The 112,746-nt window shown below is 42.1% G+C and overlaps 3 protein-coding genes across 6 annotated transcripts; all 3 read left to right on the forward strand.

The window, feature by feature from the left end:
- Nucleotides 1–5,292: 5,292 nt before the first annotated feature.
- SECISBP2L (SECIS binding protein 2 like) lies at nt 5,293–36,555 on the forward strand. The gene is made up of 18 exons (XM_054214109.1): nt 5,293–5,515; nt 16,119–16,297; nt 17,714–18,038; nt 18,567–18,702; nt 18,982–19,211; nt 19,303–19,327; nt 20,122–20,237; nt 22,111–22,242; nt 22,725–22,808; nt 23,778–23,945; nt 24,102–24,243; nt 25,904–26,073; nt 27,326–27,458; nt 28,426–28,588; nt 29,250–29,470; nt 30,109–30,263; nt 30,760–30,979; nt 31,980–36,555. Exons 1-18 carry the CDS (start codon nt 5,498–5,500, stop codon nt 32,651–32,653), a joined length of 3,291 nt encoding a protein of 1,096 aa, XP_054070084.1. The 5' UTR covers nt 5,293–5,497; the 3' UTR covers nt 32,654–36,555.
- A 2,210-nt stretch (nt 36,556–38,765) lies between these two features.
- SHC4 (SHC adaptor protein 4) lies at nt 38,766–79,639 on the forward strand. 4 transcript variants are annotated; one of them, XM_054215345.1, is made up of 12 exons: nt 38,766–38,814; nt 55,052–55,122; nt 62,116–62,179; nt 63,062–63,181; nt 64,803–64,856; nt 68,038–68,089; nt 69,387–69,513; nt 71,526–71,703; nt 73,072–73,132; nt 74,512–74,691; nt 76,188–76,441; nt 78,414–79,639. In XM_054215345.1, the coding sequence occupies exons 2-12, from the start codon at nt 55,055–55,057 to the stop codon at nt 78,567–78,569; spliced, it is 1,314 nt and encodes a 437-aa protein (XP_054071320.1). In that variant the 5' UTR covers nt 38,766–38,814; nt 55,052–55,054; the 3' UTR covers nt 78,570–79,639. The 4 variants fall into 4 exon arrangements, with proteins under 4 accessions (XP_054071320.1, XP_054071316.1, XP_054071318.1 ...); XM_054215341.1 differs by lacking the exon at nt 38,766–38,814 and adding an exon at nt 44,815–46,132; XM_054215344.1 differs by lacking the exon at nt 38,766–38,814 and adding an exon at nt 47,827–47,955.
- A 2,828-nt stretch (nt 79,640–82,467) lies between these two features.
- CEP152 (centrosomal protein 152) lies at nt 82,468–112,215 on the forward strand. The gene is made up of 28 exons (XM_054215312.1): nt 82,468–82,550; nt 83,527–83,646; nt 84,310–84,432; nt 87,089–87,189; nt 87,424–87,490; nt 87,748–88,095; nt 88,592–88,760; nt 89,373–89,513; nt 90,498–90,637; nt 90,933–91,133; nt 92,586–92,733; nt 94,082–94,173; nt 95,254–95,417; nt 96,012–96,219; nt 97,483–97,596; nt 97,706–97,836; nt 98,017–98,145; nt 98,279–98,414; nt 99,202–99,381; nt 99,918–100,190; nt 101,060–101,710; nt 103,348–103,522; nt 104,953–105,132; nt 108,584–108,665; nt 108,731–108,858; nt 109,624–109,780; nt 110,057–110,160; nt 110,407–112,215. The coding sequence occupies exons 3-28, from the start codon at nt 84,346–84,348 to the stop codon at nt 111,417–111,419; spliced, it is 5,319 nt and encodes a 1,772-aa protein (XP_054071287.1). The 5' UTR covers nt 82,468–82,550; nt 83,527–83,646; nt 84,310–84,345; the 3' UTR covers nt 111,420–112,215.
- The last annotated feature ends 531 nt before the right edge of the window (nt 112,216–112,746 follow it).

Genomic DNA, 112,746 nt, shown 5'->3' on the forward strand with positions numbered 1-112,746 from the left:
CCAGCTAGTCCCCTTGTTTTATCTTTTTCTTGTGAAGCACTAATTGTAGTAGGACTAGTCCAACTAGTGAAGGACTATTCATTTGAATAGTGAGGGCTAGCAATGTGTTTTTAGATAAAGTGTCAGTCTACCTCTAATAAATTGTGTGTTTTGGCATACTTTCGTTCTTACTCATGCATACGGTGCCTTAGCATCTGTGCTCTAGGCACATAATGAAGATTTATATAATCCCTAAGGGATTCTACCCCTTTTCTGAGTTCTCGTAATTCTTAACCTGGAAGATGAGAATTGTCTGGGGGGAAATACGGAGGAGCTGTGTTGTAATACAACTGCAGCAGAAATTGCTAATAGTTGCTATAGCCCACTTTAGTCCCCGGTAGATCTGTCTCCAGTGTCATTTCTACCTCCTCAGGAAAAGTGAAGAAGCAGTTGCAGGAAGAGGGTGAATGGATTTCTTTTTTTTTTTTTTCAAATAACATTATTGCACTGCAGGTTATCCAAGAAGCGCTAAGTAGCCTCACTGCATTCTCCAGTCTCAGTTCCAATCATTACATTTCTGCAATTGTCATTAATTGTCAGAGTCATGCTTTTCACAACTTCTTGGATGGTTTTATACACCTTTTTCTGGCAGTTGCTACAAGACAAACTGGCAGCTTAGCTAGTACCAATAACAGTGTTTGCAAATGAACATTTTAATGGCTGTTGCAATCTTATGTAAGACTACAATAGTGATCAAGCTGTGTATATATAAAACCCTTTTTTAAGTTGCTGGCATCTTATGCATTAAGACTGAACATCACGCAAATGAAATCCGGGAGGATGTGGGTGTTATATCTGCATGCATTTTAGAATTTTTTTTATTATTATTATTTATCAAACATACTTTGGAGGAATGCATTCTTCCACATCTCAAAGTCCTTCTCTAATGTGTTGGATCTGAAACCATGATATAGTGAGGATTTCATTTTCCTTTCATTTTAAATAGGCTTAGAAATATATTAAAAAAAAAAAAAGGGAAACAGGAAAAAAGGCAAGGCAGCTGAAATGCACCTGGCAGAATAATACAATGAAGGTATTTGAATTGTAGTCTGTAAACAAACACTGTGATTTTTGTAATTACTCAGAAGTTGTCAGCTGTAAAACATTATGTCTGTATTTGAAGACTGTATTTTCACATTTACTTTTTTTTTTTTTGAGAGGTGGTGAATTCATTTACTCGAGCAGGAACCGTGTATGTATGGATCAAGAGTAAAATGACATCACTCTGGAGAGTACCCCTTGCCTTCTCGAAAATACAGCAGTTATTTGAACTAAATTTCCATATATAGATATTAATACTGACTTTAAAAGTTTAGCTGTTACTTTATTATTTTCAAAATGCTAAAAAATGTTTCAGAACGAGATTAGAGAACAAGATAAAATACTACATGACAGCTAGTCATAGTTAAGTATAAAGAAATTGACAGAAGGGATTACGGCCTCCTCAGAGGCTTCTATATCTGTGGAAAGGTAGATTGCAAACTGCAGCTACCTTGTAATAATTGCATATTTAGTGCTAAATTTTAGATGTAGCAACTGTGAGCATTACAGCAAGAGTAAAGGCTAATCCTTCTATTACAAAGAGTTGCAAGGCAGGACCTGTGCCGGCTGGCTCTGCAGCTGCTCTCGGTGGGAGCGCTGGGCTCACTGGCTGCTGCCAGGTAGTAATCACAGGTTGCCATCAGAATTGTGACTCTCAGATTCCTGGACTAGTTCCCGGCTCACCTTCCCACTTGGGTTGCAGTATGTTCCCTGTTGCGTCTGCCTTTAGCTGCCTGTGCAGGATGCTACACGTCCTATCTCCCCACGTCAGATACAAATGTTTATTTGCCAAGACATACTTTGCTTTCTGTACTTGTCTTTTCCTAGAATTATGCTGAAGATTTTAGTCCCAGTCCAGTAAAACTGTCATTTTGGACTCAGCTTCATTCCTGCTGTTGTGGCGCTGCTGCGCCTGCTCAGACCTCGGGGGTGGCGAGTGTTACTGAGGAACCCTTATTTCATACTTCCATGCCAGTGCGATTGAGCTTATACATATGTTCAGCCTTCAGTATAAGAAGCTGCTTTGATTTCAGTGAGTCGTCCTTTATCACATCCTTACATGTTTTGTAGGACTCTCTACCCACTAGATGTAAATAGAGCCTATGTAAGGAGAGAGTGTGCATAGCCACATACATGCTTTTAGCTTTGCTTGTAATCCTGTGGTTTTAATTCTGAACATAGTCGTTACCAAGTGCCTTTCCATACTGCTGAGAGATTTTTATATTTGTATCGACCTAGATTTTCTTCTTCTTTTGGTCGGTGTCCTCCATTGTATTCAGGAAGGATATCGCCACTATCCAGCAGATGTAGCAATAAACCAAACAGCTTATTAGCAAAATTACAGTCAGCACCCGCTAGGTTCAAGGATCATTTCTGCTTCCAAACTGTTCACTTATTTACTGCATGTTACAATAAAAAAAGTAGCAATAATTGTTTACAAACTGCCAGAACTGAGAACTGGACCCTTAGGACTGAATATTCAAAACCAGCTACTGCAATTACCAGTGTGTTTAAATTGAAGAGGGTTTTTAAAAAAATTTTGGCTTCCTTAAGGACTGTAACACTGTTGAGTTCTCTTACACAACACTGGATCAAGATGAGGACGATGTAGCCAGATACCCTGGCACAGTTGTGGTGGCTCTGGATAGAGGATCTAACATAACTGGTTCCCAGTGCTTCGGTATGTTTTTCTTTTCAGTGATAACACAGAGTTACATTTTATGGGAGACTTGAGTTCTTTTCACCCGAGTGGCCACTCAGGTCACCCAGCGTGACTTTCTGTATTATGTATATTGTATAGATTGATGTAGATCTGATGTCTATTTAATCACTGCCCGATTTAGATTTTAGAACTTCTTGTTATTGTTGTTTAAATATGCATAACAGCCCTTTTGAGTGTGACCTTTCTGTTGGTATGTGTCTTGGGAACAAAAGAAGGATTTCATAATGAACAGCCTTGCCATAATGAGTCATTATTTTTAAAAAATACAGCAACTATCTTAAGCAAATGTCATAATATATATTCCGTGGTCAGCACCAATTTGGACAAATTAAGCTGCATTCCACACTAAAATGCTGGTGTGCTAATACAAGAAGACAATTGTTTTAGTTGTTTCAGTGGGATTTTTTCACTGTTTTCTGCCCAGTCAGGCAAGTTCTCCCACATTACTTGGGAGATGAAAAGTGACAAGGTTTTAAATAAGTCAACTAATTTTGCTCAAATAAGCTTAACACATTCAACTATGGGGAATAAAATACATTTCACTCAGTAGAGATTTGTTGTTTGATTTATGGAGATTAGGTTTAGGTGGTTTATTTTATGTTTCATAATTATTTCTCTGTAGATTCACATCTTGTATTTAAATTCATCAATGACTGATGAAATGCTGTTCCATTGCATCAGCTGAAAGTTCTTGATATAACCAGCTTAATCCCCAGTTTTACTTTCATGACTTTGTGTGTTGAAATAACAAATGTCATTGTGTAAAAGCCCCTGGGAGCGTAACATCATAACCAGTGTTAATCTGTGTTACCGCCTTGAAACGGCTTCCTAGGGTGTTAGTTCTGCTGACCATGTAATCTCATCAAGAAAAGTGCTGGGATACAGAAGTGCATATAAAGTGTATAACTGCTGCAGTTAAGACGAGGTTTCTATATCAATTAGGGTGCTGCAGCAGCCCTCCTGTTCTCTTTATTTGTAGTAAAACACTGTCCTTACTGAGTTAACAGAAATCCTGTAGTTAAATTTAATGGGGATTACAACTTCACCCTCTCCCATATGATCCATGGGACCTATGATTTTGTTGGCTGCAAGCCCATGAAAACGTAAGTCACAGAACGTAAGTAACGTTGCAGACATCTAGGCAAAAGTTACGCTTCAATGGTGATCCTGGTGATGTGCATGGAATAGCGCAGAAGGCAGTGACAGTCTGCGCAAGTTCTCTGTTTGTGTCATCTGCTTGCAAGATGAGATCTTACTGTGCAATGTAATAGACATCTTCATAATACCATATGTTGCTATGAAGTTTTAATGGCAAAGAGCAACTCTTAAGAAAATACAAAGGGATTACGTTGATTAATCCAAGAAATAACATTTTTATAAAGTAGAACAAATTGTTACATAGCACAATGAACATAAATCTGGAAAGATTAAATAATTTATAAAATAAAGATTAAATCTAGGACGCTCTAGCAAGATAGCTCTGTAGACGTTTTTGGTAGCGTTATCTCTCAAATTCAGATGTAGGCTCACTTTCTCCCTTAATTTAGCCATTCCTCACACAAGAACCTCTATCTAGCAGAAACCTGCTTCTTGTATTAATACATTTTACGAACTTAATTTACCTAGAAGTGCTCAAGAGTCTGCTCCAGAATATCCTTCACATTTTTCTTTTACAAAAGTACTTAGTCTAGTTCTACTCCCCCACCCCCCTTTCCCCGAGTTAGGAACGTTGATAAAACATTACCAACTGAGTTGTAAATAAATCATGCTTGGTTTCCATTAAACCTAAGGCAACAGACATACTAGCTTAATGAAAAGTAGAGGCATTATGTACTGAACACGCGTACAGGAGTTGTTGGGCAGCGCCGCCTCGTCTGCAGGTTTCCTATCCTTCCCAGTTTCACGGATTTTGCTGGCATTACTCATGAAAATTAAACACGGATTAAAACCGGGGCAGCAAAATAAATAAAGGAAACATCACACGAGCCGTGCCAAAACCCATATTTTAAACTCTTGCTGCTGTACGGGTTGGGACCTGGTCACTGTCCACACATGCCAATGGCCTTGGGCAGCCGGGGCTGGGCCAGGCACATGACAGGCCCATGCCCGCCTCACAGCCCGGCCTCTCAGACATTTCTGCCTCAAAATAAATCACGGATTTTTTTTTTTTTTTTTTTTAATTCTTCTATGTTCTAGATAATTTCAAGGACACGGCGGGCCTGAGCTTCCCCCGACACTGCCTCGGCGGAGACCGGGCCCCGCAGCGCACCTGCCGCCCTCGCATGGAAGCGACGGCCCCGGGCAGGGGCAATAACGCGGCCCCGCGCCCCATTCCTTTTTGACCATTTCTTTAACGTTTAAGTCACAACCTCCGTGGTTTTCGTGTGCACAGAACACGGCCGGCGGTGTGTGTAGGGGGGGAGTTGCGAAGGCGTTCGCCGCGGCTTGGGCCCGCCCGGCTGCCGTCCCAGATGATCCCGCCCCGCCGCCCTCGCCCCGTCGTCCGCCCTCCCTCCGCTCCCCGCCCCCGGCCGTGGCGTAGCCGGGCTCGCTTTCCGTGATAGCTGCGAGCGGGGCCAGCGCCGCTCCGGGTGTGTGCGGGAGCCCGAGGAGGGGGGAACCGAGCGCCATGGGGAAGGCGGCTCGGACTCTCCGCCGTCCTTATTAGAGCCGCCGCCCAGCCCAGCTGGAGCCATGGACAAAGCCGACAAGGTGCGGGGGGGCGGGCTCGGCGCGGAGGAGATCGTAAACAGCTGCGGCGGGAGGGTGATAGCGACGCCCCGGCGCCGTGGTGAGGGAGGGGGGCGAGCGGCCGGGCCGGGCGGGAAGAGGGGAGCAGGGGAGGGGGAAAGCGCCGGGGCGGCGGCCGGGCTCTGTCAGGCCCGTCCCGTCAGGCAGCGGCCGAGCGGAGGGGCAGGGTGCGGCCCGCGGCCTGCGGAGGCCGGTGGTGGCTGTGAGGGAGGGACGGGGACCGGTGGTGGGGGAAGGGGGACTGCCGTACCTCCCCGCTGGAGAAGGGACCCTAGTGGGATTCAGACGGGGCGTTTTCAAGGCTGGAAGCGGGAGCACGGCGTGTGTGTGCCGGGTCGGTGCCGCCCGGGGCGGGGGGCCGGGCGCTGGCCTCCTCCGGGAGGCGTCGGGCCCGGCCCGGCCCCGGCATAGCCCGGGCTCCGTCTGTTGGGGTGAAGCCCTGAGCGTCTCCCCTCGGTGTTGGCAAAGGGACGGGAAGCTCCGGTTTGGCCTTCTCCCTCCTGTTCCTTCAGGCTTTGTTTCCAGCTTAGGGAATAATTGCAGTCAGTGACATTTAATTTAAACCTGCCTGGTTGCTAGATGAGGCTTTTACGGGCTTCTTGATAACTTTGCAGTGTGAGAGGCATGTCACTCTTATTGAAATACTGTAAATACCAGGTTCAGGTTGAAGTCTTCAGTGTTAGGACATAGCCGATGGTCTCAGCTGGTTAGCTGAGTGGGAAAGAGCTGGGTAGAGCTCACTAATTCTACAAGTTGCTTTCCCCCCCCCCCCCCCCCCCCCCCCCAATATTTAACTTGGCTTTGTCAGGGTAATCAGTTTGCATTACTCTTAAGAGCCTTCAAACTGTGGGTATGGAGAAGCTTAAACTGGGATTTAAGAGTTCATATGATTTGTTACATATAGGCAATGAAATGTTTCATCGTCAGGAGGTAGATCTAAACCATATATCTGACATGAATGTTACTATCCATAACAACCTGACCTTACTTTTAAGCTTCTATTGCAGCAGAATATGTTGCAAATTTGTAAATTATTCCTTTTTTTTTTTTGTAGCTTTCAGCTTTGGCGTCTCCAGGGGTTTTAACAGTAGGATTAATCAATAAAATAGCACTAGCTCCTGTAGCAAAGTAGATACTGAGTAATAATGTACTCTGTAAAGATATGTTACTTTTCATTTTGTACATGTGTCTAAGGAAGTTAGTGAACATTGTGTTATTACAGTATGGCTCCCACTGTTTCTTTCTTACTAGGCTTTCTGGTGTGATAATGATTTTAAATTCACTTTTTTTATGTTTTCTTATTTGCCTTCATGTAGAAAAACTGATCTTACTCTGTAAAATTTGCGTTAGTCTAATCTGTTGTACTCTTTGCTTTAAAATCTTGGGGTTTGTTGTGTTGGTGCGTCCCCCCCCCACTTTGGTTCATCTGTAATTAGTACTGCAGTACGCTTGTGAAATATTTATTCCTTGTTGCTTGAGCCCTTCATTACCTGAGGTTCACACACACGTGCCCCTATCAAAACATTCTCTTTTTATTTGTTGGAAATAGCTTGTGAAAGCTGAAAATACACTGTGCACTGTGAACAACACAACAAAAGTGTTGACTCCAACTCTGTGATTATCTTAATTCAGTGCAGTATTTCACCTTGGAGGTGCAGATAAGCTCTTTGAAGCAGAAACCATCTCCTTGTTTATACTGTTTGCAGTATATCTAGTCCTGTTGGTTTGTTATCCACTAGTAAGGCTTCTGGGCAGACAAATAATTAATACCTGATGAGTTTCTAAAATGATTCAACTATCTGGTTGCTTTTGTCTTCTCAGTATACAGTAGCATCTTGATTAGGGGATCCCTTAATGCTTTGGGTTTGAACCTTTTGTGCTGTAAGAATTTAATGTAATCTTTTACTAGTGTAAGTGTTCGGTAAGGTTGCATCAGTTTTGGGTGCTGTTCGCTCATTTCTTTGATTTGGGCTTCTTTCTGCACCTGTATTGCATGGCATCTGATAAATGAATATTAAAGAATGTAGATGTGTTTTAACACTGCTTAACCTCTTCTCCCTTTCCCCTCAGAATGCTCTCTCAGCCACAGTAATGGTAACTGTACATGCTGACAGGAATAACTACTGTGGAATTAGAATATGAAGGAGCAGAACTATTATGCTATGTTAAAGTATAGTATTTCAAGAGCAAAGGGAGATTGCAAATGCTTTTGATGGGGAATGTATTTGAACAGAGTTTTGTGGTGTTGGGTCAGTAAATCGGGATTGAGATGTCATGCACCAAGAACATTTGGACACCTAAATGACAAAAAGATGTCACTTTTAGATTGCCCTTCAGGTTTCTGTGACCTAAACTCTGGTATGACTTTGCTTGTTGTAATATGCTCAGTGATGTTTTGGCAGCTGACATAGAAGAAATCGTAATGAAGCTGCTTAAAAACAATTGTTTTATGATAGGATGTGTTATGATTTTTGTAGTGAGTGTGGAAGCTTCAATCTATGCCAAAACCAAAACTGCTCGTGTTAAAAAGTGTATGGGTTTCAGCAGTGAAGTGTAGGTTATTTTCCTATGAGAGATAAAACTTAGCATGTGACCTCTGCCACTCTTTCTATTGAAGCTGATTGTGGTAGAAAACTAAAGAGAAACAACTTCCCCTCTTAAAGGTACTGCTGTGCTTTGATTTTTCTCAGTGTCATACCCTTGTCTTGCCCTGTGATTAAGACATTTGGTTCCATTAGCACAGTTGAGAAATCAGGTGAAGTTGCAAAATCAGTGACCTGTGTTTTGTATTAGTATTGCTTAAAGGCAGCCTGTTCTGCTTGCCCTTACTATTCTTGAGTGTTCAACAGTTGGTTTGATAACATGCTTGCAATAGAAGTAGATCTAGACCAATGTTTTGTACTCTTTATCCTATCTGATTTCCTTCAATGTTCCTTACCGATGGCAGAATTTTAAACTGAGGCAAACTGGGAAAGATCACTGTGCATGTTACTTCATCTTCAACCTTGAAAGTGCAGAAGAATATGGGTTTTGTGAGAGATTTTTTTTTTTGTTATAGAGAATATGTTCTCCGGTGAGTTTAGATGTTATTAATATGATACACGAACATCTTGACTTTTTGATCACAAATTTATTTATCATTGACTTGTTTGTGGAGATGAGGAAGCTGATTTGCATGAATGGTTTGTATTAATACTTTCAGTACATAGGCCACAAAGCACTCAAATATTTCTACTTCGCATTGATAGTGTGAGTTTAAAAGTTTGTATGTACTGTTAAATGCTGTAAACTAGATAAGTGAAGAGGATCCTGTTGGTAGGGTTTTGTTTTTTTCATCTTTGGACAAGCTTTGTAGCTGTTAAATTTTATTTTTCCCCCTTTTTTCTAGAATATTCTGGGTTTGAGTTTAAACATGCCAACTTGTCGCATTGTCCCACTTGCTTATTTTTTACATGTGTGAAAAAAAAAAAACCTTAATACTGAGCTTTGTTTTATTCTGAGCATGGTACTTTCTTCTGTGAAAGGGAAGGGGATTATGCATGGTTCCCTTATTATGAGCTGAGGGAAAAGGGAAAGACTGACTTCATAGTGTATTTGCTTTAAGTGTTGCATTGAAATTACTATGTTTAATCTAAATAGGGAGGATTAAATTTTGTGCTTTGTTAAATCGCCTGCTGCTGGTGTTTCCAGTTGGACTGCATATTTACCATTCCTGAAGTATCTGCCACTTAGAAGGAACTAATTATAGAAACAATGACTTCCATATTTGTAAAGTTTCTCTTAAAATAGATGAAATGTGACCTGTCTTACTACTGAAATGACTTTTAAATTATGAAATCCAAAATTCAAAAGCAGGATTGTTTTTTCTTACTTTTTTTTTTTAATTTGAGCTATGTTTTTATCTTACACTTGTGATGAGACTTCTTGTTTCCAGACTCGGAGACAGCAAACCAGCTGATTTTATTATAGCCCTCTGAAATGTGCCATGTGTCTGTTTTCTCACCCTGTGAATGGTAAGATTGATATCCAAGTGTTCTCTTCTAAGAGAGCAAGCTGACAGAGATCCTATTTAATGGAAAATGCTGAATGACATTAAGCTACAATGAACAACAACTTTTCTAAGATTAAACATACAGTGCTATAACTATAGGACAAAGTTTACCAGTCTGTTCCTGCTTGTGTCATCTTCGGTCTTTGCAGCTGTTGATGACTACAGTAGCTTTTATATAGGAAACAAAGGGTCTCTTCAGTATATATGCTGTCTAGAAAGAGTTGTAATTGTTGCACTGAAATATGTAATGACCTACTGCAAAACATTTTGTAAATTGAGAGTAGGGATATCTACAAAAGAGACTTCTGTATAAATCTTGGTTTCTTTTGAAGGAGTGTGCTTACACTAATAGGCAACTGATGGAAAATCTGATGTTTCAGCTGGACTTAAACTTATATTTAGAATCGAGTTTTGTTATCAGAGGTCAATTTCAATAAAGCTTTGTTCAGCTTTTTGATGTGGAAGGTTGAATAAACATGAAAAAGATGCACTCAAAATAAAATTAAGTTTGGTCTTGCAGTATTTGCAATGTTTGCCTTTAGATTGCCTGATCAAAAACATATATTACTTTATATTAACTGTTTAGGGGTTGACTCTGCATTTACTGCTGTAAGTGGCAAAGTGCTAATTTTTTAGTGGTTGCAGACTAGAATAAACCTCAATACTGTGAGAGCAATTACAGCATAAATTAATATCAGAAGTTGTCTGTTGTAAGGATTAGCAAAAGTGTAGGAACCTTCCCCAAATTCTTTAGCATTTGACACATCTTTCTTGTCTAATTCTTTTTGTTTGCTTGTGGTTACAAACCAGTGGCATGATCAGTCCTGTTAGTTCTGTTCATCTGCACTTGTCATTCCACTTGTACTGGGTGGATGAAGACTTTGAGGAATCACATTTGTACATATTTGCACGTGCTTTGATTTATGCACTTAGTATTTGTGTCTGAAACAAAATGCGATTTAAAAAAGGATCTCCTTTCTTATTCTGGAGTTTTATTTCAGTGGTCATTGGTTGCTATTTCCACTGAGTCTCAAGCATGTCAACTCGGTATTTAATAAAAGTAACAAACTGTTTTATTTGGCATTATTTCTATATCTGGCCAAAGAAGCACAGAGAGAACCTGTTAAAAGAAATAAGAAGCCTCAGTTGGAGGCATTTTGAGATATTGAGATATTTGAGATAATGAGAAATTAGCAGCACTTTTGCTATTACTAAATTGGTTGTTCTTTTCTCTTGCTTGTTTTACTTTCTCTTCCTACACTATTAAGAGAATAATATTTTTGTTGTTCTGATGATGTATTAGGACCCAGGAGACTTAAAATGCCATTTATTAAAAAGAGGAGTTACCTCGTTGTCTGTCTCTACCATCCCTTCCTCCTAGCTGAGAAAACCGGGGTCCTAAAATATCTGCTTAGATAACTTTGGGCAAATTCCTGAGGCTTGCTATTTTGTTTCCCTCGTGTGTCAGATAGAAACCACTAGCCATCTGTGAAATGTACTGAAATGTCTGGATAATCACATTGGAGAGTTATTTCTGTTTATATTCTGGTTTGGTTAGCAGTCTGACCCGACTTGGGCCACTTGCTTCCCCTTTTTGCTTTAAGTTTAATAAAGTTTTGTGTTCTTATCTGAAGACACATCCTATGTAAAAAGGAACTTTTAAGTATTTTAGAGGGACTGCTAAAATACTATAAGGAAGCAATATGTTGAAGTTAATTTTGTTTAGTTGTCAATACACTTGAGCTGTCTTTCTGTTTTCTAGCTTGAAGGGGAAATGGGTCCTTGTCTAATGAAATGTATCAGTTGTGCTAGAGGTTGCTTGTATTATGCTTGCAGAATGATTTTGAAATACCCATATTAAGGTTTTCAAGTTTTCAGTTCCTATTCTGATATATATATATATATATAAAGAGAGAGATAGATAGATACATATAGTGGCTACAGAACAAAATGCAAAATTTAAAAACAGGTTTACCCTATAAATTTTTCTTTTTGGTGAAATAAGCTTCTTAGAAGCATTAAAAAAAACCTCCACAAACCAAACAAACCTGTAGGTACAGATTAAATTGCATAAGAGAAAAGTGTTTAAGGTGTAATGCATGTAAAAGATTTCTGAAATGCCATTTTGATTCCTTTAAATAAAAGACACTCTCAAAGTTCTGTAGGCAAAAAAGAAATTAACTTTGAAATACACCCATATGTGTTTATGATTACAGGATATTCTGTATCTTTATTTTACCATTATAGACAAGCTAAATATGTTATGAGCTGTACAGAAAACGGTAATTAAATGTATCAGCCAATTACTCTGTCATAGCAATAGTTAATCATTACCTGTGTAAGAGACTGGGCAACAGGAAAAGAAACATTAAAGTTGTCCTTCTAGTTTGGGCATCTCTGAGTTGCTGAACCCAGCAAAATCAAGCAGAATAATTCAAATGAAATTTTCCAAAACTTGTGAAATTACATGATACCAGTGTGTTGTGCGTTATTTTTTTAAAATAAATTAAAAAAAAAAACAACAAAAAACCCAAAAACAAACTACAAAGCAAAAATACTACCAAAAAAAAAAACCCACACCAAAATCTTAAAGATGTATAGTCCTATTTTTATTGGAAAGATTTAAATAAATTGAATACTATACAAAATACTTGGATGGAAAAGTAAGGTAGGGATTATCTTTGCAAATGACAAGAAATACTTTGCTATGGGAGCCACTTGGCTCCTGTTTTGATCAGTTATATCTCTTTTTTTTTTTTTTTTTTTTAGTACTTGATGTGAAAGAGTGTTATCTTATAATACTAATAATGAATGATACAAATCACAAAAATCATTGTAATGGGACCGTTCTGCAACTGTCTTGCCATTAAGGAATGACTTTCATATTTCCACATTAATATCCCAAAATAATGTAGGGAAAGAGCAAACAACCAGACAGGAAAGACCTTGGGCCTTTATATAGGGAATCTTGTCCCAACCTGTATCATAAATAAAACGTTTTGACTATTTTCCGAGCCAGTACTGGAGTGGTTTATAATTAGTATCTTGGCTAAAGTTCTCTTGACGTATTGCTGGGAGATAGTGACCAGCAGATTAGGAATAGTTGTCTGAAAGCTTTCGGTGCTTCATTAAGAATACCATATCTGTAAAGCACTCACCCTTAGTTTTACTGTTGAATTTTCTAAGGATGAGGCAGTCTTGGTGTGTTCCTTTAATGTTTATGCCATCTAGTTTTGTAGGCCAGCCCACAACTGAATCTATTCTTACGCAAATATTTTTGCCTGGCAATCTTGAAATAGCATGGAAAAAAAAAACCTCTTAGTTTTCAGGGAGGGGTTTGAGTGTCAGTATTTCTGTCACTTATTACATGATCACAGTACACAAGCACTTGACTTTTTTTTTTTTTTTGTTAAGGAAAGGTGTTTCTGCCCATGGTGCTGTGTGTTGAGGAGGATGCCCTGGGGTTTTGCAGGGGATGGGCAAGTGACCTGGTGGCTGCGGGCTGAGCCTGGCCTCAGGGAGGGTGCTCTGGGGCCAGCAGGGCTTCCATGGCTGTGGCACCAGCTCCCTGCTCCTGCTGCACTGCTGTTTTTCCTCTGCATGTAACTGAAGGAGTTGAAAAAGAGTTAACGTAGAAGGAAGAAATGTTCACTTACTACCTAACAATCAAAAAATGCATTTAATTAATATTATTAATACCACTGTAATGCAGACCTCGTTGCACAGCAGGTAGTGATGCTTCTGTATTGGCGCTTATAGTCGTAAGCATTTTCAGAACAGTCATTTATAACCACTTTTTTTGACAAGGATGGTGTATCTTGTCACTTGGTAAGACATACTTTTTTCCTCCTGCCACTCTTAATTCCGCTTTTATCCTTTTATTTATTTTTTTCAGATATTTTGTTTTCCTTTTTGGGTTGCTGCTAAAACTTCAGGTCTCTTATGCTACAATTTTATCTGTAAATGACTCATGTTCTTACTCAATAAGATATCAAAGCAGAGGCTCATTTTGTTGGAAGGGACATTTTCTGCTTTCCCAGCACGCTTTGACAAGTCCAAAGACGGAGAAGCTTCTCGAGAAATGGTTAAAAATAATCATGGACTCTATACTTCACAATTTTTGCTTTCCCCACCCATTTTGTACCTTTTTTTTTTTTGAATCCTCAGTTCATTTATAAACAAGCTTTGGCCTTGGTCACTGTGGCTTGTGGAATGTCTTACCATCAAAGTTGTTAAGGATGTAACTTTGATCTCAAGTTAATACTTGCAGACATCCTGCAGACAATGATCTTTTACCCTAAGTAATGTTTCACTTAGAAAGCTTCCTCCTGTATTTATAAAGTTCACTTTTGGTGAGGTGTAGAGTATTTTGGAAAAAGTGAGTGATGTTTAAATAGAAATTATTTGGTGAACTGATATTTACAGGAAATGGCTGATGGCAAAATTTGAGCTAATACTGCGTAAAATCTCATGAAAGAAGTATGAATTAGCAAATTTGATGATGGACGGGTAAAAATAAAAAGAGAGGAAGACACTTCATATATAACAACACTTTTTGTAAGAAAAGTTGGATTCCACTTGTACAAGTCATCCGTATAGCTGTTTTAGAATGACTGCCTTCACAATTACCTAGTTTGAATGTCATATTTGGAGTTGAAAAGAATGCATTGAGCAAAAATTTTGGTTTAATTTTTGAAATTGGCAGGGAATTCTAATATTACAATAAGTAATATGTATTGAAAAGACTTCTATATTGTAAAAATATAATGCATCAGCCACTGGTAGTTATGATGATATAATAGTGAATGTAATACTTATGTGAAAGTTAGGGAGTTTTTAAAGTCTCAACTATGTTTTCTTTTCCTCTCCTCTTTCTTGGAGTGCATGACAGCAAAGTACTTAAATACCAGTTGGTTTTCACCTCATTTAGTGAATTACAGCGTAACTCCTCGTCTTAGTAATTTACTTGATGATGATTCTACCTTTTGATCAGTAATTATATTTTCTTGTATGTAAATGTGTCAGACTAACTAAATAACGATCCAGTACTCTGTGTGAGTGGGTCTTGACCTTACTTTTTCTATTTCAGTCTGATACATTGAAGTATCTACTTATCAAGTAAAAGTAGCCTTTCTCACTGACTGGGACAGTTGTATTTTCAAAACATTTTTGGACTTGCCCCTCCCACCTCCTCCACCTCATGCTGCTAAACAAATATGGCATCTTATTTAAAAAAAAATAAATTTGGGGGGTGTTTTGTAATAAGTTTGTACGTTCAGGTATTGGACAGTAAAGCAGCCTCTAGTTGGATTGTGGGTTTGACACAGAGCAAGGGCATGGACTGAGAAGTGTGTGGTAGACATGGGACTGCCTGCCATGATGTTTTCAGAGTTTCCATTATTTAACTGTTTCTGTTCCTGTGGATGTTGTACAGGTAGTGGCAAGGATATAAGACTGCCCACAGCACATCAAACCTTCAGGCTCTCCTTTTTGTAAAATAAGTGCATGTCCTCATACAGGTTATGTGTTGCCTTTGGAATTCTTTCTTAGACTAATGCAAGGAAGATTTTCTGGAGTCCCTGCCTGCTTTAGAGAGAATCTTCTTAGAAACTGGTATTCTATGAGATACTAATGTGACACAAGTGTCATTAAGCTGATATCTTTGTACAAAAAAAAATGCTTTTTGTCCAAATGTAACTTACAATGAAATGTAGAATTTAAGGGTACTTTTGGATCTGCAATTGTCTTATTGAATAGAACATTTTTCATTGTTTAAGTATAAGATCCAGCTGTTCCATACAAGACCAAAAGTGTGGGTAAAAACACCTTACAAACTGCTGAGGGTACCTTAAGGATTGGAGGAGATACTTTTCTATGAAAGCATAGTTTAAAACTTATTTCTAAGCAGTCTCTAATGCCGCCTTCATGGCAGAACTTAATCATATTCTTAATGCTTTAAAATGTTAAAATTGTGCAGATGGAATGTGGGGGGGGGGTTCTTCTGTGATACACCATCTATTTTAGCAGTAAACCTATGGTTTACTGCTGAGAAATCTCTCTTATAATTGCCTAGGAACGTGGTCAATTTTGTGTAGTAGGCCAGGCATTACTACATCTTCCATATGTTGGTTTCACTTCTGAAAGCCTACACAACTGTGCTCCACCTACAGTGCTAATTTGATTTCTTTCTGTGCTCAGACTAGTATATCCTCTGCAGGATCTGAACTTCAGTCCCTTTTAAATTCGTTAGTGTTTCTATTGCACTTTGAAAATGTAAAGGTTAATACAAATGTTAAACGTTGGTGATCTGTATTACACCCCATGCTGTTTGGAAGGATATAACAAGCACTTGCTGACTGTTTTCCACCTCTTTCAGATTACTGCAGAAATACTGTAGTCTTATCATCCATTTTCCTGCTATTTGTGGTAATTACCATACAGCTTTATGAATCTGTATTTTCCCAAACAATTAATGATTGTATTAATGAAGACGTTATTTCTTTTCTCTTTAAGAATGTCAAGCTGTCAGCTGAAGTAGAACCATTTATTCCTCAGAAGAAGGGTCCAGAAACACTAATGATCCCAATGGCACTTCCTAACGACAGTGGAGGAATTAATGGCATGGAACCAACTCCCATCCCTAGCTACCTGATCACTTGCTATCCATTTGTACAGGAAAACCAATCCAATAGGTAATAAGTGGTTGTGATCTTCATGGAAGATAATATATTTTTGAATTAGTTTAAACTTTTGGCAGACTTGAGAGGAGTCGATGACTGTTGACTGTGTATTCATTTTGTTTACCGTATTTAATCTTCTGACCCTTCATGGGTGAGGATGAAGTTTCTCTGTTGCCAATCTTTTTTTCTTTTACTTCCTTCTCTCTACTTTTCTCTATTCATATTCTGTGCTGCTTTTCTTTCCTTGGATACAGAGGTCTGGTACAAATCCCTCACAAAGTCACCTGCTATGCTTTTGCATCTTCCAGGGCAGTAAAGAGGTCTGTGTCTGAATCTCTGATGCTGAAGCAAGGCTCCAGGTGTCCAACTTGGATCCTGCCATGGCAAAACAGTATGCAGTTGACACTTGTGTTGAGTGTAGCTGTATCCTGTTCTCTTTGCATCACTAGTTATAATACATTGAGTTTAGGAACTCGTTATTCTAGCCCAGATGTGGTATTCACTGTGAATGCACATCTTCAATGTTGATTATTTTGTATTGAAGGCATAAATAATTGTTGCTGTTTGATTTTTTTTTTTTTAAATGTACCCAGTGTTTATTTGGACAGCACTTTAGTGCTGCTGCACTCGAATAGGTAAGAACAAAAATAATCCTTTAGCAACTGCCTGCTGCAGATCTGTAAGATTATCCTGAATCTTTACTTTTCCTGTTCTCTTTCTCTAATATTCGAGCCTCTACGTTTTCCATGTACACGGTCTCCTGGTCTCTTGGGGGTTTGAAGAGAAAGAGAATTGGGTTCATAGTTTCCAAGGGAGTCTTTTTGTAGTATGCTGTATCACAAATAAACACAGGAAGAAGTCTCCACGCTTGGTTTCAGTAGTAAGTTTGTAAATGCCTGTTTTCATGTGTGCTTCTTCAGGGCTGCATTTACATAGGTATTTTGAACAAGGGTGAGTTGGCAACTTAACATTCTGAAGCACTTGGTCCCCAATTAGCTAATGAATGCTAGTGTTTGACATGTCTGCTAGCTTACCTTGTATAAGCTTAGGTATCTTCTTAGGTTATATGTGTTTTCTGAAACAATGAAATTGTAATGGATCTGAAGTACTTGTCAAAGGAAATGCCTACATTTTATTTCTAAGTTTAATATTAGAAATTTTATAAGTTTATACAAATGGCAAGATCAACAGAGATAATTATTTTGTGTGTGAATGTAATTTGAGCTTATGAATCATTTAATTGGCATCTCTAAGAAGTACTAATAAATTTAAGTTCAGTTATTAAAAGCTAGGAGCTCATGAAACAAATGAGTTGTGGTTATTTGGTTGGTTGGTGGGTGGTTTTTTTTTAAGGGGGTGGTAGAGATCTGAATTTCTCTGAGAGGAAAAATCTTACTGAGCAGTTGTGTTTCCTTTTGATTTTTACAGACAGTTTCCATTATACAACAATGACATCAGATGGCAGCAACCCAGCCCAAATCCTGCAGGACCATACCTTGCTTATCCTATAATATCTGCGCAACCACCTGTTTCTACAGAATATACGTATTACCAGCTGATGCCAGCACCATGTGCTCAGGTCATGGGTTTCTATCATCCTTTCCCTACTCCCTATTCTGCGCCGTTTCAAACAGCAAATGCTGTAAATACAGTTACTACAGAATGCACTGAGCGTCCCAACCCGTCAGGCCAGGTCTTTCCATTATCCAGTCAGCGGAGCAGAAGCAGTAACAGGGGACCAGTCATACAAAAAGTAAGTCTGGTTTTTAATAGGATAAGTGGAACTGTATAAAGAAAATATCTTTGCACAGGAAGCATGCATCTCATTTGAGCAAGAACAGGTAGTATCAATAGAAGGAAAGGTGGGCAGAAAAGGTGTTAAATCAGAGATTAAGAAAACTCTGTTTACACAGACATTCTGTGGTAAAGTACTTGGTGAGTTTGTAAAGTCTGGAAGTAGAACATGGGGAACTCCCTTCTACTGCCTCTCTGCTGGTTTGGTCTGAGCTTAGAATTACTTCATTGGGGAACAAAGGAAGTATATCCCATACATTCTTTACCTTTTTTTGATACTTCCACATCATAATGAACAGTTCATGCAGAAAATACTGCAAAGAGGTTAATAAATCAAACATTTTCATGAATGTTTCCCTTAATCTCTTTGTCTTTAAACACGTGGCTTCTGTAGAGAGCATTAGAACTTTTAATTGCTTTACTTGATCACAGCTATGAAGTCAAATCATATGATTTATGTTTATGTGTGGCTAATCTTTTAAAACAGCAACAGCAGTTACAGACGCACATAAAAAGTAAGCGTCCTCCAGTGAAAAATGTCGCCACTCAAAAGGAGACTAGTTCATCAGGTCCTGAGAACAGGTCAAAGATTGTTTTGTTGGTCGATGCATCACAGCAAACAGGTAATTTCTTTCTTGTCTTCTAGGTGTACAAAACATGTTAGTTACCATCTTTCCTAAAAGAGTCCTTCAGACTCTTCTTGAAGGAGTTGATTATTATTAATAGTTGGACCTAGACATATTTTTTTAAAGAAATTCAATGCTGGTTTTAATTTTATTAAAAGGAAATTGTTGTCACGTGCAAAGGCTTTGGCTTTTTCCATTTGTTTTTATGACGTGTAGGTTTTTCATGCCTCTTAACAATTCCTCCACAAGTCATTATATTTTTATTGTGTCTTGCAGACTTTCCTTCAGATATAGCTAATAAGTCACTTTCTGAGAGTGCCTCTACAATGCTTTGGAAATCAAAAGGGAGGCGCAGAAGAGCTTCTCACCCTGCTGCAGAGTCCTCTAGTGAACAGGGTGCAAGTGAAGCAGACATTGACAGTGACAGTGGCTATTGTAGTCCTAAGCACGGCAATAACCAGGCTGCAGCCATGACTTCAAGAAATACGGATTCTTGTGCAATGAATGTATGTAAACATAACTGAATAACTTACCTATACTTGTATCCTACAGGCTAATAATAAAAACTACTAAAAAAAAATTTTTTTTCCTTTTCAGGTTGTAGAACCATCAATGAATACAAGTAAGCATTGTCTTCAGCTGGTGAGCTGTTTAAAATTTGGCTGGGTCACGTTTGTACTTTTGCTTTACATTTTGCTAGGAACCATCTCTCGTCATTCTTTCAGCGTGCTACTCTAACTGATCAGATACTTCTGAAGATATGTCTTTGCTGTGATTTCCACCACCTCCCCCAAGACTGCCCCATCACTTGTTGAATGAACATGTGTATAAGTAGCTATCACTAATGGTTTATTAATAGCTGCCTTTCTTTAAAGGATTAAAAAAGCCAGAGACTCCAGTGACAGCATTCAGGCAAAGCTGTGCTTCTGTTGTGTTTTATCCTCAAGCTTCCTTACCCTGTTGGACTCCAGTTCGTACCTGGGGAGTAATAAAGCCAAAGTCGTCTCACTCTCAATTTTGAGAATTACTCATACTTTTTTCAGAAGCTTTAATGAAGTACTGTAAACACAAACAAATGTTTTGGTTAGTCTGATAGTAGTGGGTAATGCTAGTGGCTATTACTTATGACTGGACCAAAATTGTTATGGATGTGAGCCTGAGATATCCTTTGTCTGACTGCTTCTTGATGATCAGGTGTTGGCAATTTGAATGTCTGTCATCTGACTCTTCCATAAAGGCAATTCTGTGAACTTACAAAAATAGGTACAGAAGTTAATGTTGTCAGAGGAGCTTTAGAATTTCTCAGAGAACTTTATTTGTATCAAAATTGTGTTCCTGGCTCTGGTGGCATGTGTATCACTATGATGTATTCTGTCATACCAGTTCATTTTTTCATAGATGGCGCTTCTCTTTCAGCTGGTATGAGTTGGACTAATGTAAATTCCCAGGCAACTCAAAAAAAACCTTGGATTGAAAAAACTCAGACGTTTTCTAGAGGTGGAAGACAAGCTGAGCAAAGAAATAGTTCACAGGTATACTGTTAACTGTTCTAAATTTAAGTATTCTGTTTCTTGTAATATATGAAAATAAGGAATTTGAAATAGATTATAAATTTTAACATACGAAGAATAGTTAATGAAAACAGTGAATGAAAAGTGTAGAAATTTGCAACTGGACTTTTAAGTTGAGTTTCTACCTTGTATGTTTCTTGAGCTAGCACTATATCATTCATATATATATCTCAATATATCATTCATATATATTTTTTTATATATATATATAAAAAAAACAAATTTCACGTACTTGGAAATCTTCTGCCTATAGCCTGTTCTCTATATGTATCTACTTAAGAAGAAAGTTACATTTATAAAGTAACTTGTGAAATTAAGACAGTGTGGGCGTAGAAAAGTTTAGTTCAGTTGTTGATGTATTCACAGCTTAGGAAAAAAAGTCTGAAACTTTCTAAAGGAGGATTATGATGTGATAGTGAACTAGAACCATGTGTTCTCACTCCTGTTGTCTTTGAAACTTTCTTTTTTTAAATTACATACCATATTATTTAGCATTTTTATTAATAAATGAATTAAAATTGTTTTATGCTAAAATCTGAAGAATATGTTTCTGTGAAACTTCCTTGAAGTGGGACAGGATTTCTGTAATTAATATGTGAGCAGAAAGTGTTCTTCCTAATTTTGGTAGTCTAATTTTATTGAGGGGGGTGGTTCAGAGGGGGACAGAGAGAGGGCTGAAACATCTGCCTTTGCTTAAATATAAGTTTTGCTTGAAGTGGGAGCTTTGTCATAGATGTAACTGTATGTGCAGATATATGTGAGCTAGCTTGTGCTGTTTAGAGTTGGGGTTTTTTTTAGATGGAATTGTTAATTTGTCTAGAATTTTCCCATTTGGTATCTGTGGGTTTATTATATAAATAAGTTCCTTGATGCTTGTATCTGGAAGCATAGCAGTTCTGAATCTTTTTATAATCTGTAGTCAAATCGGAGGCTTTTAGAAGCCACTACTTGTGGTTTATGGCATTGGGAGAGTAGGAAGGACCAGATTTCTTTTCATGCAGTCAGTATAGACTCTAAATCTGGCAGTTATTTTACGTATTTAAAAACAAAGCTGGCACAAAGAGTTCTAAATGAGGTTTCCCCAGCCAAATTTACTGTACCTCAAGGCAGAATTGTCCTAGAAATTATTTTCCTTTGAAGCTAAATTTGTACCAGGTCTGTAGGAAACTTTCTTGAGAAACACACTGGTATGAGATCCAGTATTTCAGATGGAAATTATGCTCTGCTTTCAGCCAGCCATTCTTGTGCATGGGTTTCCACCAATGTAATAAACAGACGAATGTTTATACCACTACACTTGAGGGCTCCAGTCCTTAGAGAACTCTGTGCCTATGCATTGTTATAAAACACATGTTGAAAAGGCAATAACTGCACACAGAATAATTAGTGGGAGAAAGTTCTTTTGATCATGGTTGCAGATAGTTTGCAGGATTGATGTCCGAGTTCTGCAGAGTCACCAGCAACTCTTCAGGTTTTCTTTGTCTTTGGCAAAGGACTCTATTTTTTAAATCAGAAATGCGGAGGTGAATATATAGAGATACTGTATTTGTCTTAAGGGAGGAGGAATAATCTGATACTGTCCGTAGAATATGTTTGTGCAGGTGTAAAAAACAAAAACACAACCCCTCCACCCTGGGGGAAAAAAAAACCCAACAACAAAAAACCCAAAACACACACCCAAAAAAAACCACCAAAGCACAGTTTATTAAATCTAATTGTGTAAAAACTGTATCTTCTTAGCTGCTAATTAGCAGATGAGAATGCCTTACGTGCACGCACACATATCTTGAAAAATCCAAATTGCAAAATGTCAATCACGTTCATCATTTTTCAGTCCGGTTTCAGATGCAGAGACCACAGCACGTCTTCAGAAAGAAGGCAGAATTTGCAGAAACGACATGAAAAACCTGTAACTACAAGCCAGTCAAGTAGAACAGAACAGAGTCCTGAAGCTCTGTATTTTGAGGTAGTGTTGTATGAAAACTGTTTCTGCATTATAGTGATGCAAGTTGTGTGTGGAATAAGTGATGCTCTCAACAGGGAGAAGTTGCAAAACATTTGACTCCAAGAGGTGCACAATATAGGGCACTAATTTAATTATTTACATGATGCTTTCATTGTGTATGTACAAAGACTTGTATTTGGGTGTTGTGGAAAGATTTAGAATGTGCCTGAGTGACAAATTACTGTGTTCTCTGGTTTTTATCCCCCTTAATTGTAACTGGATTTCTTTAGTGTAAAACACTAATAGATTCTTTTTTTGAAAAGGTTACTCAGATACAGAAATGCTGTGTTTATTTTTTCATCGCTTTCTATTTATGTCACTTTAAGCCCTTCCAGTTCATGTGGGGCTTCATGATTCAGTTCATCTAGCTTCAGCCGCTTCAGTTGATGCTTTTCATGTGACTTGGTTCCATTCTCTTCATTCTTAATTTGTGTATTGTTTAGGATGAAGATGAATTTCCAGAGCTAAATAGTGACAATGGCAGCAGCAAAAGTAGTAACATTCAGCAAAAGATTTCACCCAAAGTAGTAAGTAATTATTTTGTTTTGCAAAGCATTTTTAAGTTTTAATTGTTTTGAGAGTATTTAATTTGTGTAATTTTTAATGAATCTTTGCTACAATACTTATAATGCAGTAATTGTGATGTTCTTAGGGATGCGCGTTACCAGTTTTGGATGCTAAAGAAATGCCAATTAAAATAAGTGGTGCAGAGAATGCATATTTAAAAGACTGCTGGATTTTTGTCTGCTAATGAGACTGTTAATGAGTGAAACCGTAAGATACGTGAGCTATGCTATGATTCTGAGCATCTGTCCTGAGTTGGAAGAGACCCATAAGGATCATCGAGTCCAACTCCCAACTTCTCCATCTCACTGGTGGTTTCTTATGAGTTTCGTGCTTTTTGAAGTCACATGCTAAATTTTGGGTGAACAGTAGGTGCAAAAGGGGTTTTGAGGATTGTCGAGCTTTCTCTGTGTTAATACCTAAATTACATCCTTGTTATTCTTTCTGACTCAAAGGGCTTGCATTCAGACAGATGTTTTGATGAAGCTTTTCTTAAAATTGTTAAATCTACAGATGTAGTAATAGTGTTGATTTTTTTCAAAATAACTACAGTTAGTTTATTTTAATTTCAGAATAAACTACAACTTTATCTGCTTTAAGGCTGTGGAAACAGATGTTGGAAAATTGCTCTTTTAATGCTTAAATATATTGTTGCAGAACCATAGGGACTGGAAATGCTTCAGAAAGCAATTGGTTTAGAAAACCTTCTGAAGGCATAATTGGAGAAAATATAATAGTTTTTCCATACAACAATGAAATATACATAAGTTTCTAGTTCTATTAACTTACTACGTCATCTAGCTGTACTTAATAGTTGGGATGTCATACTGCTGACCCAAGCAATGGCTCATTTGGTTTTTTGGAGTGCTGCATTTCCTGTGGTCTTGATAAGTCTTTAATTGTGTTTTTTTGCATTTTGTTTAAAATGACAGTTGGATGACTTACCAGAGAATTCTCCAATCAATATAGTCCAAACTCCAATTCCCATTACAACTTCTGTACCAAAGCGTGCAAAAAGTCAGAAGAAGAAGGCCTTGGCAGCAGCACTTGCAACAGCTCAAGAGTATTCAGAGATAAGCATGGAACAGAAAAAACTCCAGGTGTGTAGCCTCCTGCCCCCCATAGTAGGTGGTAAAGAGGAGTTATCAGTTAGCTGTTGCTCCTCTTTATTCTATAATAGCAAGAATCTCTTTGTAAAGAATGTTTTGCAGTCACTGTTTCTTTGTGCTTATCAGCATATGTTGTTCATGTTGTAGGAGGCTTTATCAAAAGCAGCTGGAAAGAAGAGTAAGACCCCTGTTCAGTTAGATTTGGGTGACATGTTAGCAGCTCTTGAAAAGCAGCAGCAAGCGATGAAAGCTCGTCAGATCACCAATACCAGGCCCCTCTCATACACAGGTATTTCTAATCTGCTTGACTGTTGCTAAATGCTTTTTGTGACAATATACATGTGATTGCTCTGTGCATCTTAAATATGTCTTTTATTTCTGTCAAGTTTTGTTTTTTCAATATAAACAAAATAAAAACGTGGAAAGAGTGTCTTAGTGCGTTTCTCAAAAAATTCACCTGTGCTATCTTCCTCTGAGCTGCAGTATGCAATAGTGAAAGTCCATGTTGAACTGAGGACAAACTTCTCTTAAAATACCTACTATTCAAAACTTAAGGTTCATGTCTTGAGTAATTCAGTGCTGAAATGAATACGTGAAAAGAAATGTATTAGGTCAAACCAAACATCTGCTACAGATATAACAGAATTCCCTTTGAGAGCAGCTTAGAGAGGATACCTGTGACTGTGATATATAGGGGGTTATACCTCTCCAGGTTATTCTTCCTGCCTCTACTGATTATACTTCAGGGTCTCCTGACCTGAGGCTTTCTCAAGCCAAATTTGTTTCTTAAAGTGTCCATCACTTCTATCATATGCTTTTACTGTCCATAAGGTCCAATGGCAGTGAATTCTAACCTTACTACGTGCTATGTGGAGAAGCTCTTCCTTCTGCAGTGTTTTTCTGGGGTGGGAGTCAGGGGGTTTTGTGCCCCACTCATAACTTCATTAGCTTTCCTAGGCTTTGTATTGCAAGAACACCAAGCAGTCATTCCCAGCTCTCTTCCTCTATGATTCTTAGAGGTCTGTCATCTCTTTTTTGAAGAGTCCTAATCTATTTAGTTATTCCGTTGTGGAAGCATGTCTTTTGCGATAATCCATATTGCTTTCTCTGTATATTCTTGTAGTTCTACTGTGTCTTTTTGAAATTAAGGAAAATCAGACATGTACAGAATATTAAGTTATAGCTCCATCATGAATGTATGCAATGGCTTAATTACACTGTTGATAAAGAAAGAGAGATCAAAAAAATTAACATTAAATTAGCTTTTTTAATGCTTTCTGCTGAATGCAGAATTGACATTTTCGTAGTTATCTGTTATAACCCATGAATCTCATTCCTGAGCAGTAGTATGTAGCCTAGGGTCCATCGTTATGCACATAGTTACCATTTTCCTTTTTGTGTGTTGCTTTGTTTACCTGCTTTGAGTTTCAGCTGTGTTCAAACATTAATTCAAGTTGGCAAGGTTATATCAAATAAAGCTCAGCAAAGAACAGTTGGCATTTCCATTGGAGACTGCGTTTGTTTTATTCTTTCTTGCAGAGGATACACTTAACTACTTGTGGCACTTTCTCATTTGTTTTGTCCTGTCAACTAATCAAGTCTTTAACAAGTAAAAATCAATGTTTGGATAAATAACTTGGAACTTACCTTACTATTATCATCTTACTAATAAAGCTACATGTAGTCACTTGAGAGAGATCCCTTACCAGTATTAAAGTAATTCCTTGCCTGGAATCCATAGCTTCCTAAAATACGAGGCTAAGTTGAAGAAAGCTTCAAACCATCTGGAAGCAACAATATCTGATGACGTAATTTTCCTGTCATTATGAACTGCTTTTTTCCAAGGAAGGAAAACGTACTTTGAGAATTCATCAGTGGAAATTCTGAAAGCAGTGTTGAAATAAAGCTGACATGTCTTTTGGTGAAACTAATATCTTTCTTGTATTTAGTTGGCAGCGCTGCTCCCTTTCATACCAAAGAATCTGCCAGCAGAAAGTCCTTAACAAAGGGACAGCCATCTATGGGTTGCCTTAATCCTTTGGATTCAACTGCCCCAAAAGTGAAAAGAGGAAAAGAAAGAGAGATTGCAAAACTGAAACGTCCTACAGCGCTTAAAAAGGTAAACATGTCAACCCTGGAGGGTCTGGATCCACACTCATATTTCAAAAATAAAAATTTATGTTTTCTTATTCAAGAGCTAGTGACCATGACCATAGGTAAGGGACTTGGGAGCTTCCGCCTCTAGTTCCTAGTATACTGACGCCCTGTCCTATGGATCTAGGCATGTAACATTAACTTTTCTACTCCGATAATGAGTTCAGGGTGATACAAAGCTATGTCAATACAGATTGCAAGGATTTTTTTTTTTAACTGTAACTACTAGGACATTATGGTAAGACTTGCATAGTTTTTTCCATGTTGTTGAATCCTAGTTTGTAGTCCAATGTAGTATGCTGACCTTAAATTTTCCTACTTTTTTCAGAGATGGATATAGAACTTGCAATAAAAACACAGATTTTAATTGAGTAAATTTAGAAATATTAGGTTGTATATATCTATATGCATACACACATAAAGTAGGTATGTACACAAAGTACAGTATGTATGGAAATCAGAAGGTAAATACAAAATACCCAGCCCTAAAAAAGAAAGTGCGAAAGCCTTTAAAAAAAGTCATGTGAAAGTCACCTATACTCATGCACCACAGTTCTTGTCAAGATCACTTTGATATAAGCAGTTAAATCTGATAAAGCTGTGTTTGTACAAAAGTTGTCTCTGGCTAAGTTGCCCTTGGTTTTTTTTCTTCCTCCCTGGCAACCTTTTTTTATTTTCCTATCCCCAGACTGATCCCTAATCTACTTGAGTTAGAGAAATTCACAGTTATGTGTTCAGAATAGTTTTCTAAATTCTGTCAAGGCTTTTATGTTATTATCATTTATCATAAAAATACCAACATATCCATGGCTATTTATCCATGGTAGGGGATGAGGAATTGTTAATGAATGTTATGTATCAGAAAGAAGCTGTGAAAGTACTTCATACTTAAAACAAACTGTTGAAAGCACTATTTATGTAGAAGTATGAGGGTCTTGAGTATGCCATCTGTAAAAAAAAAAAAAAAAAAAAAAAAAAAAAAAAAAAAAAAAAAAAAAACACCAACAAAAAAACCACCAACAACCTGGAATGAAATACTGTTTAAGATCAAAGAGGAAACTGAAATGACTTCAGGGTTTTGTTATCTGGCACGAGTAGGAAGGTTCAAAACAACTTGGTTAACTTTTATTTTGTGTTGTGTTCAGTCAAATGGACATTTTTCTTTACAGGTATCCCTATAATTTTCAGATGCTGATAGCTGTTGGTTTTGTTCCTAGATTATTTTGAAAGAGAGAGAAGAGAAGAAAGGCCGTTTATCAGCTGACCTTAGCCTTTTGGGATCTGAAGAACAGAAAGATGTTCATATGACCTTGACTGCTGATCAGTCTCAGGAGCTGGCCTCTCAAGAAGGTTGGTCTCTCTCTAGTCATCCCTTGCCCCCCCACCCTTGTGCTAATCTGCTTATTTTAATATCTCATCTTTCTCTTTTTATGCAACACAACTTATTGACATTGTCTTTTAACTTTTTTTTAACATTATGAAATGCTAGGAATTAGAACCCTCTCTTTGTAAAATGTCTTGTCTGTCCCTCAGTTGTGGAAGGCTCAGTGCAGTATGGGTTCTAAGTACGTAATCTCCATACAGTGTTTTAATTCATTTCTCTTGAGGGGTTGTTACCAATGTATGTCAGAGTTGGTAACATTTTTGGTAAGCAAACAAAATGTGACCTGTTGTCGGCCATGCTGTGCTGTTTCCAATGCTTTTGAGAACATACCACAAGCATACCACAAGTTTTCCAGATACAGAAGTTGCAAACAATTTTCCAGTTTGTCGAACACTCTTGTCAATAAACTGCACTGTTAATTTGCAGCGACAGCTCTGAGCAACTGGGAAACTCCAAAGAATTTTTAATGTCTGTGATGTGTTTTGGGGGGGGACGGGAGCGGGGGAGGTGCCTCAAGATTCCAGATGTACTGCTTCAGAATTTTTCTTCTGGATAACCTGCCTAACTCCACCAGGCTGAAGATAAGTGTGAAAATCTTAAATATCTTAAGTTAGTTATGTATTATATATAAAAATAGTAAAGAATTACAGGAAGAAGTTGTAGCGTTTAGGCAGGCTTCCTCTTCTGTTCTGTCTACTTCCCAAACTAGGCTTTGAATGTTTTTTAATGAATATTCAAATATTGTTTATTTACCCAACCCATGCTGAGTGCTGTGTATGTGCTTATTTTGTTCCTACCCCTGCAGGGAAGAATACTGTTTAGTCTGTTCAGATGAAACTTGGAAAAAGCAAGGGAGAGATACATAAGTGTGATGCTGTTTCTTTTATGTGAAAACGTCTTTGCATTTTATGATGTTTAAAAATTGTCTTTCAGAAACTGGACTAAGCATGCCTAGTGATACTTCACTTTCGCCAGCAAGTCAGAATTCTCCGTACTGCATGACCCCAGTGTCACAAGGCTCACCTGCTAGTTCTGGAATAGGCAGTCCGATGGCATCTTCTGCAATAACCAAAATTCACAGCAAGAGATTCAGAGAGTAAGAGTTTTGCATTACTAATATAAATTAAAGGCTTGCACTTCAGTCAGCCTCATCTTTTAAGTGTGGATAGGTTTAGTAGACTTAGGAGGAGCTTAACGAACATAAGCTACCCTTTTATCAACAGAATTTTCTGCAAGTATTTTTTTTGCCATAGATGGATTGCTCTGTGTGTGTATACAGTGTGTATATATTGTGCATGTACACCTGTGCACTTCGGATTTTCTTTGGTTGCTGCAACAAATAAGCTAAGTGGGAGTAGTCTCCAAATTATTTTTTTTTAGGAATGCTACATACACTTTGGGAAAGGAGGAACACTTACGAATGCTGAAAATACTGTAATAGTCACTCTTAATACATTAATACTTTTTAAATGTATCTTTATAGAGTACCAAGTTAAGGAAGACAATAGTTGCTTGTGGCACCTATTGGAGTATTTCTTTGTATTTTTAAATATTCTTTTTGAGGTAAGGGATGTCACTGGAAATATAAATGTCTTCAGGATGTGTTTTTAACTTATACAGTTCTAATTTCTATATCCTTTTAATAACTTTAACTGTTCTGAGGACATAAAATTATTTTTATTTGGTAAAAGAAAAGACTCAGTGAAATAGTATTGATTATGTGCTATGTTAATACTTGATGTTTTTTGAATTGACAGGTACTGTAACCAAGTTCTAAGCAAAGAAATAGATGAGTGTGTGACACTCTTACTGCAAGAGCTTGTCAGCTTCCAGGAACGGATTTATCAAAAGGATCCCATGAGAGCTAAAGCAAGGAGAAGACTTGTTATGGGGTTGCGTGAGGTTACTAAGCATATGAAACTAAACAAGATCAAGTGTGTAATCATATCTCCCAACTGCGAAAAAATCCAGTCAAAAGGTATAAATGATCAAACAAGTGATGTACTTAACTGTTTATCCTTTTCTTGTGCTGATTTGCAAGGGTAGAAGCATTTTTTAGTTATTATGCATGATATAACACTTCCAGAATCAATTGTGCAATTGCCACTTCACATTCATTCTCTTCTGCTCCATTCTGGAAGAAACTTGTTCATGAGGGGTGAATAGCTTAAAAAAAAAAATAGATATTATAATACATAAAATGGACGTCATTTCATTTGGTCTGTGATAGGCCTAGAGTCCTGAGCTCTGGATGTTCTTAAAGAGGATTCCTTAAGAGGAGTATGAATGGCTTACTTAACCAACCGACACATTTTGCCACAACCAGAAATGTAAACAAAGGCTTCGTGAGATATGAGAAGAACAAAGCTCTGCTCAAGAAGAGAGTCATGAAAAATTTGGTTTAATGTTTGTGCAGAGAATAGAGAATACAAAATATTGCCTTCATCAGTATTCACTTACTATACTTGAAATGTGCAGCTGGTTATCCTGTAGAACACAGTAGCTCATGATTGTGTGTGTTGAAGTTTGGCTACAGTTAAAATGAGGTAGAGTTGTATCTGGCCATGCTATGACTTTAACTGACTAGATAATCTATTTAAAATCACTTTCTTCAAGGTGGACTGGATGAGGCTCTGTATAATGTAATAGCCATGGCACGGGAACAAGAAATTCCTTTTGTCTTTGCTCTTGGACGGAAAGCTCTTGGACGTTGTGTGAACAAGCTGGTTCCTGTTAGTGTAGTGGGTATCTTCAACTACTCGGGTGCTGAGGTGAGTAATTCCAGTCACATAAATGGCTGGAGTAAACAGCCTTGTAGTTAAGAATTGATTGTAGTTAATCCTTGCAGTTAAGAATTGATTTGGCATGGAGAGCACACTGATGTGCATTTGATAGTGGCCCTAACTTGATCTATATTGGGCCATGTTTTTCCCTGAAACTCAGTATTTACAGAACTGAGAGACTGTTGAAACACTTTGGTTGCAACATCTCTGTAGTTTTCAAATAGACTTAAATGCCATCTGAAATTCTCTGGAAGGCTTAAGATTGTAAGGAAAATGGTATCTTAAAGTAAGTACATCTCAAAGTTGTGTAAACGTGGAGCAGTGTTTTTATTTAATAGAGCAACTAATTTTTGGTTGAAGTAAAGGTATTTGGTGTTAATAAGCTTAAGGCTTGCTATGTGCTGTATGTTTGACTGAAAGGAGTAATTTAAAGTGAAAGCTACTAGTCGGAACTACTGATTATAAAAACTGCCTTCGTACTTAGGACCTATTTAATAAGCTGGTATCGCTGACTGAAGAGGCCAGAAAAGCCTACAGAGATATGGTTGCTGCAATGGAACAGGAACAGGCAGAAGAAGCCTTGAAGAATGTCAAGAAGGCACCGCATCATATGGGTCATTCCCGTAACCCCTCTGCGGCAAGTGCTATCTCGTTCTGTAGTGTTATTTCTGAACCCATATCTGAAGTGAATGAGAAAGAATATGGTAAGTGTGTTAAAACTTACTGTTGTAACTAAAGCTGGGATTTCCCAAATGCTGCTTATTGCAAAATGTAGCTAAAAATACAATATCTCTTCATCATTTATATGGTATTCTACAATTTTTAGAAGTAAGAGAAAAATGGCTGGTCTTCAGGTAGTTTTATAAGTCACTTTTTCCTCTGAACTATATAGAAAATAATACATTTAATTCCTAATCCTCAGAAGCATTACAGTTACCATGTCAGTGGAGATAGCTTCTACAGTTTTACTGAACTGGTATAAAACTGGTACCAAACACAGAATTGATTACATGATTGAGGAAGAACTAATGATAGATAGTAGGAACTAAATTATTGAGGTCTCTGAAGATTGGACATGTAGCCTAAACTTTGAAACTTGAGATGGTAATGAATGATTATAGTGTCACCAAAAGGCAAATTTATTTATCCCGTTGCTTAAGCCCAGATGGCAGGGAGGATAAAAGGGAGAGTGTGGGAGAGTGCTTGTTTGAAGTCAACAGACTTCTCTTTTTGAGTCTTACAGTGAATAAAAAAGAATACCATCTTGTTTTTAGTTAATTCTCTTGTGGTATCTCAAATTTACTTGTTAAATGTGTTTGGTTTTGTTTTGAAAAATCCTTAAACAGATGACTTAATACTGTGCCAGTTTTCTGCTTTTAACCTCTTTGTAACCTCTTTGACTACACTCATTGTTAAATTTGGTGCTCTCACAGTTTACATGGGAAACTAAGTGCATAAACTTTCAACTTCGTAATGGCTGGTTTAGGATACTGTAAAAACACAAAGTCATTCACAGCTCTTTCCGTTGTCTCTCCCTTTCCCTTCTTCCTCCTTTTTCTAATTGAAATTTTTCTAGCAAGCATAGAATAATAGTCAAATTATTAGCTCCTATTGCTATTTAAGTAATTGTGGGATGTTAAGGAGACATATTTTTATATGGAAAGGATTAATGTTTCCTATTTAAACTTCTTTTAAAACTTGTAGAAACAAACTGGAGAAATATGGTGGAAACATCTGATGGGCTAGAAACCTCTGAAAATGAGAGAGAATCCTCATGTAAGACTGCAGTACCAGAAAAAGCTGGTAATGGTCAAATTGAAAAAGCCACTCTTAATAAACAACCCCTTCTGGCTACAACTGGCGCTACCTCAGCAACAAATCATGGAAAATCCACACCAGGTGACAAAGATGAGGTGAAACCAGATGACAATCTGGAATGGGCCTCACAGCAGAGTACAGAAACAGGATCACTGGATGGCAGCTGCCGAGATCTTTTGAATTCTTCCATGACCAGTACCACCAGTACTCTTGTACCAGGAATGCTAGAAGAGGAGGAGGAGGAAGAGGAAGATGATGATGAGGATTATGCCCATGAACCAATTTCTGTAGAGGTTCAACTTAATAGCAGAATTGAATCGTGGGTTTCAGAAACCCAGAGAACTATGGAGACTCTTCAGCTTGGGAAGACCCTTAGTGGAGCTGAAGAAGACAATGCGGAACAAAGCGAAGAGGAGGAAATAGAGACTTCTGAGCAGGCAGATCCAGTCACTGATGGCGAGGAATGGACAAATGATAAGCACGCAAGTAACACTCAACATAAACCCACCATCTGCAGTTCTTTGAATAAAGAACACACAGATTCCATCTATATGCCGTAAAAATAAGCAGGAACTCAGGAACTTTTTAGAAATTACATTAAAACTAACTGTTGTAAAGGTTGCAGCCATTATTTCGTATGCTTCATCTCAACGTTTTGCACTGTTAAACATTTAATATGTGTATTTAATTCACAACAATATTTTTGTAGCTGTCTGTTACTTTCTTTGATTTAAAAACTAGCTTAGCTTTTACTCAGTATCTGTTTCCCAGAATAGAAGCTGTGTGGAGAATTTGTCAGTAAGTATTCATTAGACCTTTTGTAACAGGAAACATCTTGTAACTGACCAGTTTTAAGCAAAAATCTTTTAAGATGTGACTACTTAGGTCATTTTCAAACAGATAACCTACTTTAAGACTGACAAATTACCAACACTTTACATTGGTGTTATGCCAGGCATGTCACTATATTTGGCCGTGATTTTCTAGTTCTGTCTAGAAATAAAAGTAAAATTTTGGTTCTCTTTAAAGAAAAGCTAGAAAAACCCCATTTGCTGTCCCAATGGAAAGCAAATAGTAGAGAAATCTGTGCTAAGATAGATGCAGCTTTTTAGTTGGTCTCGGTGAATGCATCGTTAAAAAGCTGCTGATAGTGGAGATGGTTACAATAAGCTGTAACAACTTTGATTCCAGAAAAACTTTAAACCAGAGGGATATAATTAATGTTTTGGGGTTTTTTTACAAGGTGAAAATATTGCATTAAAAAAAAAGGAAAGAAAACAAAAATTCCCCATGCTCTTGACAGTTGCTGTCTGCCAAACCACACTAAGTGAATCATTAACCATAATCCCTATCCAGGGCTTTTAGTAAACTGATGACTTCCTCTTTCTCCTGTCACTTACCTCAGGAATGCTGGTTTGTGTATTGTAATCTACAAAACATGGCAAAAAAAGCCAGAATAATCCTTTAACAGCAAGTGTGAATGATATGGTGGCTTAACATATCTCCACATTCATTTGCATGCTTTGATCCTAGCCACCTTCCTGTTGAGTTTAGGATGTATCTTAACAATTCTTACTCAAAATGTGACCTCTTTTTGTCTGTTCTCACAGTTGTAGCAGCTTTAGGAGTTGACCTCTAGAGCAGAAAAGGAAGTAGTTATTCCAGGAAAGGGGGAAGTGCCCTGTAGTGTGGGGAGGTACTTCAGTGGTTCAGAGGTAAAAGAAACAAAAATATGCCCTCCCTGAAACACGCATGTTGCTAGAGAACTGTTCCATTCTGAATATTGAAACAAAATCTATTAACTGATGATGAATTCATTTGAGATTGAGGATAGAGTATGTGTCTAAACCTTGCATCTAAGGAGTCTGTTTTCCATCTTTGTCTTGTATTGGCAAGGGATGTACTGAAACTGCCAGCAGCGGGAGCTTCACTACAGGAGTAGCTAAAGAGTAACTCACATAAACAACGCTTTTATAGCAAATGTATGTTTCTTTTAATTCCACTTCATTTTTCTTGATCACTTGTATCAAAATGCATTAAAAAAAGTCCTCTGGTTAGGCTGAAAACCACAAGAAATGGATAGCTTAGTTCGGTATTTAGTCCACACTTACTAATATGGGACCAACGCTTATAGTACTAGTGATGCTGGCGTTTTAAGTTGCACTGGGAAAATAAGACTCCGGGTTTAGAAATCATCTACCCCTGGGTTTTTTGGATGCTAATGAGAATAATAGGAACTGTGTATAATGTAAATAATGTAGGTATAGGCATAGCAAATGCTATGTAGATAAGCAGTATAGAGAGCTGCTGGGACAACTGGCTGTTCTGTCACATTCTTAGTTCCTTAATGTTATCTTCCTAGATGTTAGAACAGGCATTTTATAGGAAAACAAAGACTAAGGAATGATGCCTCCTGAATGTTAAACCTTTTACTGTACGTATGGCAGATTTCTACTGCCTGTATGTTTTGAAAGAGTTTTTGCTTTAGGAAATGATAGGTGTTTGAACTGCTGACAAGCAAAACTTGCCCTTGGATGTGTAAGCACATGTCTCAGTGCCAGCTGAGACAGTGTATACACTGAGGGCAAAACTTCGCCAGAGCAACAACAAAAGAAAAAAAGGTGTTTGTAACTTTTCCTTTTGCTTTTTCAGTGCCAGTGATTCAAATAACTTTTGATCTTGAAGTATTAACATCAAAGGCGCATCTTTTTATATGTCTTTTCTGAACTTGGACTGTCATTTTAAAACTTTGACATTTATATCAAAGAAGTCTTGTAATATTCAGCCCACTATTTAACTGCAGTTTTGCTACAGGTTTAATAGAGCTCTTGAAGGTGATATAGCACTTCTAATATCTCTCAGTTTGCCAGCATATAAGGAACTAGTCTCTTTTTGAAATGTGGCAGATCACCCTTAGAGGAGCAAACTGAAACTGAGTAAAGGAAACTGGTTTTAGTGCTTCCTTTTTGATCAGCTGGGAATGAGCAATAACTGTGAGAATGAAACTGCAATTCCTTTGGGAGTGATCCGTTTGCCTCTACGATTAGGAAAGTTCCTTGCCACTTGGAGCACTTGAGGATAGTATCTCACTGTGGTAACTTTGGTTCTATTATCACCAGAATTTAAAAGGAAAGCATCCACGTGTTTTACAATACCATGATTTTTTTAAAAAGTAGCTGAATTTCTATTTCGGTATAAAAGTTTGCAGTTTGTTATACAGGTTGTTATTGTCCCCAGGAAAAGATGTTTCTGTAGTTATAGGTGTATAGATATTTTTGTTGTGAAAATAATTATTCGGAAAACAACTCTACTTTTCTTAAGACGTTCTTTATAGAAATGATTTCACCACTTAATTTATCTGGTAAAATCAAAAATAATGTATCTGTGGTAGGGGTAGGAATCTTTAAAACTGATAGAGGTGGCTATGTATACAACCTATTTATATAAATACTTTAAGTATCTCTGTCAAAATAATAATAAACATGGATTACAAATATGTAAAAGGTAAAAATGTTGAAGAACTTTTGTCCTTAGTTGGACCAAGTGAAAATGTCTGAGTAAGGTAAAGGACCTGATCCTGCTAACACACGCTTAAGAGCGTTAGTTCCACTGGCTTAAACCGGTGGCCTGTTTATCAGCTTAAGCTGTGTGCAGGTAGTTGTAGGATTGGAGCTAAACAGTGACAGAGGGTATTGACCTGTGTTTTTAAAACTCATTCTAGAAAATGTTCAGTAATGCACTTGTTGATGTTCTTCTGGTAAAGATAAGAGGTGTCTTTATGCTCATTTGGGTGGGTGGGAGCTTACACAACGTGGTTCTGTCCAGTTCTTTAACACAAGCTTCAATTTTAATAATGTTACTTTAAATACATATGTAAAAAAAAAAAAGTATTATTGTTTGAAAAGCTGCTGTTTGCTGGAACTGTCATTAAGTATTTCCTGTGAAGTTGTGCCAACTAATGAAGCTATTGAGTTGATTTCAATGTTAGCCATTTAAAAATTCCACACGGCGATTTGTTAACGAAACAAAAACCAGCAGAAGCAAGCCATAGAAACAAGTACCGTGGGGGTTGTACCCACCCTGCCACGCGCGAGGAAACGTGGGAATGTCTGACCCGAAACTTCCACACCAATGAATGGTCACACTGAAAGTAGAAACCCAGTTGGCACAGCCCACCTTCTAAATGTTCATAAATAGTTCATATATTTTACTTTTAAATAGATTCTAATAAGGAAAGCTGTTTAATCTTTAATGTCTTAAAAACTCTTGTAATATTTAGGTTAAAGCAGTAGAAAAATCATTATGAAATACGACATGAAGGGTTTTGTTCCATTTGTTTTTTGCTGTATGAAGGATAATTGTTCTGTCTACCGTACTTTTTGGAGTAATAACAGCTTTTTTGCACTATGTAAATACTAGTGGGGGTTCTTCCATAACTAATAAAAATGATTGTAGAAACTTATGGCTCTATTACAGTGATACATTTGTTCACAAGTACTTTATCCTGAGTTTGTTTGCAAATGCCGCCCTGGCACTACAGGAGATGGAAAAGGTCTGTGCCACAGCGCACTTGGCCACGGCGGGGAGAAGCCATGGGGTGGCTCCTGGTTCTGGCTGGTGGTACCCTGGCCTCAGCTCCAGGGTGATGGGCAGGGGGCTGAGCCCCTCCAGTCACCTGGGCTGAGTGGTCACTGGCAGAGAGGCTGAAGAGGAAAACCAGAATTAGCCGAGGATTTTTCACGTTACGGAGTCCAGGTCCCTGTTGTCATGCATCATCTCAGTGATGACCAGAAAAATATTATATAGAAGAAGCTGCCATTCTTCAGAGACCATGGGACTGAACTAGGTCCAGAATACTGAGTTGGAAATAGCATTTACTTAAGAGCAAGCGAGTCAGAATAACCACACCTACCTCCAAAAACTAGGATTTCTTACATGCTTCCAGTGTATGAGAATTCCAGTTCACCTGCCTTTATTGTTATACTCGCATGAAGTCAGCTTTGGAAAATAACACGAAGTTCTCAGCATGTTGTCCCCTGTTCTCCAGTGACTCACTGGTAACTGCTCACGCTTCCGTGGCTCTAGTAACAGTGTCATTAGCCGGTTTTGCAACTCCCACGTATGAGAATATTTGTAGCAATTCAAAAAGGATACAGCTTCATCCTGTAATTTTGAATTTTCTATTTATGTGCCTTAACTTCATGTTTCAGTTCCGCTATTGCAGTTGTCTTCTGTTGAAAGCGCTTCTGTTATAAACCTTACTTTGTAGGTGCTATGACTTGCTGTCAAAATTACTCCTCGCATCTGGGTTTGCCTGTGTCTTCTCAGCCTGATACGAATTTTGGAAAGTACAAAACAAGTAGGTGGCACGGCGTGACTTGTGCTATGGAAGTGACAAGAAAATTAATTATCCCAAACCCTTAAAAACTGAATTTTCTTCTCCATTTTTTCACCATTTAACAGATGCTAACCGTTTTGTAGTTCCCTTGAGGAAAGTCTCTTGCCTCTATTGAGGATTTTTTTTAAATAACACCATAGGTAGCACTTGGTGGTTTGCATTGCTGCCCACACAAAAGAACCACCACAAGAAAAAAAACAAAAAAAATTGCTGCTGCCGTTGCTGCAGTGAAGTTCCCCCGAGCAGCGCGGGTACCTCCTGCGCCTCCAGAGCAACCGCAGCTCTTGGGTACCGGGTTTGTACGGACGGGGCTGGGAGTTCATGAATCTGCGTGTCCCTAATGCGTGGAAAGATCCCAGTCAGTCAAACGGCACTATTTAGGTGACAAAAAAAAAAAAAAAAAAAAAACACTTTGGATTTGCTTTCAGACTTTTAGGGTCACTGTGTATAAAAGTCAAGGCTTTTATTTAAGTAGATTAAAACAAAAAAATTTTGTTCAATGTTGCGTAAAAAAACAACCAAACAAAAAAAAAAAAAACCCAACACACCCTAAAGGAGATGATGCGGCCAAAACCTGTTTACCTCTTGGGGTCTTTTATGTTAGCAAACGGCACGAAATGCAGGGAAACCGAGGCTGGAACGTACTTTTTGGCAGCAGCCCCAGGCCCCTGGTCCGCTCGCTCCTAGCTGTTAAATTGCAGTTTTCCACTGCCGCTTGGCGAGCGCGCTGGGGCCGGGCGGATGTGTGTGGGTGTCCATCTGGACGCTATCTAAACCGCCCAGCTCTCTCTCACAGCGTTGTTTTCCAAGGATAGTACTTTAATGAGTAAAGAGGAATTCAGTAATCATGTAACACTGATAACAGACTTGCGCCTTATATATAAGGGGAAATGGGAGAGGGGGCACGGAGTAAACCGCGTTTCCTGCAGTTATCTGTGTGGCAGCTCTGGTTGTGCTCGGCTTCCCCTGGAGGCTGCTCTTCGGTCTCCATAGGAAAAGCTAATGTGCGTCCACATTAAACTTTAAAACTTTGTACTTCTGTAAGGCTTTGTCCCTATATAGTAGGTTCCTCATTTCTTGCAGAGCTATAAAAGCAACAGTAAATATCATCACTCTAAAAACTTGGGGGGGGAGGGGGTGTTGTATGCTTTCCAAAAAAATTGCAGCACAAGTCTTCCTGTTGGGTGGCATCTTTCAGGAAAAAAAATCTAAACATCAGTTACTTAGAGCATTAAACTCTTCATAATGCATTTCCAGCAAGGGAAGGCCAGATTTGCAGGTGGATTTCAAACTCTTGGTGATTTTCCAGCTGGAGTTGAGAAGGTGAGTGCCCCTTCTGCCATCGACTGCCTTCAGGAGTAGGTGAGCACTGCAGAGGTGAGGACGGGTGGCAACAAAAGCTGTGGGCAGCAAGAACTGCTGGAAGAAGCTCTTGCAAAACCTTCCTTAGGGAGGAATGTTGATTGTAGAGGAAGAGAGCAAATTAAGACATCTCTGATGGCTTTATTTTTGTTAATGTCACAGTTTTTCTGATTTGCTACAGCCAAGTTAAAGGCAACAATCCAAGGATGGAAGCGGGAGCTGCTGAGTGAGGGTACGTTCCCTCGGTGTTTCCTCTGACCTCCTCTGCACCGCTGAGGAGCCACTGGGAGAAGTTCAACCGTATTGCAGGGTTTATTCTTTTCAAATATGTGCTAGTGGTTTGTCCTACAAAAATACAGCTTTAAGCTAAATTGCAGGAGAGGATGTCCCCTGCCTGCTACCGCGTGGAGACCAAGCCCTGTGCTGCCACCCAAGTGTGACTCCTTCCACCTTCCTCTCAAACTGACTGTAGTTTTGCGGTGCCGTTGCTGAAACTTGTTTCATGCGGTGGGTAATTCTGCAGAGACGAAGCTTTAGGCTACTTCAGGCTGAAATTTGTCTTTGAACCCCTCCTGCTGTGGGGCTGTGCTGGCAGCCAGACCCAGGCACTAGATGCTTAATCCACTCCTGCTTTCAGGGCTTTGTGGGACAACAGACATCAGAGGGTGCTGGTTTTTGCTCACGGCCACTCCTCCTTGCAAGCGGTGCTGAGGCAGGCCAGCAAGTGCTACTGAATGTATCTTTGGGCTCTTGGGACGCGGAGCTTTCAGAAAGCAGTGGTTAGCACAGTATGTTGGTTTCTGATGGCTTGTAGTGGCTCTGCCTGTAGCTCTGATGTGTTTGGTGTGTCCTTGTCAAGCCTGCAGAGGCTGGCATCATCCCCCCGGCAGAAGGGACAGCTGTGGCACAGGTCCCCTGCGCTCTGCTCTCCTCCAGTGTTCGGCCTTCACCTCACAAGCCCTGTCAATAGCCTGGGGCTCGAGGGGTTTATCTTTGACTGCTTTCACTCTGAGCTGCAAGGACTGGCTTTGTGCAGGCTGCTGAGCAACCTTCAGGCTCTGAATTTTGGCTCCTTGCACAGGAGTCTCCAGCTCCTTGCTCTTCCCCCGTGCTATGAGGCTGCCCTGGCAGAAAAGGCAAAGCCCAGCAGCATTTGAAGGGGGAGGTGGTGGTGTGTTGCCAGGCAAAGAGGAGGTGAAAAGGAAGGGAATAAAGCACATCCAGCCAAGCCCTGTTGTGCGCTGTGCTGGGTCCTTCCACTCACATGCTCAGCTGCAAGGATGCGCCCTTCGCCCGGGCGGAGCAGCCCTGCCTTCTGCTGCCTCATCCCAGCGTGGTTCTGCCATCTTCTAGCTGCGGTTTTGGACAAAGCAACGTTGCTGTGAATGGTTAAACTGGGCTGAGCAAAACACAGCGTGGTGCTCGAGAAGTGAAATTGCAACTTGTCTGTAAATCACCCTAGGATGCATTTTCTGGGATTAGTGCTGTTGGATCCTTCAGAGCTAGAAGAGGAGAAAGGCAGTGACAGGCTCAGCTCTGACTTTTGTATCCAGGGACGTGGTAGCAGCTGTGCCTCTGTCCTCCTTAAACCCATCAGCTCTCAGCTCCACGTCTTCAGCCCCTGCAAACCCCCCCTGACTCTCCTGATAAGCAGGAGGTGGGCTGCAGTGGCCAAACATGTCTGGTTTTAACTCATTCAGAACATGGGAAAGGTAGCCATAGGAGATAAAACAGTGAGAGGGATTCGATATGTGGGAAAACAATTTTTTTCTCGATTGAAATGATACAGCGGCTGTGCGGGACTTTTGCTAGTGCAAATAAGCATGCTCCAGGGCTTCCCAGAAGTACCTGCCGCCACGTTGCTGGTTATGGGGTTTTCCTGCCGTTCTGTAACACTTTGCTGATTTCTGCCAGCATCAGCCAGGCGTGTCAACGAGGAAGGAAAGCGGATCAGCTCGGTGCACCTTAGCATGAATTAACTCTGCTGTTGCTATTTATACAGGGGGAAAAAAATCCCCCGTTTACACCGTGTTCTAACAGAAACGCTGAGCTCTGTCGAGGCGGTTGCAAGAAGCGCCTAACAGCTTCCTCTGGCCTCCGGCAAGAGTGCAACTGCATTTTGGGTGCGCTCTGCAGGTGGGCAACAGCTTCGCTCCCTGCGCTGCCCACACGCACTCTTGGCGCGAGACTGCTGAGCTGGCTGCTCTCGTCTAAATCGGTCCCCAATTTGCCTCGAGCTCTCCTCTCGCCAGCAAGCACCACGTACGCTTGTCCCAGCATCTGCCTTCCCTGGCCCCGCGCTGCAAGGGGAGAGTGGCGCGGTGGCATTAGCTGTCTGCTAGACCTGTGGTCCCACAGCCCCCAATCTGAAATGGTATCGCTCCCAAGGGGGGATATAAGAGCCCCCCCCACTGGGGGCTCCTGAGGCTCCGGGCTGGCACTGCTCCTTCCTGCCGCAAAGGCTCCCTGTGGTGATGCTGGAGCCGTGGCTGCTGTGAGCTCACCTCCTTCTCTGCAGCTCTTTTAGCGGAGTGTTTGAGGTGGCCGTAGCGGGTTAGCTGCTTGCTTCTGCTCCTGTGTAATGGTGCTGCCCCGTCAGTGCCGTTACACCTGACAGCTCCCGTCTCCTGTGACAATATGTGACTGGGGGCTGCTCACGTCAGTTTTTCATGCAGCATAGTTGAGGCTGAGACATCATTTGGGGTTGTAAACAGGGTATGATGGAGTGTCTCAGTGTGATGGGGCTGGTAACATAGCGACCGAGAGAAGTTTCAGCTCATAACCATGCGCCAGAAGGGCATTCCCACATAGCCTGAGAACCCACGGATGGCACGGCCCTTTGGTAGCACGCGCTGTCCCATGTCAGCAGCCACATGAGGGGCAAAATGCCCTTTTCCTGTGTCTTTCCTGGGCCGTGTGGGGCAGTGGTGGGCGGGTGAGCAGCGAGCTGGGGCAGCTCCCCAGGCCCTGGGCACTGGGCAACTGGGAACCTGAGCCATAATCGAGAAACACAGGCTCCTTTTAGGCTGCATACAAGGCTGTAGGCTCAGTTTTGCCAGTGCTTAAAGGAGCTTTGTTCTCTGGGCTGGTTAGAGGCCGATTTCCCAGTATCTTAAACAGAAATCTTGTTTTTAGCCTTGAGAAAAAAGCTTTTTAATTTACAAAGGCACAGCATTTTTCTTTTTCCCTCCTCCCCCGCCCTGCAATGGCTACTATTCCTCGGACAATGCTGCTCTTTGCTGGGTTCCGCTCTTGAGCTTGTATTTCTTGATTGCTGCTGAAAACAGAGCTTGTCACAATTGCATTTTTCTCTGGAACTTGCTGTAAAACACCAGCTATTCTTCACCTCCCACACCATAATCGCACTTGCTGGTGCCTGTGAGCCGAGAAGTGCCGGTTAATGTACTGGCCTCCCGCGCCTCGCGGGGGAAGCTCCCTGGCACCCAGGGAGGGCAACAACTCTTCGGTCACGGGGCAGCAGGTGCTGGTGGCACGCAGGGCTCCAGACACAGCTCTTAAGTGATCAGTCAAGGACAGGCTGTTGCATTATTGTTTCTTTTTTTCTTGAAAACGTCCCCTTTCACCACACAGGTTTAAAGGCAGTGTCATTAACCCTTTTCACCTGCCAGCTCTGTTAGCTGCAGTAGGACATGGCAGGGACTGCATCTCCTGCAGGGCCAGCAGGGACCCTGCCCACCCCTTTTCTCACTCATACAGGTAAGGAAGGCTCAAGTTGCCTCCTGAGTAAGCAGCAGCTGGCAGAAGGGCTCAGATGAGGACCAGCATGGGCCGGAGGCAGCCCGTGGCCTTGTACCTCTGTACTCAGCACTGGTGAGGCTGCACCTTGAGTGCTGTGTCCAGTTTTGGGCCCCTCACTGCAAGAAAGACATTGAGGTGCTGGAGCGGGTCCCAAGAAGGGCAATGAAGCTGGTGAGGGGTCTGGAGCACAAGTCTTATGAGGAGCAGCTGAGGGAGCTGGCGGTGTTCACCCTGAAGAAAAGGAGGCTGAGGGGAGACCTTCTCGCTCTCTACAACGATCTGAAAGGAGGTGGTAGCGAGGAGGGGTGAGTCTCTTCTCCCAGGTAACAGGTGATAGCACAAGAAACAGACTCAAATTGTGCCAGGGGAGGTTTAGATTGGATATTAGGAAAAAATTCTTCACTGAAAGGGTGGTCAAGCATTGGAACAGGCTTCCCAGGGAAGTGGTTGAGTCGCCACCCCTGGAGGTATTTAAAAGACATGCAGATGTAGCACTGAGGGACATGGTTTAGAGGTAACTTGGCAGTGCTAGGTTAGCAGTTGGACTTGATGATATTAAAGGTCTCTTCCAACCAAAATGATTCTGATTCTATTCTATGATTCTATGAACTAGTCTCTACCTGAGCCAAGGCACGGGGGAACATGCTGGTCACCAAACTACCCTTTCCTGGTGCCGTTGTCTATGCCGAGGGACTGCTGTAAGGCAGGAAGACCCTTGCTATATGCCCACAGAAAAGGTGGGAAGGATGGTAAGGCTGATCTCGCAAGAACAGGGAATTTGGTTTGTCTGGTTGCATGTTTTTTATGGCAGTAAAAAGAGAAATCTGGGAGGTTCCCCAAGACAGGAGCCTGGGGCATCCGCATCTCCCTGAAAACTGGTCCTTCTTGTCCCCTCTATGGTAACTACAGCTCGCACCCCCCCTCCGGTCCCTCCTCCTCACCAGTGAGGGCACTGCAGCCTCTCCATCCAGGCAGTTTTTTCGTGTTGATGTTGTGTTGTAGTGTGGCAATGAAATGAAAGAGTTAAGGAAAAAAAATGTTCATGCTAAGAGAGTTTCTGTGCTTTATGTACAATCAATAGTGCTGCTAATCACTTCTGAACATTTTCTATCCTTTTGTGCTCAAAGCCATCATTAAAGCTTCATGAGAAATTAGTCACTCTTTGTAACTTGCGGCTGGTCCAGGTTTTGCCGTTGGGTTTGATTTTGTGAGCAGTCTGAGCCATCCTCCCCAGAAAGGGTTGATTCAAAAGCAGCCACTTCCTCTTTGAGCCATATTTCACTAGCGGAGTCTGGACTGGGAGTTTTCCCTACTTTATTGTAGCAACTATTGTATCTTTTAGGATTAATACCGGCTTTCATACAAGAGGGGAAAAAAATGCAATGGCTGTGTCGAGCGCTCTCTGTCTCTCCAGCTCTGCCCATGATTTTCTCCTCCTGGCACAGGCAGGGCAGTGGGCAGCATGGCCTCTCCTCATCCACCGCCAATGATTTCCAGCACTCAACAGGAGGAGAGAACGAGCCCGGGATCACCGTGAGCATGAGGAAGGTGAACTCAACATTGAAAACCTAGTGAGAGAAAAGACCTCAGCCAAAGGGGAGGACTGAGGCCGCTGTGCTGCTTTTCCCCTCCTGGCCTGCCCCCCACGATGCTGCATTTCTCTGCCCACCCCGCTCTCCGAGGCGTCAAAAAGCCATATGGAGCCGAGGAAACTCGTGCTGAGGGCCCAGGTATTTTCAGTGACTAAAATAAAGCCCGTTGGGCTTCTCTCACAGCCTGGGGTACACGCAATGGAGAGAACGGCTCTCCCCACCGGGCCCGAGCTGCGGGGAGGCCGCTGGCACAAGGCCTGTCCTTCCCCGCGTGCCGGGGGGCAGCGCGGGGGCACCGCGGCCCCGGTCCCGGCTGAACCCTGGCCCTCACCTCTGCCCGCGCCCCCGGCGGCGGAGGAGGAGGAGGAGGAGGAAGGGCCGGGCCCTGCCGCAGAAAGGGGCTTTTGAGGGATTTTCGGCACCACCCGGAGGGTCCCGCCGCCCCCGCGCCCCCTCTTCCCCCGCCTCCCCGCGCGCTGAGGGCGCGTGAGCCGCCGGCGGGCGGCGATTGGCTGCCAGGCGCACCCCGGGGGCCGCCGGGCCGCGGCCGCCCGCCGAGCGCCATTCACGGCGCTGCCCGCCTGCACGCGCCCAGCCTCATTCACAAAAACTTCATTCATAAAAGCCGGCGGCGGCGGCAGCAGCGGCCGGGGCTGCGGCGGGGGCGGCTCGGGCGCTGCGGAGCTTCTGCCCCGCGGCTCTGCGGGAAACAGCGCCGGAGGCGCAGGAACACTCAGTGGTTTCTGGATTATGGTGCTGAAGGACTTTCCAGCAAGAATTAGCGAGCCTGACGCCGGCGCTGTGCTGTATTTTCCTTAAAATCCTGGGTTTGTGCCTGACCGCGGGGCGGGAGCGTCGCCGCGCAGGGATGCTCTTTGCCTTTGGGGCAGCCGACGATGGAAATGCAGAGAGCTGGGCACCTTGCGGGGCTCCTGCCGGTCTGAAAATGTGTTTGAGCTTGTAGCTCTCATGCTCTGCTTTGTGTGGAATAAGTCCTTTTGCTGCAGCCAGGACTCCGCTGTTAAAGATGCTACAACTGTGAGTCTTCAGAGCTAGGTGGGATTTCGTGCCTGGCTTGAGGCAGGTTTGGATAGCGGCTCTTCAGCTTAAGCTGCTGTACCACTGATGTGCTTTCCCGTATGCTGCTTTTATTACTGCTTACAAAATACCAGATGTCCATGCAGTTTTAAGCCTCGTCCATTGAGGAAAATAAACCACTCGAGAGGGAGTCAGCAAAAATATCCAATAGGTTTCTGTTTTTGAAATTGTTTGACTTGCTTGATTTCTGAATCATTTATCTACAAGAGCCAATTTATGCAAGAGTATCCAGTTACAGAACTGCCAAGGCTATGAGAGAACGCAGCCAGCAGAGCCTCGGTGGACAAGTCCTGTATGTAGGGTTATTCAGACATCCAGGAATGCTGCACAGGGCTAAGTACAGCCGATTCAGGAATGATTCGATAACATCCCTAGATGAAGGTACACCAAATACGTCTTTAACCATCAAAGGTTCTTCCTCCTCTTCCCATTCTTCAACGCCTAATTTACTGACGGAAGATGTCTCCTTGGGGCCACAGGACACCTGCACAACCCTGTGCACACTGATCCCCCGGATGGCTAACATTAAACTTGCCAACCCGTCAAATCTGCCAGGGCTGAAAAGCTTCTGTCTGGGAACGAAAGAGGTGCCAAGAATTAAACTCACGGAGTGCGTTACCATCCCGAGCAGCCCGACCTCACCTGAGATCAGCTGCCTCTCGGCATCTTATCCCCAGCCTGACCTGGACAAGCTGCCCCTAAATCCAAAGCCAGTGGGTGACTGTGCCGTGTGGGGAGCCGAGGAGGCCGCTCCTGTGGGCCGGCAGGACAGGAGCCTTGTGCAGAGCAGTGAAAGCGCAGGGGAGCCGGGAAAGACCTACGGCGTGCGGGTGAGTACTTCTCATGGCGTTGCCATTCTCTGACAAAGCGAACCGCGCAGGTGGCTGCAGGGTGACCTCTGTGTTCCCACTCCTGGAGCCAGTGCCCCAAACCACTGACTTCCCGTGTATCTCCTGTCTCCTGACGTACATAGGGCTGTGGTGTCGAACTGAGGGAGTTAAAAGGACCACAGCCGCTCCCAGAGGTAAGACAACATCCACTTCCAAAAGACTATCTTTAGACTCTCTGAGGAGCGCAGCTCAGCTGCAATTCAAGCAGGGGTTGCTCTGACCTGAAATGCATGTTGGAGGGAGAAGGAGGCCCATAAATATGGGTTCCCATCCCTCACAGAGCAGCTCCCAGGCACTAGGTGAATGCTGGCCCATGCCACTGACGTATTTGTCACAGAGAGTGTGGGAGAGCTGCTGGGACCGCTACTGCTGCCCGGAGCACCTCTCCTCCATGCCTCCTGCCCTGGGAGGTGAGCAGGCAGGATGCAAAAGCCACCCTCCTCATTTGGGCTGTGTCTGATTTCTTGGTAATGGTGATATACAGAAAACCCTGCCTATTTCTTCAGAAGACACCCTGAAATAGCCTTTCTGGGTATTTTTCATGTTGTAGACTGGGGTGGTTGTGTATCTTCTAATTAGTAGTCAGTGGCTGAGAGGAGACCGTGCCTCCTGGGCTCGGTGCTTTCACCCCTTCCACCTCTGCCACATTTGGGAGCTTTCTAATTTTCTTTTCCTCTCCGGATTTTACATTTCTGTGGCCAGACCTTGCTGTTTGCTAGTCATTGGTTCCTTGTCTACACTCTGAACCTCTGACCCTGCACATTTTAGTGCTTACGCTTCATCTGCCAAAAGCACTCCCAGGCAAAAACTGCCCATTGCTTGCACGGAGGGAGCCAGTGCAGCCCACGGGGAAATGGCAGAGAAAGCGCTCTAAACCTGCTTCAGAAATGCTCATGTAATGGCCAGGCTGGCCAAGGGCACCTGTAGCAGCCCTCGTGCCTGTCTCTGACATGCAAGGGGGGCCACAGGAGCAAGCTGTACCAGCGGTTATTAACAAGAATCTATTCCTCCAAGTGAGCTGCAGTCAGGGTGCTGAGAGAGAGTGAGTGTGTGTGTGTAAGCTCTCAGTTTGGTGTACAGGAGGTATCAAAATGTGCCAGAAGGAGTAAAAAAACCAGAAGCCATGCAAAATTTTTGTCTCCCATGTGATGGTTCACAAGCAGGAAAGTCTAAAGAAAGGTGCATGGCCAAGAAAAATACATCAATCCCTTTCCAAATACAGCAGAAGAGCAGGCAGATCAGAGGGAAGAGCGACATGGACGAATAGCTGTATTCACCTTTCCCCAAGCAGGAATGAGATGCCTGCCTGGCATCCAGCAGCAGCGGCACAGCTGGTTTGATGGGACATCGGCTGAAAGGTGACAGTGTCTCAGCACAGCACCAGCCACTGTGAGCGGAGCCACAGGAGGCCCTGGGACATTCACCCCGGGTGCAGCAGGTGCAGGGAGGGGACACATTATTTCATCACACTGGAATGTGTCCTTTTATGTTTACTTTTCTTTAAATTCTAGTACTAACGTGAGCAGTTGATGTTTTGATATCATCAAGCTGCTAAAATAGATGAATGAGCATGTAGGGTGTGACTTACAGTGGCAGTGCAAGGGCCACTGCAGCTGCAGGTGCGACGCTTTCGGCCAGCCCACAGAAAGGCCCGCGCTGATGGATGGCGTCGTGATGCCCAGTGCCCGCCGTGCACGACCTGCCTTGTGTGCTGCCGTTTGAGCTGCGCCCAATGCAGTTGAGCTTGTGATGAAGGCTTTGAGGTACCTGTACGGATTCAAATACTGAAACGCTAATGCCAGAGGCACACTTAAATAATTCAGATTCTTGAACGGGGAGGAGCCGGTAAAGCGCAGGGGGAATTTCCTGGGTTTCTGTTGTGGCCGAGGGCTGAGAGCAGAGGCACTGAGGTGTCACCCACTGTGGCACACATGAGCGAGAAAGGCAGAAGAAAGAGCAAAAAAAGAGAAGGACTTGACGGGAAGGTCGTGTGAAGCGGGGAAGGGCTTGTCCCTACCTGCTGCCCCCCAGGTTGTATTTCCAGTATGGTTTTCTGCTGGTCTTTCTGGAAGTCACCCTATTTCATGGGGAACCTCTCTGAAGGGGGGGTCGCTGGCAGGAACCTCCGGATGCAATGGGGAAACATTGTTTCCCTGCATCTCTCCTGCATCTCCTCACTCCTATTGCTCCTGTGGCCATGGACCTCGGGAGCCAGTCCCAGGAGAGCTGCAAGAGTGTTGCTGATGTGAGCCAAAATGTGTTCTGGCCAAACTCTTGGTGGTTTTTTTTTCAAACAGACCCTTTAATCAAGTAGGTCAGTAAATAAGCAGCCTGGGGGTTTCAGGGCCTCAGCATCAGAGCATGGCCAAGGAGGTCGTTTCTCCAGGGACCACAAAGATACTCCGGGAGCTGGTGATGAAGCCTCAGCCGGGCTGGGAAGCAGCTGGGGGCTCAGGGCTGCAGTGTGGAGGGAGTGTGGCATGGTGGGATGGTCTCGCCCACAGGCAAAGCGGGGCTGAGGGGCCAGGCGTCTGTGGGAGCTGCTCTCAGTCCTTTGCCCGGTCCTTTCCCCCTCGTCCTGGTCCTGGCTTTTCTTCCTGTGGCTTTCAAAGACACCTGCTGTCCCCATGCAGCTTCTCATGCCCTGTTAGGGACCACTGGGATCTTCCCAGAGACCATTTGAGGAGGAAAGTCAGGTCTATGTTACCGGGATTGCTGCTGCTGGAGATCTTTAGCCTTAAACGCTTAACTGGAGTCTGAAGAGGATTTGGCACTTCCATGGAGAGGATCCGCAGTTATTTTCGAAAGGCAATAATATGGCGAAGTAATGAAATGCCTTAGGGCAGAAGCTGTTCCCTGTGGACTGGAGCGAGGCAGACATTTTTCTTTCTGGGGCTGGTTTGAGAAGAGGCGATGCTGGGCTCATCGCACCTCCCTGGCAGGCAGCTGCGGCTGCATGTGGCTGGGGGTGACAGGGCACCTGTGTCACTGCCGGCTGTCACCTGGGCTGTGCTGAGGAAGCCGAGACCCATGACAGCCCCTGTTCCACTGAGATGCTCATGCAAATAACAAAGAGCCCAAATATTAATATTTTAATAGGTGCCTGGACAGGTTGGGACATATATATATATATATTTAATCAGCTGCTAGTCCCTAGAGTAAAAGGAGCTTGACTGCTGCTAATGGAGGGGTTCAGAACGATGTGAAGCACATCCTGAGAGAGGCACATGGGCACCTGGCCCCTGCACCTGGGACCTGTCCTGCTTTTGTCCATGGAGGCTGCCACAGCTCAGCCCGGGGAACCTGCTCCCTGGCTCTGTGTGGGAGTGGGGTTCAGGGCAGCCCTCACCCCGTCCCCAGAAGCCGCCAGCACCTCTCCTGTCCTCAGGGCAGGGAAATAATTGTGGTATTTCAGCTGCAGCCACTTGCCTGGCGCGCAGCACCCCGACACCGCACCCGGAGAGCTGCTCCGGCCTTGGCACCCTGCGTCGCCCATCGTAAATAAATAACTACACGTGTAGGCGCAGCCGGGGCTCTCGCAGGAAGGAGATGGGCTCTGGTGAGTCACGGCTTCAGAGCCGCAGCTGTGAATCGTGAGCCGGGGGCTCCGGTGCTGGGGAAGTGCTTGCTCCACTGGGCACGTTTTTGGGCCATTTGCTTTGTCACAGCCGGGAACACAGGGACAGGGTGGTTTGAACCAATTCTGTTGGAGCCGTGGCCTGAGTACAGTGCTGTGGAAAGTGGCTTTTCAGCACAAAACTAAAAAGAAAAGCAAAATGCATGTGTGTATATATACACACACGTGTGTGTGTATATATATATAAAAATTTGTGGACTTTTCCCTGTGTTTTTCTCAAAATTTATTCAAAAATTGAAAACTCATGAATGAAAGGGTCAGACTTTGCCAGGAAAGTTTCCATTTGGGAAAAGCCACGTCTCGCTGCCCCTCAGGGAAGAGACTGTGCCATGTGGGCAGGAGGAGCAGGACAGACCAAGAGCCTTTCTGTCTGTCCACACCGCTGCGGCTACTGGGAGGAAGATGAGAGCAGGGAGGAAGATGAGAGCAGGGGAAGTGTGTGAGGCGAGGTCCTCTGGCACTTGCCATCCCCAGAAAATAGTAGTGCAGGGGCTTAGGCTAGCACTGAAGAACCACTAGTGGGTTTTTTTTTGTGTGCTTAATAGTCTTTGGGCTTTTTTCTTCCATGAAGCTGTCCAGTCTGTTTTCCAGCCTGTTCTGCCTGGGTTTTGTGCTCTCTCAGTGGTTCCCCAGCAGTACCCACGCCTGCGGTGGTGCGTGGCTGACGCTGTGGGCTGCCTTCACCTCTCCGCCTCCCTCAGGAGGGATGGAGAGCAGGCTCTGCCGGCTTCACTTTCGGCTCTGAAGTGGTTGGTGTTTGCTGGAGGAAGCTGGCGTGGTTTAGGTTGAGGAATGAGCTGGTCAAATGTCCTGCAGGGTGCAAAGCTCTTCATTAGCAGCCTGACCCGTGGCTGCTAATGGCGTTACGTAGCGCTGACCCAGCCTGGTAAAATGCGACTGTGTGTTGCAAGGAGAGCAGCCGAGCTAGTGGCCGGTTGTCAGCGTGGTACAACCTGGGAGCTGACAGAAAGGTGGTGGCACGGCCAGGGTAGCTGCGGCAGTCTCTGGTTTCCAGTGGACGAGTGGCTTTTCAGCCCCAAAGCCACCACAGGCAGCGTCTAAGGAAGGACTGAGGAAACTTCCCCACCGAAGCTACAGTGACCTGTGTGTTGCTCCTTCCCCACATCCCTGGCTGGCTCCCGGTGTTGTCCGTGGAGGGAGGCCAGTGCTTCACCTTCCTGCCAGGGCGAAAGCTGGGGAATCTCAAATCAGGTGTTACAACACGTGAGAGCGTGTCCCCGAGCCCAGCAGCCAGCCACAGGGAAGGCAGTGCTGTGGCTGTTCCAGGAAAAAGTCATTTTTCCTTGGTGTAAAAGGCAAAGGCCTATCTCCTTATAACTCCAGGGCCATTGTCCTGTCATGTGCCACTGGCTGCTGCTTGCTTCTGCCTGGTCTCCCTTCCCGCCAGATCCATCGCAAGCTAGAGGGGAATTATTCAAGCAAATCAAAGTGAAACTCTCCCACTGCTCTGCAGCTGCCTGCCCTGTGCGGCAGAGAGCCATGTCATCCCCTGGGCAGACCTTGCCCACAAGGAAGGAGGGTGGTGGGAAGCTCAGAAACGGTTTTGCCCTCACTTCAAAAAGCACCTTGTTAAAGCCGTGCTGGGAAAAGGAATGCTTGCATGGGAGTCAGCTCCCCACCGCGCTCGTGTGCGCCCGGCACTGCTGCTCGTGGCGGGTTCCTGCCCAGGCAGCTGTGTTATGTCTTTAGGGAATTTGAACCTAGTCTCACATATGTTTGGACAGAGGCTGTTTTGTGGCAGCATGTTACCTGACTGCCTCTGCGAGCAAATTCTGTCCCGTGGATTCATTGTTAGTCGGCCGTGGGGTCTGTGGGAGCTGCTCTTGGCATTACGCATGAATTAATGCCTGTTAACTAATAGGTAAAATTGCAAGGCTGCAGCTGTGTTGTTTAATTAGGAGCTCCGTGTGCTGCTCCCCATATCATTCCTGTGGGTGAATCACTGGCTGTCATTCACGCTGGAGCTGGAGCCACTAACTGCGTTATGGCAGGGAATGAAATGAGACGTGGGTCTGGATTAGAGGGTGCCTGAAAAGCTTATTCACACAGGCCCTGCCTAGCGCCTTCACATCTCCTCCCACACAGTCCCTCATCCTGTTTGCAGTCATTCTCCATCATCTCTTGTAAACAGATGAGAAAAGACGTGTGCATCTTCAGTAATTGCCCTCCTCTCCCCCCACCTCCCTGCCATCCCGGCAGCATGGGGAAACGGCAGCCAGCCCCAGAGCACCCTCCGGATTCTAACACCCGAGAGATGAAGCTCCCCCAGTGCCGATGCTCCCCCCAGCCCTTTGCAGGGAGACAGGGAACAGTTTCGTGCACATCACCGTTAGAGGAGCCATTCCCTTTCCAGCAGGGGCCAGTGAGCCCTCTCGTCTCCCTCTCCCTCTCCTTTTCCCTCTCCCAACAGATCAGTGGGTTCAGCATCTGCTTTTGTTGTTGATGTCAAGGCTTTAGTGCTTGCCTTGTTTCAGTATTGGTAATTTATTTTTCTATAGGTAGCTGAATTCTGCAGTTATACCTGTCCTTGTTGCCCTGGGCTGGTTACAGTACCCTCGTGCCTGTATCCAGCTTCCCCCTGGCTTCCCCTTAGCAGCTCAGTGAAGCCGAACCATGCTCCCCTTCACGGGGCTTCAGAAGATGAACCCCCTTCCTTGGATACCACCTTTGAACCCTCGGCATCACTATGGCCATGTTCCGAATCCAGCTGGCAGATAGCTTGAACTCCTTGTGGGGCAGGTGGGTCTTGGCAACGGTGGCCATGCCGGGACAAGGGCTGCAGGCTGCTGCGGCTGCCTCTCCCAGGTGCTGCAGGAGGGCACCCGTGGCTGCTGCTCTGCCGATGCTTCAGCTTCATCCTTCCTCCAGCAGGAAGGCGGGAGCTGGCCTCGACCCTGCATCCCCAGATGAGCCCACTAGCTTTTTGTGGGAGCTGTGTTTGGGGTATACAGCCTGGGGAGCAGGGGCACCGCCTGAACTGGAATCGGGGTGCAGAGAAGTCTCTGAGACTGGCATTGCTCTTGTCTCCTGCCATCCCCTTTCTCTCGTACACCGGTCGTGCTGCTCGTTGGACTCAGCTATGGAGGGGTTAATGTTTTCCCTGTTTATTTGTTAATTATTTTTTCTTCCTCAGAGAGTGTCTTTTGTTTTCTTGAATAGGCTTCTGGTATCCCATTGTCCTTTTATGTGCTCTGTGGGCTTCTCCCCAGCTCTGTGACCCCGACTTCCTCAGTCCCAGTCCCGCAGCGTCCCCCAGCCCAGGTCTCTGCTGGTTCTCTGTACCCTCCTACTGAGATGTGAAGGTTCAGCCATTACTAACTGTGCTGGTTTAGATAACCAACGGCAGCTAAAATAAATGAGGGATGCAGTGAGGTGCCATGTTAATGCACTTCCCTACTCAGGCTTTTAAAGGGGCGAAAAAAAAAAAAGGTCTTTTGTGAATCATTGATAAGTTCAGCTTCATTCAGGGTCACTTATGCAAAAACCTAATATTGATTTTTCATCTTTGCTTAGAGTAGCTTCCCACGCATCTGTTCAGGATGCAATGGGGACTCACTTATCAGCATATGACTCACCTACTCCTCTAAATCTTTCTTTTCTCGAGGATGGAGGAACAGCCAACCGGCTCACAGGATGCCTGACCTTATACTTTAGGATCAGAGGTCTCCACTGTGCTACAAGCTGAGGCTGTAGACATATTTTCCACGTTTGCTTTGTTCCCATTAAGCAGGAATATCTTTAACAAGTAAGATAGCTCTCAGAGTCCTTTACAAAGTCATTAAATGTTCATTAGGGAAGCAGTTCTGCTAACCCTTCAGATTCTTATTGATGTCCTTCCAGGGCTCTGACCTAATTCTGGAGTTCTCCCAAGGGTTACATTGCTATCTGGAACGAAACCAAAATAGGGATAATACAATTGTTGTGGAATCCCTGCTTGACTGCACACATACGTTCTCCTTTTAACACACGCACTCATCTCTAAAAGATCTGAATCAGATACCTAAATCCAGCCCCTTCTGAATGGCCCACCAGAAAAATCGATTCACAGGCAAAGTGAAGAAGAGGAGGTGAATACAGTACCACAGTACCTTTCTCTGGACCGAGAGTGTTTCCTCCATCCATTCAGAACGAGAGGACAGAGCACACATGTCCCTGCCTGGGATTGCCAGCCTGTCTGCTGTATCCCAGAGGCTTTGCCTTTCTGCAGGAGAGGTCTGCGCAGGCAGGCTGTCACTGCCTGAGCACTGCAGGATGCTCCCAAAAGCCCTTTTCCCTCCAGGAGAATTCATTGTGGAAGAGGGGATGCAAACCGAGAGACCCAGACCTACACCAGCCTTGTGAAATGGAGATGTCGGAGCACTTCAACAGCACAGAGATGGATATCAACAGAAACACTGAAAGGATTAGTAAGATATGTTTTGGGAGAGGTCAGCTTAGTGGATAGAGTTAGCCTAGCGCACTTCATTGAGATTAAAATGTTCCATAGGTTTGTACATAACATCAAAGGACTGACATGCCATCACAGTCTTGATGTTTCTGAAAATTAGTCCTATGCAAATCCCAAACGAGTATAGAAAAAGCCCCCAGCTCTGCCCCACACAACAGAAGTGTGGGAGTCAGCCTCTAATTTAAAGCAGGTCAGTTTGTAGTGCAGGCTCTTAAGAGCTGTTGCTATGAGCTGGAATTGCAGCTCTACCTCCTTCATCTTCTGCAGAGGTTATTTGTCATCAGACGCGCAGCAGCACGGAGCCAGTGGTTTTCCTCATGCCTAGTAATGCCTCCTGCTCTGAAGGGATGTTCAGCTCCTCTGCACGGAGGCTCTGTGTGCATCGGTCCTGTAGGGCTCCAACGTTCATCTATTCCTCCTGGCTCAGTGCCGCAGGCTAATCAGAGAGAGTAAGCAGAATTGGAAAAAAAGGAATGATTGGATTTTGTGTCCCCAGAATGCTTTACCTTTTTCTTGTGTGCTACGTTGTTGAAGGCACTGGTATCTTTATTGCTGTTCTCTACACTTTTCAGTAAAACAAGATCTATTTAGGAAGCAGCTTTAGGATGGCTGATTTTATTTTCCATTTAGGCTGTGGCTCTGCATATACTTAGTGGGCTGAAATCACATTTGTTTCCTTCTGTGATCCTCCTCTTACCTGCGTGCGAGGTATTAACATAGTCCTCCTTTCCCTCTGTCTCTCTCTTTCCCCCAGTACATGGGCTGTATTGAAGTGCTGCAGTCAATGAGGTCGCTGGACTTTGGCACGCGAACGCAGGTCACCAGGTAGGTGGTATCAAACGGAAATTCAGCGCAAGAATGAAAAGCCGGAGTGCTAATTTCTGCATAAAGCTAGGGGTGCGTGCCAAGCTCTGGGACAATTTTGAATAGGAGTCTGCATGTTTTGTTTTGTTTTTTTTTTCCCCCAAGTGATGATTTGAATTATTTGATCGTTACAATAGGCTATTTGCATTGGAAAATGAATTGTTTCAGCCACAGACCTAATTTCTCTCCCAGTTTTTGTTCCGGACGCGGGGAGCCTCCCCGTGCAGTCGCAGCACGGCGCAGACATTCCCGGCTAGCCGGGTCACCCAGGGCATCGGCTCAATCCGCTGGTGCTGCCGCGGCTGCGGGTGGCCAAGGTGGCGAGCCTGCCTGCTCGCTGGCCTCTCTACCCCGCCACTTCCCACCAGCACAGAAAGTGCCATCGGTCCCTCCATTTAGCAAAGTCCTCTAATGAATTTTTATCAGCCGTATGACACTGGTTGGCCCCATCTGCACCAAGGCCAGGCTCAGCTGGAAGTGGCGTCACGAGGAAAACATGTTGAAATACAGCCATTTCCCACTGCACTGCAGGCCTAAGTCTCCAGGCTGCAAATCAGAAAAAGATAAATATTTTGCTCTCAGATACAACTGAATGTGGTTTAAATGTGAAATATTTTGTGGTCTTTTGAGAAGTTTGCAACTTCTGTTGCAGACTGCTGCCAGTCGCTGGGTGTGGATTATTCATATACACACCTGTGGGGTTGTTGAAATGTCCCATCAGGAACAGAAAAGCCCAGTTTTATTTTTACGTTTATTCTTGTCAATGCGGGAGTGTTTGAGTTCTCAAAATAAGCACCGTCGTTCCAGCTCACAGCGCTGCGTGCTGCTGGGATGTGCTCATGGTCCAGCAGCCAGGACTAATGCTCCGCTGGGCAGCCCAGCAGCCGCCCGGCATCCCGGCACCTCCACAAGCTTTTTGGAAGGGTGGGTGGGTGCAGAGTATTTTGGCCCGGCCTTAGACCTGTTCCCTCCTCCCCTCAGCTATTTTCCTGGCATGGTTCATGCTGAGGATGCCAGGAGTGTGGCTGAGGCTTTCTGCGCCTGCCCAGCTCTTCCTTCCTGCTGGCGGGTGATTTACAGATGCTCTTTTGCTTCCTCAAGTGTTCCTATCAAAGAAATCCTGGAGAAAGGAAAGGAACATGAAGAGATAAGTGTTAACATTTTTACCTATTGGCTCCCAGGCTTATCAACTAAAAGGAAGAAACTGAAAAACTTGAGTCCTTAAATGCCTATATACTGCACTCAAAAGCTGCCCGATTTGTTTTATATTCATAATCGGCGGTTGTTGACATTTACAATCAGCATAAGCGCGCACTCCCCCAGTTCCTGCACGTGGATATGAAGAAGTGCCTGAGATACAAATACACTTCCCTCAGCCCAGCCGTTTACCCACCAGAAGGAGCCACGTAGCGCACTTGGCGCCAGGCTGATTGCTCGGGACTGTCAGACCGAGTCACTGGATTCTTCAACAGCCTCGGCCAGAGAGCGAGGTTATCTCCCATTTGCAAGACACAGAGAACGTACGCTGCTACGCTTACAAAATAGAGCTTTGGATGGTTTGTCTGGAAAATAAGGAACATGAATTACTGTGGGACAAGAGCTTGCCAACTTAAATTTGGCCCAAATAGTAAGGTTTTGTTAACTGGAGCTGTGTGAAAACTTAACAATGGAAAGATTTCCATCACCTAAAAAATATGCCACTGCTGACCTTAACGAGCTCTTTTGTGCATGAGAAATTCAAAACTTAAACTGTTTGCAAACTGAATGCTGAAGTGCTGAGCTCATGCATGCAAACTTTAAAGTTTGATCGATTACAAGCTGACTGGAGCAAAGATAACATTGATTATTCCCTTATTGTTCTCCTGAGGGAGTAAGTTTATAGACGGCATGCACAATGCACCAACCAAGGAGTTATTGGAAATGATCCCATTTTAATCATCTCTGTTATTTGTACTGGGGGTAAAAAATATTTTTACTCCGATGGCATTTCACTAAACAAAGAGGCATCTTCTGTTTTAAAGTGATGTAGAAAGGGTCTCTAATTATGTCTCCTTCCTGCCTTGCTATATGTGTATTTGCATTCTTAGTCTCCCGATCTCTAAAATTAAAGATAGCATTTACCCACCTCACATGAATGTTGGAAAGATCAACAAACTCGTGTTTGCCAAAGTGCCGTGAGGAGTCAAAAGAGATGAGCGTCGAGGATTTATTTTCTAGTTTCTTGCTGGACTTGCATTTTCAGAGCCACTCCCCAGGCACAGGCTGGCGGAAGGCAGACTGTGGCTCCTCCAGCGCTATGAATGCCCGTGGGGTGCAGAGATGCCGTACGGCCGAATGGCTGCAGCGTTGCAAGGGAAGGGCTGGGCACCGAGGTGCTCTGCACCCTCGGCAGCTGTGTGGTGAGGAGGTTGGCAGAGGAGATTTGGCTGCAGCAGTTTTCTCTTCCAGCTCTCCACTGTGCCTGCCTGTGACCCAACTCACGCGCTCTTAGGACATCCCTCCCATTTTGCAGAAATTTGTGATCCCAAATTCCATGTAGATGACAAGAGTAACACCGAGAAATAGCAACGAGGGCAACAGGTTCCTCTGCTTGAGGGGCTTTGTGTTTTTTTGAATGGTCACCCATACATGTGCTGTGCCTGCTGTTCTCAGTACCTGACGTGTTCGGGTTGTCGCCGCGGTGCTGTGGTAGGTCCTGCCTTTGCTGGACCCTGACGTGCGCTTCCCTTGTCCAGCCCTTCAGCTCTTTTCCTCTTGCACGTCTCCCACCTCCGTTAAGTCAAGCTGATTATTAGTCATTATATTTGGGCATTTATGGGAAAAGGGATTCTGTATCCCAGGTTGGGGCATTAACTTGAAATTGGTCAGGCAGCGAAGGACGAAGGGCGTCTGAAACGTGCTGCTGGGTTGGGCTGGGGGAAGAAGGCTGACTTTGTTTGGAAGATTAATTTCAACTTTGTTGAGACGCACAATCCCTTTCTGTTAGATAGTGTAGGCAGAGCCCTAGATGCTTAAAAGCAAATCTTCAACAGCATGCTTACTCGCTTACATCAGCCCATCTCTCGTCTTTTACTCTCATTTGGGAGAACAATAAACAAAGCGGCTCACTGTTACTGCCAGCGTGCTGTTCTCCTTCATGCTCTTGGAGAAGTGTCTGCAGTGGGTTTCACTCCAGAGGTGCAGACCCAGAGAAAACCTGTCGACTGTACAGCTGAGCTGACCTAAGGGCTTATGGATGCCAAAAATGGGCCTGTCCTTGTCACCTGCTCCCACCCCAGTGCTTGCTGAGCGCTTGCCAAATGGCTGCAGCCCATCTGGGTGTCTGCTAACCCAGCGGGCAGAGGGAGCAGTGCCCTGCAGGGATGGGGGGCTGCACCAGGCTTTCTGGTGAGCGAGCAAACATTCCCGGTGCTGCTGGCTCCCAAAGTCACTGTCCCAGTTCGGTGCGTCTCAGCCCAGGTGGTGAGGAGCTGCCCACAGCTGTGTGCTCAGGAGCCTGCGTGTCCCAATCGAAGAGGAATGGTCCTGCTTCCCCTTCCCCGTGCTATCTCCGGGATCCCACCGAGGTGTCCCCAGGGAACTGTGCCAGCCTTGATCCTCACTGAGTTGGTGCCCAGCAGAATAACCCCTGGGAAACTCCCCCTGCAATGGATGGGCATCTGCTGGGGCCAGGGGCGGGACCTCTGCGGTAGGTCTGCAGCTGGTGACAGCCCAGGGGACCAAAGGGCTTCAGAGTAATATTTTTAAGGATGGCGAAAAGAGCTGACCCAAATCCCTTCCATTCACTACGGAAAGTGAAAACTGTGTCAATGAAACAATGACCTGTTTATGTAATTGTGTGGGCACTGCAGGACCCAGACAGTGATTCCACTTCAAATGGCAGAAGATGCCTGAGGAATCGAGGAGCAAGATTTTCTTTGCCTTAAACTACAGCAACAATTTAAATTCCTCACAGCTTTCCCAGTTTCATTCCGTGGCTCCCAGAGTTGAGAAGAGCTGCTGCAGGGTACACAAGGGGAGTTATCTCATTCAGGGTGATTTAAAACAAAGAAAAACCAAACCCCAAAGTGTTTTGCTTTTGGATCAATGACAAGAAGGAGAGAAAGAAAACGCAACAACATGACTGGAATAACAGGGCCACATTTTCTGCTACTGCCTGAGATTTGGAAGATATCAAACGGACAAGCAAATGCCAGAACCCATAAGGCTGCACATTCATCCAGGGACAAGCTGATTAACTCCACGACCTATGCACAGGTATATGCCATCCGGCAGATCTAAAAGCAAAGACTTCCCTGAACAATTGGTTGAAAATGAGTGGCTGTAAGAATGAATTAATGGCAGATTTCCAGGAAGAAAGCACAGATACAGTAAATCCTATTTCAGTTTATCACGGGCATAACCAGTTTATTTTCTGCCTGCCCCGTGGAAATGACTGAAGGTTAGAAGTGTTCCAGTTGTAGCAGCAAAGTGCTACCAAACTGCTGCTTTTTACGTCTTTGAAATAACACTAGAGGAGGCTTGTTAGATCATCTGGAAAACCACCCAGAGACACGCAGTAAGAAATGTCTGCGAGAAGATGATTTCCCCTACCAAAATGGGGTAATAGAAACTATCAAGTAGAAATGATTTGCTTACTTTTTGTTCCCGTTTGCAGAACAAGTGCTTCAGAGTGTGGTGAAGTGGGCAGTGATCACACCAGCTCGTGCAAGAACAGGGTCCACTGCTGGCAGCTTTGCCTACAAGTCCTTATTCCATGTAGGCTGCCTGTACTCATTTGTCACCAAAATAGACGACTTCCCTGTTTTTCCAATTTGTTCTGTATCTGGTTTTCTTTCTAGGTAGAGCTAGACTTGAAGGCTCCCGGTAGCCTTAATGTCTTGGCTCTGATTTTAATTTCCTTTAATATTGAATGAGAAGATGAGCTCTCATTTTCCAAGTTGATTATTGGAATCTGCAAGATCATCCTGCAGGATGCCTTTCCCATTTATTTTTTTCTTAGTTTTGGCCTTTCTGCTGGTAACACCCAAATAAAGCAGGAGCTAAACAAGAAGGATATCAGGAAATTGCTTCAAAAGCATGTTTTCAGCTGTGCAGGAGGAAGTGCTTTGCTTTAAAAGGCTAAAAAAAGGCAATGTTTAAAAGGCTGGGTTTCTGACCCATGTTATGTGGCCCATGGTGATGCTCCTCTTCTTCCCTGCTGTTCTCACTCAACATATTAATCACATTTTATTATTTTGCCATGGGTGAGGTCTCCATTCATTTGAGAGTCTCCAGGTCGAATTTCTCAGGATGTTCTCCTGCAGGAATACTTGATGTAGCATCATTGATCTTCAGTGCTTTAAGAACGTAGCCCGTCAGCGTAGCAACGTCTATGGGGCACTGAGCAGGGGGCAGCAGCGATGCTGTGGTTCACCAGCACCATGCTGGCTTTACATGTGGTCTGATCTGCTCCCCGGGCATGGCGCGGGGTCCTGGGGGGACCACATTCCTCACCGGGGCACCTCTGCTTCGTGGGACGTAGCTGGCTGGAGCCTCTCACCGTTGTGTGGTCTCCTGGTATTTTTTAGCCTTTCTGAACCAAAACTTTCTCGGGAAATGAAGCCCAGTGGTGTGTTCCTCCCACATATACACCAGGATCTGAAACAGACAAACTTTCCTAACTGGCTTGTTTCCTAATTAGCTCTTTGGATAATAATTCAATAACATAAACAAGTAATTAAACAACCTAATTCCCTTCCCCTTAAGAAAAAAAACAAAAGCCCAACCCTCAAAAGCCCAAGTCTGAATTCAGCCAGGAGAGAAAGCCTCAAAATAAAACCACCCAATATGGGAACTGAAGCCTGTGAGGGTGATGGGGACCAGCATCCCAGCTCACTCCAGCATCCCAGATCACCCCGGCAGCTCCACTCGCCCCAGCAGCCCCACGGCAGAGAGCCAGGGCAGCCGGGGATGCTGGGGGCTGCGTCTCAGAGCAGAATGGCCAGGCAAGGTTAAGGAAATTTGCTGAGCACATCCCAGCCCAGCACATCCCAGCCCAGTAAGTCACCATTTTCCCTTTGACTTCAGTAAGTATCAGTCCGGGAAAGCCTGTCACTGCCAGCAAAAGGGTTTTTCCCAGCGGCTGTGCTAACCCCAATCAGGGAAATCAAGTGCTCCACCATATGTCCAAACCAGTCACCTGCTGGAGCATATATCAGAATTTTCTTTGTTCAAGTGTGGAAAATAGGTGCAGTGCGCCACTATGTTATATTAAAGGTGTAATTTAGTTGTCTGTGATATAGACCAATAAACACTGTGAGTGCTTTATACCTTCCCCTTCTGCTCCCCTACCTGAGAGGCGCCTGTAGAGAACAGTGGGTGGCTGGAAAGGATGTCTAGTTTGGGAAATACCTGCCAGAGATGGAAAGAACTGAGACCTCAGATTTGAAAAAGAATGGGAGAAGCAGATGATACCTCCTCCCCCACCCCCGCCCCGACTTTTTTTTTAAGAGCGAGAAACCCCAAACACCAGAAGGGCAATCAAGGCACCCAGCTGCTCGAAATAAGAAGGATTAAGGCAGGGAGGATCCCCTCCCTGTCAAGCAAGGGACCTATCAACTGTACTGAGAAAAAGGATTTGGATGCATTAGATTGTTTGAGGTTCTTGTGCTTAGTCGATTTTTTTTTAAAAAAAAACCCCAAAGTTTCATTAGGTGAAACTGATGTGTTTTATGAAGAAAAAGAATCAACCCAAACCAGGCTGCTGAATCATTGTATTTTGTGAAATAGGTTTTGGGGTTTTTTTTCAACAGTGGGAGGAAAGAAGAAAGAAAAACAACTGTGAAAGACCTTGCAGAAGATTTAAGCGTTTATAAGTGGGATGATAACAATAAATCGCAGGGTTGCTGGCCCTGTTACAGATGATGCATGTGAAATGATCCAAGAGTTTGTGCTGTATTTTTCTATTTGCAGGGAAGCAATAAGCCGTCTGTGTGAAGCTGTATCGGGTACAAATGGAGCTATAAAGAAGCGGAAGGTAAATACTGTTTTAGCTGAACGATTAATTTTCTGTATCTGCTTTTGGTAAGCTGGATACGTGGTTCCCTTCAGTCCATGCTGGAGTTAGTGCACATTAATCCACCTGGACTCGGTATAACACGACGGAGCGCTTGTAGCAGGGTGTTTAGCCTGCTGGGCTCGGGGCCGAGGCTGTGCTGTACCTTATTTTCTTCCGGATTAATGCTTTGCCCAGAGTTCCTGCTCCTACCAGCCTTCGCAGTGCTCAGTACTTTACAAGTTTTAGCTTGTGGCTGGTAAAATGTAGGAGGCCTACATTGATAGCAAAAGGGAGCTCATTGACTGTGAGGGTTACCCTGATTGTTATTTATATAAAAAAACAATTAAACACAACTAAAATGGTGGTGTTTAATGCGTCGATCATTTATTTAATAACTGGGATGCAGTGAGGGGCAACGTCAATGGCTGCTGTTGGGTCGTGTCCAGCGGAAGGTACTGATTTCCTTCTGTAACTGTGGGGCTCGGGAGGAATGAACAAGCTCCTGAAAAATGAATACATGAGAGAATTTCTTGATTTACTCAGAAACGCTTCATCCCTAGGAAATGAAGCAGAGTTCAGCAGAAAATTACACGTTCTGAATTACTGAGCCAGCTATAACATTTAGCTCACTGGGATTTTGCTTTAAAACTTTTTTTCCCATTATTGACACAAAACCCATGCCTACAAGTATTATATACAAAGCTGATATTTGTTAGAAGTTCTATTTGCATTTGATCAAGCCATTATCCTTGCTGCATTGAAATTCTCAATAAGATATCGTAAAATCTACTTGACTTTGATACATTTCTGCCCCTGACAGACTCGGCTGACAGCCTCTTGCTTTTGTTTCTTTATTCAAAGCCTCCAGTGAAGTTTCTGTCTTCTGTACTTGGCAAAAGTAACCTTCAGTTTTCTGGCGTGAATATAAAGCTGACCATTTCAACGAGCAGCCTGACTTTGATTAATGTTGACACGCAGCAGGTAGGATACATATAAATCAGTGTCCTTTTCTCCACGCTACTGTATTCTCCTCATTTCGTGGCTTCTGAAGGAAGGGCTGGGCGCTTCAAAGGGAAAGCAGCACCTTTTAGTCTTCTTGTGCATGCCTTGGTGAAGCTGAATTATATGACGCCTCCGAATTTAAAAATGAGAGCACTTTGGAGGAACTGGGACATGCAGCACATGCCCTTTTTGTTTATGATGCTGTCCTCCATGGGGAGGGATTCTTAAGCACTTGGCAAACTGTTTCTCTGTGTCTCTGCCTGTACAGTGCCTGATAAACAAGACACTAGTCCTGACTGGAGTTTCTGACAAGTCCTAGGGAAAAAAAATAATTGATACAAATAATGAGTCAGAGCTTGGCTCTGGTGTCATTCAAAGCTATTTTACAGCTGGGTAATGTATGTGCATAATCAGTTATACTATGCAAAGTCTCTGGGCTCCGTCGAGGTGTGTTCCCGAGCTTCTGGATCTGCCCTGGCAGTGGGGTGCGCTCCCTTCTTGGCAGATGTGATGAGGAGCTTCGTGCTGCCCACCTAATTCCTCCATCAGCTGTTGGCTTCAGCTCCTGGCACGATCTCGCTGGGGGCTGGCAGTGGGTTTTGCTCCGAGCTGGAGCAGGAGAACACCAGGGAGGTAGTTTTGGCTGACTGGCTCTGAGGAGCTGACGCCGTGCTGAGTGTCAGGCAGCTCTTGGGGCTTCCAGGGCACAGAGGTCTCCTGTCCCTTGGGCCCCCATGCTAGGAAGGATCTACGGCACCAGTTTTCCCTTCCTTTCAGGAACAGCAGCAAAGGGCTTCCCTACACCAGGTGAAGCTCTCGGGGCTGGCTTTTAACCTGTTCCTGTTTGTAACAGGACTAAAAGCCAGCTGGGCAGATCTCTGTCTGAATGCACTGATGTGCCCTGTCACCGCACACGCGAGCGTGCAGGGGGCTGTCTTGAAATTATTCCTGGGTCTTTCATTACTAGACCTTTGCTAATGGGAAATGCCATTCATTCTGTTCTTGCTCTGCCACCACGTTTCATCGTGTTCCCACCTGCATTATGTATTGCACTTGATTTTATAATAAAGAACAGTTTGTCTCCAGAGATGAGGTAGCGTTTGAAACCGTGAAAAGTTGATGGTTGACTTGGCTGGTGGAATCTCTACCAGGTAACAGTTTGGTGCTGGTGCTGAGAGAGAGTATGGTCAGAGTATCAGTGGGGCCTGTTCATAAAAATGCTACCAATGTATACGCCATGCATTTAAATAAATTAAGACGAATTAATTTCTCAAGACTTCGTAAATTCCTCCAGTGTATCCCGTTATTCCCCTTTCAAAGTCTCGTTTAGCTTCATACTGACCAGGTTAGAAGTTGGTGGTTGAATTCATTCTGGAAACTCTTTAAGGAAGATTACTCAGGGATCTAGACGTTACTAAACAGGAATGGGTAGTCTCAAAAATATCCTATTTTTATCTGCTTCCTTCACAAATGATTTGTGCATGTATTAATGGATTGGGTTGTCATGAGCTTAATTGCTTGCTCTATGAAGATATATGCTCTGCTGTTTTCTAAATGTGTGGCACGTGAGCATGTTTAACTAGTTTGTCATGCTTTTCAGATTATTGCCAACCATCACATGCAGTCCATCTCATTTGCTTCTGGAGGTGACCCAGTAAGTATTGATTTACAAGATATATTTCCGCAGGTATAATGAAATTATTATGAGAATAGAAGTACCTGCAAATATTTTGCTTCATCCCTTCCTATCCACAAGCACTAACAGAGTACGCTGCGCTTCTGGATCATGACCAGCAATACAAGAAAACCGAGGGACTGAGACTGGAAAGGAGATGTGGAATAGAGACTCAGTGGATCTTTGATAGATATGTATAGTTAACTTCCCTGTTGCCTGTCAGTGAGCCTCAGTTCATACAAAAGCCCTCAGGCTTGGGGATCTAAAAATAAGATACAAACACGAAGATAGGAATTGCATCAGTGCTGAGGTCCCTGTAATCCAATATCTGTCACAAAAGTGTTCAGCACTGGCACATCTAAATTTTGAGTCAAACGAACAGCTCCTATGAGACAGGTGTGGGATGACCACCTTCTTCCTGCAGATATGGGTTTTTCTCCTAGTATTGTAGTCATGAAGTCGTTGATATTTTCAAGCAAGAGGTTTTCTATCCTCTTCCAAACTCTTTATTGCAATGATTGTAAGCAGGGAATTTGTCATCCATAAACATGCCCAATTCCCTCTCTAAATCTAAGCAAGCCCAGCCCTGCTGGTATTCCGAATTTCACATTCCACATGGTATGAAAACAGTATTTTTTTTTTTATCAGTTTTGAATTTTTTGCCCTTCAATTTTGTTAAATGTCTCCCTGTTCTTGTGCCCAGAGAAAGGCCCTGGGTCATGCTCTTGATAACACTGGGGTGGAAGCCAGATCCAGCTTGGACAGGAAAATGACAGATCTGCCTCTTTGGATTTAGGAGCAGGCAAGGAAAAATAGCTGGGAACCAGCCCTGCGTGGCTGACGGATCTTCTCTGGCGGGCCACGTGGGGGATGTCGGGAGCCCAGCTGCTCTGCTCTGCTCCAGGGATGCTGCCCAAGCTGCCTGAGAGCCGGAGCTTTCTGGAGCTGGGCTGGGAAGTGGGGAGGGAGCCCGTGTGCAGGCTCTGTGCTGTCAGTCCTTCTGCCGAAGTACTACATCCTTAAAGATCCCATTTAATGACGAAGGCATTTTGAGAGTCCAAGAAGTTCAAATTCCACCTCGAGATGCCTGTGTTATCCTAATACACCGCACTGTACAATACTGTCCTTGGGCTTTGCAGACTCTTCCTGATGAGGATTTCCAGGTCTCTCCAAGTGCTGGTGCACTGAGCATCACAATGCTTCGTATCCAAATTCCAGTTTTCTTGATAGTTAAATAATTTATATATGTCCTTAAGCTGACCTGCTTCTGAAGTATGTACCATGTGCTAGATGCTGGCTGTCTAGTTTGTCTTTATGTAGCATTTCCAGTTTGGAAAATTCAGCGATATGTTTTCAGCGGGTCAGATGAGCAGCTCTCCAGGGCTTGTTTACCTTTTCTAGGCTTTTTAATATTATTCTCCTGCATTGGCCTGGTCTTGTACAGTGATCCCATCAGATCTCACAGGCTACGCAGGGCTGGGTTTGGTCAGTGCTTAATGGCAGGACCCCCGAGAGACGCGCTTGCACACAGATGTGCTGCAGGAAATGGGCTTGGTGGCGCAGCTGGTGACACTCTTCTTACTGGGAGAATACGTATAATGGAGGTCTTGCCCACTGGTGGCAATTATAAATCTAGTGGCACTTCACATAAGGGGCAATTTTGGCAGCTTATTCAGGTAATTTTTCCAAAATCCTCATTACATTTAAAACGGACAATAATTTCCGCAGGGCATGTCTCTCCACCTGCCTCCCATGTTCAGGGTCTAAGCACAGTTCAGTGTTAAGTAGCAGCAATATTCTGCTCGAGAATAAAGCCTATTCTGGCTTTATTTTAAAGCAAAGTCATCCATGCATGTACATAAACATTACAAAGGTATAAAAATAGCAGGTACTGCTCCACTTTCTGTAGTTTGTAGTTGCTCTCTACATCTAGATTATTTTAAAAGTGTATCCTAAAATATTTATGAACTTTAAGAAAAAACTGAAAGGAAAAGGAAGGAAATTGACTTCACTAAATGCATAAGAAATATTTAGCTTTCTTTCTTTTATGGTATTAACTTTGGAGATTTTTAAAAAATTATCTAGGACAAGTTCTGCTGGCCCTAAGACCTGCCTCTTGTGTCGGTCATTGTGAATTATTAAATGATGGTTCTTGTGCATATTGCAAATGGGGGCTTTGTTTCCTGCCAGCTGATTGCATCTTCCATGCAATGGAAGAGAGCCATGCCTTTAAGCTGCGAATTGCATTTTCCCCATCCCGCCTTAAAGATCCAAAATAACAAAATGCATCTTTAATAATTAAAAGAATGTTATTCATTACCTCACCATTTTTACTATAACACTGAATTACCAAGTGACTCTTTGCATTTGCAGTATGATTAGAAATGCTAATTTTTCTATTCCAGTTCCCTTTTCAGTTTGACTAGAAAAAGTGAGGATTATTTCAATGTTGGCTGGAATGAGAACCTGAAACAGACAACTGATTATACTGAGGTTGTCTGATCTTAGCAGCAGCCTTGAGATCCCGAGTAATTTAACCTGATCGTAGCCAGGCTGAAATCAGGCAGCAGCAATTGAGATCGGATACAGATTGTATTGTGCAATATTTTAAAGATCAACTTTTCTCTAAGATGCCCTCAAAACCCAATCTTTGTGCTACAAATGGAGAATATTTTAACTTGCCCCTTGCCTTATATTAGCACTACTTTATCTTCCACTGCTATTGATAAGGATGCCCCAGCTGACAGCGGTGAGTGGCAGCCACCACGCAGCCCTAAAGCGTTACTCAGGGAAGGCTTCGAGCTCCGTGGGAGCAGCGGAAGGGAGCGGCATTGCCTGCTGATGAGGCACCAGTTGTGTATCTACTCCTGCTGCAGGGTTTGGAATTGAAAACACTGTTTATTGAAGATCCAAAGAACGCTAAATGATCTAGTGTATTTATTGCAAGAAGAAGACTTCGGGACAAATACTGTGTCGCTAGCCACCAGTGTGTCACTGATCTTTCCCTTAGCCCACTTTCCCTAGCACCTGCAGCTGTTTCTCTGAAAGGAGCACGCTTGTTAAAGCTAAAAATAGGTCTCTATACTCATTTGCTTTGCTGTGGTGGTAGGGTTGTTCATACTGATAATTTTAAAGACATTTGTTCTCTTCTCTCCTATAGGATACAACAGACTACGTTGCATATGTAGCAAAAGATCCTGTTAATCAGAGAGGTATGGAAACAATTTTCAGATTGTTACACATGTTTATATGATTGCTTTATCTGTACCAAGGAATTGTTTGAGTTTTAAAATAAGAAAGCTACCGAACAGCTCAATATTCTGTATGATTTTTGACTTCCCTGTACGGACATGGGTGATGGTACGCAGGCTGTGGCTTTCAATAGCATGTTCTTTGTGCAGCGAAGTGAGAACCTGCAGGTCAGACTAAATCTGTACGTGGAGCTGCAGGGGCAGGAGCTTTCCCAAACCGGCTTGCCTGGGGAGGAAGGGCAGAGCCTGGCAAGGTGGGCACCTGCCCTGCTCCAGGACAACTTCCAGATGATGGAAGGTCAGCGAACACGCCTCCTCATCTAACCCAGCCTTCTGGGTACGTTGCTGGAAGGCAGGGTGGCCTATATACTCAAGTGCAGGAGACCTTCTCCCCTCTGGAGGCTAACCCAGGGGGTAAACGCCCTTTCCATCACGCTCATTATTTGCCTGCAGTACAAGACAGACTGGCCTTTGGCTGCTTCTTTCCTGCCAGACAATTCTCAGAGCAACACTGCCGATGGCTATGAAGTTGGTAGCTCACAGGAGAGCTCACTCGAATGGATGGCTCAGAAGATCAGGATGTTTCCTGGAGAAGCTGGGCTGGAGCCTTACAGTCTGGCCTGCCACCTCTCTGTAGCTCCATCACTGCTATTTTGACTAATTTAGGGCACCCTGTGAGTTCACCAGTAAGTCCCGGTATTGATGTTGGGATGTGCAACACTGCTGTGCGCTGGCAGCCCGCTGGCAGCTGGCCCAGCACCGTCCCCGAGTGCTGTCTCCTGATGGCTCTGCAGAGGGGAGAGCTGGTCCTGGGCACAGGGCACTTGCCACCGGCATGAGTTTCCTGAGGTTGTGTGTGACAACAAGGACTGGTGGCAGGAGCATGGTCTTGCCCCAGGGGAGCCCTGTCGCAGGCTGCCAGAGCCACACGGACTTGTGTTTTCATGCTGTTTCACATGAAAATGGCACGCTGGCAGGGCTGGTTCTGGCAGGGAAAGAAAAGGAGATACAGGAGCACCCTATGCAGGAAGCATAAATACAGACTTTCTTTTATTGAGGAATAAGTTGATACTATGATTAAAAAATACCTAGAGCAATTTCCTTAACATGTCAAAAATCTCAGGCTGTGTAATGTCCTAAAGCTATCTAGATGCGTAATTTCATCCCCAGTTTTTCTGCTGTAAGCAACATAGCTTGTGTCTCTTATTTTCTGGTATAAAGTGCATTTACTTAATTAAAGTAAGGTGTCTCTTTGCAGCATGCCACATACTGGAATGTCCCAATGGGATGGCGCAGGAGGTGATAAACACCATAGGGCAAGCTTTCGAGCTCCGGTTCAAACAGTACTTGAAGAACCCATCTAGCCTGGTTACAGCTAATGAAAGGTCAGCACGTTCTCAGTCCCTTAACTGGCGGTTTCCCTCTCTTTAGTACTTTTCAGGAAAACAGCATACTCCAAAGAGTGAGCCATAAATAAGATGCTTTGGGTATGCTCTTTGGACGTATGCTAATTATAATATATGCTGTACGTACAGAGTATAATAGACTGAAATTAGCTTATTCCAGTAAACTCTCTTGATTTCTGTGACATTTGTAAAAGTGCATAACGCCAAATTTAGCTGTATTGTTCCTTAGCTAAAACAGCCTTATCTTAAGTCATGCAAGTAAGTTGAACAAATATTCAAATTATTCTGCCCAGGTAAGTTCAGGTCTATAAATACTGTGTGCACACACACACGCTCTGAGCTCAGCCCTGACCCACACCAAGTTTAAGCTTGCCGCAGCTGTGGAAAGAGTGTGGTGGGGAAAAAAGCCGTTGTACTTCACCTTTCTGCTGTTCTGCTCATGTCCTGGCAGCGGCCTCAGATTCCACCTGGTGCAATTTACATCAGCCTCATGTACTGAAATAAACACAGCCACCCCTTGGCATTTTAAAGTATGAAGCCCCGTCCTCTGCACATCGCCCAAAATACAGGGCCTAGATTCATTTCTGGACCGCAATTCCCCATTTCAGTTACCCTTTTTCCATTGCACTGGGGACACAATTCTTGCTCTAATTTATGGCTCTCCTCACAGGTTAGCCATGCCTATTTTTCTCAGTCTTTTCCTTATTGTAACGCCAAATTTGATTGCTTGCTACCTCCCATGAGCAGGTAAAGCCGTAATGCTGCTTAACTGCGTCCTGAGCCGTGGGAGTCGCTGTGCAGGCGGTGTCACTGGTACGGTGCTTCATGCAATGCCACAGAACTGGTTTTATGACACAGCAGCAGCCCCAGCTCCAGTTTATATTTATTTCATTGTATATAGTGGTTCTTGCCACTCCACTGCTAATACTGGTCTGTTTTCCCTGGGGACAATAACCAGAGGAAGAGCCTTTCCTATGAAACTCTGCTAGGTTATGCCACAAGTAAATCAAAGCAGGGAGAAATGGAAGGGGCTAATTAGATTCCCTCCCTCAGCCTAACCCGCAACCAGCCTCGGAGGATGGTCCTCGGGCAGAGAAGTCGGATATTGCTGTGTGAATGAGTCACTCGCTTCCAAACTATTATGAATCGCATAATCAAATACTTGCACTGCATATCACATAATCAACTACTTGAACTTTATCTTTTTCCTGCTCGAGGCCTTTTATCCAATTATATTCTTGTTAAACAGAGAAGTAAGATTTGAGATGAGCTTTTTATTTCGGGACCGGAGACAGTACAGGAAGCACCTAGTTGTTTTGCAGTGTATCGGCTGTACATTTAAACTATCATCATTCTGGATTAGCTCAAGAAAAACATTGGGCACTCTCCTTCATGTTAGTCAGTGTTTTCTTCAAGCTGAAACAGTACAGTTATATTGATTGTGGTTATTAAAATCAGGGTACATTCCACTCAGGAAAACTACTTTTTTTTTTTTGGTAGCGATATTTGATTTTTCTGAAACAGTTGCAGGCTTGTCTAACTAAATGCCAGGAGGTTTTAATTTTCTCTTGTAAGTGGCACCCCCTCTTCCTCCCCATCAATCTCTAGATTTATACAGTTGAGACAACAAGCCAGGGGAATTAGTTTTATGGTCTACATTTTGGCCACCTTAATGAACGATGCATTGGCACTCTTCTCTTCAAGTTTCACTAGGTGGCTCTTGTATTTTCAAGTCAAAGAAAAGGGATCTGGGCTTCCCGGAAAATGACTGTACCTCCCTGCACCCCAAACTGCGATGACTCTGTTCTTAATTCAGGAAGAAGTAACTGGAAAAATAAACAGCTCTGAAAGTTCAGGTCCAAAGCCCGTTACAGCCTCCATATGGCTAATCTGTGTATTGTACGATGCGCAAACACTGGGGACGTTTGCCTACACTAGAAAGCAGCTGATGACATCAGTCACTTTTTTTTTTCCTCCCCATATTTTTTCAGCGAGGCAGCAAATGCTAATGGATCAGCTGGGAATTCACAGGAGAGGGAGGATCATGAATATTACAATGAAATTCCAGGGAAAGAGCCTCCCACCGGCGGAGTGTTAGACATGCGAATGAAAGTGCAAACAGACCAAAGGGCTAACTGTCTTATGCACTGCAAAAAGCAGCACTGCGTGGTAAGTACATCATCTTCTGGGATAACTATTCGCTGCCTATTATGGGAATGAATAATAAAGTGTTACTGTGGTGTAAAGCATGGCATTAACATTAGAACCAGGTCCTGATTATCCTGGGAAAGGATTTTTTAGGCTAGATTTAATGATGCTTAGTACATAATTGAATCCCAAAGCACTTTCTGAATATTAACTCGTTTGTCCTTAAAGTACTTTTAGGAGACCAAGTAATATTCCCTTGTTCACTCGTTAGCTGTGAGGAGAAACACAGATTTAAATGGCTTGTTTGAGGGAACATCTGCAAAATCTGGGACCCCCTGGCTCCTGATTCTGCACTTTGATAAATATTTCATCCTGTCCGTTTTGCTCCACAACCTATACGTACAACGATAACTGATTGCGATGTACATACAACATTAATTACCCTTGGAGTGTTTCAAGAGGCTCCGTTAAATCGGCCACAGCAGCAAAAGCTGCATTCATCTGTGGCTCTTGTCTGGGACAGTGGGGAATAAAACCCCATCAGTCAGGGAGTAAAACCAGCTGAGTTCAGACTCAGCACAGACTTCAAAGCCAGCTGTGCGAATTCTTGGAAACACCGGCACTTCCCCACTCAGGGAAGCCGGCACCACGGCTTTGCTCAGAGGGAGTGCAGGCAGACGCGCCCGCTGGAATCCAGTTGGTGCTGTCTAAAATGTTGCTGCTCCCAAGTGTTATTTGTGTCTGGTGGCAACTGGTCCCGGGTTCCTGTGTGCTCCTGTGCTACTGCTCCATCCATTTTTCCCTTTGTTAACCTCAACAATACTCCGCATCTCGGCTGTGGGCCTGGTGGTCTCCACCTCCCCAACGGTTCTCTAAAAAGGTGTTTGACTAGATCCTGAGCGTGCACTCGAAGCTCTCCAGAGTTGCTGCAGGGAAGTTCCTCTGCAACATGTAAACGCAAATGCCTTTTTTCCATGGGGCATTACTTTTTGTTTTTCTCTTCAGTTCTGATGACCTTCTAGTGCTGCTTAGACAACTTGGTGACCATTTCACTTTCAAACCATGATGGCTGTAGTTCTTTCTCCTTGTTTTTTATTGCAAGGAACATTTATAAGAAAATCTGAACTTTATTACCTAGGAGTTATACTGTATATACTAAACCTTAGATAGATAACTGGGCAGTTAACAGTCTCTGTGAGGTTGGAGACATGACGACCTGTAGAAAGAAGAGTATCAGCATGTAATATTTTTTGAGGAGACAGGAATTTTTTGATGAAGAAGATACGTTTAGTTACCTGTATCCCAATAAACCGGCGCATGTATGTTTTAAAGTTGTCTGAGGCTTCTAAGGGACTACTTTATATGACTGTTTTTACAATTTTTCTACAGACAGGCAGCCCGACATTCATCAATATATATGAAAATTGCCCAGAAGAAAACAAAACTATGGGTATGTACTCTGTTTTCCTTCTCACGCACATGCAGAATTAACCAAGGCAGACTGTCTGGAAGAGCTGCCCCTTGGCTTTCGATACAGTGGTGAAAAGTGTTCTACTTAGTGGGTCATTGCTAGTTCCCTAGACAAAGGGCGGACAAAAAAGCCTTACAGCTTTTCTAAAGGCCACTAATCTATCCTCGCGTCTCCTGGCAGACTTACTCGCTTTACTTGTCATGATACTGTACAGTAGCTCTTTGGTTTTTTTATTCTCTTTCATACTCTTTGTTGTTTTATTCCCTTTCATACCCTTTGAAAAAGGAAGATATTTTGTTCCTTATCAGTCTCTGAAAATATCCCTTCTCCCTACAAATGCTCAATGAGACCCAAACCATCAGCATTGGATGGTTGTTCCAACAGAGCCTGGTTCCAGCATCACTGGCTGCTCAGTGTGACTGTGCCCTTCCCCTGCCTTGGTTGTCTTTGTGCCCAAGATCAATTTGCCTTTAGCAAAACCTGCTCTCTGGGATCCCAGGAGATCACCAGCCTCCATCCCTTTCTGGACTTCCCTTGCCACAGCTGATGCCCTGAGCACATTTCCTCAGCTTATCCCTTTCACTGCCCAGTGAGGTCCTTTTGGAATTCCCACCTGCACCGCTCTAAAGCGATCCATCACCCTGTCTGCAGGGGGATAATTCAGTTTCTTGTGTCATTTCTGATTTAAGGAAAGGAGAATCAAATGGTTTCTACAAAGAGAGGGTGAACAAATAAAAGAATGAATGAATAGATCTATGAATAAAACGTTTGCTAAAGAGCAAAAATATGTGTGCTATTTGGCTAGCTGAAGTGCTATTATTTTCATACCCTGCAGGGGATCTTCTGTTAGCCTGTTCTAGGCTTGGATCCTAACCTGACAGATGTGGCTTTGGCTCTCCAGGCAGAGCCATAAAGTGCCAACCTCCTCCATCTTCCCTGCTCCACCAGAATAACGAGCGAGAGAGAATTGTTCAGCTTCCCACAAGTTTTTTTTGTGGTGCAGAGGGGAAGGAAAGGGTTTTGCAACAAACAACGTGTATATGGCTTGTGTCTCTGTAGAGTCAAATGTATTAATTTCTTTTCAATCAGTGGGGGGTTTACTGCTGACATTGATTGAAGCAGAACTGAAACAGTGCAGAACATTCTTGAAAACTTCATTCTAACTCATTTTGCCCCTTCTAGCCATAAGGAAAAAAGAGTTCATCTGCCAATTTTTCTTTTTCTTCTGAATGACTTTAGTGGGATATGTAAGAACAACAATGTTCCTATTTCAGCTTTTACAGTTATTTTAACATGAGTTTAAAAACAAAAAAAAAAAAGAAAGAAGGAAATCTGTGCATACTATATGCTAATTTCAGGTAACTGTGGTGAAAGATCACAGAAGACAAAAAAAGAGGCCACATTATTGAAGCCTGCCTACAAAACAGATCTTTTTGATGATCCGTGTTACATCAACACACAGGCCCTGCAGTCCGCAGTCTGTACAGCCCGCGGTACAGCACCAACACAGACCCATGGGAGCCCACTGCGTCAGGCCAGTAGGTTCCCATTGCAATACCGTGTCTTTCTAAGCTTCGAAAAGAGGGGGTCTTGGCAGCTGTGTGCATGGAGAGAGATTTTGTTTCCCCGTAAGAAATATGGGGAAAAAATATAGAAATATAGAAAAGATGGGGGGGAAGAAATCCTTCCTGGTTGGTTTTTTTGCTTGTTAAATTCAAGATAAAGGCAATTAAAGATTAAAAGTAGTGATGGTAAGCAAGCAAAATAACCTTTCATCTTCTGTAGTTGATTGGTGACAATAAATAGTGTCACCTTTTCCATGGCTAATAATAAGTTTTTAACTTGGGACTGCACCATACCTCAAGAAGAGGGTTCTCCTGTATGTTCAAGATCGTAGCTGCTCTGAGGTGGAAGCAGCCTCAGATGCCTTTGCTTCACAGGCAGTAGCATGCAAGGTCAAAATGGGATTGTTATGACCATCTTTTCTCGATTCTTGCATAAGTGACCATTGAATCTCATCCAATAATTTCTAAATCAAACTGTTTGATCAGTAGTATCTATTAAATATGTGTCAAATTAAGTCTTGATTTACAGACCTGAAGTGGTGGATATCCATTAAGTGGCTATATACTTGCTACTGATTGTCCTCCTTATTGAAAATACTTTATTTATTAGCTTTGCCTTTTATGGTTTCCCACTGAGTGTTTTCTCTATCAGAGCGGACTTTGCACAAGAAAGTGGGTAAAGGACTGGACAGAACTACAGTAAAGGAAATCTGTGACCATTGAGACATTTCCAACCCAGGGCTGTATTATGCTCTAAAAGGAACCGGCCATATCCTGAGGAGCCTTAGGTTGCACAATTCCATTGAAGAAGTGGTATCCTCTTATTTTCCTTAGAAAAATCCTGCCTGTGAATCATTTGCAGTTTGACTGGCTATATCCCAAACCACCCAGTTTTGTTAGTACATTCAGTAATTGTTCGTTTTTTTCACAGCAGATGCATCATGCTGTAATCCTTCCCTTCTGGCTACATTGGCCATGTTGTCTTACATTCCTGCACATAGCTGGGGCCACTCAACACGACTCTCCCAATGATTCGTGACAATCTCTTCAGAGGTTGTTAAGGAAGAAGGAAAAACTAGATCTTAAAAAAAAAAAGAAAAAGTGGCTAAAACCCAACAAAAATCTTGCTTTTACAGGGAAGATTTGACTTTTTAATATGACCAAAGAAATACAAACCTAACACACTAGAACATCAGAAGAATTCCTGTTTCCAATCCCTGTTGCCTAGCGACCCAAGACTTTCCCATCTAAGGTATGGGAGGAGACGGTGTGACAATTTTACCTAATGCACTGGAGGGCTGCAAGCATTCATGTGTGCATATTATTACAGTCTGTAAGGTTGGCTCGATCACAGCTTCAGGACCAAACCATTTGAATGTTTTAAAAGCTATAAACAATATTGTCTTGCATCCTTTTAAGATGAAGTTCTAGGTGAAGTGTCCAATACATTCCCTTTCATTTAATTTTAGAGTTACCGGAAGCTGTTCAGCAGAGTGCCACAAGCAACACAGCTGGTCTCGGTGTTCTGCCACAAATAAAGCAACAGCTAAAGAATGAAGACTGTTACCATGGCAAATTAAACAGGAAAGCAGCAGAGAGACTCTTAGTCAATGATGGGGATTTTCTGGTGCGAGAGAGCACAACGTCACCTGGTCAGTATGTCCTCAGTGGACTTCAGGGAGGGCAAGCAAAACATCTGCTCTTGGTGGATCCTGAAGGCAAGGTATGAACAGTTCATCTACTGAAATTTCAGGGCTGCTCAGATATTTCAGTCAAAATGCATGGGTGCATTCCAGGAAGTGGAACTGATCTCATTCCCTCCAGGATAATTTAAATTTAGCCAGTGACTTCACTAGGTTTGAAAGTTCAATTTAAGAACTTATAAGAACTGAAGTACCATGAAAATACAAGTGAGGTACTTAAATGTTGTTGTTAGTATTGTAATTAGTGTATACACTTAATGCATCCTTTGAGTTGCCATTATATCGCTAGAAAAATAACCCTAACATTAAATAATGGATTTGATTAGTAACACACTTCTGAATCATAAAATTGTAGAATAGTTTGGGTTGGAAGGGACCTGTAAAAGCCATCTAGTGCAACCTCCCTGCAATGAGCAGGGACATCTTCTAGGTTGCTCAGAGCCCCGTCCAACCTGACCTTGAATGTTTCCAGGGATGGGGCATCTACCACCTCCCTGGGCAACCTATGCCAGTGTTTCACCACCCTCATTGTAAAATTTCTTCCTTATGTCTGGCATAAATCTACCCTCTCTTAGCTTAAAACCATTACCCCTTGTCCCATCGCAACAGGCCCTGCTAAAAAGTTTGTCCCCATCTTTCTTATAAGCTCCCTTTAAGTACTGAAAGGCCACCATCGTGTCTCCCTGGAGCCTTCTCTTCTCCAGGCTGAACAACCCCAACTCTCTCAGCCTGTCCTCATAGGAGAGGTGCTCCAGCCCTCTAATCGTTTTTGTGGCCCTCCCCTGGTCCTGCTCCAACAGGTCTGTGTTTTTCCCGTGTTGAGGGCTCCAGAGCCGGATGCAGTACTCCAGGTGGGGTCTCACCAAAGTGGAGTACAACTACCTCCCTCAATCTGCTGGCCATGCTTCTTTTGATGCAGCCCAGTATACGGTTGGCCTCTGGCTGCAAGCACACATTGCCAGGTCATGTTGAGCTTTTAATCTGTAAGTAGCCCCAAGTCCTTCTCAGCAGGGCTGCTCTCAATTCCTTCATCCCTCAGCCTGTATTGATACTGGGGGTGGCCCCAACCCAGCTGCAGGACCCTGCACTTGGCTGTGTTGAACCTCATGAGGTTCACATGAGCCCACTTCTTGAGCCTGTGCAGGTCCCTCTGGATGGCATCCTGTCCCTCAGGTGTGTCAACTGCACCACTCAGCTTGGTCTTGTTGGCAAATTTGCTGAGGGTGCACTCGATCCCACTGTCTATGTCACTGATGAAGACATTAAACAGCACTGGTCCCAATACAGACCCCTGAGGGACACCACTTGTCACCAATCTCCATCCAGACATTGAGACATTGACCACTGCCCTCTGGATGTGACCATCCAACCAATTCCTCATCCACTGAACAGTCCACCCATCAAATCCATATGTCTCCAATTTAGATAGAAGGATGTTGTGGGGGACCATGTCAGAGGCCTTACAAAGTCCAGATAGATGACATCCGTAGCATTTCCCTTGTCCACTGATGTAGTTACTCCATCATAGAAGGCCACTAGGTTGGTGAGGCAGGACTTGCCCTTGGTGAAGGGACAGAGGAAATCTTCTTCTGGATACAGAAAAGGTAGAGCTGGTTTGTTGTCACTTCAATTCTACTTGTTTCTGCTCAGGGCTAGAAGAGCACTCTTGAGTGACAATTCTCAGAGGAAAAAGTAAATCTGAAAAGTAATCCTCAGTGGGATTTAGGGAAAAATGTATCTTCTATGGAGAAAAAAAATGGTTACTTCATTCCCCTTAGCAGAATCAACCAGTTCAGGTATAGTCTCTTTAACTTGGTCCTCTGCTTTTCATGTCAGCTAATGATAGGTCTCAATTACTGTCTACAGCCTAGTAATCCTGCTCCAGTGACTTCAGTAGCTTAAATGCCTTTTGACTTCTGTGCGCCAGGCTCATCTCCAACCAGTTATAAGCACTATCTAACCATAAATATATTCTTTTGCTTCTTTCATTAGGTGAGAACCAAAGACCATATATTTGATAGTGTGGGTCATCTTATTCAGTATCACATGGAAAATAATTTGCCAATCATCTCTTCTGGAAGTGAAGTGAGCTTGAAGCAGCCTGTAAGGAAAGAGAGTAACGTGGGACACATGCAATATCACAAATAATCCCTTGGATCTCACAAATCCCAAGACAATTCATATATGAAAACTGTACGGAGAACTTTCTACTATGAAGACAATTCAAAAAAGTATAGACTGCACTTTCTGCTGCTGTTCCAGAAGATACCGTTTTGTGTGTGTATGTATGAATATATGTATATGTGTATATCTATGTAGATCTATAGAGATCAACAGCATAGTTATATAGATATATGTAATCTTAATGAAATTACACCTTCAGAGTGTGAGATTCATTTGTGAGAAGGTATTTTAGACATGCACAAATGTCACTTTCAAGGTCATACTGAATCAGTAACTATTTAAAAGCACAATTAAACCTCTACATGCAAAAGCTCACTTGAACGAACTGCTGGAACATTAGTATGTGCCTTTTACCATAGAATTATTGGAAACCAATATTATTTATACTGAATTAGTTTTGGGTGGTTAAACAAACATGTCTAAGCTTTTAACTATTTGCCAAAACAAATACAATTTGAATATTACTAAAATGCCATCTGCTTTCGATAGACACTAACAATTTCATTTTGCTTGTAACAGCACTTTACTAGCAAATAACGTTTGAGATGAATCGCATTCACAATTCAGAAAGGTTGTCCGGTTTCTTAATCATTTTTTATCTCTGTCTGACTACTCAAAGATTTGAGATTATGCAACATTTACAAAGTTGAAATTAATATATGTAATATAATTTTGGAATAGAACTTGTTAAAGGACAAGCATGCTAGATCCTAATATTTTTGTCTTGTATATGATTTTACTATTATTACCGATTAATACTGGAGACAGCTCTTTTTAAAGGTAGGCTAAATATATTTTCATTGATTACATAGTTGTTTACAAACTAGAGAAGCTGCACAAAGCTAATGATACATTTTGACAGAAAACTATTTAAAGGACTGTTTGAAGTTTGCATGTGCCCTTATTCAGTGTTCTTTCCAAAACAAGATATGGTTTTCCCATTCTTCACGTAGAGTCCATTCGTTCCTAAACATGGAAAAAGAATCTTTTAAAGGAAACCTATGAATTGTTTTGCCACAATAAATACTCTAAATACGAACAATCCTATATTCAGAGTGAAGAGTAATTTCTTGAGCTTCCTGTTGAAGAAACAGTGATTTAATAAGTAAATGAGGAAAGGCAGGGGGGATTTGGGGAATGAACTGGTAGTCTGGGTGATGGCCTGAGAAAGTTGTCCCTTTAAGATAAGCAATGTCTTCTGGCACGAGCAGGGACATTCCCTCTGTCTCCCAGCCCACCAGCTCAGTTCCATAAGGCAGACAATTGTTGTGGAGTTCAGCAATTGCTGGAAGACTTGACTAGGAAAAAAACCAAACATTCTGTTCTTTTGCCTGTGTTCATGTTAAATGGGACACTATAGTGAGAGCTCTTTTCTCTAGAAAACAAGAGGGGTCATATACAAATAAAATTATTGAAGACATAAGCTTTCTTGGAGGGGAAAATATGATGTAAAGAGCCACACTTGGAGCTGACTACAAAACACCTTTATTCTTATCCACAGCTAATTGGCATAAAATATGTTTCATTGCTTGATAATAACATGATTAAAATACTCAATTACATATACTGAAGCAGTGAGAAACTTTGAAGCTTTTAGTAGTTGATTTCCTTGCTAATAGTCTGGCGCTATTGACACCTCAAGCCTACAGACTAGAAGCTCAAACTTATGCCTGTTCTGTGCAAGGTTTTCATGTGTGAAGAAGGTCCCCAGCAAGAGTTCATTCTCAAGTTTGTGCCACTGTTACAGTTGGCAAGAAACTGTAACTGGAATATTAAATCCCTGCATAGTATCCTTTCTATTTTCACATCTTACCAAATATGCTTGTCATGACTTTATTGAGCAAACAATGAAGCAAAAATAGCTACTTCTGTGGCATGTCAAAGGGAGAGACAGACCTGCACATTTTGACTTTTGCCTCAAAGCTGAGATTTATGACAGGTCACAGAAGGTAAATGTGCAGAACTCCCTCTCTATTTTTAGTGCAAATCAAAGCTACTCGGGACCAGAATAATAGTGTTTGGAGTTGTGATAGCATGAGATCAAAGTCGTATGACTCTGTCAGACAAGATGCTGACTTAGGGACTTTTTTCACTTCACCAGTTTTCTCTTTACCAATGCATAAAAACATCCAGAGCGTGTGTGATGTTTGGATTACAGTGTAACATAGTCTAAGCCTCCCTCTTTGAATATCACTAACTTAAGCAGAAGTAAGGCCACAATCTTTGTTTTGCTGCTCCTGCATCTTTTGTATGTGCTTAAAGCAAAACTGTGAAGGAAAAAGGGAAGGGAGATAATTGGGTGCTAGTGCAACACACAAGTATCTCAAAATCTCTTATGTGAGAGAAAGCAAAGAAGCCAACTAATAACAGATACAATTTAAACACCATGCATTAGAATCCATGCATTAGAGACAACAGACATTTTCCTAGAATAAATTACATTCATTCTTCTGGAGCTGGACTAGGAACTCAGTTTTTGGTTTCTAGCATTTACATGCCTTCGCTTAGTTAATAACGCTGTTTTTAGTGTCTGTGGAACAGCCATCTCATGTAAGATACGCTATCGGGTCCTGTGTGGTTTGTCTTAGAAGAAGTAACTATGCCAAAAAGAAAAAAGTTACCTGAATTTTGGAAAGTTTTTCAAAATACTGTTCTTGAGAAAGTTAATATGAATTGTCAGGTGCGTTTAGACCTTTTTTTTAAAATTGTTTCACGTCTGTGAAAATGCTAAGGAGAATTGGTTAATCTCTGTTCTAATGGCTAGTAGAAACCCCTGTGAAAAATTGCTCATTTTACCTATGATGTCACCACATGTACGGGCATAGCACGTTCGTTCTTTTTCAAAGCTCCTTTAAATTTCACCGATCCACATTAACTCACACATCTGTTTGCTCCCACCAATAAAAACGTTATAACAAATGACCCAAACACCTCTCTCCTTCTACAGCTTCCATTTTCTGCTGCTAGGGCAGGCCGGCAGCATTGTTACTGCTGAGGGCGAGTGTCACCAGATGGAGCTATTACATATCTTCCTCATCCCTGAACAAACACTCATTGTTCAAAAAACCTGATTTTATTTATTTTTTTTTTGAATGCTTGCTGCCGGCAATTCTGTGGATGAAGTTTAGTTTGCTCGGAGGCACTTCTAATTCTTTAAGCAGATGAAAGTCCGACGTAGAGTGGCTCCCTGAGCACCGGGCCCCCTGAGGAAGGCTGCTGGGGGGAGGCGCCCGTGCGTGGCCTGGCTGCTCCCATGGGGCCTCCCCGGGCAAAGGCCGAGTCACAGAATCACGCCACAGACTGGTTTAGGTTGGAAGGGACCTAAAAGGTCACCTCGCGCCGAGCCCCCTGCGCGCGCCACGTCACACCAGGCCGCAGTCACGCAGCGGCTCTACAACGAGCGACGCCGGCGCCACCCCGTCACCTTCCATCATGGCGCCCCGGTGAGGACCCGCCCCCGTCTCATGACGTCACCCCGCCGGGCGGTGACCTCACGCGGGCGCCTCTCGCGACGGCGCCGTCGCGCGTTGCCAGGCAACCGCCACGTCCCGCCGCGAGATGGCCGCCCCCGCCACCCGCGCCCAACGCCCTGCTCCCGCTCCCGCGACGTCACGGCGAGGCCCCGCCTCCCTGCAAAGCGGGCACAGCCATTGGTCGGCCGCTTAGCCAATCCACTAGCCAGGCCTGTTCCCGCGGCCATGCGCGCCGGCTTTCAAACAGTCAGCCGGGGCGGGTTTGCAGCGCAACCGAGCGCGACTGGGGCGGGGCGCTCTCGCCCCGTCCCCCGCCCTCCCTTCCCGCTCAGCCCAGCGGGTGCTGCGGCTGCCGGTTGGTGCCCGCGGCTGTCAGTCAGGGCGGCGGGCGCAGGGGTTCGGTTGTCATGCGGAAGAGCGGCCGGCGCGCCTTTGTTGTGGCAGGGGGAGGCGGGCGGCCGCGGCGCCTCAGGTGAGTCCCGGTGTTTGGGGCCGCGTTCTGCCGCCGCCTCCGGCCTGGCCGAGGCCCGGGGGAGGCTGGGCAAAGAGGTCGTGGGTGGGGGGTGCTTCCCCGGCCGTCGTGAGGGGGCTGAGGCGGCGGCTGAGGGGGTCCCCGCTTCCCGCCGCTCCGTGGCCGATGGCGGCTCTTAGAGGCCCTGAGCCGGTGCTGTATGCTTTCGTCCGGTTGCCTCAGGTGGTGGGGCTGGGGAGGGCTTTAAGGAAGGAGAAGGGGCGGCGTCGGGCGGGCGGGTGGCCGTGTACAGCTGACGGGGGCCAGGGGGAAGATGTCTGAGCTGTGAGAGGTGGTGTTGCAGCCGGTCGCGCTGAGGAATGGCGTATTTGAGGGGGTGCAGAGAGACAGGTACTTGTGTGGTCAGGACTCCTACTGACTGCATCGGAGAGTTTCCTTGAATATCGGGTCCTTTAAACACAATGAAGTAAATGATGCATTATGTCTTTTAATTTGGGAATGACGCTCTTGTAAAGCTTACTTTATACTGAGTGAAGACCTCAGGATGTGCTACACATGGCCCAAAGAATGTGCCATTCTGTAAGATCTTCGTCAATCATATCATTGTAGAATCATAGAACGTGTTGGGTTGGAAGGGACCTTTAAAGCTCATCTACTCCAACCCCCCTGCAGTGGGCAGGGACACCTTCAACTAGATCAGGTCACTCAGAGCCTCATCCAGCCTGGCCTTGAATGTCTCCAGGGATGGGGCCTCCACCACCACTCTGGGCAACCTGTGCCAGTGTCTCACCACCCTCATTGTAAAGAACTTCTTCCTAATGTCTAATCTAAGCCTACCCTGCCCTAGTTTAAAACCATTGTCCCTCATTCTGTCGCTACATGCCCTTGCAAACAGCCCCTCCCCAGCTTTCCTGTAGGCCCCCCTCAGGTACTGGAAGGCTGCTATAAGGTCTCCCTGGAGCCTTCTCTTCTACAGGCTGAACAACCCCAGCTCTCTCAACAGAGGTGATAATCTTTTGTGGCCCTCCTCTGGACCTGCTCCAACAGTCCATGTCCTTCTTGTGCTGAGGCTCCAAAGCTGGGCGCAGTACCCCAGGTGGGGTCTCACGAGAGCATTTCTAATTCATAACTGCCTGTCAGGAGTATTTTCATCAGGGAGTAATTTGCAACCACTTGTGGACCAGCACTCACACACTGTAGCTTGCTGTGAACTCACTGCTCAGTGTAGACAAGTCCTTGGGAGTCTGGGTCTCTTCGTTAAGCAGTCAGATCTAGAACTGGCACGATAACTTTTCCTATTTCTGTGATACTCTTCCTATTTTTCCTATCAAGACTATTAACCAAATGCACAAGCAGCAGCATACGTTTGGTATTTAGTACAAAATACAGTTATTATCCAGAAATAAATGAAGCAAGACTTAAAAGATGACATAACTATCAACATGTATTACAGCATATGTATAACATACAGTGCTGAAGAAAATAACGTCTGATTGTAAATGAACTGTGATAATTTCATAGTGTTAGCACATGAAAAGCCCAAATAATCTGCTTTAAATGCTAAATTCTTAGAAATGAATAGCATTGGATATATTGAGAAACAAAAGCTCAAGTGAATGATATAGATAATATGCAATGTTTGTTTCAAAACTGTATTTTGGTGTATGTTTGGCTATTTAATTCAGAAAGTTAGGGTGGTACTTTTTTGTTCTCCCCACACGCTTTTACTCATGTGTGATGTTTTCCTGTCTTGTGATAGGTTTTGCTGGATACGCAGAAACGTTATTAGAAAACCATGTCGCTTGATTTTGATAGTGGAGCTCTACAAACTCAACATGAAGATGAAGAGTATGACCAAGAGGATTATGCAAGAGAACAAGAGGTGAAAAAGAACAAATTAGTTAATCTGAAGGCTTGTGTATCTAACTTCTTCCCATTTTTCTCTTTTAAGTGTTTTAAAAAATAAGAGTTTTATGCTGTCTCTGGTAAGAGCAAAGCAGTACAGGCCATGCTTTGCAAGAGTGGCGTAAAAAGTAAAGAGATACTGAGATGCTGCATCTTAAGAGCCTTGCAATGTCATATGTAGTGTCTGGAAGACTGTTACTCCTTGGCTATGCAGTAGATCAGATGCAAAACGCTGGTGGCACCTACATTTTGTATTTCTTGACAGTTTTTTCACTTACTACAAACACTTGAAAATTTGTTTAGCTTAGAATAGAATGAGGAATAATTATAATCAGAACTTTAAAATTCTGATTATAATTGACATACTTTAATCTGTAGAAAAATATATTCAAATGTTTTTGGTTTTGGGGTTTTTTGGAGTTGAAATGGATGTTGGAGTTGAAACTTTGGATGTTTCTGGTCTTTTTGTTTCATAAAGAAAATTGGCAAAATGTGTGTTTAATGTGAATGTGCACAATGGTTTCTTACAGCGCGGTAAGTTGTGTTCATGTCAGCTAACCTCCCTAATATATACTTCAGGGATCGCTGTCTAGAGTGTAGGTAATGTAAAGACAAATGTTTAAAAAAAATGTGTAGTAGAACAATAGCTGTTCAACTTGGAAATATGCTATTGCAACCTCTGTAGGGAATCTGATGTCTGTTCTGAAACTTTCTACCCTGATGAAGAATGTTGTGCTTGTGCAGGAGAACAAGTAGTGAAATAATTGCAGGGTTATTACAGTGAGAGAGTGAGAGAGTGCATAAATAGCATTATAAGTTCAGAGTGTTAAAGGAAACATCTTTTCTATAAGGAGAGTCTGGGAGAGCTGGGGCTGTTTAGCCAAGAGAAGAGAAGGTTCAGGGGGGATCTCATCAATGCGTATAAACATCGGAAGGAAGGATGTAAAGACAACGGAGCCAGGCTCTTTTTAGTGGTGTCCAGTGACAGGACAAGAAGGAATGGGCACAAACAAAGCAACCTCTTTGGAATAAGTTAATGATAATCCTTGTAGGTCATGCAAGTTTGAACTGGAGCAAGGTGGGGTTCACAAAACTACATGTTATAGATATTTCAGTGGGATGTGACTTTTAGCCTGCCGTGTTCCCTGGCCAAGACGTAATCCAAGACTTTCTGCATTAGTTTTTCTGCCGTGGCAAACCAGGTGGTTTTTTTTGTTCTTGAAAACTGGGTAGATCTACATGGTAGGAGAGTACTTTGATGCTAACTTAAGAATTAGGTAACAGTTAGCTGGATCTGGAGGCCTGTGCTAGCTAACCTGGTAGGCCGAGCTCATGATGATGTTTTGTGAACTGTATATGCACTGCTCTCTTTTGACTTTAAGTTTCCAAAGCAGTGCAAGACCAGCGAAACCTATGGTGCTTCAGTAGGGCAAGTTAATTGCAAGTAGGGCAAAGGAAAGGGGATCTTAAGTGAATGATGATGCCTTTCCTTTCCTGCTTCCTAGACCTGAGATCTAATAAATCTAGAGAGTGCCCTAATGATAGGGGAACAACTTCATGCCACTAGTGAATTTCTAGGAGCAAGCTTTTGGTGCTCTGTTGTTCTGTAGACATTTAGAAGTGTTGTCCTTAACTTCTCGCCTATCCTTCAATTTTAGAGAGCATCTAAAATAGGATATGAGGAAACACGATATCTTTAAGATAAACTTCTTGTAGATGATAGTCTTTGTTTTGTGGGTGGTTTTGTTTTTTTAATAAAGAAAAGCTATTAAGTTATTTAGCAGGGGGCAGCTGATGTTTCTGCTCTTACGAACATATGCTTTGAGATTTTGGAGAAAACCACAGTTAGGGTTCAGAAACTGCACGTAATAACTCTGAATATATTGTGTAGTTCTCAAGTCACCTAATTAAAAGGGAGTGCATAGCTTAGATCTACAGGAAGCCCAATATGTGGCCCCATTTCAAAGCCTCTCTGAAAATTGGAAGAAGAGGTATATTCTATATGGAGTGTGTTGGTTGTGGATTGGTTTGTGGTTGGTTTTGGTTTTTTGTTCTTGGTTTTTTGTTTTGTTTTTTTTTTTGGTGGCACAACTGTATTTCCTGAATTAGAAGTGGTGGTATGTTTCTGTTTCTGTCCAATTGCTTGGTGACTTCATCTGAACATGTGAGCAGAACACTAATCATTGCAGTGATGACTTCTTGCATCTAGTAACACTAGCTGGCAAGTTCCTATCTGGATTTCGATCCAGACTCTTCAGAATGAGCATGTTTTGAATGCTGCCTTGCCTAGGGTTTAGGGAAGAGAAACCTTGGCATGAGTAGTTTGCAAATCATTCTTCAAAAGTAATCTGTCCTGGGACACATCTATCTAGTGGCATTTCCCTTACCTCTTTTTGGTGCAGCTCTTTTCTGAACAAGAGTTTACCAGAAAAATCATTAGGTTGGTACTCTAGTCTATTAAGCATTCTGTGTTATAAGTCTTTGTGAATTCCAGTGTAGTGAACTTTTCAATAGAGGAAGAAAAAGCAGGATTTTGTGCAAGTGGCCTATTTTGCCTGTCTCTGTCTCTTCAGACTGAACTTGCATGCATTCTTCTGAAAAACGTGTAATGAATGTTGTTTGTTCTGTTCTAGTTGCAACAACTATTGACAGACCTTCCCCATGATATGCTGGAGGACAGTGGAGACCAGCTCTCTAGCTATTCGGACTGTAGCATTCAGGAGACTGAGGAGCAGTAAGGCATTTTGCTTTTTATTATTTGTGTTGTGCTTTTGAGAATAGGGCAAAATCTCAGCTGATGACATGCATAAAAGCAATCCAAGTAAAAGGGGAGCTGTAGTGCAGTTTGCAGTGTGGTTTGTGTTCCATGAGAAACAAACTAGATGCCACTTAATTTAGTGAAGAGATGGTTCGTCTTGTTTTTTCCTGAAGTTATAAGTACGTAGTTAAGCTGCTTGTCTTTCTTTAGACCTCATGAACCTGGGAAGCATGATGGAATGTGGAACAATCATCCGTTGATAAGTGATCCTCAAAATGTAAGCTTGAATGATAAGTGATGCTCAAAATGTAAGCTTGTATGAGCAGTGATGTAATTATTAGGAACTGCTTGTTCATAATAACATGCTAAATATTATTTAAATTCATTAGAGAAATACTTTTCACGTAAGTGATGTGTTTTGCTGTTCATTTGAAGTATTTCTAACTTGAGGGCTGGTAACCGCAGAAAAAGGGGGGTGAATGGGGGACATCTGAGTTTTGAGAGTGCAATTCTAAACCTCTTATCCATTCATAGGGTTATGAACAAGGACAAAATCTGTACCCTGAACAATTCTTGTGTGACCAGCAAAATGATCACGTTGAAAAACTTGGAAAGAATTGGAATGGCCTACATAACGATGAAGACAATAAACATTTATATGATATTAAAGAGGATTACTGTGGCCAGAACGGTCAAGAGGATCCTGATGATGATGTGTATCTTGGTAGAGATGAGTTTAATGCTCCAAGTTGCTACCAACAGAACAATATGTATCATCTTTCTGAAAACTTCAGGCCGTATACAAATGGCCATAAACCAGAATTTAACAGTCAGCAAAGTAAAATAATAAATTTTCCGGATGCTCCAAAGGAACATCTTAAGGTATGTCAGAAGCTGATGCATTTTTCTGTCTCTTGGACAATTTTCACAGGTCTTTAACTATTGGTAGTAATATTTCTAAATGCTTTCAGACTCTTATTGTCAGTTTAAACAGTGATGGGAGGCTTCTGTAGTTTATTTAAAACAAGGAAATGTTAAATAATTGGATTTTCATATGTGCATGTTATGATTATTTTATTTTTTTTGGTATTTTTTCTTGCTCTTGTTGGCTAGGAAGAATTCCATGGGGGAGAATGAATGTGATTTAGTTAAGTGTGTGCTTACTGTAATGAAGTTGACACTTCACCACTCTCCTAAAGTGGAAGGTTTCATAAAAATTTCTGTCACACTTAAATGGTGTGCTGGATTGGAGCCTGAAAATGAAGAGCTACTAGAGCTCTTCTTAATGTCAACCTGTAAAATGAAAAATATTTTCATCAAGCAAGACTACAGTTGTAGTTTTAATCTATTTCCTCTTATGTATATATTGTCACAACAGCAATTTGTTGCATCTGATGTTGTCAGTGGCCAATCACCAGAATCTTACAAGGTGACTTATAAACCATACCAAAATGGCATTCATCAACAGATTCCAGTAATCCAAGAAGGAACTAGAAGAAATGAAGTGTTTGAAGATTTGCAACATGAATTCTTGGGCAATAATGAAAGTAAGTGTTTGCTGTTTAGGCTTGAAATAAACTTCTGTGAAAAGTCCACTGGAAATCAGCAACAGAAAACATGTTGATTTCAGTAGATTTTTAGTAAGGGGACAACTACATATGTATGGTCTTTTATTTTGCTCTAAACTTACATTACGATATCCCTATTTTATTTTTTTTTTCCCCACTCTATCTAGAAATCAGCTCTCTGATCAGGGTATTTGAGTTTCAGGCTATTAAAAATGTAGCTTTGCTTGATGCCACACTGTACTTTTCTGTTAGGTACACTTAAACAACAGAAGTACTTTGCTTGTTAGACATCTTGAAAACTTACAGTTGTCACAACACTGTGTGTGAATTCACAGCATATAAACCTTTATCTGGGCTTGCTGTTAGGTTTGAATTTTGTTGGTAGTTCCTACCATTCTTCAGCCATTGCTGCCAGTGCAACTCAGGTGATATGAATCAAACATAGATTAAAAACTGATGCAATTTTGTGAACCAACAGTGAATTTGGCACTGTATGAAAGAAGTATCTTGGGTCAGGAATTACTTACGATGATGACTTTCGTGGTTAGTTGACTGTGCTGACTTGTTGGTATGCTCTTTGAAACTTGGCAGATTCTTCAGAAAATATGCAGATTCTGCAACTTCAAGTTCTAAATAAAGCAAGAGAAAGACAACTGGAAGAACTTAATGAAAAGCTAGAAAAGAGCGCACAGCAGATTAGGTATTTGAGTCATCAGCTTTCAATGGTCAAAGGTAAAACATTTTGTACTAGCTCTTAGGTTTTATTCATATCTAGCAACTTTTTGATTCTCAAACTTTGGATTATGTAGTGTCTCTGCAGGCATTGATCATATTTATAAACGTGATTTGGGATTATGTGGACCTAACGCTCTACCCCCAACATTGTTCTAAAGAAAATTCTCAGGATTGGTGCCTGACTGGATAATTCTCTTAACTTTTACTGCATTCTCAGGACCACTGTTGTCATTTGCTTCAGTGGTCAATCCAGCCCAAACCATGACAATTCCAGAGTCTCCATGTGCCAGGCATCAATAATGTACAGAAAAGTGAGAAGTTTGCCAAAGAGGTATGTTAAAAGTACAAAAAATAAAAAAAGATTGCCAAACCGCAATAGGAGAAGTGTACGTCTATGAAAAAGGCCTTTTTTTTTTTTTTTGTGCTGTCTGGTTTAACAAGCCATTTCCTGCACTGTATGTAGAGAGAAGCTCTTTCAAAATGATCAAAGCTGTTGTGGAGACTGGTGGCGTGTCTTGATGTCCCTTTTCTTACAGGAACAGACAAAAAAAGAGTTGTGAGCGCAGAGAATTAAGAACATAATTTTTAGAATGCAAAAGGAGCAGAGGATAGGGAAAACTTCAGCTGTCAACCATTTGGCTGTGACTTGGCCGTTCCTCCAGGGGAATTATTTTCTTTCTCCCTTTAAATGGTGTAAGGGATGATGCTGGTCTCTAGTACTGACAGAATAGGGCTTGTTTCCACTGGGGCTCTGAAGGCACAATATGTCAGAGTGCTTCCAGCTAGCAGAGAGAGAAAGTGGTTACTGGATGGAGACTGACTGACTGTTTTTGTTCTGTCTTCTGCTTGTTGCCCACAATATGAGATGGAGGGCTCATTGCGAATGGTTCTGTAAAGCAGGGATACTGAATAGTCACGTTCCATGAAGTTGTTGGGTGGCTGGCCATGTTTCTCACACAATTATGTTGTCTGTCTTTTAAGATGAAAAGGATGGTTTGGCTGTTAGTCTTCATGAGTCTCAAAAACTCTATCAGAATGGAAAGGAACGGGAAGTGCATCTTGAAGGTCAAATAAAGGCCCTTGAAACTCAAATTCAGGCTCTTACTACCAATGAGGAGCAGGTACTATAAATATTTTTAGACTGGTTATTGTGGAAGATCTCTACAGTTATATTTGTGGTGGATTTGTCTTAAACATAAGTGCTACTCTCTTGAAACACTGTTTATCATTGTTGCAGAAGCTGAATATGTGATGAATGAATAGGATGCATTGGTGGAAAATAGTTTGTATTAAAATCCAGGCATTATTTGAGGTCTTTTAGCAACTCTTTCACAAAAGTACTGAACTGACGTACAGAATATTGGAGCAAAAGTAAAATGTATGTAATTGGGAGCTACTCTAATACTGTGCCTACAGATATTGAAGCAGTCCAAAGTGGCAGAGGTAGCCATGGAGAGCATGCAGAAGCAGCTGTTAGAACTTCAGCGATCAGATGCCCTTCAGCGAGCCAGAGAACAACACGAGGCCATTATTTCGGCACTCAAGCAGAAGTATGAAAAGGAAATATTGTCATTAGAGCAGAAACTTGATACTACAAAATCTGCACTCCGAGAGCAGGTGAGAAATTATTTTAGGATGCTGAATACTGTACTGGAGAGGCTATAGAGCTCCCCATGTTTCCTAAACTGCACTTCTTGACCTATAATTCTAATAACTCTTTCTGGAAGCCACTAAGCAAATAGAAAGGAAATTCTATGTAAGTCTTGATATTATGAATCCAACGTCGTATGGTTTTATAAACCTCTCCAGGCAGTTGCCAGCTCAAATTGTGAGTTTGTACATAGATGCAGAGGAGACAAGAATTCATTGTCTTAGTTTCTTTCCTGAGCTTTCATTCTGTGCACAATCTCTTTTTGAAAGAGTACTGTCAAGTAAATCTGGAAAAGAAAAGAACTAATTGAGAAACGATGTGATATTTTTGCTGCAAGAAAAACTGTTTATTAAACAGTTTATTCCCAAGCTTTAATCTCAAAATGATCAAGGATGACTAACCACTGAACAGACACTTTATTTTAGAAGTACGGATTTAAGAGGGGGTGGGGGGAAGGGATGGCTTTAAGATGGAGTTTGATATAGATTGTGTCACATGGTTATAGAGCTCATTAAAATTATTCTACCTTACATTTCATAAGAGTCCAATACACTATTAGAAATATTCGAGCAATGTAGTCTAGGCAGGCTTTAATAGGGCTTTTCTTTCATGTAAAGGAAATAGAATTAAATTTCTGTAATATTGTCTCAACATAAAAATAAAATGGGTTGTTATGTTTGAAAAAGTAACTAGCACTTGCTTGTAAACAAGAATGCACTGCTAAATTTCTGTCTTAGTACCACGACAGCTTACACAGCTTTGTCTCTGCTGCAAAAAGAGTTTGGGTGTTGATTTTTTTTTTTTTTTTTTATGGTAGTATGTTTGAGGTGTTTGAAGAGAGGTCTCCTGGTTTTGAGAGAAAATAGAGAAGTCAAAAGGCATAAGGATGAGGTACTGTGCCTCCCAGGTCTGTGTAGATGACTTTAAGTAGTGCTATATGAAGGTCTGTTTTGTATATCATGAGAAAAAACTGCAGTTCCTCTTTGACAGAACATTGGAACTTGGAGCTTGGTTTAAGCTCAGTTAAACTAAATTGAGTTAATCTCAGGCTTAATATAAATAATGTGAAGGCTTGATTTTTCTGCAGTAGACTAACTATGTAATTAATTACAAGGGATAATCTGACATGCTGAAAACTAACTGCTCTAGGAAATATAAAATGGTTCACATCCGTGTATGTTTATATATGAGTATGCTTACTGTCTCCCAATAAAAACTTAACTTTGATGTTCGAAGACATGACTTGTCAACCAAGAATAGCATTTCTTCTGTGGTTGATTTAGCTGGCCTCTGCCCCTGCAGGTATCCGGCTGATTCTTTGTCTCCTGTGTCTTGTATGTATTGACTCTTTCTATATCCAGAACTGGACTAGATGGCTAGGTGTTTGTAACATGAGTGAAAATAATCTGTCTTCCTAGAAAGAGCTTTGCAACAATCTAGGAGAGCATGTTAAGCAGCTTGAAAAAATGCTGGAGGAAACCAAATGTGAAAAAACTGAAATAATAAATCGACTGACAAGAAGCCTCGAAGAAAGCCAAAAGCAATGTGCAAATTTACTGCAAACAGGTCAGCCTTTTTTTCATACCTTATCTTTTCTTGCAGAAATGTCTCCATTTTTTTGAAGTATGAAATTGCACATCTGTGTTCCTATTGAAATGGAACCAACATCAAGCTAAATATGTACTAGACCATTTCCTTTGCAGTACACTAGTTGGACTTAAATGAAATTTAGTGAAGTCTAGACTGAGGCGTAAAAACAATAAAAATAAAAACCAAACACCACCCCTCTGCCCCCAAAAAAAAAGCCCTAACCAAACTGAAAAACCCCACCAAAACCCCAAACAACAGTGATTAAACTATTTTATTATTTTTATATGCATTTTGTGCTTCATATGTGTAAACTTAGTTTTGGACTAAATTACAGCCTTTGGTAGCAAGCTGCTTATTTTTGTGTTGGACATTAGACTTGAATTGCCATTCTAAATTCAAATCTCAACAAGAAAAGAATTGTTTTTGTGGCTGGAGATTGGTTGCTGGAAACTTATATTGGTAGGAATCGCATGTGAAATATTCTGCTCCTTGTGTATTTGACTTGTGCCTACCTTTTATACATTGAAGTCTTTTAATAGTAATGTATATCTCTTCATAGAATCCAGACATCTTAACTAAACGAAATGTCTGTCTTCCTGGATACAAATTTATGGGCATGTTCTGTTTGAGAACCGTGGTAATCTGGAAGAAAAATCTCTCTAGAGAGAGCCTAAATATCAGGATAGAGAAACAGAAAAACCTCATTGAATCTGTACTACGTAGTGAATAAGTAATTATAAATGTGATGGGATATTTAAAAAGAGTGCAATTGCCAATTGAAGAAATGCCATGATTTTTCTGTGCTGTATTAATCAAATGCCTTAAAGCAGTAATAAATTGGCAAACTGATAAAGCTAAACTTTTCACCTGGGAAGGCGGGGAATGTGGCCAGTTTTCCAAGGTGGTCCTGTTCCTGCTAACCTTCTGGCACAATTGCATAAGGACATTTTTTGCTTCTGGTGAGCGACAAGGAAAGCAAACATTTGGCACGTCTTGCTCCTCATGGTATTTATTCTAAGGCTACTATTAAAAACTCTGAGGGGGGAAAAAAAAAAGAAAAAAGTCACTATAGTTCCCAAACTTTAAAACAAACTGCAATTTAAATTGAGGACCTGTAGTGAGCTTTGCCTGCTCAACTCAGGCAGAAATATTCTTTCCTTCCTTATTTGTATTTTCTATTAGTGAGCTCAGGGAAATAGAAACAGGGTAATGCCTATTACAAGAATCAACATCACTATTTTTAGCACTCATCGTTTTCAAATTGCATAGTCTTTCTTGAGTATTTGTGACTTGCTCTTTCTCTCCCTTTTCTTTCTTGCAATAGGCTCTATGCAGGAGACAAATCAGTTACGGTTTCAATTGCAACAAGCTCAGTCTGCGCACATGATAAGCAGCAACATGAACAAGGCTTTGCAGGTTAATTAATTTTATTAACTATTTTAGTGTTTTCATTTTAGGGGGGGCAGGCATTATAGCCAAGAGGTTGGTAGCTGAAACTCTTTTTTATTGGTTGGGGACACAAGCATGTCCCCTTTCAGTAAAGGACTGCCCTATTTCATCTCCCAGTGTTGCATGTTGGACACTTTTCTAAACACAGTGAGGCACATGTATTGGCGCAAATCTGATATCATACATCCATCCTACCTGCTTATGGAAAAAGGACAATGTAAATTCTGTTTGCTGGTAATCTTATAACTTAATTAGGCTATAGAGATAGTTGGAGATATTATGTTCTGAAATTTACCTTTTGCCAGCAAAAGGGAATGCTAGAGTCATCTGTCAAATATGAGTGGAAGTCTGTGTTTCCAGTTCAGTTCGTATATTTGACTTAAATCTATTGTCTTGGAAATTATGAATCCTAAAAAGTACTAGAGTAATAGGCTGTTTTTCCAGCTATTTACTTTTCTGTTGTCATCCATTTTACTATACAAGGACAGCAGGAAAGAGGAAGTAAGAGCAAAAGAAATAATACTTCATATATGAACAATATGAACTTCACATAAGAACAACAGGGAATACCTTCTGTTGCTCAGTATATTCTAACTGATTTTTATTTTTAACATATGCTTTGCTAGAGGTATCAAGAATAACAGTATAAATAAATAAAAGTAATGCTAGATGACTTGAGCATAGGAAGTTCCACCTAAACATGAGGAGGAGCTTCTTTACTTTGAGGGTGGCAGAGCCCTGGCACAGGCTGCCCAGAGAGGTGGTGGAGTCTCCATCTCTGGAGACATTCAAAACCCGCCTGGATGCGTTCCTGTGCAACCTGCTCTGGGTGACCCTGCTCTGGCAGGGGGTTGGACTAAATGATCTCCAGAGGTCCCTTCAAACCCCACCATTCTGTGATTTGGGTACATACAGCTAAATACAACTCTATTTAGAAAGAATAGCCCCATGTATTTGTTTTTTTTTGGAAGAGTTATCATGGGCCTGATGTGTTTTCTTGGAGTTTCTCTGCACAGGGTAATTTTTTTTTCTGTCTCTTCCTTTAAGGAAGAATTAATGGAACTGAAGGAAGAAATAGCATTGTATGAATCTGCTGCCAAGCTTGGAGTATTTTTGAATGATGCAGGTGGAGAGCTGCATACAAACCCGGGTGATTCCTATGTAGATTTGGGAATTAAGAAAATGACCGTAAAGAAACCAAGGTTCTGCAGGTATTGAATGGGGGTTTTTTTGTTGTTTTTGAAAGAAAAAACTAAAACTCTCATGAAATTATACAAGTGATGTGTAAAAGATGGTCTTACTAGATCAACATATATCTTTTTTCAGTAGATGTTTGAAATACTGCTTGTATTGTCAGATAATCTGGGAAACGCTAAACTGGACGACTATAAATTGGATGCCTAATTGCTTTTTAATAAATCTTCAGATTTTACAGGGACTATGTTGCAGTTCCTTGTATTGTATGGATTATATGCATGGATACCTTTTGCTCAAAGATTCCACATAGTTACTTAACACTAAAGCTGTCTTTTAAAACAACCAATTGAGTTGTCTCAAAATACCTCACATCATGTGAGAAAGAATCTTTTGGGGAAACAGCTCAATGAACAAGTTTTCTGTATGTTAATTGCAAGTTGATGAAAAAGCATAGGACTTGCGTATTCATGTTCTCATTCTTTTTACTGTTACCTCTTAGACATCAGTATTTTTGGTAGCATTAGTTGCCCTTCTCTTTGCTACCACTGCCTTTCAGATTAATGGTTTTTGTCTTTTAAATACTGAACTGGTTATATCTTCCCTAATAGTGCAATACAGAACAGAGACATGGATAAAGAACTCTCTAAAGATGAGATTATTGTAGAATTAAAAGCTGAGCTGGAACGCTTATTGAGCAGTAATAAAATGAAGAGAAACCAGATTACTCAATTACAAAATGATCTTAAAGATTGCCAGAAGACATTAGAGGAATACAAGCAGTTGATGAAAGCAGAAAAAGCGTCAAAAGAGTCAGAGGTTTGTTCTTTTACACTTTTTCTAAAAGTAAAGATGTGCTGGACTTCAGTGAATGAAACCAACATTTAAACTTCTTATGATAAAGGACCAAAGAATTTACAGGCAACTAAGTAAATCTGGTTTTGCTCTTAAGGGAAGTGTGGTCATTTGGACGGTACCTTGTTTTGTATCTTTGGTAAAAAAGAAACAAACTGAATAGCAGAACTTGAGCAGCATATGCCTTCTGAAGTGAGTTCTGATGTGATGGCTTACTTGCTTGATAGCACTTGATGCCCACTATGCTTTTTTCAGAACTAGATTTCATTGGAAAAATAATTTTCTTTAGCCAAAAAGACCTTCTAATTTCTCTGAGAAAGCCGATAGCATCATTAGGTTATACAAATGGAACATTAAACAGACTGCCTTCAGAGGGCCTTTGCTATGTAATTTGATAAAATTACAAACCTTATGAAGAATGACTGAGGGAGCTGGGGTTGTTTAGCCTGGAGAAGAGGAGGCTGAGGGGAGACCTTATCACCCTCTACAACTACCTGAAAGGAGGCTGTAGAGAGATGGGGGCTGACCTCTTCTCCCTGGTGACAAGTGATAGGACGAGGGGAAACGGGTTCAAGTTATGTCAGGGGAGGTTTAGATTAGATATTAGGAAACATTTTTTCACTGAAAGGGTTATTAAACATTGGAATAGGCTGCCCAGGGAGGTGGTGGATTCACCATCCCTGGAGGTGTTTAAAAAAAAAAAAGGGTAGATGGGGCACTTAGGGACATGGTTTAGAAGTGGCTCTTGTCAGGGTAGGCTAAAGGTTGGACTTGATGACCTTAAAGGTCCCTTCCAACCTCAACAATTCTATGATTCTAAATAAGGAATCTCTTTTGATATTGCATCTCTCTTCACCCCATTATTAACTTGCCTCTATAAATTTATCAGACTTGTAACATCTGCTCTTGTAATCTATACGTTGTGACCTGGATGTGGGATAGGAATATAATATGTTTGAGGAGTGTGCTCTCTGTTGGATGATAGTAGTCATTCAGCTTGCAAACACAACGTTGAGTGTGTGCTTCTTTAAACCTTCATGATGCTGTGAGTTTCAAGAATTCTAGAATAACAGTGATACTGCTATATCTTGCACTGCAATCACTTACTCTGGGTTTTTTATTTTTTTCTAAGTAAAATTTTTATTCAAAAGCTTGAACTTTTTTTTAAAGCATCAACTTCGAAGTCATATATATCTTAAAAGATATCTTAATTTTGTTTATTTCTAGTCTGTCAAAAATCTGAATGATGCTTCAGTGGCCAGTCCTTTGGTTTCTGATAATCTTAAGGAAGAAGTTCTGAGACTCAGAAAAGCTAATGAAACTTTGCTGCAAGAAGTTGAGGTGAGACAAAGATGCTGCTTATCCCTACCAAAAAGCCCCTGTGCCTAAAACCTGCAATTAGAAATGGTTTCTTTACAACCCACCTATTACTTGATGCTCGTTTATCCAGAACCATACTTCGACTATTGAAGAACTGAAGGAAAATGAGGAAAAACTGAAAAGCTTAAATCAAGATCTGTGTTGTCAGATGAGAAAGATGGTTCAGGATTTTGATCAGGATAAGCAAGAAGCCATTGTCAGGTAAGTTTAACTCTGTTTAGTTCTATTTGTGAACTTTTAGCCTGCATGTATAATCTTGTACCAGCTATCTGGCACAAGGGGAGGTCAGCATTAGAAAGCTAGTATCTTACTTAAGGAAAAGTTGAGCCCTGTTTAAAAAAGGGGAGAAAAACCTAGGTAGTTTTTTCCTTGAACTCGTAGGTGTGAAAGAACTTACCAACAACATCATGAGGATACAAAAGCACATTTTGAGAAAGACCTGGTGGAGAGGTATGCTGCAGAAAAACAGCAGCTTATTCAAACTTACGAAGAGACAATCTTGCAATTAAAGTAAGACTTACCATTTTTTCCGCTTTTCCTGATACTTTCACTTTTCCTGTCTAGCCTTCAGTGCTAGTTACACTTTTTCTTTAAAGCAGACTTGCTGTCCTGTAATTGATAATAAATAATCTGTCCTGTGAAGGGCGAACATAGAGGAGCTGAATAGAGAGATGACTGCAGTGAAGGAATGTTACATTGGAGTCTGTGGGGAGAAGGACACCTTGGAAGCTACTTTAAGGCAGAAATTTGAGCAAGAGCAGCAGCTGAAGGAAGAGAAGGTACTAATGGAAATACATATAAACTATATAATTTTAGAACTGTTTTTAAGATGTAATATCCATAAGCGTATTTAACTTTGTAATTGCTTGGGAAAGATCTTTGGAAGAGCTGCAGCTGTATCAGAAAGTTAATACATGTGACCTGTTGGTTCTTAAATTAACCTGCTCTTGTCTCCTGGGATTTAAAATATTGCAGAAGTAACCCTTTCCAATAGCTATTCATTTTCACCTAGTCAACTTTCATAATTTTGACTCTTGAGGACTGCTCAGTCAGTAGTGAGAAGTTGTACATTCATAAGACATTTTCCAAAAACATGAATGACAATACAAGTTTTCTTCCTATATAAAACTGATCTGAAAATACTGTGGTTTTTTTAAGTAATAATGAATTCAGACTGCTATATTGATTTAAAACTTTGCTTTTCTGAAGATATCAGTGTGAAATTACTAAAGTAGGTCAACTGTCTTGCTAAGCAAGTAAAGAAGTGCAGCTCAAAGTATGCTAGGATTAAAGATCTTTGATAAGAGAATTTATGTTAGAGCTATAGCTGATCATAACCTCTGCTATCACACCTTAAAATACCTCCTTTTGAGAGCTGAGGCTCTTGTCCAGCTGTCACCAATAAGATCAGTGTACAGGCTCTAGACAGTTAGTCATGTGTCTCGTGCATTCTCATCACTTTGTACCAGAGCAGTTCGTTGTGCCTTGGAGAATACTTTAATTTTGAATATTTTTGTTTTGGGTTTGTGATTTGTTTTATTTATTTTATTTAATTTTTTTTCCTAGCTCAAGAAACAGCTACTAGAAGAAAAAGAAGATGCTCTTAACCTTCTGAGGACTGAGCTTGAAGAGAAACACAGCAGTTCTATGACAGCAGCAAAGAGGCAGTGGTTGGAAGAAAAAGAACAGCAGATTGAAGACGAAGTTGCATTAGCCAAAGTTCACTGGGAGAAGGAAGAAAAAGAGGTGTGGAACTTAAACCAGGCAGTTTCAATTTTTTTTTTGTTGGTTTGTTTATTTTCAGAAGAAGAACTTGTATGTAGATAGACTTATGCACTGTTATTCTGCCATTTAAAGTGGCTTTTAAGGATCCATCATTTTAGGAGCCTCTGAAGAAGTCAGTAGGTACTAAACATGCTTACGACTTTGGGGAAAAAACCCCACAACCTAGAACTTGTAAAGTAACAAGCAGAATGGCCTGAATGTCACAGCTCGTAATATGATGGAATTTTCCACCCTGATTCCTGTATGAGTGGTTACACTTTCTATTGTTTCACTCAGTTATCACACGAAAGTCTTTTATCCTGTCCCATAGAAGAAAGCTGCGATGAGGGAAAAGAAACCAACTTATTCTTTACCAAACTCTGCTCTCTGAGCATGGTTTTGCTTTTCTCCTGTTAGGGAAGATTATTGGTGTAAACAGAGTTTTGTTTGTTAAACCAATGAAATTCTAGTTATTTGGATACTGGGGAGATTTTCTTAAAAAATATTTTTTTCCTTAGAATAAAGAACAACTCTTTGCAAAAATAGAAAGAGAATGGCAAAGTAGGCTGGAAGAAATGAGAAGAACTGTAGTTGAATGTAATGATTGCAGCAGCCAAACTGACCGAGTAACAATTGTGGATGAAGCTTCAACTAAACAGTTAGAAGGGACTGTTGAAGACCAGAGGCTGCAGATCCAGAAGGCTCTGAAAGAAAGTATGGCCTCTGAAGAGGCCTTAAAAGAACTTAAAATAGAACTGGAAAATAAATACTGTAAAAATCTTGCCAGCCAGGTAACAAAGAATTATTCTGTCTGCCTGGTGTCTGTGAAACTGCCATGTGCAACTAAGTCACTTTCTCTTAAGCTCAGTAGCTGATATTTGCTATATTAGAGAGATATAAAAAAAATAGTTCTGAAGAATCTGTAGCATGTAGCTTGTTTTTTCTAGCTGTTAATTTTTCAGACAGTTGGACAAGTTTTGTGGGCATTTTGAATAGAACTGAGCAAAATTGACTTAGAGTTTATACCATTTTGTTAAGAAAAATAAATTTAATACTCATCATTTTGGTATTGTTTTTGCATCACAAAATGCATCAGATGCTGCTGGCCTGATTCTTTTAATTTCTATAAATATAGGCAATCCAAATTTAAGTTTGTTCTTTCACTGCTACATGAAAATAATAATAAAAATTTATTTGGTGGTGGTGACTGAAGTAGGTTTTTTATCTGCTTATAGGTAGATGCAGCTTTAACGCAAGCTCGTGTCGGGTGGCTGCAAGAATTAACAGACCTCAAAGAGTACAAAGTAAATCTAAAGATAGAGCAAGAAAAATGGGAAAAAGAACACAAAGAGACTGCAGCACAGCAGGTAGCCTAAAATACTTGTATATGTGTATTGATATACAGTTCAGTCTTCCAAATCCCACACAGTACTGAGGAATGAACACAGACATAGGTGGGGAATCATTAAGGACAGATGTTTCTAGTGTACTCTGCTTGTGATCCGTGGTATTTTTTTTTTGCCTATGTAGGATTATGTTTTTATTAAATAACTTGAAAATCCTCTCCAATAGATTTGATAAATGACCTAGGGTTATATTTTATGTATATATAAATGTTGTAATGTATATATTTATAATGACTCTGTTATATATTCACCAGTTAGCCCTAGTTCTCTCAGCTGCTGAAGAGAAATGGAAGAAAGAATATGAGAATACAGATAAATCTGGACCAAGAATGAAAGAACTTGAAGAAAAGGTAATTTCTCTCAAGAAGGAATTGGAGCTAAAGAAAGAAGAAATCCCTGCAACTGTCAAAGCAGAACTAGCAAAAGCCCGTGCTCAGTGGAATAAAGACAAGCAAGAAGAAATCCTGCGGATACAAGAGCAAAATGAGCAAGACTACCGATCATTCTTAGATGATCATAGAAACAGAATTAAAGAGGTACTTGCAACAGCAAAGGAGGATCTTGCAAAGCAAAAGAATGATCTCTCCATTCAGAAAGAGGCAGAAATTAAGATGTTACTTGACCAAAAGCAGCGAGAATGGGAGGCTCAGGAAACAAAGAGACTGCAGGATGAAATTAATCGGTATGAGGAGAAGACTCTGGTTGAGCTTGAGTACTTGTTGAGTGAAATCCATGAAGAACTAGTCAAGTGCACACATAGTAAGCATTCTTGGAAGGATAAGTCTTTTGACGCTCATGTTCAATTAGGCCATCAATGCGAAGACAAACTGAAGGCTTGCTTACAAAAGGCCTACAGAACCACAGTTTACACAATTCTGGAAAAGAAAGATCGAGAATGGAAAGAGGTAATATTTCTGGAAATTATAACTGCCAACCAGGAAAGGGCTTTGAGAAGTCAGACTCATACCTGTGTTCTCCCAGTATAAAATATCTACGTAATCCTGAGAATCGGAGAATCCAACATTTGAGTTCATTGATAACAGCAGTCCTTTAAAACTGTAAAACAGGGCTAAATCTACCATTAGCAAGTGAAAAGGGAAAGGATAAGTCTTTAAAGACCTTCAGTCTTTAAAGAAGAGAAAGCCAGGTTAGGGGTGTGACTCTTTAATGCCAGGATTCATAACTTAAGGAGATGAATCCACCATCTTAAGTTTGGGAGCCCATTGAAGGCTCCTTGTGACCTCTTAAGTGGGTCCTGCCATTAAGGTCCATCTTAGATTTCTGCATAGCTGCTTCCTTCTTTTTTTGTTTTGTTTTGAGAAACGTAGCAGTCTGTAATGGTCACTGGATAGTGATCATGGATCATGTTACTCTCCCCCCGCCCTTTTCTGATACAAATAAAGATGAAAACAGTAAATCCTTTTTGCAAATTATCTGTAGTAGAACTGAATAACTGACAAACTGATCTATCTCGGGAATAATAGTCTTGCTTAAATTTATTGTGGCTCTAGGAAATCCTTTTCAATATGCCTGCCCAAATGAGGAAAGACTTCCTACCCTCTTCTAGAGGAGTTTGGGGCTAAGGAGAACTCTGTCCAAAAGCTTCTGTTTCTGTTGTTTTGGCAGATTCCTCTTTTTGCAATATTTATGCTTGTAGTAAGTTTTTGATTACGGGGAGCATCCCACCGGAAATGCCATTGCCACCCAGCCTTTAGCAGCTGGGGAATTAGCAAAGAATAAGACACAGAAAGAAACTGTCTTGTTTGTCAAGAAAAGACGGCAACAGGGAGAAATGAGTATGAAGTGATTTCTCAGGACAACGTTGCCCAGTTGTTTTTTTTAGTGGTAATATGTTTCTGTTCAGGAAGTGGTCTGTTTACTTTCCATGAGTTATTTTCACAATGGTAAAGGGAATTGGAAGGTTTTTTTTCCTATGCCTGATGCATCTTCTGTAGTAGATATGACTGTCTCTTGGTAAACTGTTTTTAATATACCTTTGAACTTCAAAATGTTGATTGGCTTTAACCACCTTATCCAGTGAAGTCCTAGTAATTTCTTAGTAATGTCTTATGCTACCATAATAACAATAAACAAAGGAGCTACTTTTTTCTAAATGACTCCTCTGTCCCTCTACTACCCATATTTGTGCAGAAATTCTAAATGGGTCTGATCCCTTTTTCTGCTGGATGTGCCTTTTAAAAAACAAGTTAGCGTCACCTATTCAAAGACACCGTGTAGTTCTGCAATGTTAAGGGCTACTGACATTTCTGAAATAAAACTCAAGATTGTCAGGTACTGCTGTTGCAGTGAATTATGCTAAGTGAAACGTCTATATGCTGGAATACGCATTTTCCTCACGATTTGAGCTGCAATCTACAGTTCTGTTGCAGGTTTAAAGCACCTGTGTTACAATTACTAAAGCAACCTGGTGGCCAGGGTTCCTTGTTTTTATGCATAACATACTACTTACCTACTTTAGGACAGTGTGGAACACTTTTTTTTGCGATGCCTTGGGTTTTCAGGAAGTGTTTTTCAATTGCAGAAATACGAAGAGCTACTGACTAATGTAAATAAAGAAGCATACTCTTGCCTGCAACATGATGAAGGAGGAAATTGGGACATGGCAAGACCTCCTGCGTACAACGCTGGACACCAAACAGAAGCACAAAGGAGGCTAAAAAGACAGCCACCCTTGCAGGAAACTGGAACAGACAAAGGTATTGGGTTTGTTTTTAATATGGCAAATTGTGTATCATCAAATTAAGCTTGTTAGTAGCAGTTTATGGTAGTCGATATCTTACTGATGACTCTAGTGCAAAAAAGTTAGTGAATTAGTGAATATTTGGATGACAGGGGAAGATGCAGTTCTTCTGACTGTAAGGTTGTTTAATGTTGCATTTTCTTGTACTATGTTAAAGTCACAAACCATGTAATGAACGGTACTGGTCTTCAGCTTACTGATTTAATGCTAGGCTTTGAGGTTTAATTTTATTAAATGCTAGTGGCTTTCTGCTTTTTAAAGCCATTCTTCAGGAGTAAAGAAATCGCTGCCATATCTGCTGTAGGTGTAAATACTCTTGGGGGGTTGTGGACATGAACACTAATACCTGTGGTGTTTAACAGCTCATGAGCAAGCCAGTGTTGATCATGATGAGCAGGGCATGGTCTAAACTATGTCTTGTAAATGGGTAATACTAAATCAAAGCTTTGAAGATCGAATTATACTACTTGTTCTTGACATTAGACAAGACAAGGAATTCCGCGTTCATGTAAAATATATTGTGTCAGGAATTATACTTCACTTGGCATGGTAGGTTTTTTTCTGATTCTTTTGGTCAAGAATGTAGTTGAAAAAATGTGACTCCCTGGGTGATGTTTCCCTCCTGCCCCCTGTATATACTTTAGCACTGTAGCTCTTCCCAGAGTTGTCACATGTACAGTGGCAAAGCTAGAGACAGTGGAGCTGGGGGAAAAACTTCATGGGAGGCACAGAAGACTCTGGGGCTTTCTGTTTAGTTTGAGTTCTTATGCAACTGAAAAACATAAAGCAAGAAAACCCAAGAGAGTCTTTGGCTTTATGCCTATAGTGTGGCTTAAATTCCTTCAACACCAAAATAACAAACCATCTATAAAACACAAAACAATACAAGCAGCGCATCTCTTCTGTCTCTAGAGCTCCCTGTCCTGGCCATAGGGAGCAGCAGTTGCCCTGCTGGAAGTAGCCCAGTCTTTGTGAATTTCTTAACTAGGCTCAGCCGCATGTGAGGCTTCCCAGCTGGGAAGAGTTCCTTCAGCTGACTCCAAAAGACCCTGCTTGGCTGTTGGTTTGGTTTGGGTTTCTTTTCCTTAAAAATAAACAAAACAAAAAAAGACCAAACCATCTACAAGTCTCCTATCACTGACTGATGTCCCAAATCATCACTGATGTGAGTGCATTGGGGCTGTGAGGGCTCAACATCTTGATAGATGCTGCTGCACCTTCTGTAATGGGGTTCCAGCCTCTTGTGATTATTTTAATAAGACTAATTTGTTATATGCTTTACAGTAGGAGAAAGACTAAGTAGAGCACTGGAAATAGTGAAGTTGGGCTTGATTCTTTTTTTTGGTCCTGTGATTGATGTATAACTTTTAGCAATTACTGTTGCAGGTCAGAAATGTACAGAAAGGAACCTTGGGTCCCAGGAAGCTTTTTGCTGTGAACAGTGCTGCCAGGAGCTTGATAAAAGAGAGACTGTGTGCCAGGACTTAAAAAAAGAGCTGGAGATAGCCCGCAAACATCTTCAGCTTGCTGTGAAGGAACATGAAGCTAAGTCAGAGCAAATCCAAGGTTAGGATTGTTAGTCACCTGAAGACAACTTTGAATCACTCTGCTTTGCTGTCTGCATGAGTCTTTCATCCGTTGCATCATATAGTTTTCAGTGGATGGAATGGGTGTGTGCATACTTGAAAAACCAAGGAAACAACACCCCCACCTTCATGACTTTAAACACTACTTATTGCTTTAGTACTCTTTTCATGTGTATCAGGAAAAGAATAGAGGAAAACTGAACACATGGCAGATGTTCTTTGAATATGTGTACATGCGGATCCTCTTGCCCATGAAGGTTATACAGATAATGCATGCCTGTGCACTGACACATGTATGCTTATAAATGTATATGAGTCAAGGAGGTTTTTAGCTGTCATCTTTGGGGCTGTACAGCTACTGTGCATGTACTCATCTCCCCCATAGTGGGAGTATAAAGAGCAGAGTGCCTCCAAATGTTAATTGGTTCCTCTTGGCACCAGTAGTAGTAAGCCATCGACCACAGTTTTCATGTACCTTCCTGCAGTTAACAATAGCTTGAAGCTGTAATTTTGTTTATTTTTTTTTTGTAAACCCTGAAGTAGGTTTTAAGTAGGTTTTATTTACCATCTTTGCCTTTTAAATCAAGATGTTTTTTCCTTTGGCACTTTGAAATGAGAAATACAGGACAGATGACTGAGAAAAGGTCTCTAGTTCTTAAATCTCTCTTTCCTATGTGACGATTGTCCATATCAATGACGGATATAAAATATCCACTCTGTTTTTGGAAGAGTCACTGAAAGGAAGGCTTTTACCTGCATTATGGAAATAAGGCTTTTCTGAAGCTATTTGTGATGGAAAAAGATGGTGCAACATAACTTGCTTGAGATTCCTTTATTGTAGGAGACTGCTTCTGATTAATTAGTGGTGTTATCCAGTCCTCTTGTTTTATACGCAGCCCACTGGCTGTGGGATGGTGTTGCTTTGTTGTGATTACCTTCTCTTTGCTGTCCAGCATCTTATTTTTGACATTCTCAATATCTATATCACCTTCTATGGACAGGCTGATAGTGCCTGGTGGTAAAAACTCCCTGAGGCTTGGCCATCGGTTTAGTCACTTGCAGAGTTATCTATCTGACTTGATATCGATACCTGCATTTATTGTGGGTGCTGTTGCATCATGTACATCCGTCATTCTTTCAGGATAATAGACTTCATTCTTTATTGCTTTATTTAACTTGGTAGAAGTCTCTGGGCTATTGAGCATGCAAAGTCTTCTGCATATCAAACCCCTTTGCCATACCTGTAACTGCTCCTGTTGGGTCTCCCTTTATGGGCCTTGCATGTAGGCTTTTCCCTCAGAGGAAGTCTTATTGATTCTTCTGTCTCTGATAGCAACAAGAATTCCTTTAGTCTAGGCTTATTTCTGAGAGGGTTTGTAGGAGGAATGCCTGCTCTGCTTTGTTACTGTGCTCAAGAACTTTTTCTTTCCTACTTGGGCATAATGTACCATATGGAGCACACTTCCCACTTAGTTGGTATCTGAGGAACTCTGTCCCCTCAGTCAGCTGTATTGAAGTCAGCAGAGGCCTTTGTTTTAAGGAGCAGAACAAAGAGAATTATGTTTTCTCTGAAGGAAAACATGTTGCTGATTGAATCCAAGGATCGTTCTCCCTGCAGTGTTTTAATCAGTTGAAGCTGTACACAGTAGTGTTCAGGGCATGTTTTTTTTTAGGCTCTCCTTAGAGCATGGCAGGAATTGGACTTCCTGAAGGTCCTGCTTCAGGAGAGGTCTCGAACTGCATCCTGAGGGTCAGTAACTCTGTAGAACTGTTTGAGCATGCCTCAGTGAAAGGTCACTGTGACCACTGTAAGCAGGTTTGGCAAATGGTCAGCTTGGAGAGAACAGATGTGAAGTAGTAGGTTGTACCGAGTGACTAAATAGGCTTGCTTGCCAAAGGCTGTGGTTTGTGTGAGGTGGGTTTTTTCCCCTTTTTTCTTTTCTTTTAGTGAAAAGTCTTGGTAGCGTGCTCTAATAACTTTTGTGCTCAATGAGGAGGAGCAAAATGCTGTGTGTTTATAAAGAGAAAGGTTTTTGCTAGCCTGTAGATGTGTGAACAAGGGCAGGTGGGTAAGCTGCACAGATTTGCCTATTACTTCTGTGCTCTTTTGTCGATAACTATATAGCATGCAAACTTCCCTGGGGACTGATGGAAAGACTGAAAAATAATGGGAGGTCTGTTAATGAAAACAGAGGCTACTGCTTGTCACCAAGGTCATCACGGATACAATTCTCAACTGCTCAAATTGAGTTTCAGACCACAAATCAGGATCTCTGAAGGCCATGAAATGCTTTTGTCTGTTCCACGATGGGTGCTTGTTTTTTGCTTTTCTGTACATCATCCCAGAGAAGGAAGAAAGCCGAACTTGTCTGTGCCTTTTCCAGGGCTCAGGTCCTCATACCCATGAAAGCCTTAATTCTTCCAAAAGGAAGACTTGTCTTTAAGACATGCCCTCTGTTGTGTGGTGACAGTCTTTGTTTTCATTAGGCCGTGGTTCATGTGAGAAATTCTGTGGCTAGATGCAGTGGAAGTATCTCCAGCATTTAGTGTAGGTGTTCAATTCATGTTGGTTTTCCCCCTTAAGATAGGAAAGCTAGTGATCAACTCTTGATTTTTATGGGTCTATCAAAGTTTATACATCAATTCTTCAGGTTATGGTAAATACCTGTACCCTTTTTCTAAAACAATAATTTGCTTCGATTAGATAGCTAATAAATAGGTTTTAAGGTTCTTTAATGTTCAGAAGATGACCCACAGGTGGGTCATGTATGCCATGATAACAGTCTTCAGTATCAGCTTGAAGACCTATGCTTTAGGCTTTTTCAGCTCCTCTGTCTTCTCAGTCTCTGTGGTGGCTCACTCTGTTATATTTCCATGCTGCTTAGTAGCATTGAGCAGAGATCAGCATGAAAGTCCAGCCTTTCTCTGTAATACTGGCTTTTGGTTATTAAAAAAAAAAAAGGGGGGGGAAAAAAAACCCTCAAAACAAACACAACAAGAAAACACAAGTTTTATCCTTTAGCTCCTCACTCCAAAGAAGCCACAATTGCTAACCTACAAACTAATGACTCTTTTTCCAATGTTTGTCAAAAGAACCCTCATTATTTCCGCCCCCCCCATCCTTTCTCTACACGTACACTTGATATATCTGAAGTTTTGCCTCCAGCATAGTGTTAGCAATGACACACGAAGGCTTTAAGCTTATGCAATTACTGTATGAGAATACTTTTCTATTCAGGCTTTATTGAAGTGTATTGGGATTGTTTCCTATGCACTTGTTACTATAATGGCTGTACATTTACTGATGATACTTTGTGACATAGAGCTCTTATACCAGAGACAGCAGTTTATGTAATAACTTGTGTTGAACTCAACTTGAATTTTGAAAGTGCAGTGAATGGCAGTTCATTGCTTTTTTTTTTTTTTTATAGAAAACAAGAAGGTTCTAGAAGCTCTCATTGCAGAAAACTCTGAGATGAAGACTAAACTGAAAGACCTGGGAACACCACCAAGGTATTTAAAAAATATCTAAACAATCCCATTATTTTTGTAAGATATAAGCTGCTTTTCTTGTGCAGTGTGACGTATGTGCATTTCAGGTCACTGTCAAAGGGAGGCGTCTCAAAACCTTGTACATCCTGTGACTCTCTGAAAGGACTGGAAGAAATGCGTGCTCAGTACATTAAAGCTGTGAGCAAGATTAAGTGTAAGTTCTAAAGTCTTAGCTAAAAAGTTAGGAGAGCAAAATAATTTGTCACTTCGTCCTCCTTCAGCCAACTTGCACAGGAATCTGACAGCCAAATTGCATGAGAAGTACATTTTTTTCCTTCTTACTAGAGTGAATATGAGAAATGGAATCGTCACCATAATCTTAGACAAGATTAATTGTGATGGGTGAAGCCTTGTTATGCCATCACTGCTTTGCTGCATTGTATTACATCTTCTAAAGTGGTAAAGTGTTCTTTGAGAACTGATCTTTTTTCTCCAGCAAACAATCTACCTACCCTGCAATTTGTCCTGATGGAGAATCTGCTTTTCTCTTCTGCTGTGTCCTGCCTTCTGGCTTAATCAACAACCTTCTGACGGAGGAAGGAGGGTTAAGTGTTGCACCATGTCTTATACGGGTGCAGCAGGTCCCCAAATGCCAGCTGCAGTGCCATCAAGTTCCTTGACCTGCATTTTACCAGCCAACGTTCCTCCCAAATCCCTGTGCCTTGTGTTTTCCACTGCCACTGAAGATGCAGAATTGGACAACTGAATTCCTGTCTGATGCTTCATATTGACCTCCTCTGGTCTTCAGTGGCATTTATCCAGCAGGCAACACTTGGCACAAGGATTTGGGTGGAATGTTAGCAGGTAAACCCAGGCCCTTGATGACTTGTGTTAGGTCTGCTAGATGATCCCAGTTTGCGGTGCTGTTTTTTTTTTCCCCCTCTGGGGAAAAACTGGTACTAATGAAGTGTGTTTGTAGGTGATATGCTTTGTTATATCCGTGAAAGTAAGGAGCGAGCCGCTGAAATGATTAAAGCAGAGGTTTTAAGAGAGCGCCAAGAGACAGCACGGAAAATGCGCAAATACTATTTGACATGCCTTCAACAACTTCTTACTGATAATGGGAAACATGAAGGGTAAGTTCAAGTATGTTTGGAAATTACTCTTGCTTTTGAAAGAGATGTGTAGATGTTAGTCTGATGTTTGCCCACCTTGGAGGAAATGGCATCTGACCTAAAGTCCTGCCAGTCTGCTCAGATTGTCCTGGAGTCACTGCTGAGCAGTCTGCCATACTAACTTTTCAGTATTCTTTGACTCTTGCTAGCATTACCTTAAAGTAAAATGCAGAACTCAAAAGAAATTACCCTTAAACTTTAATTATTTTTTCTTTCACATTCTGCAATTCTTGGCAGAGCTGAAAAGAAAATAATGAATGCTGCCAGTAAGCTTGCTACGATGGCTAAAGGACTTGAAACGCCTCTTCGACACATTCCAGAAAGCAAATCTACCCGCTCAGGTATGTGTTAGACTCTATAGTTGTTATCTTCTTGATCATATTGATTTAATGAATGTAGGAATGAAAATGCAGCTGGGAAGTGAGCACTTTATTTATAAGCTTGCTAATGGAAATGTAAATGTAAGCTGCTTATTTTGACAATGCCTGCAATTCTTTATTTAAAAAATGAACGTGCAAGAGAACCTAATTTTACTTCCAGCATTAACATTTCCTTCAATTAACCTATTTCCTTCCTTCCTCTCCTAGCTCTGCTATTAAATTCTGATCTACCGCCTGGAGCTGAGTACTCAAAAAGAGATCGTATGCTTCAGGCTAGGTCAAACCATATGGAAAGCAAATCATGCGGCAAAAGCATTACCGAAAAAGCCAATGGTAAAACTGTTCAGAAACGTGTACCACATGACTTGAGACAGCAGTTTGATGCAGTGCAGACTGAAACTCGACATACACTTCATGAAACAGTGACTTCAAATATTCAGGACGGGAATAATTCTAAAAATCTGGATGGTGCTTCAAGAGATGCTCTGCCGGAGTTTTATCCAAATGAAGATGGAAGAAGAGAAAAATATGGCCCCATTGTAAATGTAGACAAAGGACTCTTGTGTGCTGCTAGTAATATAGCACATCAGAATGCTCCTCCATCTGCTTTTCAAGTAACACTAGAAAATACGCGTGCGCCCAATTTTACAAATGGCCATGCCATCTCTGGGCCAACTCATGATATACTTAAGAGCAAGAATGAAAGAACGGTCTTGAAAGAGGATAAATATATCCAGTCATGTGGAAAATGGAAAACTCGATCTAAAAGAACTCAGGAACTTAATTGTCAAGAAACTCCAGAAAGGGATGAAGGAAGCTGCAGTGAATGGAGTTCTGTGAATGGAAGCCTGCATCTGGATCGTAGTGATATGCGCCTCTCGTATCCTGAACAAAAAGCCAGTACGAATGTCCAAGCACAGACTGCATACTGTGAGGAGTTTCCTCAAATCAGGTCATTTTCCCCTGCAGATGAAAATGTTCCTTCTTGGAGAGACCTTCCTAATGGCAATGGCAAGATTCTCAGCACAAAAAGCAGCACTAAAGTTTACAGTAGAGGCCACCTGATAACAAACCCAGAGCGTACTTCATTCCTCAACTCTGACAAATCAAATTCTGCTGTTGCACAACTCAAGGTATCGCCAGATTCAAATGTAGGAAAATGCTGCAACAAATGCTTGGAAAAAAATGGTGTGGAATCCCCAGTTTCTTCCGCAAGATAGTGGCTTTGACAGCCCACTTTCTAACTCGAATCAATACCAGCGATTCCGTGTTTGAAGGAAAAAAAGATGACTTGATTTTTAAATAAAAGTGTGAGGGTTGGGGCAAACCTGTCCTGCTGTGTCTATTTCATGATCAATGTTACACAATTTGTGTGTTACATGAAGCAACTCCATAAAGTTACTTGAAATATTAATGCAGACTTTTGTTTACCTTTGTAAGAACACTTTCATAATTGTTTATAGTGTACTATATACGGATTTATTAAATAGTATCTATTTTTATATGAAGTTTAGCTTGCAGTGCAATGTTTATCTAAAACAAAGCTACTGTAATGTGTGGTAATCTTTTTAAATGGTTATGAAAATTCCTTCAGAGCTCAATGAGAGATGTTTTATGATTTGTTTGAAGTAAGTATTTTAATTGACTTTTCCATTTTGAAGAACCCTATTTTAAGCCTCTGTGTGCATCCCCATAATAAAAGCAAAAATACTTGCATTTTTTTCATTAAGTTGTTGTAACAAATTAGATTTCAAGTATTCTTCCCTTTGGTACAGCAAAAAATAGTTCATACTGGGCAGAAGAAAGGTGTAAATTAGAATAACCATGGTGTTCCTTAAATAGTGTCAGTTATCAATGTAAATTGAAGATATAGTTATGTTCCTCCTGGTGCTTAGAAAGCTTCTACTTTAAAGACATGCTCATGTTTTGAAGCAATTACGAAATATATCTCTTTTTTTCTAGATGTTTTGCTCTCCTTGGGATGGCATTTAATTTCTAGTGATCCTGTGAGGAAAAGAGGCGGTTTGCTGCTTGCGGTGTGATTAAATCATACTCGTTGCAATTAATAGTATTGCTATGGGCCAGCAATTCACATCAACAGAAGATGTAAACAAAAAGGTTTTGCTTGCTGTTATTCTGTGATAGTAGAAGAAGAAAAAAGACTGAATATTCTCTCAAAGATGATGTGTATGCCTTTCATATGTAACAACGTTTAACTGCTATAAGGATACTCATTTTGTGAAACAGCACAGTCTAGTCTGAGAATCTTTTCAGTTTTAAGAGGAAAATAGTACAAGATTCAACAGAAATCTTCTGAAGAAAAATGTGCTTAACTTCCTTTGCAAAACCGTCCTGCCTGTTTATATTTCAGGCCAACTGGCAAGGCAGAATGCATTACAGCTCTTGGTACGCAGGACTGGTTTGTGACTCGAGACTCTCGGGCAATCGAAGAGAGACTTCTGAATTTCTTGGTGGCCTTTAATGTTGCCCATAAATCCAGCCCTGCTTCCTCTTCAGTGAAGGTGGGGTTTGTCATCGTCAGTGGGA

The sequence above is a fragment of the Rissa tridactyla genome, chromosome 9, assembly GCF_028500815.1.
Source record: "Rissa tridactyla isolate bRisTri1 chromosome 9, bRisTri1.patW.cur.20221130, whole genome shotgun sequence".
Taxonomy (NCBI): Eukaryota; Metazoa; Chordata; class Aves; order Charadriiformes; family Laridae; genus Rissa; species Rissa tridactyla.

Bases quoted from the DNA above. Each gene is read 5' to 3' on its own strand.
- SECISBP2L (XM_054214109.1), top strand. The intron at 18,039-18,566 runs GTAAGTCTGGTT...CTTTTAAAACAG, and splicing joins GGGGACCAGTCATACAAAAA to CAACAGCAGTTACAGACGCA. The intron at 19,328-20,121 runs GTAAGCATTGTC...CTTCTCTTTCAG, and splicing joins AGAACCATCAATGAATACAA to CTGGTATGAGTTGGACTAAT.
- SHC4 (XM_054215341.1), top strand. From the start codon at position 45,554: ATGAGAGAACGCAGCCAGCAGAGCCTCGGTGGACAAGTCCTGTATGTA. The intron at 46,133-55,051 runs GTGAGTACTTCT...TCTTTCCCCCAG, and splicing joins GAAAGACCTACGGCGTGCGG to TACATGGGCTGTATTGAAGT. The intron at 55,123-62,115 runs GTAGGTGGTATC...TTCTATTTGCAG, and splicing joins ACGCGAACGCAGGTCACCAG to GGAAGCAATAAGCCGTCTGT.
- CEP152 (XM_054215312.1), top strand. From the start codon at position 84,346: ATGTCGCTTGATTTTGATAGTGGAGCTCTACAAACTCAACATGAAGAT. The intron at 87,190-87,423 runs GTAAGGCATTTT...GTCTTTCTTTAG, and splicing joins ATTCAGGAGACTGAGGAGCA to ACCTCATGAACCTGGGAAGC. The intron at 98,146-98,278 runs GTAAGACTTACC...TGTCCTGTGAAG, and splicing joins GAGACAATCTTGCAATTAAA to GGCGAACATAGAGGAGCTGA.